We start from the raw sequence: 108,821 nt of genomic DNA, 5'->3' as shown, positions 1-108,821 counted from the left end.
AACGTTGGTGTAAATTAAGCAAAGAATTATTGTTTGTTTAAAGAGTCCACTCAATGTTGAGATAGATGGTATGAGTTGATACTGAGAAAAATTACACTCGTATCCTTTTTGTGATCTTCAAATTACCAAAATTGCCACTTTATCTGCCCCTAAATTCTAGAAAATCTAACAGTTGAGATTGATAATTAAAAAGAAAAAAAAAATCATTTTCTTATAAGATAAATGTTTTGGTCACCAAAAAAAAATATATATAAAAAAAAAAAATTTATAAACTGATGTGGTACGTCATATTATAAAGTTATTTTTATTATAAAGTAGATATGACGTATTGCATGAATTTATGTTAGTTTATAAGTTTATCTTTATAAAATTTGTGTGGTTGGAACATTTTTCTTTTTATAGTGGATTTCATTTTTAAAGTGTGGTTGGAACATTTTTCTTTTTATAGTGGGTTTCATTTTTAAAAAAGAAATTCTGCATAATGATTATTGTCATTGAATCTAATGAATAATGAATAATAATAAAATAATTTAAAAATATTTTTATTTTTAAACAGATCCTTAGAATGTACAACTTGACTTAGTAGATGGGCAAGTAGTGGGCTTTTAATGCTAAGCTCAACTTCAAAGTGGGAAGAAAAATATATATAGGCAGTGGGCAGTGGGCTGTGGGCCACTTTCACCCAACTCCCCATCACCCCATGAATACTTTATTTATTTATATATTTTTGTCTTAGTCACTATTGTCATTAATTTTGTCGCAATAGGTTACACATTACATCTAATGCCTGACATTTGACGTGAAGTGTATATTAATACCTAAAACATTAATCATAACTGTACATCAATTAATTATGTTAGGATCAAAGAAGAGAACGATAGACTCATCAAGACAGTTTTATAATATTTATTAATGTCTCTATAAATATTTCATACAATATTAAATTAATAAAAGAAAATGCTATCATGTTCCCTAGTTGAGACTCTTAAATTCAACAATAACTTGAGAGGAAGAAATAATATTTGTAATCGTAGAATACACAAGTATCGTATAATTTCTTTAAAAAAAATGAGTAAATATGAGATTTATATGAAAAAATAAAACTAATTTTTTAATAATAGATCATACTATTTTTTAAAATGATTATAAAAACTCTATAATTATATATAACATTACTCTTTCATTATTATTCTTAATCTCAACTTTACTTTCGTTTTAGACAAAGAACCTAAGAAAAAGTTAAAAAGTGCATAAATGAGAATGTTAAGTGTTTTAAGGTGTACCTTTGATTTCAAATGGTAGCAACTGCAGGCATTGGCCGGCGTAGATTGCGGTGTCCACCGCTTGTTAGAATGATCCCTGAAGGGCCAAAACACAGGTTTCTAAAACCGCGTGACCATAACACAATTTTTTTGAGGCATCGAACTATCAAATTATAAAGATTTCTTGAGGCATCGAACTATCAAATTATAAGAGCACTAACATTAGATTATGTATCTGCATATACATTTACATATTTACATAATATGATCTTAAATTAGACTATGCATATTTAAAAATTTGCATAGGTATGAACAATATTTCTACAAATTTAAAAATGCACTGTTCATTTTTCAAATGTTATTTTACTATTTTTTTCTCTCTCCTCCCACTTCTCTCTCTTAATACAAACGAAAACAAAAAACATTTCTTTCTCCTTATTCTCTCTCTCTCTCCACCAATGGAAAGAAATCCGAAAGAAAAAAACAATTTTAGAAAAAAAATAAATAATAATAAAATAATTATTTGACTCAAAGATTAATAATCCATTGTAGAAATTTTTTTCGATATGCAAAATCAATATCTAAAAGATGTGATTTTACATATGCATATAGAAAAATTAGTGCTAGTGCTCTGACCATTTATTCAAGGAAAATGATAGGATTACTACCCTCCTACTACTCATTTACTACTTATTTTATATTTGATTTTTTAAAATTTTTTATTTTACTTAATGGTTAAGATAATGACTATTAGTAATATTATATATTTTTTAATTTGTTTTTAATGGTTAAGGAGTGTTAAAAAAATATTTAAAGAAAATAATAAAAAAATTTAAAATAAATTATGAGTAGTAAATAAGTAATAACCTTATTACTTCCCTATTCGGTCTCCGGCTAATTGGAAACGAGGACTGTTTATTTTCACCTTTTTCTCTAAAAATTTCTTTCCACATTCACTCTAAAATTTCTCTCCCATTTTTCTTTCTATGTTTATAAAGTTTTTTTGTCTTTGTTTTCTTCACTTTTGTGTTATTTACCGAGTCGGGAAATGCATGATCTACTGCTTTTCGGCCACTAAATATGTGTATGTGCTGTATCATTACACCATTTAAGAGCATTGACATTAATTTTATCAAAATTCTAACTAAATAAAAAATATGATGAATTTTATTAAAATAGAATTGTATTGGATTAGTCAAAAAGATAAGTGTGAAGTTTTGAGCTACAGTAAATAAATGTGTTTTTTTAAATTTAAAGAATTACTATTCACTTATCAAATTTATTTTTTATTCACTTTTACTCTCCAAATGTCTTTTTATTCACGTTTAATTTCTAACCTTCTTGTAATAATAATGTAAGAATCAAATTAAATTATTAATTAATATATGATTAATGTAATTGTAAAATATGAAAAAAAATATTAAAAAATGATATTATATTATTATTTTGATGAATTCAATGGTTAATTTAATGTGGAGTTATAGCTAGAGAGTTTTTAGATTTATAATAATTATATATTTTTTATTAAATTTTAAAAATAATTTTGATGAAGTCAATATCAATTATCTAAACGCCGACTTATAAAATAGGCTAAAAAACTTTGTCGTACAATCAGTGCGATAGGCTCACGTGCTATCCAAACCGTGCGTGAGTCCTACATGTCGTCACAGATCCGAAACTTCAAAGACTATACGATCGAGCGGCCCCTTCCTTGACTTGGTCATGGAATATGGGGCCGAATTGGTTCACTGTTTATTTCTGTTTTGTTTGTTTTATCCATTCTCTCCGAACGAATGCAGTTACCGTAAATGTAATGAAGTTTTTATATGGGACACTCCCCCTATTCTTCTCGGCATGAGCAATTGAGAATTCCTACCATGTTTCATTATCCATATTAAAGTAATGTCATCTTCATTACATTTTAGTTCACATTATCACCAAAAAATGATAACTTTGAAGCATCAATGATGAGATGAAACGTCTCATTTCATCGATTATTATAATTTTTTTTTTAAATTTATATATAAAATATAATAAATAATTTAATTTTTTTTAAATATTAAAATAATAATAATATTATAATAATATTTTATTTGACTTTCAACTTTTATTTAAAACCATCTCATCTCATTTTATTATTCAAACGGGACCTTAGCTAGTATTAATTGAAAAGAATAAAAATAAGCTAGTATACTTAACAAATATACAATAGTTCTAAATTTGTCACTAAAGTAATTGTTTGGATTTAATAAAAAAAATGGAACGAAAATAACTTAATCGTTAGAGGTTGATATACTTGTCAAGTTATTTTAGTCTCGTCTTTATAAAGTATTTTGATGGTCACGAGGAGATGAGTTATATTTAAAACCATTTTATTGTAAAACACAGAAATCAATAAAAAAAAAAACTAAAACCTATGCACCCAAAATGCTATTTTTTGTTTTTATTGGAGCCAAGTTTATAAGCTAATAACAACTAAAAATAAAGACTGAGATCAAAGGATATTTCTGTTTATCGAAAAATGTTATAATCACAAAAATTTTTTATAAAAATAAATTTATATCTGGCATAGTTTTATATAATACGTTAGGTTTAATTTCTAATAAAAATATCTTTTAAAATTTAACGTACCGTATCAAGCCATATTAGTTTGTTGGTTTATTTTTATGAAATTTATTTATGAGTAAATCATTTCTTCTTTTAATGAGTTTAAATTTTTTTATTAGAAGTTAAAAAAATAATGAATTATATCAATAATTAATTTGAAATAAATTAAAATAAATTAAATTTTTTTTTTAAATATCAAAATGAATTGAGTTTGATTTAACAATTTAACACTTCGATTTCTCATGAGACATAGACCTACCAATTTGGAGGACCACTTTATCCCAAAAAGGATTAGATGATTTCTATGTCAATACGACAGTCGGCCGAAGATCCTGGTGATTGGAACTATACCGTCCGAACGCGTTTACGGGTTCAAATATGAATCACCTGTCTTCAGCAACCAAGTAATTTATAAAGCCTGCTCTTGCGTACAGAGTCCAGACACACCCACCAAGGGCCGCCATTTCTTTTTCTTCTCCAATATTCGTTTCAGAGACCTGGTAAACCAGAGGTTCTCACTTTTTTTTTTTCCCCACCTTTTCGACTTTGTTTACCTTTTCCTTAGTTTTATGTTTTTTTTATTTTTGTTCTCACTTGGGAGTTCTATTTTTTTGTTGGAATTCTTCAATTTTGACGACCTTTGAGTTTTTCGTAGAAGTTTCCTTGTTTGTTTGATTACTGACCGGTTCTGAGGTCCAATAACTTTAGGGGCTTTTCTTCTATTGATGGATTTCATTTTGCATCAAGAAAGGTTCTGACTTCTTTTGCGTATCCGTATTTGTCTGTATTTGTTCAACTAATCTTACAGTTAGATCATTTGTGCAATTTATTAACATCTTTCCATAGATAGGAATCAGCAACTGCCAGAGACGAAGAACTCTCAAGAGTTGGTGAGAGCTGCTTCCATTATTTGATCCGTTTCTTGTTGGTGCTGATTCATTCAAGATTCGATTTTGTTATCTCTGTCAAGTTCAGAACAAAACAGGGGGTTTGAATTTCATATTTTCACTCAGGTTGTGACGATCTGATCTCGCATGTTTTGTGTTAACACGTTCAGTGGGATTAGATCTTGGTGTTGAAAGTTGGGTGTTTAGAAAGAAATCAGTTTAAGGCTACATGGGGAATACTTGTGTCGGACCGAGCATGGCTAGTAATGGTCTCGTCCAATCAGTTTATGCCGCAATGTGGCGGACACGGACGCCTGATGACTCGGTTTCTTCTCATACCAATGGAGAAACAATCAATGAGCAAACACATAATCAGCCCGGATCGCCTCTGCCGGTCCAAAACAAACCCCCAGAACAAGTGACAATGCCAAAACCAGAAACTAAATCGGAACCAGTGCAACCCACAAAAGCCAAGAAGAACCCTTATATGAAGAGGGTGGCTAGTGCAGGGCTTCGTGCCGAGGTGTTAAAAACGAAAACTGGAAATCTTAAGGAATTTTTCAGTCTGGGGAAGAAACTAGGACAAGGGCAATTCGGGACAACGTTTCTATGTGTGGAGCAGGCAACGGGGGAAGAATATGCATGCAAATCTATTGCAAAGAGGAAGTTGATAACAGACGAAGATATTGAGGATGTGAGAAGGGAAATTCAGATAATGCACCATCTGAAGGGGCATCCAAACGTTATATCTATTAAAGGAGCTTATGAAGATAAAGTGGCGGTTCATGTTGTGATGGAACTATGTGCAGGAGGCGAGCTTTTCGATAGGATTATTAAGCGTGGGCACTATACAGAAAGAAAGGCAGCTGCACTTACTAGAACTATAGTTGGGGTTGTAGAAGCTTGTCATTCACTGGGAGTGATGCATCGTGACCTTAAGCCTGAGAATTTTCTCTTTGTCAACAATCAGGAGGATTCACTTCTCAAAACCATCGACTTTGGCCTATCAATATTCTTCAAACCAGGTATATTTTGGCGGTTGTCTTTCTTTTGGAAATTATTCAAATTGCTGCATTGTTGTTTTTCTGAAGTTGATGGCTGGGTAAGATTTATCTAGTTGATGACATGATAGTATTGTATTAATTATCGCTATATGCTTTATGTGTAATGTAATCGTATATATATATATTTGGAAAAAAGAGTATTTTCCACTATTCATTTGTCGTCAATGGAGTTATGCTTCAATATTGTGCTGGCTTCAAATATCTGGGGCACAAGCTCTGTTTACCTGAAGCTAAGTTTTGTCCATATCACTCTAGCTATCTTATTTTCTAAAACATTCTTGACTATAAGATTAGTTTTCCACTCAATACTTTAGATTCATATATACTGTGGGATATGACAGTTCATAGACTGCAAAACGATGGACTTTATTTTCACTGAATCTAATTTTAATTTTAGATTAAATTCAGTCATTTCTAGATGGAGTTTATCGACAATGATAGTTCTAGATTTTGTTTCCTCTTTGTGCTAGGCTTATCACCTATAAGTAGATTCTAAGTTGGAATTTCAGAATCTTAATAGAACACATGTTCACATTATGATGCATCAAATATGATGCAATGATACTGCTACAAGCATGTTTTCACCAACAACTTTTTTTCTCAAATTATTGTTTAATTTGTGGTTGAATGTGTAGCTACTTATTGGGTTGATTGTTCCACCACTCCTTCCTCTGTTTCTTTGAGACTTTCTAATAAGAAATCAATGGTTTTGTACCCTTCTAGGTGAAGAATTTTCTGATGTGGTTGGCAGCCCATATTATGTTGCACCAGAAGTTCTGCGAAAACGTTATGGTCCAGAAGCAGATGTTTGGAGTGCTGGGGTGATTCTTTACATTCTATTGTGTGGAGTGCCTCCCTTTTGGGCTGGTAAGAATTTCGGAATTTACTTGTCCTTGAAACTTCACTCTATGGTGTCTGTGTATGTCTAAGTATGTTCCAGATTTTGGTTTATTGTTTCCTTTTCGCTGACATTCTTTTCCATCCTCGCCATGATGTTGTAGAATCTGAGCAAGGGATATTCGAACAGGTCCTGCATGGCGATCTTGACTTCTCATCTGACCCATGGCCTAGTATCTCCGACAGTGCAAAGGATTTAGTGAAGAGAATGCTTGTTCGAGATCCTAAAAGGCGTCTAACTGCACATGAAGTTTTGTGTGAGTCTTTTTTTGGCAGGACCTATTTCTATTGGAATACATGTGCCATTGAGTCTCTGCAAATCACTTGAATGGTTTGATTTCTGAGATCACAATTTTGTTCATTTTTTGCACCAAAAGTAACCTTGAAATCTAACAATTTTCTTGGCCTGTCAATGCTGTGCTGGATTTTAGCGAAGTGTTGGACTAGAATAATGGCAAATGCAGTTCTAATTGCTGAATTATTTTTCTATAATGCTTCCCTTAATGTTTTTTCTTGTGAGCTGTGATGAATATATACTAAAACCGCATTGAAGGAATGATGAGAGCTCCCTTGATGCTGTTGTAACGTTGATTTTTGTATTCTGATTGATAAATGAGAAGAATTTTCATTCAAAGTGAGTTGTTTTTCAAAATATTGACAGAGAACTACTATTGATTTGTTTTGTTGTCTTTTAAGGTCTGTTTTAGATCATTAAATTACTGAACCCTTGAAAAGGTTGTTGAGGTGATTAACCCTGGTTTGTTGGTTACTTGATATGTAATTTGGAACAAATGTGCTTACTTTCTTTTTTATTTTCCTTCTTTATTCAAAACTCTTTAGAATGACAAAATCATCTGCTTCTGCCTTTTGTCTCGAATCATTGTCATTCGTTGTGCATGTATACATCCTATGATCTTTATGTAGGTTTTGGTCAGGTTTTTCTTTTAGTGGCTAATCTATGGTTCAAATTCCTGACAGGTCACCCTTGGGTTCAAGTTGATGGAGTTGCTCCTGACAAGCCTCTTGATTCTGCAGTTTTAAGTCGCTTGAAGCAATTTTCTGCCATGAACAAGCTCAAGAAATTGGCTCTTAGAGTAAGTGTCCGTGGAAAAGCTGAAGGCTTTTGAATATAAGATCATTGAATAGCTCAATCGTTAGCCTTGCCACATAAACTAATGTATTCAGATGCAATTTGTACATAATACAGATTGAATATATTGTTTGATTTTCTGTTAGATAGAATGACATTTTTTCTCTCTATCTTTGTTCTCTGCAGGTCATTGCAGAGAGCTTATCTGAAGAAGAGATAGCTGGTCTAAAAGAGATGTTTAAGATGATAGATGCGGATAATAGTGGTCAAATCACTTTTGAAGAACTTAAGGCTGGTATGAAAAGAGTAGGAGCTAATCTTAAGGAGTCTGAAATTTATGATCTAATGCAAGCGGTAAGTATTAGATGAATTTGGATCCAAGTATTAGAGCTACTCCAAGTCGCAATAATTGATATTATGCTAATTGCTGGAAAAAGAAGAAAAAGAGCCTCTGAAGACGAATAGCAGAGTCGTAATGCTTGTATTTGAAATAAACTGCACACGGGATATTCTTACCCCCGCCCCTGCCAAAACATAACTTTATGAAAATGAAAATGGATTGATTCTTACCCCCCTAAAGTAATGCCATATTATTTTGGATAAGCAGGATTTATCCATTGATGATTGCATTGATTGGGGTGAGGGTTACTACTTTGAGGGGGTACAAGTTTCATTTTCTTTCTATTATTATATATATGTGGACATCAATATACTATTCTTTTGTCCTTCCAAAACATAGTAGATTGCTTGGAAAACCTTTCTAGTCTCATTGTACCAAGGGGCTATTGGTAAGAATATGAATATAGGTTATGAGTGTTTGCGGGAATCCTGTGTTCTGACTTATGACGAGGAAATAATGCTGCATTAAGAATTATTTTTTTAATACACTTAGTTACTGAATTGCAGGCAGATATAGATAACAGTGGAACCATTGATTACGGGGAGTTCATTGCTGCAACATTGCATCTGAACAAAATCGAGAGAGAAGATCATCTATTTGCAGCTTTTTCGTACTTTGATAAGGATGGAAGTGGTTATATTACGCCTGATGAGCTTCAAAAAGCTTGCGAGGAGTTTGGCATTGGAGATGTTCCCCTGGAAGAAATTATCCAAGAAGTTGATCAGGACAATGTGAGTATTTTCTTTTATTATACTCCCACATTTATACTAGGCATATATAGACCACTTCTTTGGAACTTTTGACTCAACAATGGATGGTCTAGTTTGCCTAACCTGGTAACTTGGTAGAACCCATTTGAGAAAACTTGAAAATCATTTTGGTTGGGCTTGACGAACGGTTTTTTCAGATGAAAACTAGTTGTATTTAAAAAGTTAACGTCATCCTACCATGGTGATCAGGCATTTGGAATAGTGGGATGGCTTGAGATATGGACCTAATTGTTAACAGCTAAGAAAAGCCAAAAAAAAAATAATTATAAATTTTCAAGTTCATAATTTTCACCTACGGGCCATTTCTCTGCTGCTATGGTTAAAGGTCATCTCATCTCATCATTATAATTTTTTCAAAATTTTGTATAAAATATAATAAACAATTCAACATTTTCAAATTCCAATTCAACTTTTTCAATTTTCAAAACAATAATAATATTAAAAATTAACATTCTAACAATATTTTTTTCAACTTTCATCTTCTATCTAAAACCATCTCATCTCATCTCTGAATCTAAACCATATTCTAACACTCCAATGCATTTCATGTGTAATTTTAACATTTTTTTTGTGTGATTCTGTTAATTTTGCAGGATGGACGCATAGATTACAATGAGTTTGTGGCCATGATGCAAACAGGAAATGGTGGTAAGAGGGGCATGGAAAATAGTTTCAGCATTGGGCTTAAAGAAGCTTTAAGACTATAGTTAGTTGCATAAGAAAGGGGTGAGATTCTTGATTCTTTCTCCTCTGTTTCAATCTCTGAAGGAGCAAAGATTGTATAGCAGGAGCATGGGTGCTCATCTAAGAAGCGCCCTGCCCTTTTTATAACCCCCACCAAAAAATGATTAAATTTATTCAGATTTTCATGTACTGTGTGAGTTGCAGCTACTCCAATCCTTTAATTGTATTGCATTCCATGCTGCTGAGGAAAATAACTTGTAGTATTATCTTTTCTCTGATATTATGAATCTAACATGTTGGAAACTTTTTATTTTCTTTTTCTAAGCATGTTGGAGAGCGTAAGCATTTAGATTTTCTTACGGCTACAACAAATCGTTTTAGGTGGTTGATATATGAAATCACTTAACCAGCAACTTCAGCTGGTATAATTGGAGATTACACATTTGGATTGAAGAATTTTGATCAATCCTGCGGTTAGGATAACGAGGTAGAGTGTGTAAGGAAATTTAAAGAAAAGAGAGCTTCCAAGAGATTTTGTAAAAATAAATATATAAATTGATATGGCATCAAATACGTTAAATCTATTTTACAATAAAAGTAAGAATAATGTTACCATGGGGTCTCATTTTGTTCTCTTATTTTGACCATTCATGCATTTAATTTTATTTTTTTATATTTTTTATTTAATGATTAAGGAAGTGACTATTAGTAGATTGATTATTATTTTTTTATATTTTTTTAAAATTTTAAAATTTTAAAAAGTATATGAATAAGAAAAATGAAAAAAAATTGAAAATGAGAATTTTGCCTGGGGGCACAATTGCAGGTGGCACCCTAGCAAGATTCTAAAAGTAAATTTACAATTTAACATATTACATCAAATCGTATCAATTTGTAAATTTATTTTTTTAAGATCACTGGTGCCATTTGGGACCTTGGGCTCTCACCGATGGGTGCAAATTACTCTCTTTTTTTTCTTTAATTAAGTTTATTCAAGTTAATTGATAAGTTTGCAAGCTAACCTAATAATAACTCGATTATTAATCCAATCAATTATGTTCAATATTTACATTATTATTAAGTATCATGTTCGTATCAAATTCATAAATTGTATAAAGTCTTAATTCAAATCTATCTCATATAACATTCATAAATTTAAAATTCAATGTACCAACATGTCTCACTCACTCCAATCTCCTTTTCGACATTTTAAAAAGTCCATCCACAATCTCATATAAACAAGTATAACTATAATTATAATAAAAAAATATTTAAAAATATTTTACATCGAAACAAACGGATCCTTAAAGATAAATCATATCGTTTGTGACTCTATTTTAATATTTTAACCCTTATTATTAAATAATCTCAATACTACTCGCACGTAGTATTTTGTATATTTTGCTTGTCATGAAAAAATTTTAATTTTAAATATTAAAATTATTAACATAAATATTAATTTTAATAGTATGGTTTTTCATGATAGGCGAGGAGTAACGCTCATCTACAGTACTTCCCTCCATGTCCTCGCCCCAAGACTTCTCAGCTTTAATGGTTGTGGAAGTTGAGTTTTTCATTTCGCGGAATGTTGTTAGGGTTCAATGTAGGAGTTTTCTTTTTCTTTTTCAAAAAGTTTCAATGTAGGAGTTAGTGGCTCTAATAATATTAGGAGTGTAATCGAGTTTTAAGCATATTTTAGAATCGAATCGATTCATCATCAAGATCGAAATTTTTTCAATCTTATCGATTCTTGTTCGGTTTGGTCCGATTCGATCCAGTTTTTTCGGTGTAATTTTTATGATGAAAATCTCACAAAATTTTTTAGAGCAGAGAAAGATAGCAAGAATTGTGTTCAATTATTTACGAAATTAAAAATATATATTTAATAGATAAATAATTTGTATAAATTTTAAAAAAAAATTGAGAGGGGGAGGGAGAGTGAGAGAATTATCTCTTATAACGCAACTGTGCAACGCAATATTCTGAATTTATTTGCTTTTGAGCCAATCGTAGAGTTTAATTTTTTATTTTTCTATTTGGAATATTTGGGGAGTTGAGATTCAATTCTTATGTTTTTTTTTTTTTAAGAGAAACAATAATTGCAGTTGTGAGTGCGTAAGTACCGTGTAATTATTTTGAAAAAAATAAATAAATATGAAGTTTACATAAAAAATAATAATTTTTAAAGTGACTACACGACTCTTGTGCATTCTGCGATTGCATGTAGCATTACTATTTCTTTTATAACCATATTGGCATACTTCGGTTTACCTTCTTTCGTTACAAATTAACCTAAAAAATATATTAAAAAATCATTAAACAGAATCAGGGAAAAAAAAAAAATCTGACTCCCTACAGCCTTATTTTTTATTATCTCCTGTATCTTAGAATAAATTCTTATTTTCTCTTCTTAGTGTCTTAACGTTTATCCCAAAGAGATTTGAATTTGTTTGAATTATTGTAAATCTCATGTTATATTATGCAAATGTGATGTTTGACCAGAAGCAAGGGATCGGCACAATGAAGCTGATGTCACGGTAAGTGCAAATGTTTTCATATCTTGTTTCATATAAAGTTCCAATTAAGCATGTGTTCAGGTTTCTGTTATTATCACTCAGGTTTATGTTGCACCCTAAAACTATTAGGATTGTAAATTTGGGTAGTGTTACTATGCCGCTTGAGTTTGATCACTAGGTGTGCCCCATATAGTTTTTTTAAATATTTTTTAAACATGTTTAAACATTTAAAGAAAAAAACCAATACACTAATAGTTACTTCCTTAACCATTAAGTAAAAACAAATATTAAAAAATAAAATAGAATACATGAACGGTTAAATTGAGAGGACAAACTCAGGAGTCAGGAGGCATAGTATCATTTTTATTTTAATAATCAAATGATGTAATGTGTCTATTTTGATTGTTCAAAGTGTACGTGAAATGCAAATCTCTAACATTTTAAGGGTACCAAGCATTTTTACCCAGTACTTTTCCACTCATTCTCCACATAATTTTTATAGCAAGGTTTATAATTTAAAAGCAATGCTACACAACCTTTCCGACCTATACATACCACAATTTTTTAAATTTTTAATTTTTTTTTTGAGTTTATTCTTTTTAAACTAATTCAAATTTTCTATTCATTATTCATATATTAAATATTTGATAAAAGAAACAAAAATAAAAAATTTAAAAAAATATAGTATGTGAAAGTTGTGTGAATAGTATAAAATTGTGTAAATTTTTTCATAATTTAATTACCTTGAAGCTTTCACCATCGTTGCACACAAGGCACACCTAAATCAAACAAAGACATCCTTATTCTCCATTCCACCTCGTCTGTCACGCTCTCTCTCTCTCTCTCTCTCTCTCTCTCTCTCGGTAGTCACCCACACAACTTGGCATGAGACAATCAAATAAATGGTTTAGTTTAGAAATATGCATGTTAACTGAGTTAAATTATTTAGGGAAAAAAAAAATTCCAAATAGTAGCAACTACCACATATGCAACCTATCATTTTAATTTTAGTTTTAAAAAAATTTAAATCATAACCCTAGAAATTGTTTTTGATGAATAAAAAAAAAGTTCTAGGGTTCTGATTTAATAGTGAGTTGTAGCTTAAATATCAAAATTGAGACATTATTGAATTACTGAAAAAACATGATTTTAAGATGAGTAAATCTACATACAACCGTAAAGTACGTAAACACTGCGTAATCGCTTTAAAAAAGAGTAGGGTCTACTATTAAAAAATTAATTTTTTTCATGTAGATTTGATATTTTATTCACTTTTTTTTCAAAACGATTACGTAACGGTTGCACAATTCACGGTTATAAATATCTTTTTTCTTAAGATTGCCCCTGTTTCTTATTTTCAGTTAATTTAATTGTTTAGTGTTGGACAAAAGGCGATATTTTTTGAAAAACTTGTTGGATAATGCAACTTCTCAATTTTTGTAGTTTAGGTACTACATGTAGTTTAGGTACTACGTGTCAATTTTTAGAGAGGTTTTTATGAGAAATTGAAAAGGCCTTTTTGAATTGTTATGAAATGTGTTTTGGTTTTTGTATTGTTTTTATTTGCGAATACAGATGCAATATAGTAAATGAAAATTATCTAGAGATGAAAATTTGGAGGACACATCCACACCATTGATATGATGCGGGTGTGTACTAACACCAATATCCAACTGTTGGCCCACTTTACAAAGGTGACACTTTCCATTAACTTTGAATTATCTCTTATTTAAAAGGAGATAAATTCAAAAGTTGATAGACAATGCCACATTATCATATAGGGATAAAGGTGAGATTATAGTGTATAGTAAGATTTTTTTTTTATTTAATATTGAGAACTGAGAAGTGTTAAGTTTATAAAGAGATTTTATAAAGATTAAATGTGATACATTAGATCCCTTTTACAATAAAAAGATATTAGTAATCTAATGCACCATAGTAAGCCACATCAGTTCATGTCTTCATGACTTTACTATTGTGAGATCTTTTTGTGAATCAAACATTTCTCTTCAATATGAGTATATAGGTAAGTGCATCCAACATCCGTTTTGGTCTCTCCATAACCGGCTTGCAAGTAAAAAGAATTAAGGCTGGTTTGGGGGGTGGGATGAGACATAAAATTCTCATACCCAGCTTGCAAGTAAAAATAATCTATTTACTCGATACAAGTAGATTGTATCCGACCACCTTTTTTGTTCCTTTTCTATTAGCAAATTGAGACCCTCACATCAATCGCATTGTTGTAAACTTTCTTAACTCGCATTTTAGTCCGGCTTCTGCATAATCATATTTTCACATCTTGGTATGTTTGGATTTTAAACTCATCTCAACTCATCTTATCTAATCATTACAATTTTTTCAAATTCTAACACAAAATATAATAAACAATTCAATTTTTTTTTCAAATTCTAAAATAATAATAATATTAAAAAATAATATTCTAATAATATTTTATTCAATTTTCAACTTTCATCTCAACTCGATTCAACATCTAAACGCAACTAATCTATGAAGCATATTATATCATGAGAACAAATTGCACTCAAAATCCAATTGCTTGATGTTTGAGCCATTATATTCAGCTAGTTTATTTAACTAATGTATTTACTTATTAAAAAAAAGAAAAAAAAAATAGCCGAGTTATCATAAGATCATAATGTGCATTGGTCAATATGTTTTGGTAATAGGATGGTTAGCCAAATTTTACGTCATTGAGATACACGTGACAATAATTTATCAAGGATCTCGATGGTTTCAAGGGTATTGTTGATTATGCTTAAAACCATTCAAGAAAAAAACAGAAATAAATAAAAATTAAATAAAACCAAAGTTGTTTTTTGGTTGTTATTGAAACCAATTTAAAAACTAATAAAAACAAAAAATATCAAGACAAAGGAAGTGATGATTTCTATGTCAATATAACGGGTTTTTAAGATGAAAAAATACTTTTGCAAGCGATTATTAAATGTAAAGCATTCTTTTATTTATTTTTATAATAAAAAAAATTATGTAAATATTGATACGCAATTTGATATATCTAACTGCTTGTACCTAGTAAATTTCGAGTCCGCTGATTCTTACCAAACCCATCAGTTAGAAATAACGCCTGCTATAAGTTGTCATTACTATTTCTTCTCCAATATTCCTCGTGAACCAAAGGTTCTTCCTGCTCTTTCCCAACTTCTTGACTTTGTTCACTCTTTCCTTACCTTTGAGAAATAGACAAATTTCTTTTACGTTCAAAACTCAAAGATGTCTGGCTTAAAGTTTATTTATTTTATTTTTTGAAAACTTTGCAAAATCACGCATAACCTAAGATTTTTTCAAGGTTGGTGAGAAATGTACCGATAAAAAAAAGTTGGTTATAAATGCTTTCATTTTTGAGTAATTCTACCGTAGAGACGTCACACCTCGTACAAAACAACCAATTAATTCACTCTCTCTTCTCAATCTCATATAACCCTTCTCTCATCAAGCGCTCTCTCTCCTCAAACTCTCTCTCATCTCATCGGACCCTCCACTCTCTCTCTTCAAATTCTTTTCTCCTCATCAGACTTGCCCTCTCGCTCTCATCATTTTCAACCATCATTTCACTCTCTGTCATCTCATCGGACTCCTCTCTCTCATCAATCTCTCTCTTCTCAAACTCTCTCTCATCTCATCGGACCCCTCACCCTCTCTCTATAAATTCTTTTCAATTTTTTCTTTTCTCCTCATCAGACCCCCCTCTCTCTCTCTCTCTCTCATCATCTCACTCTCTCTCATCATTTTCACCTATCATTTCACTCTCTGTCATCTCATTGGACTCCTCTCTCACCTCAAACCCTCTCTCATCTCATTGGACCTCTCTCTCTCATTTTTGTCAAGTTCTCTCCATTTTTGTTGATAGGAAGAAGAGATAGAGAGAAAAAGAAGGAAGTCCACATAAGGTGTGGAGTGTAGGAAGGAAATAATGGCTGATGAAAAAAATATTTCTTTCATTTTTTTCTCTATTGGAGCTGTGTCATGATTCACATCACATGCTATCGAGATTTGATTTTGTTATATTTGTGAAGTTTAGAGCAAAATACGGGGTTTTTAACTTAAATATATCACTCAAGTTGTGAAGATCAAAGCTACCATGTTTTGTGTTTGACACATCTAGTGGAATTATATCTTGGTGTTGGTAGTAAGGAGTTTCAGAAATAAATCAGTTTTGGGCCACATGGGAAATGCTTGTGTCAGATGCGGCATTACTAAGAGTGGTTTCTTCCCTTCGGTTTCGCCTGCAAGGCAGAGAACCCAGATGCCTGATGACACGGTTTCTCCTCATACTAAGGGAGAAAAAGTCAATGAGTTGACCCTTAATCAACCACAATCACCTTTGCTGGTCAAAAATAAACCCCCGGAACAAGTTACGATACCAAAACCAGACACTAAAACGGAACCAGTACAACCCACAAGAGCCGAGAAGAACCCTCATAAGGAGAGGGTGGCGAGTGCAGGGCTTTGTGCTGAGGTGTTAAAAACGAAAACCGATCGTTTCTGGGAATTTTTCAGTTTGGAGAAGAAACTAGGCGAAGGGAATTTCGGAACAACGTTTCTATGTGTGGAGAAGGCCACTGGGGAAGAATATGCATGTAAAACTATTGCGAAGTGGAAGTTGAAAACAGACAAAGATGTTGAGGATGTGAGAAGGGAAATTCAGATAATGCACCATCTGAAGGGGCATCCAAATGTTATATCTATTAAAGGAGCTTATGAAGATAAAATGGCGGTGCATATTGTGATGGAACTATGTGCAGGAGGTGAGCTTTTCGATAGGATTATTAAGTGTGGGCACTATACAGAAAGAAAGGCAGCTGCACTTACTAGAACTATAGTTGGGGTTGTAGAAGCTTGTCATTCACTGGGGGTGATGCATCGTGACCTTAAGCCTGAGAATTTTCTCTTTGTCAACAATCAGGAGGATTCACTTCTCAAAACCATCGACTTTGGCCTATCAATATTCTTCAAACCAGGTATATTCCGGCATTTGTCTTTCTTTTGGAAATTATTCAAATTGCCGGATTGGTGCTTTTCTGAAGTTGATAGCTGGGTAAGATTTATCTAGTTGATGACGGGATTGTATTGTATTAATTATTGGTGTATGTTTTCTATGTTAATTATAAAACAACCTCTACAATTCTCTTCTCCTAAATGGAGTGAGTTGCTCATTTTATGTCTTAAAATTATTTTAAATCACAAGTTTCTGTACTACATGCATTAAATAAGATGCAATGATACTGCATACTTGCAGGTATAAGCATGCTTTTAACTTCTTTTTCTTTCTCAAATAATTGTTTGATTTGTGGTTGAATGTGTAAGTTACTTATTGGATTGATGGATCCACCACTCCTTGCTCTTTTTTGTGGAGACTGCTAATAAGAAACCAATGGTTTTGTACCCTTCTAGGTGAAGAATTTTCTGACGTGGTTGGCAGCCCAAATTATATAGCACCAGAAGTTCTGCAACAACGTTATGGTCCAGAAGCAGATGTTTGGAGTGCTGGAGTGATTCTTTACATTCTATTATGTGGAGTGCCTCCCTTCCGGGCTGGTAAGAATTTTGGAATTCACTTGTCCTTGAAACTTCACGCAAAGGTGTCTGTGTATGTCCAAGTATGTTCCAGATTTTGGTTTGTTGTTTCCTTTTCGCTGACATTCTTTTCCATCCTCGCCATGATCTTGTAGTAGTATCTAAGCAAGGGATATTCCAACAGGTCCTGTATGGTGATCTTAACTTCTCATCTGACCCGTGGCCTAGTATCTCCGATAGTGCAAAGGATTTAGTGAAAAGTATGCTTGTTCAAGATCCTAGAAGGCGTCTAACTGCAAAAGAAGTTTTGCGTGAGTCATTCCTTGTTCATGTATAAACCATGTAAGATTTCATGCAGGGTTTTCTTTTCGTAGCTAATCTACTGTTCAAATTCCTGTCAGGTCATCCCTGGTTTCAAGTTGATGGAGTTGCTCTTGACAAGCCTCTTGATTGTGCAGTTTTGAGTCGGTTGGAGCAATTTTCTCCCCCGAACAAGCTGTGGAAAATGGCTCTTAGTGTAAGTATCTGTGAAAGCTGAAGACTCTTGAATATCAGATCATTGAAAAGCTCAATAGTTAATAGTTTCCGCATAAATTAACATATTCAGATGCAATTTTTATACATAAAACTGCTCGAAAATTCGGTTAGAAATTTGCATTCCTCTCTTTCTGTCTCTCCCCTAGGTTAAAAGGGAAACTTTGATAACATGGAAGAATGAGAAAACAAAATTCTTGTGAGGAAAAATGATTCCATTTGATTACCCTATTCTGTACAATGCTAGATAATTTATACACACGCTTGAATACATCCAAAAGAATGGCAGAGGTGCCATGAAATGTGCTAGCACTACACCATGTACAGATGAGGACAAAAAGTACATCACTACACACCATTACAAATAGTACATCACTCGTTCACAGAAGAATCAATTAGCTAAATCTTCGTAGTGGGCAGCTGTATTTTGGTCTCTTGTGCAGCCATGCATGAAGTGTTCTGTGACTTGCAGGAAACGTCAAATGAGCCTTTCAATTCTTGAGACCCTACACTCTAATGCGATAATATAATCGCTCTTGCCTTGTCCTCAAATCTAGTTTTCATTTCACAAAGCACATAAAAAGTGCTAAATTGTGATAGGGACCAACTATTTTTTCTAATAATTTCACTTTTTTTTCAAGGACTTGCAGGATTTGCAGGAATCATTTTCCATTGTGATATCACTGTAAAGTTCATCTCCACTCATGATCCGGTAGCTGATGTCTTAACCAAGAGGCCCCTTTCTCTCGATTTCCTTAACTCTAGTCCAAGTTGATGGTGGTTCTTCCCCCCACCACCTTGTGGGGGGTTGTTAAGGCATCCAACCTGATTGCCAGACAATTCATTCAGTATTACAAATGAGAAGCAAATTTCAGATTTAAAAGTAGTGGCAGATCATACTGCTAAAGATAAACTTCAGGATAAACTTGGTGTGAATTTTCAGCAGATAACAGTGTTTGAGTACTTGTGAAGTTTTTTGGGATAAAGCCTTTTTTAGGATAAATCCCCTTTAAATTACATCCCAATTTACAAAAAATTGCAGAGTATCTACCCATAAAAAAATTTGATACATATACCCCTGATTAAAATGAAAATTGAAAAAAAAATATAAAGATAAATATTAAAAATAAAAATTAGAATTATACAGAAGTAAAAAAAAAAAAAAAGTGAGTGCGTAAGTACCGTGCAATTATTTTGAAAAAAGTGAATAAATATAAAGTTCACTTGAAAAAATAATAATTTTCAAAATGACTGCACGACGCTTGCGCATTCCGCAATTGCATGTAGTATTACTCATTTTTTTTATAACCAAATTGGCATACTTCGGTTTACCTTCTTCCATTACAAATTAACCTAAAAAATATATTAAAAAAATCATTAAACAGAATCAAGGAAAAAAAAAAAAACTGACTCCCTACAGCCTTATTTTTTATTATCTCCTGTATCTTAGAATAAACTCTTATTTTCTCTTCTTAGTGTCTTAACGTTTATCCCAAAGAGATTTAGATTTGTTTGAATTATTGTAAATCTCATGTTATATTATACAAATGTGATGTTTGACCAGAAGCAAGGGATCGGCACAATGAAGCTGATGTCATGGTAAGTGCAAATGTTTTCATATCTTGCTTCTTATAAAGCTCCAATTAAGCATGTGCCCAGGTTTCTGTTATTATCACTCAGGTTTATGTTGCACCCTGAAACTATTAGGATTGTACATTTGGGTAGTGCTATTATGCCGCCCGAGTTTGATCACTAGGTATGCCTCTAGTGCAAATTATATATTTTTTTCAAATATTTTTTAAACATGTTTAAACATTTTTAAAAAAAAAAAAAAAAAATCCAATACACTAATAGTTACTTCCTTAACCCTTAAGTAAAAACAAATATTAAAAAATGAAATAGAATACATGAACGGTCAAATTGAGGGGACAAACTCAGGAGTCAGGGGCATAGTATCATTTTTCTTTTAATAATCAAAGGATGTAATGTGTCTATTTTGATGGTTCAGAGTGTACGTGAAATGCAAATCCCGAACATTTTAAGGGTACCAAGCGTTTTTACCCAGTACTTTTCCGCTCATTCTCCACATAATTTTTGTAGCAAGGTTTATAATTAAAGAGCAATGCTATACAACCTTTCCAACCTACACATACCATAATTTTTTAAATTTTTTTTTGAGTTTATTCTTTTTAAACTAATTCAATTTTTCTATTCATTATTCATATATTAAATATTTGATAAAAGAAAAAAATAAAAAATTTAAAAAAATATAGTGTGTGAAAGTAGGGGTGATACCCGCCCCTACGGGGCGGGGCCACCCCTCCCCCGCCCCCCGCCCCCGCATATGCGGGGGTGGGGAATTTCTCCCCGGACCCCGCCCCCGCATGGCGGGGGCGGGGTCCTCCGTCCGTTGGGCCGGGGTGCGGGGGTGGACCCCCACCCGTCCGCACCCCCCGCCCCCATACTGGGCCTTTGGCCCAGTACATTTTTCTGGGCCCTAATTGGCCCAGAATCGGTTTTTGGGCCACTTTGGGCCCAGAATTCGTTTTTGGGCCATTTGAGCCCATTATTTAGATTAAAAAGTATATAGATTTAAAAACAGGAAAAAAAAATATATATATAAGGGATATATAGAATCATACACTGAACTATTACGTTATTAACTAATTAAGTAGTAATCATCACTAAGGCAGTAAGGCACTATGCTAAAATATTTTGTTCACAATTATACAAATTAAGAGAACTAATAAACTATTACACTATTACAAACTCCTCTAAAAGAAATAAATATTACAAATTATACAATTAACTATTGTAGCAACATTACAATTAATTATAAATTAATAAAATCATAATTTTTCAATTTGATCAATTTGATTTTGGGGTGGAGCCGTAGCGGTGAGTTCACTGAGTGGTGAGTTATGTCGATTGCTGTGAGACTGAAAATCAAGATCATAAAAGTCAATAAGTTATAAAACCTGAAATATTAATAAGTTAAAAATAAAACAAATTAGAATTAAAAAGTTATAAAGATGAAACAAAATTTTAAATGCAAAAAACAATTATGGAAGAAATTGTGCAAACCATGACAATGGTGGGTCCAATACAAAGTCATACTGCATCGGAGGTAGCCGTAGACGTCGTCTCATGTATCACTATAAGTATTAAATTTGAAATCAAATTAATGAATACCAATTAAATGAAAATAAATAAATTAAAATAAGAAATTATAAAATGAAATTAAAATAAATACCAGATCCAAACTGATCATCACTATCCTCCTCGACGTCGGCCTTCTCATACTCAAGAACATCCGGAACATGAATTGGAGTTCCCTTGATCCAATTCTGCGTGCAAATCAAAGCCTCCACAGTGGCAGGAGCTAATGAACTCCGAAATGAATCTAATACACGTCCTCCCGTGCTAAAGGCCGACTCTGAGGCTACTGTGCTAACAGGGATGGCCAAAAGTGTGCGGGCTATCTCTCCAAGGATGGGATACTTCACGGCATTCACCTTCCACCAACTTAATATATCAAAATCTCGGGAAAATGGTAGAATCTCTGCTGCTAAGTATCTGTCTATCTCTGGCTGAGCCTCTATAGAAATCCGAAGGAAGGGGGTCTGCTCATACCTCTCACCCCACTCCAATCTACGTCTTTTCCCAACCTCGACTTCAGGAAACTGTGAGCTTGAGGCTGAGGGGGTAGGTGTAGGTGCCGCAATATTACCACCCCGCAGGGTGGAAAACTCATCAAATAATCTAGTAAGGGTTTCCCGAACCCTTGCTGCAATAAGCTCTGCCCATACTTGCCCGTACGCAAGGCCCAATCTAAATATCATGCCATCCAACTTATACCTCGGGTCAAAGACGACAGCTACATATAACAAAATATTAGCCTTCGTTAAATCTCCCCAATACTTGTCGTACTTTGTCCTCATAATCAATGACATCTCCCGCATCCTAATGTGACCATCCGCGACCATGTCATCTAATTCTTCTTTTACCCTACATATTTGCTGACATACAATATTGGATGTAGGGTACAAAGTTCCAGATAGCCTCATGGTGACATCGTAAAAAAGCCTCAAAAACTCTACAAAATTAATTACAATTTCCCAATCATCCTCTACGGGTTTCCCCAATCCCTCGTGATCATCAAAATATTTAACATATTGGATGTCTTCGTCACCCAATAATGTAAATGCCAGCTTATATTCTTGGGCCGCCTCCAACATCAGAAATGTTGAGTTCCATCGTGTAGGCATATCAGTACAAAGGCCCCTCTTAGATGTTAGGCCCGCAGATCTCGCAGCAACCTTGAATTTGTCCAACCTCGAAGGAGAAGATCTCACCCATCTCACAGCAGTCCTAACCCGAGCAATCGAGTCATGAAGATCTCTCAAACCATCAGTGACAATCAGATTCAGAATATGTGCCGCACATCTCACATGCAGACACTCACCACCCATGAGTGTCTTATTTGCCTCTCTAAGATAGGTCTTTAGATGTCCCAATGCAACATCGTTAGACGAGGCATTATCGACTGTGACTGTAACCACTGGGGTCAACCCCCACTCCTTTATTGCGGCCTCCAAGGCCTTTCCAATTGTCTCACCCTTATGATCGGTGATTTTACAAAATTTTATAATTTTCTTTTGCAATGTCCAATGACAATCAATAAAATGCACAGTCAAAGACATATAATTAAAATTTTGGATCGATGTCCAGGTGTCAGTGGTGAGACAAACAAATTGATCCGCCAATTGACCCCTCAACTTCTCCTTTTCAATGTAATAATGTTTTTTTATATCCTTTGCCACCGTGTGGCGAGAAGGAATGTTAAACCTTGGTTCCAAGTAGCGAGAATACGCTTGGAACCCTTTCCCATCAACAATTTGAAAAGGTAGCTCGTCCATTATGACCATACGAGCTAGGTGTCTTCTACACTCATCGGGATCATACTTAGTATACCCCTTCAAAGTTGCACCCCCACTAGTCTCATCCGCCATTTTTTTAAGTCCAATTTCTAGCCTAGATTGGCTTTTGTCTTGTAATGATCTTAATATTGGACTTTTTTTGCATTGCTCTTCTAAGTGCACCTTTAATTGTGAGGTGCCATGTTTCCTATAGTGACATCCATAAATTTTTCCACAATAGTTACACTTGGCTTGGGGGTTACTTGAGTCACCACCCTCTAGTTTGGTGAAATGACTCCAAACTATTGAAGCAGGTTTCTTGTTGGGCTTGGGGGCGGGGCAAGGTGCCGTAGGGCTAGGGGTAGGGGTTTGACTAGGAGGGTAGGTGTAGGTGTAGGGGTAGGGGTAGGGGTGCCCTCGGCCTGGAAAGGAGAGCTCGCACTAGAATCTGCTGGCATATCCATGAACTCAAGCAAACAACAAATCTGAAATTATAGAAAACATAGCAAATATATAATGAACATAAAAAAAAATTAGAATAAAAAATTAGACCATATAATTCATCAAACAATTGTAAAAAATTTAAAGTCATAAATTTTAGGCATTAAAAAGACACATTAATTATTCAAGTTATAAAAAGAATTATAGTGGTTTTAGTTATTTTTATTGTGTTAGTATGAATGTTCCAAATTTGTTGAGGACTTTGTCTTGTCACCCTAAATGCTTTCTTTTTACTAAAACAACATGTTTATGCAAATTCTCTTTTGTGTTCAAATGAATTTGACATTCATAATATATATATATATATATATATTTATTTATAATTTGAAAGACTATAAGGCATAAGCATAGCAACTATATAAATTATAATGAACATAAAAAAAAAAAAGTAGAATAAAAAAAAGTTCCACTTGACATTCATAATTTCATATATATATATATATATATATATATATATTTCATCTTAATTCATTATATTGAATTTCGAAATACCCTAGTGCATTCTTTTTTTTTTTTTTTTTGTTCAATTTGGTAGGGAACATCAAATTCTGTTTTTAAACCCCTAAATTAATTTTTTAAACCCCTAGTGCATAGCAATTTTAAAGATTAAACCCCTAAATTAATTTAGGGGTTTCAAAGATTAAAACCCCTAAATTAATTTAGGGTATTTCGAAACCCTAAATTAATTTAGGGGTTTCGGATTGGGCTCTTTAGGGTATTTCGAAACCCTAAATTAATTTAGGGGTTTCAATTTATTTAGGGTTTCGGATTGGGCTCTTTAGGGTATTTCGAAACCCTAAATTAATTTAGGGGTTTCAAAGATTAAAACCCCAAATTAAATTAGGGTTTCGGATTGGAGCCCTATACACAATAATATTGAAATTCAGTGATTTACACACATTATATAATGCAAAAAAAAAAAAAAATCACAGCACACAATTCACGGGTCACGGACTCACGGGAGCCATTCAAAATTTCAAAGATCAAACCACATGCACAATCTAAACTCCATAGCACACAATTCACAAAATCCCATCCTCCATCTCCGATAAACCCCATCCTTCCTCCAATCTCCATTAAATATGTAAATAAAAAAAAAAATTGAAGTGTTGAATTTGGGTTTATTACCTTCGGAGATGAAGAGAGAGGAACCGGGTGCGACTCCGAGTCGTGCGACGGGGATGGCGATGCTTGAACAAGGGACCGGGCAGCGGCTCACGGCTGCGAGAAGTAACTCAGAGAGAGAGAGAGGCGAGAGCGAGGCTGCGACTGCGAGAGTGAGAACTGAGAACTCGCCAACTCGGGGCTCGGCAGAGGTAAGAAGGGGGGGCTGGGTAGTGGGTAAGGACTAAGGGTTTCAGTTTTAATTTTAAACCCAGGCATGAAACGACGTCGTTTCATGCCTGGGTTTTTTTTTTTTTTTTAATATATATGTAAATAACGTATAATATATAATATAATTATATATAATTATAATTATATATATAAATAATATCCGGCGGGGCGGGGCGGGGGTCACCCCAGCCCGCCCCCGCCCCCGGATGTTGCCCCCCCGCCGCCCGCATTTGACGGGCGGGGTGATCCGCCCCGCCTAACGGAGGCGGGGCGGAAGCGGGTCGGGGCAGCGGGGGCGGGGCCCCGCTGCCCACAGTTATGTGAAAGTTGTGTAAATAGTATGAAATTGTTTAATTTTTTTCATAATTTAATTACCTTGAAGCTTTCACCATCGTTGCACACAAGGCACACCTAAATCAAACAAAGACATCTTATTCTCCATACCACCTCGTCCGTCACACTCTCTCTCTCTCTCTCTCTCTCGATAGTCGTCACCCACACAACTTGGCATGAGACAATCAAAGAAATGTTTTAGTTTAGAAATATGCATGTTAATTGAGCTAAATTATTTAGGGAAAAAACAAATTCCAAATAGTAGCAACTACCAGATATTCAACCTATCATTTTAATTTTAGTTAAAAAAAAAAATTAAATCAGAACCCTAGAAAACCCTAGAAATTGTTTTTGATGAATAAAAAAAAAAGTTCTAGGGTTCTGATTTAAAAGTAAGTTGTAGCTTAAATATCAAAATTGAGACATTATTGAATTATTGAAAAAACATGATTTTAAGATGAGTAAATCTACATACAACCGTAAAGTACGTAAACACCGCGTAATCGCTTTTAAAAAGAGTGAGGTCTATTATTAAAAAATTAATTTTTTTCATGTAGATTTGATGTTTTATTTACTTTTTTTTAAAACGATTACGTGGCGTTTGCACAATTCACAGTTACAAATATATTTTCTCTTTTAAAATTGCCCCTGGTTACTTATTTTTAGTTAATTTAACGGTTAGTATTGGACAAAAGGCGATATTTTTTGAAAAACTTGTTGGATAATGCAACTTCTCAATTTTGGTAGTTAAGGTACTACACAAAGTTTTAAATTTCGTACCGTACCGGCCGGTACGGCCGAAATTTTTCGTTTCAGCCGTCCGGCCAGTACAAGTACTATACCTGTTCCGTACTGGCCAAAATACCGGCCGGTACCGGTCATACCGGCCTCAATTTCGGCCTGTACCGGCCTATATTTCGGCCTGTGTTTTTTTTTTTTTTTTTTTCGTTTTTTCAAACTACAAGCTTATTTTTTAACCCTCAATTCAGACTAGACTATTTATAATTTATATATATATGTATTTGTATATAATTTATTTATATATAAACTATTATTTTAGAATATAATTTTTATATATATTTATATATATAGTTTATTTATAGCTCGACTATCCCGAAACGTTATCCTGAAACGCTATCCCGAAACGGTACCGATACCGAAATATTTCGTTCCAATGCCTTGACCGGTACGGTATTCAAAACATTGGTACTACATCTCAAAGAGGTTTTTATAAGAACTTGAAAAGGCCTTTTTGAATTGTTATGAAATGTGTTTTGGTTTTTGTATTGTTTTTATTTGCGAATACAGATGCAATAGTAAATGAAAATTATCTAGAGATGAAAATTTGGAGACATCCACACCATTGATATGATGCGGGTGTGTACTAACACTAATATCCCACTGTCGTCCCACTTTATAAAGATGACACTTTCCATTAACCTTCGAATTATCTCTTATTTAAAAGTAGATAAATTCAAAAGTTGATAAACAATGCCACATTATCATATTGGGATAAAGGTAAGATAATAATGTGTAGCAAGATTTTTTTTTTAATTTAATATTGAGAACTGAGAAGTGTTAGTTTCACAAAGAAATTTTATAAAGATTAAATATGATACATTAGATCCATTTTACAGTAAAAAGATATTAGTAATCTAATGTACCACAACAAGTCACATCAGTTCAGGTCTTCATGACTTTACTATTGTGAGATCTTTTCATGAACCGAACATTTCTTTTCAATATGAGTATATTGGTAATTGCATCCAACATCTGTTTTGGTCTTTCCATACCCAGCTTGCAAGTAAAAAGAATCCTTAATCTATTTACTCGATACTAGTAGATTGTATACGACCACCTTTTTTGTTCCTTTTCTATCAGCAGATTAAGACCCTTACATCAATCGCATTGTTGTAACCTTCCTTGACTCGCATTTTAGTCCGACTTCTGCATAATCATGTCAAGGATCTCGATGGTTTCAGGGGTATTGTTGATTATGCTTAAAACCATTCAAGAAAAAAACAGAAATAAATGAAAATTAAATAAAACCAATGCATCCAAAAGTTGTTTTTTGGTTGTTATTGAAACCAATTTAAAAACAATGAGGTGATGATTTCTATGTCAATATGACAGTTAACCCGTCATTGGACAAAAGGCCAAGTATATATGGTGGACCCGCTGGATTGAAACAAATGCATTTGCGGTTTTTTAAAATAGAAAAATATTATTGCAAACGATTTCGTGTACCAAACCACATATCAATATTAAATGTAAACTATTCTTTTAGTTCTTTTTGTAATAAAAAAAAATTACGTGAGTATTGGTACGCAGTTTAATACTCCAAATCGCTTGTACATAACAAATTCCGAATCCGCCGCTTCTTACCAAACCCATCAGTTAGAAATAATGCCTGCTACAAGTTGCCATTACTATTTCTTCTCCAATATTCCTCGAAAACCAGAGGTTCTCTTCCTGCTCTTTCCCAACTTCTTAACTTTGTTCACTCTTTCTTTACCTTTATTTTTTCCTCACTTAAATGGCTCTGTTTTTTATTAGTTGGAAGTCTTCAGTTTTGATGAGCTTCGAGTATTTTGAGAAATAGATAAATTTCTTTTACGTTCAAAACTCAAAAGATGTCTGGCTTGAAGTTTATTCATTTTATTTTTTGAAAACTTTGCAAAACCAAGCGTAAGACTTCAAAGTTGGTGAGAAATGTACCGATAAAAAAAAGTTGGTTGTAAATGCTTTCATTTTTTAGTAATTCTACTGTAGACACCCACACCTCGTACAAAACAACCCATCATTTCACTCTTTCTTCTCAATCTCATCGAACCTCTTTCTCATCAAGCTCTCTCTCTCCTCAAACTCTCTCTCATCTCATCGAACCCTCCATTTTCTCTCTTTAAATTCTTTTCAATTTTTTATTTTCTTCTCTTCAGACCCGCTCTCTCTCTCATCATTTCTCTCTCTCTCTCTCTCTCTCACTCATAATTTTTACCTATTATTTCCTCTCTCCTCAAACTCTCTCTTATCTCATCGGAACCCTCACTCTCTCTTCAAATTCTTTTCAATTTTTTCTTTTCTCCTCATCAGACCCCCCTCTCTTTCATCATTTTCACTCATCATTTCACTCTCTATCATCTCATCGGACCCCTCTATCTCATCAAGCTCTCTCTCCTTTAACTCGTCATCTCATCGGATCTCTTTCTTTCATTTTTGTCAAGTTCTCTCTCATTTTTGTTAATAGGAAGAAGAGAAGGAGAGAAAAAAAAAAGGAAGTCCACATAAGGTGTGGGGTGTAAGAAGGAAATAGTAGCTGATGAAAAGAATATTTCTCATTGTTCTCTATTAGAGCTGTGTCATGATTCACATCACATGCTATCGAGATTTGATTTTGTTATATTTGTGAAGTTTAGAGCAAAATACGGGGTGTTTAACTTAAATATATCACTCAAGTTGTGAAGATCAAAGCTGCCATGTTTTGTGTTTGACACATCTAGTGGAATTATACCTTGGTGTTGGGAGTAAGGAGTTTCAGAAAGAAATCAGTTTAGGGCTACATGGGAAATGCTTGTGTCAGATGCGGCATTACTAAGAGTGGTTTCTTCCCTTCAGTTTCGCCTGCAATGCAGAGGACCTAGATGCCTGATGACACGGTTTCTCCTCATACTAAGGGAGAAAAAGTCAATGAGTTGACCCTTAATCAACCACAATCACCTTTGCCGGTCAAAAATAAACCCCCGGAACAAGTTGAGATATCAAAACCAGACACTAAAACGGAACCATTACAACCCACAAGAGTCGAGAAGAACCCTCATAAGGAGAGGGTGGCGAGTGCAGGGCTTTGTGTTGAGGTGTTAAAAATGAAAACCGATCGTTTCTGGGAATTTTTCAATTTGGAGAAGAAACTAGGACAAGGGAATTTCGGAACAACGTTTTTCTGTGTGGAGAAGGCAACTGGGGAAGAATATGCATGTAAAACTATTGCAAAGTGGAAGTTGAAAACAGACAAAGATGTTGAGGATGTGAGAAGGGAAATTCAGATAATGCACCATCTGAAGGGGCATCCAAATGTTATATCTATTAAAGGAGCTTATGAAGATAAAATGGCGGTGCATATTGTGATGGAACTATATGCAGGAGGCGAGCTTTTCGATAGGATTATTAAGTGTGGGCACTATACAGAAAGAAAGGCAGCTGCACTTACTAGAACTATAGTTGGGGTTGTAGAAGCTTATCATTCACTGGGAGTGATGCATCGTGACCTTAAGCCTGAGAATTTTCTCTTTGTCAACAATCAAGAGGATTCACTTCTCAAAACCATCAACTTTGGCCTATCAATATTCTTCAGACCAAGTATATTTCGGCAGTTGTCTTTCTTTTGGAAATTATTCAAATTGCTGCATTGGGGCTTTTCTGAAATTGATAGCTGGGTAAGATTTCTCTAGTTGATGACGAGATTGTATTGTATTAATTATTGGTCTATGTTTTCTATGTTAATTATAAAACAACCTCTACAATTCTCTTCTCCTAAATGGAGTGAGTTGCTCATTTTATGTCTTAAAATTATTTTAAATCACAAGTTTCTGTACTACATGCATTAAATAAGATGAAATGATACTGCATACTTGCAGGTATAAGCATGTTTTTAACTTCTTTTTCTTTCTCAAATAATTGTTTGATTTGTGGTTGAATGTGTAAGTTACTTATTGGCTTGATGGTTCCACCACTCCTTGCTCTGTTTCATGGAGACTGCTAATAAGAAACCAATGGTTTTGTACCCTTCTAGGTGAAGAATTTTCTGACGTGGTTGGCAGCCCAAATTATATAGCACCAGAAGTTCTGCAACAACGTTATGGTCCAGAAGCAGATGTTTGGAGTGCTGGAGTGATTCTTTACATTCTATTATGTGGAGTGCCTCCCTTTCGGGCTGGTAAGAATTTTGGAATTCACTTGTCCTTGAAACTTCACACAAAGGTGTCTGTGTATGTCCAAGTATGTTCCAGATTTTGATTTATTGTTTCCTTTTTGCTGACATTCTTTTCCATCCTCGCCATGATCTTGTAGTAGTATCTAAGCAAGGGATATTCCAACAGGTCTTGTATGGTGATCTTAACTTCTCATCTGACCCGTGGCCTAGTATCTCCGATAGTGCAAAGGATTTAGTGAAGAGTATGCTTGTTCAAGATCCTAGAAGGCGTCTAACTGCAAAAGAAGTTTTGCGTGAGTCATTCCTTGTTCATGTATAAACCATGTAAGATTTCATGCTGGGTTTTCTTTTCGTAGCTAATCTATTGTTCAAATTCTTGTCAGGTCATCCCTGGTTTCAAGTTGATGGAGTTGCTCTTGACAAGCCTCTTGATTGTGCGGTTTTGAGTCGGTTGGAGCCATTTTCTCCCCCGAACTAGCTGTGGAAAATGGCTCTTAGAGTTAGTATTTGTGAAAGCTGAAGACTTTTGAATATCATATCATTGAAAAGCTTAATAGTTAATAGTTTCCGCATAAATTAACATATTCAGATGCAATTTTTATACATAAAACTGCTCGAAAATTCGGTTAGAAATTTGTATTCCTCTCTTTCTATCTCTCCCCTGTGTTAAAAGGGAAACTTTGATAACATGGAAGAAGGAGAAAACAGAATTCTTGTGAGGAAAAATGATTCCATTTGATTACCCTATTCTATACAATGCTAGAGAATTTATACACACGCTTGAATACATCCAAAAGAATGGCAGAGGTGCCATGAAATGTGCTAGCACTACACCATGTACAGATGAGGACAAAAAGTACATCACTACACACCATTACAAATAGTACATCACTCATTCACAGAAGAATCAATTAGCTAATTCTTCGTAGTGGGCAGCTGTATTTTGGTCTCTTGTGCAGCCATGCATGAAGTGTTCTGTGACTTGCAGGAAACATCAAATGAGCCTTTCGATTCTTGAGACCCTACACTCTAATGCGATAATATAAACGCTCTTGCCTTGTCCTCAAATCTAGTTTTCATTTCACAAAGCACATAAAAAGTGCTAAATTGTGATAGGGACTAACTATTTTTTCTAATAATTCCACTTTTTTTTCAAGGACTTGCAGGATTTGCAGGAATCATTTTCCACTGTGATATCACTGTTAAGTTCATCTCCACTCATGATCCGGTAGCTGATGTCTTAACCAAGAGGCCCCTTTCTCTCGATTTCCTTAACTCTAGTCCAAGTTGCAAAGTATCTACCCATAAAAAAATTTGATACATCTACCCTTGATTAAAATGAAAATTGAAAAAAAAAATATAAAGATAAATATTAAAAATAAAAATTAGAATTATACAGAAGTAAAAAAAGAAAAGAAAAGAAAAGAAAATTAACAACATGAAAAATTTAAACTACTTTTGACCAAAATTCTAAAATATCAAAAAATGAAAATATTTTAAGAACATAAAGATGTCAAAATAAATAAATAAATAATAATATCTTTATTTTCTTAAAATATATATTTTTTAAAATTTTGTTTTGATAAAATTACTTCTTTAAATTTAATAGGATATTTTGTCATTTTTTAGAATTTGCAGGAATTTCCAAGTCTTTTTAATGGAAAATTGTGGTATATTGCAATGTTTTGGTAGTTTAAGAAATGATTATTCTGTTTAGTCACATTCTGATGCATACCATGTCAATGAGTACGTAGGACAGACGCATAGATTACAATAAGCATGAGGCCATGATGCAAATAGATTCTTTTTTCTTTTCTTTTGGAAAAGTTTGAATTTTCTATATGAGTACAATTTGGTACTTATATTTTTCGTGCTCTATTTGTAAGCTATAAAGTCAAATGTCAGCATGCGGAACTCATCGCATTCTTGAGGGAAGGTCGTATCGGACGAGTAAGGGCGATGACGAGCAAACGGAGAATGAGCATAGCACTGGACGAACATGACAAAGGCGAACAAAGAGTAAGCGAACGAGGACGATAGGCAGCAAATGGTGAATAAGCATAGCATTGGGTGACCGAGGTAGAGGGCGAGTATAACACTGGACGAGCAAGGATAAGGGCAAACAAAGGGTAGGTGAGAAAGTTGAAGACGAGTATAGGATAGGCGAGTAAATTAGTGAGCCAGCAAGATAATACGAGTCTGAACTCAAATATGTTCCCCGCCTTACTATGAGTCTGAGCTCAAGCTCGGAGTACATTCCTTGCACTGTGATGCAAATTCGAGCAAGTGCTCGAATTGTGTTTCCTCGCACCTTGATGTGAATTTGAGCAAGTGCTTGAAATTTGTACCTCGTTTTTCATGTGAACCCAAGCAGTTGCTTGAAATCCACTTCCTCGTGTCTTGAAAAAGGTTCGAGCAAGTGCTCCGAAGTGACTTAAAAGTGCCCAAAAACGTACCAAGTGCTCTCACGAAATCCTTATTTCTTCCAATATGACATCATTTGCGAGAAGGATCACGAACTCCACACTCCACCCTGACTGTTCGCAATTGGCGTCAGAAACTTTATCAACACGTACCTTACATTCACAAGTGACAAACAAAAGGGATCAGCCACGATGGAGGAGCTCGTACCCCCTTGGCAGAGCACCAGGATCACAACAAAGCACATCATTGTTGTATCTGTCTCTCCTTCAATCTAGCATGCACCTGTGTTAAAGAAAGGAATTCATCACAAACACAAGCTACCATATCAGAAGGAGGACATACCGATTACAATGCATGCACCAGCAGTGAATCAATCCTACCTCAGAATAATCTAGAAGATACACAATGTTGAGAGAATATTTTGTAATATACAGGTGCCATTGTATGGAATAGGTTGTTATTTGATGGTGTATATAAAGGGATGTAAAGTCATGATCAAGTGATACTTAGAATACAAATAAAGTGTTCTTTCTGTTGAGGCATTCTGCCAAGCACGTTCTGTGCATATCACTTTTTTCTTATTTTATCATGGTATCAAGAGCCGAATAGTGACCCATGTCCTACCTGCAAACAAACATAATTTTTTTTTTCTCTCTTTTCATTCCCTAGTAGAAATGACTTCCTTTGGATCCGAAAAATCTCAAACTCCCTCCACCATCGATACCAATATGCTCAACTCAGCAAATCATTTCATCACTATCAAATCATTTCAGCCTCTAGCTTGTGTTGGTGAAAGAACTAGCCCTCATATTTAGCACATGCGACTTGGACATCCCTCACATAGGACTACTCTACACACCATACGCCATTTTCAACTTCATGTTAATTCCAACAAACTGTCCAGCGTGTGTTCTGCTTGTTCCCAAGCAAAAATGCATGCCTTACCTCACTTAACTTCTCCTTCTTGTTCTAAGACACCATTTGAATTACTTTTCATAGATGTTTGGGGACCTTCACCTGTTTTATCCACTAATGGGTGTCGGTTTTATTTATCTATTGTATATGACTTCACGAAATATATTTGGTTATTTCCTCTACAATCAAAATCTGATGTCTCTATATTTTTCTTGGCATTTTTACAATATGTACGCAATTTTTTCTCTACAAACGTCAAAGCTGTTCAAACTGATGCTGGGGGCGAATTTCGTCCACTTCAAAAAAATTTCAAGCATGTGGAATTGTTCATCATCTTACTTGTCCATATATTGTCGAGACAGGTCTTGCACTCCTCGCTCAAGCTTCAATGCCATCTCACTATTGAGTTGATGCCTTTCAAACGACAGTATTCCTAATTAACCGCATGACAACTCCTCTCTTAAAACATAAATCTCATTTTCAAATTCTTTTCAATTAAAAACCAGATTACAAATTTTTTCGCATTTTCTGATCCGCTTCAAATTATGTGTATTTATGGGCTATAGCCCAGACCACAAGGGGTACCGCTGTCTCCATCTTCCTACAGGCCATTTATACATCTCATGAGATGTGAACTTTAACGAGGCCCACTTTCCTTTGTTGATTCCAAACCGTCTAACGCAAAACCAGCTGCCAACTCAGAACAAAAATCACATGGACTCCACTTACAATGGCACAACCTACTACCCACGACAGACCCATTTCTCTAATCCAACCCAAACCCCAACGGTAACCCATCCTTGTCCAGTCCATCATCACCCGCCCATCACTCAAGTACCCCAATGCCCAAAAAACTCACCTTCTGCTCCTTCACCATACGACACACAACATCCCGAAGATTCTCCCTAGCCATTACTTGCATCAACAACATCAACTCAATCTTATGCTGCAGCTCATCCAAGCCGAAATCATCCTATGCTCACACGCTCCCAGGTAAACATTCATCGTCCTCTCCATAGAACTGATGGCACTATTCCTTGGCCACCAGCCAAGCACTCCACTTCACTCACAATTTCAAACCCTAGAACTCACCATCTACCTGTATCAGAGGAACCTTCCTCTTACACCGAGGCTTCCAAATATCAGGAGTGGAGAGAGGCCATGAATACAGAGTTTCAAGCTCTGTTAAAAAATAACACTTGGGACCTCGTCCCTTTCTCTCCCTCGTTCAACATTCCCGGACCAAAATGGATTCTAAAAACAAAGAGAAAAACAGATGGTTCTATTGAGAGACGTAAAGCACGTCTTGTTGCCAAAGGGTTCCACCAACAAGAGGGAATAAATTACACAGAAACTTTTTGCCCAGTTGTAAAACCTATCACCATACGACTTTTGATATCCATAACTGTTTCATCACACTGGCCCTTACATCAACTTGACATACAAAATGCATTTCTGCATGGAGACCTGGAGGAAGCGGTGTACATGAGTCAACCCCCAGGTTTTGTGCATCCTAATTTTCCTCATTATATTTACAAGTTGAAAAATGCCATTTATGGTCTTAAACAGGCCTCTCGGGCCTGGTTTTCGAAACTCAGCACCAAATTATTTTCACTTGGTTTTTATGAGTCCAAATCCGACTCTTCTTTGTTTATATTCACAAAATCATCTCATGTTGTGTTTGTTTTGGTGTATATGGATGACATTATTGTCACCGGGTCCAATTCGACCCTCATTTCAAATTTCATTACAGCTCTAGGCGCCTCATTTTCGGTAAAAAATTCGGGCCAACTTCATTACTTTTTGGGTATTAAAGTTAGCCAAAATTCCAAAGGCCTTTATCTGAGTCAATCTAAATACATCACAAATTTGCTTCATAAAACCAACATGCATAATGCAAAAACTGTTTCAACTCCAATGTCTACTTCGGTCAAACTCACAGCCTTCGATGAGCCAACTTTTGAAGACCCTCAGTTATATCGCAGTGTCGTTGGTAGTTTGCAATACTTGTCTTTTACGCATCCAGATCTTTCTTTTGCGGTTAACAAAGTTTGTCAATATATGCATTGTCCAAAAATTCCTCATTGGCAAGCTGTCAAGTGCATCCTTCGTTATCTTAAGCATACATCCACAATTGGTCTCCATTTTTCTGTTTCGCCATCCACATCACTTTCAGCCTTCTCTGATGCTAACTGGGCTGGGTGCCTGGATGATAGAAAGTCTACGGGTGGGTTTTGTCTACTATGGATCTCACCTTGTGTCTTGGGGCTCCAAAAAGCAACCCACCATTGCTCGTTCCACTACTGAAGCTGTTGCAAATACAGCCTGTAAAATTTTATGAATCCAATCTCTCTTGAAGGAATTTGGTATTTACTTGTCTATTCCACCCACTCTATGGTGCGACAACTTGGCCGCCACCTATCTCTCGGTAAATCCTGTTTTACATTCTTGCACCAAACATGTTGAGTTGGATTACCACTTTGTAAGAGAACGAGTTGCTGCAAAATCTCTTCAAATTGCCTTTGTTTCCACCAAGGATCAAATTGCTAATATTCTCACCAAGTCTCTTTCCACCTCTCGGTTTCTACTACTTCGATCAAGCCTCACCTTATTGCCGGTGCCGCTTGGATCGAGGGGGGCTGTTAAGGAAAGGAATTTATCACAAGCACAAGCTGCCATATCAGAAGGAGGACATATCGATTACAATGCATGCACCAACAGTGAATCAATCCTACCTCAGAATAATCTAGAAGATACACAATGTTGAGAGAATATTTTGTAATATGCAGGTGTCACTCATTGTATGGAATAAGTTGTTATTTGATGGTGTATATAAAGGAATGTAAAGGCACGATCGAGTGATACTCAGAATACAAATAAAGTGTTCTTTCTGTTGAGGCATTCTGCCAAGCACGTTCTGTGCATATCACTTTTTCCTTGTTTTATCAACCTGGACCAACGGATGCCACCTAGCTGCCAGACCAATCACGAGTCAAGTGTAAAGAGAGCCCGTGAAGGTCGTTTCCTCTTTTTATCTCCCCATCGGCCTTTCCTTTCCCTCACATTTTGTTTCTGCAACTTTCTATCGAGTACGCATAATTCTCTCTCTCTCTCTCTCTCCTGTGATCAACCCAGAAAACCCTTTCTATTTAAACCTTCAAGCATGCACATACTTAGACGCTCGAGGTCATCATTGGAATAGCAGTCTTGGGTTAAAATTTGCCAACCTACAACCAACCAATAACTCAGTAAACACATTTTGCCTGGGGTAAGTGTCTTCCGTGGCAATGCTTACAACGTATGTTTGATGATCATGGAACAAGATGTTATATGTTCAGTTCAAGTCACAACTTTTGTATCGCAAAGAGTAACTAGGTGATGATCTTATTTCCTTCTTGTATCTCACTTTTTTACCTTGCACTTTGGTTAGATTTTCTATATCTTGTATGTTAATTTGGTAAACGATTTTAGTATTGTATCTCGCCTTGTTTAGATGATATATTAAATGTTTGCTTGTTGTTTTCACAAATGGAGGATATGTGTGAATGATTCAGGATCGCTGAGATGAGGCAATATCTCGATGGAGCTCCTCTGGTCACTTAAGAGCATGTAACAATAGATTGACATCCACTAGGTTATGGAATTAAGACATTATAGCTTATGGAATTACTTCCTAACGGTTATGGAATTAAGACATTATGACTTATGGATGGCATATGATGTTTGGTATTTTAATATTTCATCTGGTACTGATGTCTATAGTTATAATACATGTCTCTTTTATTTTTCGCTGCGATTTTGCCACACAAGTATGGTAAGCATACGAGCACCCAAACATCTATGATCGTTGTGGGGTGTTTGGCCTGTGTGGTGCACATCCTAAAGCCATGGTTCCCCAAACACAAGTGGGGATGGAGGCGTTACAAATAAATTTTAAATTCACAAAAGGATGGTGTCACGCATTAAAAAGGTGAATTTATCCTTGTGGAGTAAATTAAAATAAAGATAAATTTCATTTATTCTAAATTCGTATTAGGTTATATTGATTGATGCATTTTATATAAATTCTTATTTATATTAAATAAAAAAATTACTTAAAATACATAACATTAGCCACACATTTATCTAATTAACTGTTATCTATTTTGGATCATCAAAACTTACTTTATTTTGCTATAGCTAATAATTTTTACAATGCATTTGCTGCACATTAACTTATTTATTCTTTAGTTTCATCATTTAAAAATAATTTTTATTTACTTAAAAAACTATATTTATTTCCTCTAACTATCAATAAATTTGCATTATCACGTATATATATCCACATTCAAAATGACAAAGTGATCTACATGAAAAATAAGAATCAAAAGATGAATAATTGAGGATTAAGATGAAATGAAAAGAAAAATATAAAAATAATAAGGAAAAAGAGAAGGAGAGAGACAAATAATAAAAAGAGCTTAGGCAAATGAATTATGTTTTGCATAATCTGATAGCTCATTTTTTGCATTTCATTAGTTACTTTGCAAATACAAGTGAAATACATTAATAGATGGAAACTATTATCTATTGCTTGCATGGCAATCGCTTGTGTGGGCGCCCTTCATTTGTTTCCATATTTCAACATGGAAAATGCTTTCAATTTGACCTTTCGTGTATTTTATTTTTTAATTTTTTAATGATTAAAGATATGACTACTTCTGAATTTGTATATATTTTTTAAATATTTAAAAGAAAAAAATTAAAATTATGCTAAGGACACGCCCAACCGTGCATGCTAGATAGTAAAGTAGTATTATACTTTCAATATATGCAATGTATAAGCATTTGATGCTCCACATCTCACTAGGTCATATCCAGCACTTTCCAATTCCCTCTAGACAAATGCTATTCATGTTAAATTTAATGATTTTCCCTTGCATCTATTGATGTCACATATTTTAAATAGTATTTATATTAAGTGCATGACTCATGAAACTATTTAAAATATATATCTTTTTTTTTCTTTTTTAGCAAAAGGCCTTGTTTGTATTCAAAACCATCCCAACTTATCTCATCTTATCATTACAATTTTTTCAAATTTTCACATAAAATATAATAAACAATTCAACTTTTTCAAATCTCAAAACAATTTTCTCAAATTTTCACACAAAATATAATAAATAATTCAACTTTTATTCTGCTATTCACAAACCATCTCAACTTATCTCTGAATCTAAATCACTCCTAAAAGGACACAATCGTATGTGACTTTCTTATTCAAGCGTGACCTATGTAACCTTATTCGATTTGAACCACCATAATTTAGACACTAGTTTTTATCAGCAAAGAACTAGAAATGAGGAATCAAGTTGAATTTGAGAATAGCTGAGAACGATCAAATCATTTTAAGCATCCAAACGACATATCACATGTAAAACTATCTCATCCCATATTTCTCAACTTTTCTCATCTCACTTTTAGACTCTAATCCTACTAAGAAATTCAGTGGATACATATTCAGATTCAAATTTAGAGAATTCATATTCGAATTAGAGCCATAAGGTCCCGTTTGTATTCAAAACTCACATCAACTTATCTCATTTCATCAAATTTTTCAAATTTTCATACAAAATATAATAAACAATTCAACTTTTTCAAATTCTAAAACAATAATAATATTAAAAAATAATATTCTAACAACATTTCATTCCATTCATCTAAAATTATTTTAACTCATTTCTGAATACAAATTAGGCCTCAAACTCTAGTCCTATTAATCGACTATGGTGAATCTCTATTTGGATTCAAACTTAGAACTTAATACATATCAAATCACTTGGGAGTAATGCAATAACCATTGAACCACTATATTTAGTGTTAACATATTAAATCAATTTGTATGATTAAAGATCACAAAAATCAAAATCAAAATAATATTCTTCGTGACATTTGAAAATGTTCCCTCACAATCTCAAACAAAATTACAATTATAATGACAAGAGTAATATATATAAACTCATACTCGGTTAAAAAAAAAGGCGATTCGCAAATCAAAGTCGACATTATATTATTTATCTTATAATTTTTAATTTTATATTAATAATTTAAATAAAAGTTACTTCAAATATATAATATTAGATGTTTGAAATAAATATAAAAAATATTTTTTTATTTTTTATAAAAAAATCAACAGTTATTTTACTATATAAAAAATTATATTTACCAATGATAATAATATTATACAATTCAACATTTTTTACATTAAAAAAATTAGGATATACTCATTCCAATTTTAAAAAATAACTTTTTATATTTTCCTTTAAGAATCATTTCTCATTTTACTAACAATTTAATTTCATTTTCTCGCTCCGAACATTAAAAACCCTAATTTGCACTTTTCTCGCGCGCGCTCTCTCTCTCTCTGGGTTCTATTCCAAGACATTCCAAACCCCTAGCTTTCTCTCTCCCTAGTATGGAGACGGCGCGTCAAGGGAACCATTACGACGTCGTTTCTGAAGAGGGTTTGGGCACCGGCGGCAAGTTCCGGAAGCGGCCCTTTCGGAGGAGCACCCATACGACGCCGTATGATCGACCGGCTACGGCCCTCAGAAACCCCATCATCAGCGTCGACGCCAACAATAGCAGAAATGGGTGGCTCTCGCGGCTGGTCGATCCTGCTCAGCGGCTCATCACCTCTAGCGCTCAACGCCTATTTTCCTCCGTTTTCCGCAAGCGCCTCCTTCAGCCGCCGCCGCCTACGCCTCCACCGTCCATTTCTGGTAAGATTTCATTGTTTTTGAAAAGTTTAGCGTTATTAGTTGTAAAAAGGGAGTATTTCATTTTGGCACATTTTTCTAGGGTTTAATACGAGTGTTTGTTGCTCTCTATTTTGGATGGGTTAGTTTGCCTCCTTATTTGAATGTTAATTTAAAATTATTATTTTTCAGTTGTGATGTAGGTTTCTTTCTCTTGAGTGATACTGGTTTTAGTGTTGTGGAAGCAGCTTTTGGGACTAATTTAGGGTTTCTTCGCTCTTCGTATTTGTTAAAATTAGTTCTCTTTGTAATGATATTTCTATTCGAGATGCTATATGTTTCTTGAAATCCCTTTCTGCCTGTTATTGAATTTTTTATTCCTGCCAATCGCATATGGTAAAGCTTAGTTAATTTTGTTGTCCGAAAATCCTAGGCATTTTACGCTATATTGAACTCGAAGAAAGACAACGAGTCTTTGCGTTATAGGATATGAGAGACCTCTTCTAGGCCTGATAATCCTGGTCTATGCAGTGGTTAGGGAGGGAGGGAGATTACCTCTTACGATGCAACTGTCATGTGTTACATTGGAAATTTCAATTGTTGTCACTTTGTCTCAAAGATTCGTACAGTCTTTTTTTTCCCCATATTGATGAGTTTCATAGTATCGTTTATTTTTTCACTTTGTATTTCAGGAATTTGCTCATGAGTTAGGGCATCTTCTTGTATACTTTCTGCATGCTTGACTACGGGTTTTGCATTTTGATAAAATCTTTGATTACTTATAAAAGAAATCTTGGAAAAATATCTTCTTCTTTTTTATAATTAATAAGAATTTTATTACCAAGAATAGGCACAACCCAAGTACCCAGGAAGTATACAAAGGAAATACCTACTGCACACTAGAAAGCAGGAAACTGCGACAGAAACAGATTCAGTACATTATCATCATTCCTTACAAAGATCCTAGCCCACAAACTCAAAGTAGAAAAGAAAAAATAACGAAGATCTTCAAAAGAGTGCTCGTTGTCTTCAAAACATCTCCCATTCCTTTCCAGCCATAAATACCACATTAAACACAAAGGAATCATTCTCCATCTAGCAGCAGCACATTTCCTTGCCTTGAAACCACACCAACATGCAAGGAGTTCCACAATTTCCTTAGGCATCACCCAATAAAAACCTGACCGACCAATAACCTCATTCCACAAAGACTTTGCCACCTCACAATGTAAAAAAAGATGATTTATAGATTCACTATCCTTCTTGCACATGACACACCAATCAGCTATACACAAACCACGTTTTCTAAGGTTATCTGTGGTCAATACTTTCCCTAAGAGCAACCCACCCAACTAAAGAACGCCACCTTAGTAGGTACCTTCACCCTCCAAATGCTTTTCTAGGGGAAAACACAACCAGAATGACAATTAAGCACCTTATAAAAAGAACTGACTGAAAACCTGAAATTTCCAGCATGATCCCACAATAGCCTGTCCTCTCTTCCCTGCATCACTTTAGAGTTATAAATTCTTCCCATAAAATCTGAAACAACATTCACTTCCCAGTCATTTACGTCTCTAATAAAGTCAACATTCCATAGAATATTATTATCCGTACATTGAAGATAATCTGCCACAACAACATTTTGATCCCTTGCAATCCTGTAAAGAGATGGAAAATCTGATTTAAGAGCTGATTCCCCACACCAAATGTCATGCCAAAAGAGAATCCTCTTCCTTTCCCCCACCTTAAATTTAATATGTTTAGAAAACACCCACCAACCTTTCCTAATGCCCTTCCATAAACTCACCCCATACGCTTCTCTAACTTCATTAGAACACCAATCCCCCCATCCACTCCCATATTTAACAGCAACAACATTCTTCTAGAAAGCATCTCTCTTCATGATATCTCCAAAGCCATTCTAATTTATATTCAAAATATCACTGGAATTTCAACTATAAAGGTTCTATTTTGCCTTTGATTTATATTCAAAATAAAGTCCAAGGAGATTTTCATTCTAATTTAAAGTGGGCATTGTTGACTGTGATTTTCCTGAATCTGTTGCTTATCTTTAATTTCTGTTATCATCGTCGTGCTTTTTCTGCCAGTATTGTTGTTATATTTTAGCTCTCGTATTTTGTTATAATTTCTTATTTGCTTTTCTTAGTTGCCTAACATTTTTGTTGAACACATATGGATTTGCTTGCATTATAGTAATCTCATGTAATACAAATGTAATGTTTGGCCAGAAGCAAAGCATGAAGTAAGGGATAAGCACCGGGAATCAAGGGATCAGCACAATGATGGAGTTGTCACAGTAAGTGCAAATGCTTTTATATATCACTCATTGATTGTATCCAGTTGTCATCTGGATAATGCTATAATTCAATTTTTGCTTTTTATCTTTTTTATTTTCTACAGATAGAACTTTTGCATATTTTTAAGTTTTTAATAAGCCTCATTGCTAAAAGGTTCTAGCTAAGAAATTTGGGAAAGTCTCTTGGCGTGGTACTTGAGATTTGGGACCAAATTCTGCCTTTGTGGGCAATAGGTTCAATAGTATGCTCTCATTTTCTAACATATAAGACATCAAATCCCAACCTTATTTACAGTAAAAAAAAAATCTCATTTATTTATTTCTTTGTTTTATTTGTTACTATGGTTATGTGATTAGTTACTGAGTTCACGGTTTTGGAACAGAATGTGAGGTTGATAAAGTTGTGAAAAGTATCTCCTATTTAGTTTCCTTATAGTTCTTTTACATGCTAATGCAATTTGGTTTTAAGCTATATGCACGTCTAGTTGAAACCATTAGAGGATGTTCTACAATTTATATTAGGTTGTCTCAACCTGCTTCTTAGATGGGTAGCTTGTATTAATTAAATAGATGTGATCTTTAATAGGTAAATTATTATACTTAATGGTCAACCACCTACGTTATATGTTTATTTGACATTTCTGCAAAATAAATTTTTGAGTCAAAAGGAATATGCATACTTTCCTCTGCATTGTGGTGTGCCTAAAGAAGTTAAATGAGTTCTGATACTTGACTTTCTATTTCAAGCTTGACTTATAGCGAGACTCCACTTTGATCAATGTAGAGGTTCTGAGCGGAAAGCAAGAAACGAATTTTTCTTGTTAAGGATGAATTTTCTCAAGCAAATTATTGGCTGTGAACTTGTTTTTGGAATGTAATATCTTAGTGTCGCCTAATTAATTGAAGGGACACGGCTGAGTTTCTCTGCGTCTGGACTTGAAGGCAGGATTTTTTGAAGGTGTGCTATTGCTGCAAAATGATCTCCATTTTTTTTTATTCGAAAAGGAAAGGGAGTAATAGGTAGCATTTTTCTGTCTGGTTTTCTTTCCCATGGGGATGGGAAGAAAATAAGAACATAAATTTTGAATAATGGCATGTGTGAGGGTACCTCACAAAGGGTTTTGGTACCACTCCTATTGGATGGTAGAATTCAATTGCATTCCAAATTCTAATTGGGTACTCATTAGTCTTGGTGATTTTTTTATCACATTTCTCAATGTTGACCGGTTTCTGTAGTTCTGTTATCCATTTGCTTCCGTGGACTGTATTCTTTAAGTGGAACAATGTGTGGCCAACTAGATTTATATAGTTTAGTGTGGGTTTGTTGATTTTGCTAGAGTATTGTTATCTACCGTGTGTATCTATTTGATGTGTCTGTCATGTGTGCAAATTTGCACGTAAAGGATTCTTCTGGAGTGCAGCACGGAGTCATTGATCGAGGTGACAAGTCAACGAGTTCTGACAGAGGTGGCTTGATTGAGCTTGAAAAAATTTTAAAGCAGAAGACCTTTACCAGGTAGTCTTTGTAATATCAATATTTTAGTGAGGTCTTACTGAAAAGCTTCCTGTTTTGGAACCTTGGACGATGAATATTTCTCATCTCATGATCTATTTTACTCTATGCACTTTCTATCTAACTTTAGCATTGTGGCCTCCATTCAATAGCAGCTCTGAATCTTATGTTCCAAATTAACCATTCTGTCGTATATCCCTTTACGGATGTTTATATTCCTTTTAATCATGTAGATGCGTCATTTTTTTAATATTATTTTGTAACAACTTGTTTTGATCCTGAATGAAATTCAACTGCTCTGCAGATCTGAGATTGATCATCTGTCAGCCTTGTTGCATTCAAAAACTGTTGATATACATATTGGGGATAAAGAGAAAAAGGCTGAAGTGATTCCACGAGAGCTAGTGGTGCCTCATGACCGGAAGGAGAAATTTCCAATAGCTCAAGCTTTAGGAAATTCGATTGGGGAGCACCTCATATCAGCCCCCGTCAGTAGTTCAAGGGTGAGAAAATCAGCTCATCCTCTTTTAATGGTTTATAAATTTAAATTTCTTTTTGGGGGTTGTGCATGAGGCTTTATCTCATAAAAGTAAAGTATTTGCATATTGCACGCACTTCTTTCACATGTAGTGGCTAAAAATGTCTTCAGGTCCTTGATGAAGGTGTTGCTTCACCTGCAGAGCTTGCAAAAGCATACATGGGCAGTAGGCCTACAAATGTCTCCCCATCAATGCTTGGTATTCGCAGTCAAGCCTTTGGGGAAGATTCTACCATTATAAGCAGCCGGCCTTTTCCACCAAAATCGCCTGTTATGTCACTTGTGCCCCGATCTTCTGGTAATGTTGGGTATACTGAAAATGGTTTTACAACGCCTAGATCTCGAGGCAGATCTGCAATATATAGCATGGCTAGAACGCCATATTCCAGAGTTCACCCAGCTTCTTCCCTCAAGGTGTACATGCTTGGGAATATAACTCCTTTTTTATGTCAATGTAATTCTAGATTTCAGTTCTTATATTGTTTTCCTTATTTTCCAGGGTGTTGGGCCCATTGTTTCGTATGATGGGCCTTCATTGTCATCTACAGCTGCATGGGAGCAGGATAAACTTCATGGCTCTGGGCAAGGGGTACAAATCCCAAAGATTATCAGATGCTATGCTCTATGTTTGGTGTTCACCAACACGATCTTATCACTGAATATGTTTCTTTCCTTTGCAGGCTTTAAAACGCAGAAGTTCAGTCTTAGACAATGATGTAGGATCTGTTGGTCCTATACGTAGAATTCGTCATAAACCTAGTCTTCTATCTTCAAGAGGTTTGAGTTTGCCAGTTCCTGATAGTCCACTTTCTATTCCTGGAAATGGAGTCGGTCTTGGTGCTGCTCAACACCCTTCCTCTTTGAATCAAACACAACTTTTATTGGGAAAATATAAGGAGAACTCAGCGAAGGCATCAATAGTAAATGGAGATAACAGTGTGCCAAGTACAAGTTTTCCCCCTGTTCCATCCAAGTCCAGTGAGATGGCTTCAAAAATATTGCAGCAACTTGAAAAGTTGGCTTCACCAAAAGAGAAATCATCTGAATTCAAGGTAGTTTCTCTGAGGGACAGCACACCCACTAAATTGTCACCATCTATGTTACGTGGAAGGGCTCTTAGAAGCCTGGAGACTGTAGAATCACCAAGATTTCTGGAGAATGTACAAGATGATATAATTGACACCTCTCTGCCTGATGCTCTAGGCAGCACTTCTCAAAAGCAAAACAAAGCTGAAAATGGCCCATTGAAGCTTGTTGCTCCTTTAGAAAAATCGGTTCCAGTAGTAAAGGGCATAGATTATAGATCTTCCAACAAGGACACCTTGCCCGGTGTCAAAACTGTAGATTCTGTTGTGGACTCTGTCACCCATCCTCCACAAAAGAAACGGGCATTCCAGATGAGTGCACATGAGGTATGTTGTTTTTTGGCAAGCCTCTACTGGCCTATGTATGATCAGATATTGTTTGATAAATTCCATGGTTGAATTTTTGTTCTGCAACCTGTCAGATATGACACAAAGGCTTCTTACTTTTATCAAATTTTTGGTTTTTTTTGGGCAACAGGTACAAAATTATATTATTCCTTTAATGAACCCTCCTGAGGTTTCTGATGCATCACTTTCATGAACCATCAAATAAATTCAATGCTATGGATCTGCTTTGTAGGATTATTTGGAGCTGGATGATGACTATCCTGATGGTGCAGCACCTACTCCTTTGGTTGAGGAGAGAGAAAAGGGTGATGCTTCTGTGGCAGAGAGGAAGACCCATTATACTGAAGCAGTAACAATGGAGAAGCCTCCATCTCTATTGGGATTTAAGTCCCCTGCAAGTTCTTCGTTGAACCAAAACTATGATTTGGCGTCTTCTGTTGGACCTGTGGTTGCTGAAAAGGGCACTGGCTTTGCCTTTCCCAGCGCCACCTTTACCAGCATGGCTGCCCAACCTGCTGTGCCGGTGACAGAGTCAACCTTCACATCTGATAAATCTGCACCACCTGAGCAATTAAAGGTTGCGCCTCCCATGTTTGGCTTGGGAGGTAAAGCTGCTTTGCCCCAGGAACCAAATGCTACTCCCCCAGTTGCTAGCTTTGCATCTGTTTCTAGTGCTGACAAGGTTCCACAGTTCGTATTTGCTTCCTCATTTTCAGCTAGTGAATCTGCAGGCCTCAAATTTAGCGTTCGTCCGGATGCGAAACTTGAAAGCTCAAGCAGGTCTGCAGATTTGTTAGAACTAACCATTTGATGTTTTACTGATTTATCTCCTTTTTCTTTATGTTTTCTTGTGATGGGGTGTGTGTGGAGGGGGTGCTCAATCTGATTATGAATGCATGCCACTTTATATTCTTCTTGTTGTTTTAGATAGAAAATGACTTTCTATAGAGGAATGGACTGGTAAAAGTAGAGAAAGGGTGCTCTGAGTTTCTTAAAGATGGCAATGACTCAAGAACAGATGACATAGTTCTTACATCCATCTGAGGGGAATGGTTTGAAATCTCTCTTAATTTGTGCATCAACGACTTCTGATGTCAAGTTTTGACCCATTTTAGCAGATCACATTAGTAGTATGCCTTTTATAAGTGCCGTTGAGACCAAGACAAGTTTGCTCTCGAGGCTAGGACCAGTCGAGAATTTTACCTTAACCATGAAAATCTGTGAAAGGGTGCTATGAGTTTCTTAAAGATGACAATGACTCAAGAACAGATGACATAGTTCTTACATCCATCTGAGGGGAATGGTTTGAAATCTCTCTTAATTTGTGCATCAACAACTTCTGATGTCAAGTTTTGACCCATTTTAGCAGATCACATCAGTAGTATGCCTTTTATAAGTGCCGTTGAGACCAAGACAAGTTTGCTCTCAAGGCTAGGACCAGTCGAGAATTTTACTATAACCATGAAAATCTGTGAAAGCATGGCGATGATTCCCATTTTGTTTAAGAAAATTCTCTTGAATATCATCTGGCTGTGATACTGGAAATAGAAAACTGCCAAGTCCATGTTCAGTTCTTCTGTTTGGTAATATAAGGCTATTTTAGAACTTTGGTTTGATTTGTGCAAATACATGCAGCTGTTATAGAGTAGGGGGTGCAGGGCTTCATTAGAATTCAGCAGCACCATGGTTTGATTTAAGTCTATTTTAGAACTTTTTTTATGTTGGCTTAGGGATGTGAGACTGTTGATTTATGTTCTAAAAACTATTCTTATAGACAAGGTGGTCAATTTTCTTCTTGATAAGTACGTTTACGTATAAAAATTCTTTTTGATAAGTAGATAAGCTGGTTGATTTCCATGTGAAGTTTTGAGTTTAAAGTTAACTTAGTTTTTTTTATATACGTAATAAAGCCCCACTAAAATTTCAAAAGGGACATCTTGGTATATGGGGTTTATACAAGACAGTCACCTATCTAGAAGTAGAAAATGATACAAGAAAATAATGAAGACATGCGGAATGTCTAGATTATGGAGATTGCTTAGTTTTATAAGAGCAGTTCAGATATATCATCCTTTGGAACTTGAGGGATATGAAATGCATATTATCTACTTCAGCAGTGCCATGTCATGTTTTTGTGATTAAGTTATAATGTCCTTTGGAGCTTATGGGATACAAAATGCATTATTGACGCCCAGTTTCTCTGTCCTGTGAATATTCTCAAAGGTGCTAGGACATTTCTTGTATTTGTGAGACCATCTATGCACTTTTCTCTTTATTAATATCACTTCCCAAGTTAAAGCCTGATGTCTAAAACACGATGTTTGACTTCTTAGATTTAGATATAATAGTCTTACATTGAATAATTGATCTTCATGAATTGGAGAACTTGAATTTATTTGCATCTCCATGTGCAGCTTTCCAACTGTTGATGCAACTGATTCTGTACCCAAAGTACCTGACATGGATAAAGTTGATAATAAGAACTACTCAAATGCTGGAGTCACTTCTAGCATAGCAGAAACTGCACTTTCATCTGCTGCATCATCACCTACACCTACTGCAAGTGTTGGTGCCAACACCTCTGCCAATACTTCTATCTTAAATAATGGGTCTGTTGCCTCAAGCCCTTCCTCATTGTCTTCACCCATTGCACCTTTTGTTTCTAATAATATTTTCAGTCAACCTTCATCCAATAGCTCTGCCCTGACTGTTACTTCCACCGGTAGCAGCAGCAGCACCACAACCACCACAACCACTGCATTCACTGCCATTAACAGCAGAAGCACACTGTCTACCTCTTCTGTAGCAGCACCTTCATTTTCAACAGCACCTATATTTAAATCTGGATCTATAGTACCATCAACTTCAGCGGCACTAGTAACAGCTGCTTTTGGAATAGAATCAGAAGCAGCCAAGACCAGGCCTGAGAGAAGCTTTGGCAATCTCAACAGCTCTCCTTTTATTGGCACTTCTGCTGCAAATGCCAGTGCAGGAAGTAGCATTTTTGCATTCAATGCTACAGACACTTCAACTGCTAATAATAAGCCGAGTTCTACTGTTTTTGGCACCGGCAGTGGATCTGTGCTCAGTGCACAGGCATCCCCTGCTGGTACAGGGGCTGCATCTTTTCAATTCAGTTCATCTGTGCCATCCACCTCGTTTGGATTGGCTGGGAATACAGCTTTCTCTTCAGGCAGTTCTCTGTTTGCTGCTTCTACTCCTGCTTCTGAACTTTCCAATTCAGGTACTTCTTTTGGAGTTAACTCTTCTGCTTCCTCTTCCGAGGCCAACTCCAGTAGTGCCATAGCTGGCACCACTTCAAGCTTGTTTAGTTCCAGTTGGCAGCCTACGAAGTCTTCTATATTTAGTTCAGCATTTAACTCTAAATCGGCCTCAGCTGGTTCGACCTTCACAGCATCTACAGCTCCTGTTGCTGCGACTACATCAGCCATAACTGGATTTTCCTTCCCAGCTTCTACTGCTTCTGTTCCCACTACTGCATCGCCCCCAACTGGATTTTCTTTCATGGCATCTACAGCTTCTGTTGCTGCTTCATCACCCTCTACCGGGTTTCCTTTCACAGCATCTACAGCTGCTGCTGCTGCTGCATCTACCTCTTCCTCGACTGGGTTTGCATTTGCATCATCGACTGCATTTGCGGCATCTACACCTGCTGCTGTTACTAGTAGTGCATCTGTTGTATTTGGATCGAATACCGGCTCGTCATCTGGTCCCACTTTCTCGTTCACTTCAGCTATGGCTACTCCCTCATCACAGCCTGTCTTTGGTAACCCCAGTCCAGGCTTTCTATTTAATTCAGTTTCCTCAGGAACTAATGATCAAATGAATATGGAGGATAGCATGGCAGAGGATACTGTTCAAGCATCCACGCCTACAGCTCCAATATTTGGTCATCCTCCTGTCTCACCTCCACAATCTGGCTTTGTGTTTGGTTCAGCAACTCCATCAGCAGCAAATCCCTTCCAATTTGGAGGCCAACAGAGTTCAGCCACCCCACAGAACCTGTCTCCATTTCAGGCTACGAACAGTTTAGGAGGGAGCTTTTCAGTGGGTGCTGGTGGTGGGGACAAGTCTGGCCGGAAAATTGTCAGAGTTAGTCGTAACAAGACTCGGAAGAAGTAAATATATCGACCATTATAGACGATCGGTTTCCTTGTCAGGAGCTACCGTTGCAACTGATGCACAAATAATTATATTGGTAAGAGGTCAACAGCAAGAGACTGCTGTTTCTGTTGGTAAGCTGGATTTGATTGGGGCTGAAAAAGGTAAATGAGCCTCATTAGGTGCAAAATTTGATGATTCTCTCTGCTCATTTACAAATTTTTTGCGTTATCATGTTTGCGGTGCAGTCACAAAGGTTTCACAATTTTGTATCAGTGTAGCAAATCAGAGAATTGTGTTGTACCAATAGTTGTCTTCAACTTTCATAGAATTTGTGTTGTGTACTCTTTATTTGTAACATAAATAGAGAAGCTGAAGGGCATGAATCTGTTTAAGAGGACAGATTGCTCCCAATATGATTTTTCTCTTGGCCTGGAATATGTGATAGAAGCTATCTTTATGTGGCCTTGTTTTATTTTGTTTTTTGTTTTTTTTTTATTTGTTTTAACATGCTACCATTAATGGGTTACTCTTGAAATCTGAAGCCAACGAACCCATTTATGAGTCGTTTGGGAGAAAAACTAAGCAACAGAAGGCACTGGCTCTAGAACGTTTATTCATAAGCAACCAGAATAAGGAAAGACTATTATTAGAATATACGGCTGGGGACAAGGTATTCTTCTTGTGTGCATGAAATTGAAATTGTTCCCTAAACTCTTTCCGATGTCAAGTAATATTTTTCATTTTCCAGGGAATTCCTCACGGATTAATCAATAAATTTATGAATTCATGCTTTTACAACCAAACCTCATGCCAGTCCACATCCTGTTTTGGTGGTTAATTTGGGGAAGAGTCTTTTCCTTTTAAAGGAAATAGCATCTCTTATTGAAAAGCCTACATGAAATGAAGGAATGAGTACAAGAATGATAATCTTCCATATCAACCACATCCTCCACTAACTCAAAAGTGCTCTTAGCTAACATGTGAGCAGCCCCATTAGCAGTTCTTCTAATATGATTAACAGATTAACTGTCAAAACAAGACAGGTGTTGCTGCATGTAAAGCTCCCATTGATTCTGCCAACAGAGGATCACTGAAGCCTTCTCTCTGCATCCTCTGTAGCCATGACATTTCCCTCGTGATCTCTAACTATAATGCCAAAATCAATACTGCACCTAGACTTGTTGATAGTTGCATCCCAATTCACTTTATAGAAACCTTCTGGAGGGGGCTCCCATTTACAGACCTGTGCAAGAGATTCCTGAATCTCAGGACTATTAGTTGACTGCACTTCTTTAAAATCCACCAGTAGCTGTTTTGACTGTTGCACCACCAAAGATGGATGTAAAAAAGAGCCTTTGAAAACAAACTCATTTCTTCTCAACCATATTCTCCTTGCTATGACAACAAACTCCTCCATAGTATGCTGCTCAGCTACTACACTAAGGCCTTCAAAGAGTCCTCTAAAACTATCTACACAGTACTTTTTTGAATAAGTTTTGAGCACCGACTCCATACATCCATTGCTGAACTACACTTCCAAAGCGCATGAACAATAGACTCATCTTTCAAACAGATGGGACACATTGGAGATTCCATAATTTGTTTCTTAGACAAGTTCAGGTTTGTGGGTAGGGAGTCTAGACAGGCTCTCCACACAAAAACCTTAGTGACATTAGGCACTTTGAGCTTCCAACAGTTAGTCCATTCTTCTCTCTTAGATGCAGAATTAGAAGTTTGCCCCTTCGTAAGATCATTGAGCTCCTCCTATAAATGGTAAGCACTTTTCACTGAGAATTGGCCATTTGCAGGCACCTCCAAGTCAGCTTATCTAGTGCATTGGAAAAATTGGTTAGGACCCTTTTATAATTTCTGCTTTACTACTTGAGAAGATTTCCTTCACAAGGTCCAGCTTCTATTGTTTAAAGTCAGGATTGATCAGCTCTGCCACAGTAGCATCTTCATCAAGTACCTTAACTGCATTTTGAACCTTGTATGTTGAGGGCTTATGCAGCCATCTATCCTTCCAAATTCTAGTTCCTTGACCATTCACAATCCTCCACATAAAGCATTCTGTCACTAAATTCTTTGCTGCTACAATGCTCCTCCATATAAAAAGAAAGTCTAGACCCCAACTTGGCTTGAAGAAATGTAGTGTTAGGGAAGTACTTCAATTTTAATATATGAGTAGCCAGGGAATCAGGTTGTTGTAAGATTCTTCATCCTTGCTTGGCTGGTAAAAAATTGAAACTTTCCAAATCACGAAAACCAAACCCTCCTGCAGACTTAGCCTTCCCCGTTTGGCTCCATGAAATCCAATAGACTTTTCTCTCATTTTGTTGTTGTCCCCACCAGAAATGATGCATCACCTTATTAATCCCGTTGATCAAAGATTTAGATAGTTTGAAAACCCCATGCAATAAGTAGGAAGTGCTTGAACCACAACCTTGGAGAAGGATTTCCTTTCCTGCCTAAGAGAGGAACTTTGACTTTCAGTTGCTAATCCTACTCCTAACTCTGTCCAGAATGCTTTTAAAAGCTTAGTGCCTTGATCTACCAATGAGAGATAGCAGTCCAAGATACTTTTCATAAGATGAGGAGGATCTGACCGCTGCAATAATGATTATAGAGCCCTTTGCAGCACTGATGGTATTTGCACTAAAATGAATAGAGGTCTTCTTTTTTATTGAGCTTCTAACCTGAGGCCCTCTCATAGATATCAAGAATGCCAATAAGCCTGGCTCATTCAAGTGAATTTTCTCTACAAAACAGCAAGCCATCATCTGCAAAAAATAAGTAATTAATACAAAGTTTACATCTTTGCAATTGGAATGTTAGAGATTAATTTCAATGCCTCAGCTTGATTTAGTAAAGATTTTAGTGCTTCAAGGCAAAGGATGAAAATATAGGGTGATAAAAGGGTCACCCTGCCTTATTCTCCTTGTAGGATAGAGTAGGAAACTGAATTGATGCATCTCATCACTAAACTGATCTACCTTCCATTGAAACCCATTCTCAATTTGGGGGAGAGTTTGCCAATCATATGTTGTCATGTGACTAATTAAACGAGTAATTAAATAAAAAAAATACTAAGGAAATAAAAGATTCTAAAAAAATTATATAGGAGAAAAATCTTAGCATTTATTAATATTGGAACCGACTATCTTGTTTGGCAACTTTTTAATGTGCCAACGTGTGGAATCAGGACGATAAGACAGCATAGCAATGTGATGACTATGAATTATTCTAAAGTCTATATATATTATATACTATTTATATGGTATAATTTAAAATTTAAATAATAAAATTGGATTGATAAAATTTAAAATTTATTTTGTAAATAAAATTATATAAAATAAGCAATGTGTGATATAGAGTGCATTCTAGATGTTGAAGTGAGTTGAGTTAAGATGATAAAATATTATTAGAATATTATTTTTTAATATTATTATTATTTTAAAAATTGAAAAAGTTGAATTGTTTATTATATTTTGTATTGAGATTTAAAAAAATTATAATAATGAGTTGAGATGAATTGAAGATCTAATTTAAGCCAGAAAGATCACAAATATAAAATTTTCTTAATTATCTATCGACTGTACATAACGAAAAGATGATGACAAAAAAAGACGATAGACAGCGCTTCCCTTTATCGAATGAAGTCAGTACGAATCAAGTTCAGATGCAAGACAAGTCCATTAATACATAGAATGATAGAAGAATACTAGAAACCTCCGTTAAATCGCAGAATTTGAAAACCACAGCACAAAACAAATGAATAAAGAAATATAAATAAAAGTACAGGGATTCAAGATTTTAAGAATGGCAGAGAAAAGATTACAGAGACGGTGACAACTTGACATTGACATACACAACAGTATATCTGTGCAAGGACAGGTGCGAAACCACTTCGTAGGTGGAAATAGAGACGTTATTTCTTGTGTAAATTGGAGTGCCGGCCCCCCTCCTCCTCTCTCTCTCTCTCTCTCTGGGGGCTTTTCGTATATAAGAAATGGCATTTTCCACATTCATTTTTTCAATAATCTTCCTTCATCTGCAAAACCCAGTAGTCATTATCTCCACTAGTAAATAGTTCTCTACCAACCCAAAACTCCAACTCCTTTTCAGCATCAGCTATTATTTACTCTCATATTTTATAACTTTTCTTATTTTTTTTTAGTCAATGATGGTAAAGCTGATAGGGTGGCCAGCATGGCCACCACTGTCGTCGAAGAAATTCGAAGCCATAATTGTCGTTCACCGGCTCGAAGGTTTAACTTTAACTCAATTTGAGAGCGGGAAGGCATTGGTGTGTGAACTTAAGTGGAAAGGTCAGAAGGGAGCTTTGAGTTCACTGAGGCGCTCTGTAAAGAGAAATTTCACCAAATAAGTGGGTGTTGGAGATGATGGGGTGCTGGAATGGAACGAGGGGTTTCGAAGTTTGTGTAGTTTCTCGGGCTACAAAGAGGGTGTGTTTTGTCCATGGGAGGTCTCATTTACGGTGCTTAGTGTTAGTTCCTTTTTTTTTTCGTTTGCTTGTGATTCTTCCTTTTTAGGTATTAATTCTTTTGGCCTTTGGATATTGTAGTTTCATTTTTCTCAACTAATAATCTTCATTAAAACCAACTGTCCTTAGTACATGAAAGTAGAAATGAGATAAAAATTAAGAGAAATGATTTGTATAAGTTTCAAATAGACACAGGTTTTTGTTGAGGGTGGATTGTTCTGTGAAGTACTAATCTTTACTTTGTGGTTTGTCACCTATTCTAGGCTAATATAAAGGAGGCACAGGTTTTTGTCTCATTTAAATATATCACATCAGACATATTTGGAAATGATTTGATTTGCTTAGTGGTTATTGTAGAGGTTGAGATTCATTAGGTCGGCTGAAGATGATATTGATGCTGCATTTTTCTTTATCCCTTCCCAGTATGTTCTATAGTGTTTCTGGAGCTATCGCCAAGATCTTTCATCACTGTTTTTGTATACAACAGGTTTCTTTCATCCAGATGTTTGACATGCCTTCGATTACAGCAGAGCTATCATCAGAAGCAGTACTTCCGAGTCACTCTATAACTGAGAGCTTGTAGGTCTGCCTGTTCACTGTTGGGATTCCACTTCCTGAAGCGAAGTGGTGTCAAGCTTTTTTCACTAGTAGCTATTGATGAAGAGACATTCAACCTGGATGATCTATCATGGATGAATAATGCTGGCATATTCTCTGCTCCCAAATGTTGTCATTCCTCTTTTTCTTAAAAAAAATATTATTTTCCTCCTTTGCGACTTCCATTATGTGTAGGTTTTGTCTTGAAATTGTGCAACTTGACCCTCGGCTTCTAATGAATTCTACAACAATACACCACCTATCTGAATGTTGGAATTTGTCTCCGCCAAGTCAAGGGCAATTGCTTTTACTGTGTCTTATTGATTAACCGTTTTGATGATCAGACCTTTCTTTTTTCAACTATAGGGTATGAACGAAGGGTCCAGGAACAGGGTTCGAGTTGTTGGAACTGGATCATTGAACTTGGCAGAATATGCTTCTGAAGCTGATGGAAAAAGAGACCCAAATTAATGTTTCTGTCAAAGTCCCAATTGGCACTACTGAGTGTAGTCCCTCACTCTGGGTGAGTGCGTTTTTACAAGTTTTAGTGCATTTTTACAAATGTTTCTCTTATTCATGCCTGCTTGCATTTTTTGAAAATTTCTTTTAACTCAACCCGAGTTCATCCGTAATGCAGTTATCTGTCAGTTTACTGGAATTGCTAATTGCTCAACAACCTTCAGAGACGGTGCAGAAGTCAATAGTTTGCCTTCCACTGTCACTCTGTTATGCAAAAGCTAACTCAACTGAAAGAGATGAGTTTTCTGCCCTTAAAGCTGGTCTGAGAAAAGTGAAAAACTTCACAGATTATGTCTCAGCAGTTAGAGCAAAGAAGGCAAGCTGTGAAGAAGAGGGAAGTGATGGTAGGTGTTCCGATAAAAGCATGGATCCCGAGTGCAATTATCCCTTTTACACAGATTCACTTAATAATGATGAGTGGCAATCAGAGGAAACAAAGGATGATTATAGCATTAGCCGACCATTCAGTTATGAAACATTGGCCTTTGCAAACCGTGCCAAAGGATTATCATACACCAATGCAATTAACAACGGCCAAAATGACTTCTGGATCTATTACAGCACCAGTAAACTGGATGTGGGATGCTGTAATATTGGCAATTCACGTGCTCTAATTTCTGAGCAGATCCTGAGGCCAAATTTGAAGCACATTATCCTCTCTTGGAAGAAGAGAAAACTAAGCTTCAGGATTCATAAAGCCAAAGGGGAAACTTTTCTGAAAAAAAACGTTACGGAGAAGAGGGTGGAGAGGATATTTTATGATTGTAGGCAGCTTAGCTCCTCTGACGAGTCTAGTTCAGGGGTATGTATCAAACCTTCTGGTTAGCTCATATTTTTACTAGCATTTCAATAAAGGTATCTGATTTTTATCCAACTAATGATAGTTTTCTAGCAGTTGCTTGAGAATGTTTTGGTACAGATGGGTCATCAATATCTGAGTTTGGGGATGACAAATTTGCTGTAGGTAGTTGGGAATGTAAGGAAGTATATTGCCGTGACAAACAATTGAAACTCCAAACTCAAGTCTTTTTTGCTTCAATCGATCAAAGGAGTGAACGCACTGCTGGGTAGAGCACATGTACAGCTCTGGTTGCAGTCATTGCTGATTGGTTGCATTCCAACCAAGATGAGCTCCCCATCAAGTCTGAATTTGACAGGCTGATTAGAGATGGATCATTGGAATGGAGAAGTCTTTGCCGCAATGGGGCCTACATAGAGCAGTTCCCCGACAAACACTTCGATCTTAAGACAATTCTCCAAGCTAAAATCCGTCCTCTTTCTATAGTTTCAGAAAATTCCTCTATTGGATTCTTCCATCCAGAAGGACTGGAGGAGGGGAGTTTGGACTTCCTACACGGTACCCTGTCCTTCGACAATATATGGGATGAGATCAGCAGCCGTTCTACATTAGACTGCTCAAGCAATGATGAGCCACTTCTTGCTTAAGGTTTTTTCGTGCTAAAGGTTGAGGAGGATGCTTACTACATCATCGACACTTTAGGGGAGAGACTCCATGAAGGATGCAACAAAGCATATGTCCTCAAATTTGATAGACAACAATTTTACGATTGTCAAATGAGAGTCAAGCATCAGATGAAAAACTTGCTAGTGATAAGGTGCAACCTAAAAGCTGCATGTATTCTTCAGCTGATGGAGCTCCGGTCGTCCAGTCAAATGAGTCGGAGAATCGTGAGAGAGAAGAGGTTGTGTGTAGAGGGAAGGAATCGTGCAAGGAATATATTAAGAGCTTCTTGGCTGCAATACCCCCAAGGGAGTTACAGGCTGATACCATGCAGGATTTGATGGGATCAGCTACTTTCCATCGTAGGCTACAAATCGAGTTCTGTTATTCCCGGTTCTTGCAGCCAATGGTTGAATCTCCGATTTCAGAGGCAACATATGATATACGAAGGAGGGGGGTTGAACCGAAGACCTCCATTTTGGAGGATGGGTGTTATGCCATCAGGCCTGTGGCCTTTGGCACTTTGCATGTTTACTTGTGGTGACAGTTTTAGGTTAGTTGCTTGGGGGAGGGGGGGAGACCCATTCCTCTTTTTGATGTTTTTTCTCACATCTCTGACAGGGAATGTAAATTACTGTTTATTCACACTGCTAATTTGCTTGATTTGTAAACTATTGCTCCTTGTAAATTTTAAAAGTCTAATTCGAACGTTCGACTTTCTATACTGCGCAACAACACTATTTCTGCTCTTCTTCTTTTATGTCTTTTCTTCTTTTTTTTTTCTTTTTTTTTTTTTGTTAAGAGATAAATATTATCGATACGAATGAAATAGGCATCCGTCTTTTCTTTTTTTTTTATAAGAGATAAATATTATTGATATGAATGAAATAGACACAATCCGTGTATACATGAAGTATACAGAAGAACACTTAAATATATTCTAAGAGCGATAAATTAAAAACAAGAAATCATGAATTCTGTCTTTTCTTTTTCAAGTCAGTAATGCTTAAAAAATGTGTCATCCATGGTTGCCAGGCTTAGGCCTCGTTTCTAATAGTCACCGTAATTCCTGCCCACCTCATAAAACTACCCATCTTAATAGCATCCTCCACACTAAAAAATGGGCATGGAGCTTCCTAGATAAACAGCAGCCATGCAAATATTTTCTAGCTTGAAACCATGAAATCACTGCGGAGGTAGCCACCAGAGCCCGAAACGAGGACCATAGAAATGCAATATCTTTGGGTGTAGAGGTTGTACACTAATAAAACCAAAATCAGAGATTAGAAAACATTCAAGTAGACATATTTCAACAGCCAATACCATTCTAGTAAAAAATAAATAAAGGCCATTAAATGAAGAATTTATTCATCAAAGAATAAATAAATATTAACGTTAGCATAGCATGTCCTAGTAAGGAATATGCCTCCGGTGAATTTTCATAATCACCTCCAAATAAACAAAGCTGATAGGTTAGCTGGCAGTCAATCACCTCGAGTCTAACATAGCTGAGAAACAAGCTCGACTACTCCCCACATGGGCGTGTCATTCTGCAAGTAAGATGAGAAGCTGAAATTAACAGTATAATACTTATTGATGACTCCAATGCTGCATGGTCAAGAAGAATACCAAAGGGTGAAGCCATACCACGGCATTTATGTTGCTAAATTTTAAGACTCATCTAGATAAGATCTCTCATTAAATCTTTAATTGCTTAATTTAGTAAGTTCTCTCATTAAATCACTTACAAAAAATAGTCAGATGAAGTGATTACCAAAATAGTCAGAATTAGGAAATAGACAAACCAAGACATTTTGTATAGCAAGAGGCATTCAACTCACCAGGTAAACGATATCAAAGGACTTCCTGTAGCTATCAAGAGAGTTCTCAACATTGTCATTCCTGAAACGGAATTTTACAGAGATTGGTAACTAGATCAAATTACAAACTATAATCTTCCAGGACTATAGCTGATTACACAATTAAATAGTAAACAGAGGAAATGCACAAGTAAACGAAGCCTCAGTCTAGCCGTTAAAAGCCAAAAAAAAAAAGAACTTCCCTGTTTTTAGTAGTATTTGATGCTTTAGCATGGCTGTGCAACATTAATAGCGCTACAAAAATTTCATTTAAAACGAGTGAAATTTCCGTTCGCCTATGAAATGACCATACAGCTACACCTTCCATCTTACCTTCCTGCAGAAACAAATCAATGATCCATTTCATTCATCAGCTCTCACACTCCACACAGTTATATTAATATCCATACAAGTTCCAACTTGCCAATCGTTAGGGATGCACCAATCTCAAAAACCTCTTAATGAATCCCTTGTGGTAATCTGTAACATAGACATCTATTTTTGGAGAATCTTTTGCTCATTATTTGAACAATCAATTGCTCTCTCTTCCATGATTGCAGAGAACATGTTATGTTGTCCATCCTTACAAACTTCCTACCTTGATAACCTGCTGGTTGTAAAGCATTCCACAATCCTTATCTTTGGCTGTTTTTTTTTTTTTGATCGGTACAATCCTTATCTTTTGCTGTTGGACCAATTGCAATCTCTACAGCATGAAAACACTTCCACGAACAATCTATTTTCATCAGGCTTGCTACCATTCTTTTTTTTTTGATAAGTAAGAAATTATATTAATCCACGTAAAAAGGCAATGCCCAAGTACACGGGAAGTGTACAAGAAAAAACCTGATTACAAACTACACGCTACGGAAAGTAGCGTAAAAGTCATTAAAATTCCTCCCATTCACTACAATAGAAGAAGCCCAAAGCAACAAAGTGTAATAGAAAAAGGCCCTAAAACTATCCAGAGAGCGTTCCCTATTTTCAAAACATCGGCCATTTCTTTCATTCCATGTGCACCACATTAAACATAGAGGTACCATCTTCCAAACAGCTGCAATGTGACAATTGCCCCTAATCCCTCTCCAACCTGACAATAAATCCAAGACCCTCCTGGGCATCACCCATGCAATACCAAGCCTAGTGAAAATGTCGTCCCATAAAGCCTTGACTACGTTGCAGTGGAGAAGTAGATGGTCTGCTGATTCGCTGCTGTGTTTGCACATAAAGCACCACTTGGTTAAGTAAAGGCCTCGCTTTTTCAGTTTATCTATAGTCAATATCTTCCCATGGGATGCCAACCAGCCAAAAAAGGCAACTTTAAGGGGTGCATTGCTCCTCCAAATGCTCTTCCAAGGAATTGCATTGGTGGGATGAACCGTCAAAAACTTGTAATAAGAGCGGACTGAAAATTTCTTGTTCCCGGTGAGTGTCCATATTAGTCCGTCTTCCCTATCTGCTTGTACCTTCAACACATATAAAACATCGTAGAAATCAACAATGTCATTCACCTCCCAGTCTTGTACAGCTCTAGAAAAACTCACTGACCAATGAATAGAATTTGCGGAGATGCTCATATTATCAGCCACAGAAGCATCCTTGTCTGATGCAATCCTATAAAGCGAGGGGAAAACATTTTCCAAGGCCACATCGCCACACCAGATATCATGCCAAAATCTGATGCGCGTGTCCCTTCCCACCTCAAATCTGAAATTACCGAGTAGGTCTTCCCATCCATTTCGAATGAATTTCCAAACACCCGCCCCATAGGCCCCTCTTACTGCATTAGAGCACCAATCTCCCTAAATACTCCCGTATTTAATGTCGATGATACTTCTCCAAAGAGCATCCCTTTCCTTATGATACCGCCATAGCCACTTTCCAAGTAGAGCCTTGTTGAAGATTCTCAATTTTCTAATCCCCAATCCACCGCAAGACAAAGGGGTGCAAACTTTATCCCATTTAATCAAATGGAATTTTCTCTCATCTTCTAGCCCTCCCCACAATAAATCACGGAAGATCTTTTCCAGTCTATTTGCCACCCCTGCAGGTAAAGGGAACAAAGATAAAAAGTATGTTAGAAGATTAGAAAGTGTGCTCTTAATAAGCGTGATTTGGCCGCCTTTAGACAAGTAAATTCTCTTCCAACCCGCCAGTTTGCATTCAATTTTCTCAACAATCCCATCCCACATTGCCTTAGATTTGTGGGGGGCCCCCAAAGGAAGTCCCAGATACTTCATAGGCAAGAGTGACACCTTGCAGCCCAAGATGGCAGCCACTTCACTTAGATTATTAACCAAGCCAATTGGAACTAGCTCGGACTTTGATAAGTTCACTTTAAGGGCTAAGACAGCTTCAAAACACAGAAGAAGGGCTCTCAAGGAGCGAATCTGATCGGGGTCTGAGTCACATAGAATCAACGTATCATCGGCGAAAAGGAGATGTGCGACTGATAAGCTTTCATTCAAGGAACTACCCACCGAGAAGCCCGAGATGAAACCCCTATCCACCACCCCTTCCAACATTCTACTCAACACATCCATCACTATAATGAATAACAAAGGAGATAAAGGGTCCCCTCGTCGCAAACCCCTAGAGCTGCGAAAGAAACCTTCGGGGGTACCATTGATCAAAGTGGAGAAACTAACGGTTGTGATGGAATGTTTTATCCACTGACACCATCTTTCCCCGAAACCGTGCCTGCCAAGAATGTACAATAAGAAATCCCAATTGACATGATCAAATGCTTTCTCCATATCCAATTTACACAAGAGACCTGGGGTGCCGCTTCTAACTCTAGACTCCAAGCATTCATTAGCAATTAGAACGGAGTCTAAAATTTGTCTTCCTTTAACGAACGCACTTTGTGACTTCGAGATGATCTTCCCCATAACTTCACTTAATCGCTTCGCAAGAACTTTTGATATGATCTTATAGACCCCACTCACCAAACTTATGGGCCGGAAATCGTGTACCTCCACCGACCTTGCCCTTTTCGGGATAAGGGCAATGAAAGTGGCGTTTAGGTTTCTCTCAAATTTCATGAAAGAGTGAAATTCAAGAAAAACTTTTATAAGATCCTCTTTAATAATGTTCCAACAAGTTTGGAAGAAAGCCATTGTAAAGCCATCGGGGCCCGACGCTTTATCTTTAGCCATCCCGCTAAGCACACTAAGTACCTCTTCCTCCTCAAAGGACCTCTCCAACCAAGCTGCACTTGCTTGATCCATTGAATCAAAATCTAGTCAGTTTACCTTCAGTCTCCATTGATATTGCTCCGATAAAAGCTTGTCATAAAAATGAACAATGTGATTTTTTATCTCAACGCTGTCCGTCAAAACCCTGCCTTCCGAATGTAGGACCTCAGTGGCATTGTTTCTACGATGAGCATTAGCGACTCTATGGAAAAACTTTGTACACCTGTCTCCTTCCTTCAACCAAAGGGCTCGAGATTTTTGTCTCCAAGAGATCTCCTATAAGGGTGATTTTTTCCAGCTCAGCTACTACTACCATTTTCCTTACTTTTTCATCCTCCGAAAGGGTCCCCCCCACTTCTTTCACATCAATATGCTGCAGCTCTTAAGAGAGAGTGAATCTCTGGTCATTAATATTCCCAAAGACTTCCGGATTCCATTTCCTTAGATCACTTTTCAAAACTTTTAGTTTCCCAGCCAAAATGAAACTAGGGGTGCCCGTGAGTTGATAGGAGTTCCACCATGATCTAACTTTCTCCGAGAACCCATCAACCTTTAACTACATGTTCTCAAATTTAAAATATCTCTGTCCCCCGTGAAGACCCCCACAATCTAATAAGAGGGGGAAGTGATTGGAGCAAAGTCTAGAAAGCCTTTTTTGGCAAAGACTGGGGAAGTGGACCTCCCAGGAGGAAGAGACAATGAACCTGTCCAACCTAGACCAAGCCCTCCCGTTAGACCAAGTGAAATCTCCTCCCGCTAAAGGAAGATCAATCAGTTCCAACTCAAAAATAAGTGCTGAAAAATCTGCCATGGCTGAGCCCGTGTTGGAATCCCCAAATCTTTCACTCGGAAACCGAGTGACGTTGAAATCGCCTCCAATACACCACGGGATATCCCACCAACTACACAAACCAGCTATTTCGTCCCACAGAAGTTGTCTTTTATTGTCAAGATTTGGCCCGTAAACACCTAAGAACCCCCAAACGAAACCATCATCTACATTTGAGAAAGAGCAAGCTACCGAAAATGCACCAACATAATCCTCCACCAAATTGACTACCCTTTTATCCCACAACACTAATATGCCCCCTGAAGCACCCTTAGAGACAAGGATGGTCCATCCCACGTACGGACAATTCCAAAAGCTTCTTATTAATTGCCTATCTATATACTTCAACTTAGTCTCTTGCAAACAGATCACATCTGGCTTCCATTCCCGAAATAAGTTCTTTATTCTCAGGCGCTTGCTTGGATCATTCAAGCCCCGAACATTCCATGAGAGGATCTTGGGCTTCATGGACCATCGAGGTTCACCCTATCATTGTGTCTTCCCCTGCTCGCGCTTCCTTCTCTTGCATCATAGTTAATGGAGCAAGCAAGCCTCTTGAGCTCCATGTCTTTTTTAGCGGCAGATTTAGCAAGCTGTGGCTGTCCTGCTTCTATGGCGATGATGAGGGCTTTAAACTGTTCCTCATAACCTTCACATGAAATCCCAAGGCAGTGTCGAAGAACATCAACCTTTTGTAATACCCAATCAGGTTGTAATCCCGCCCTTGAAGGCACTGGTGGCAGTGAGCATAGAGGACTAGGAACATCTCCAGGATCCCCCAGATCCGTGTCATCTCCATACTCCTTGCAGACTAGCTGTAGATCAGAATCGTATGAAGACTCATCATCTGAGAGAGCCCCTTCAATTGATGACTCATCATCCCCTTCTTCCACAGTACACAGAACCATTGAAGGGGTCTCCAAAACATCGGAAGAAATAGGCAATCCCTGAGCCCTAATGAGAACATCTGAGAGTTGAGAGGGACCAAAAGTGTGCGAGGGGATGTCTGAACCCACATCCCAAGGCAGCCCGGCGGAGGTCGAAGCCTCCATGCAAATTTTCCTCACATCTGAGGTCGGAGGTGAGCCCAAAAAATTAGCCAGAGGCCATCGGCACTGTCTGTGACTTGGACAAGCACAACAGCTCCTTCTGAGTCGCCGAGGAGCTCAAAGTGGTTCTCACAACTATCGGCGGTGGGTCCATGGGCGACACCAGGGGCCTGGGTGAGGCCATCGGCGATTTCTGGGCCATCGGAGAGCTCGAAAGCTCCAAATGAGTCGTCGGCAAGATCCCCGAGGCCCACATTTCTGCCTTCACATTTTTTCCTTTTGATTTGTATAAATGAACTGCACGTCTGCCTTGTTGGTTTGTGTCCCACATGAACTACGCAGCTCTATATGTGATCAGTCTTAAAAATTGGGTCAACAATGAGAATCATTGTTAAACCCAGAACTCCTTCCTTGTAATTAGATATTCTAACAGAGTCGCATGCAGCTGATTGTTGGCTAAACTCAAATGACAATGCGAGCAATCCCTATCTCATTCTCTCCTTCCAGTTTCTTGGATTGCAATAATATCATCAAGTAATTGAATTACCTTTCCACTCCACTTTTGATCATTGTGATACCAAACCTAGGTCCTGTTGGGTCACCTCCGCAACACAAATATGAATGACATCATTTTTTTTTTATAGGTAAAATATGAATGACATCATTGGTTCTCATGCCCTTTCTTTGAAACATCATAGTAACCAAAGTAATATGTTATTATTATTTTGAGTAAATGAGTGACATACCTCATTTTTTTACAGGTAAAAGAAATTTCATTTTGATATAGCTCATATTTGTTTTGGTGGTTTCAATGTCTTTTACAAGGATTTGGGAAATTGAACATGTTTGAGATTTTCTAAAAGTGTGTAGTCAAGATACTAGGAAGCATTTTGCATTCTATATGCCTTTACAATTATGATTGATAGACATTAGTCACTCAAAAACTGTTGATTCAGAGGAGAGGTTGACAGAACATTACTCAAAATGTGTTTCAAATCATGACAAATGAAAAGAAAGAACCCACAACCATTTTGCATTCTGTTGATTCAGTGGAGAGGTTGGATATGATGCTGGAAATGAGCATCTAAGTACAAGTAGACAAAACTCCATAGATAATAGTCTACTTAAAACCAATGAACTTTAGAGTGAACATAGATAGAAGAAAGCATGCATGTCTAAAAGGGCTTAAAAAGACGGACGTAACTTCAAAATCTATCCAGGTGATATAATATATCTATGGTCGATGGAGTTGAGCAAGTTTTAAAAACTTACAGAAAACCCACAGATATTCGTGTCTCATAGTTTAAACCATCAGACATCCCCAAGTCTCCTATGTGATCACCAAGAAGCAGCACGTTGGTCCTCTTCTTCACCGAGGCATTGTTGTTATTTGGCCCATCAGCATCACCCAATTGCTCATGTAAAGGAGCAGCCATATCAAGAGCATGCTCGTTTTTATTAAGGCTATGAATTGTCTTTCCTGTAAAAAGTTTACCAAGGAAAAATAGAAACAGACCTTGCATTCAAAACTATACACAAATTCATCATAAAGGAACTCATCACTCTCTTCATCCTACAAGAAACTATATTTTACTTTTTAGGCTGTCTGAAAGTAGACAAAAGTTTTCAAAAGTAAAGATTCATTATCCATTTAACTTTCAATATTACTCCCCTTAACCGTTGTATTTACCTATCAAAAAACTTTTTTATATTACTCCCAGAAAAACTTATCACAGATTAAATGTGAGCTCTATTGTGTGTCAGTTTTGTCAAATAGACCAATTTTCTACAAAAGAAATAACATCTGCTGCCTCATGAAAAAGTTTATAAATACCGTTGCAAGCCAATTATACTGCAATGGCATAGGAACTCCCAATGCATGCCAACTTTACATACGTGCATGCAGTGGATCACACTCATTACATATATTATGATAGTCTTTTAGGTGCGAAGCATTAAAGGATACCTTTAAAAGAGACAAGGCAACCATCACTGTCAAATACCATTCGGTTTGAGACAATCTTAACATTTTTAAAAGATCTGTGAAGTTTCTGCCTCAGGACCTAGTACAGTGGGAAGAAAGATGCGGACATGAAAAAAGGATGCAAATCAGAATTAAAGTTGATGAATAATGCTATATGTGCAGAAAATGACAACTAGATAAAGAAAATTTTGTTTAACTAACCTCCTCTATGATATCTGCAAGCCCTGCAGAAAATATAAGAACGGGAATGTCTCTTTCCTGCAAAAATAAGAGAAAGTAACATATGCAAGATAAGCAGAATGGTTTGGATAACAAATAGCCAAGATAATGCAATTCTCAATACCAGCTAGTACTATATAAAGTAGAAACAAAACCAGAAGATCAATCTCCTCATTGGATTGCTTGTTAAACAACTATCCATGTGCCAAAGTCGTGCTAATATAAAAAAGAGATTGAATAAGATTAGAGTTACCTCCAAATACTCAAACAGTTCAGCAACACCCTCCCTAAAAGCAATCGTGGCATTAGCAACAGATTGCTTTATCGCATCATATGTAAGGCCTCCCTCAATGAGAAGAGCATGAGTTTTTCCCCACCTGTACAAATGGTACAACAAGTTTTATTCATTAGCCACTTACAGCAGCATACCTTCCAAGGAACACAGATGAATAATTGATTTATCTTATTCATCAGAAAAAATAAAAAATAAAAAATAAAAAAATAATTTATCTCATTTAGATGCTTAAAAGCTACAATTGAGGCTATGTCAAAGCATATTTGAGCAACATGGAGGCAGCACAGTCGTTGATTTCACATACCACTCCTCCATGAGCTTTGTTTTCTCTTCAATTGGAATTTTTGGGGAGAACTCTAATGGATGATAATATTCATATAATTGCTGCCTCTTGGCATCATATTCTGGATTCCCCTGTTGCAAGAGGCCATGACTGCCTACACATGTTATTAGAGAAAACTGAAAGCAAATCCTATAAAAAAAATCATAAGGAGAAAAAAATTAAAGACAACATGTTGCTGAAAAGACTTACTTTGCCCAGGTTGGCCATTGATCGAATACCTGGTTAATGTGCGATCAAAATCTACAATCACCTGATATTGAAAATATTCCCAAGGAGGTAACTTAGAATATCCATTCCAAAATTTATTCAAAAGGAATGCACAATTGAATAATCCTCTTTTTTTCTCCACTTCCACAAAAATAAAGATGTCCTACATCAATCCATTTCTTCCCTTCTCTATTAACAATAATTATAAAGGGAACGAGAAGGAAAATAAACATAACAATTTCTGAGCGTCAGGTGTGATCATCCTTAGCATTTGAGATTAAATGAAAGAAGTGAAATCCAGAACTCGCAGAAAATCCAGATCCAATCTCACTAAGACAAATTTATGCACACATCATATATTATTTTCCCATTTCAGTTTTTTTTTTTTTTTTCCAAGTGTAGCATTTGAACCCAGGGCGTGAGCTTATAGTAGCACCAAATTACCACTAGCCATAGACACCAAGGATCACACAAGTCACATCATACGATTAGAAAAAAACAGAAATGGACTGAAGTTTTTTTTTTTCCTTTTTGCCTTGTTTGGTTATTAAGTAGTGCGAACCCTCAGTTTGGCCTCCTGGAATTAATTCTGTAACAGAAGTTGATATAGAATATAATTGATGCAAGGCTACACTAAATGTGAATAGATTCTCTAGTATAAGTTGGGCATTCTTTGGTTAGAATCATTGATCCAACTACATCATATCAAGAGCACATAACTTGTTCCACGATGTGGGATTAATCTCCCTAGAAACCCTGACAAAAAGCAAGAGAAATATCGGGAAGAACAATATAATGCAGCAGATAACCTGCATTTTTTTAGGACCCCCACTTCGTATTGCTGCGATTTTCTTGTCCAGCAGCTCACGGTCACCGACTAGCACCTCAGATGCCACGGAAACACCATTTCCGTCCATTCCAATTCGATTCCTATAACTACCACAAGGAAAAAAAACCCTACCCAAAAGAGAGGAAAAAATAACAATATATACCTTAAACACAGCGATTACATGAACGAAAACAGTCTGTCTGTCTGTGTGTGCGCGTGAAAAAAAAGCAGAAAAAAGCAGAGAGAAATTGTGGGAAACGCAGCAACGTTCGCATGTATTTGTAGCGTATAGATTAGGACCTGGGACTGAAGCGGGGCGGAAGAGATAAGCAACGACTGCGGACGGTGGTTCGGAGAGGCTTGCAGACGATGCTTTGTACCCGATAACTCATTTGGCAAAACCTCTACTGTGCACTTACTCCCTTAGCTTCATTTTGAACCCAAAACATATACCATGTTCTTCACCATTGATACCCATGTCCCCGATGATTGTTTGTGACCCACTCCAAAGAATCCATGATTGTATCGATAATATGCTCATTACTAATCCATATCAAAATGAGTTATTAAATTCTTACGTTGATACATAAATTACATCATTCACGTCACTTAAATGATAAGATTCGATTTGTAATATTTAAATTTTAAAATTTTAGTTACAAATTAAATTATATCACGTACTATATATCTATACCGACTTATAAATATAATTTTTTAATAAAAATATTCTTAATTTGTTATGTTAATTAGTGGTATAAAAGTTGTGCCGTGCTCAAAATTAGAGAAAAATTACTTATCGTCTTAGTGAATAATTACGGGAAAATATTTTTCAAGTTGTTGTCGGAACTTAAAAGTTTTAAATAGAAAAGAGATAGACAATCACGTGGACTTTATAATTTTTATTACTTAATTTAATAGTGTCCAAAATATTTATATGGATAATAATAAATATTATAGATCTCGCTTTAATGTATTTATGTTTAGCATTTAAAATCTTCAAGTACTGATAACAATTTAAAGAAATCTTTATCCAAAAATTCATATTCTAGATCTACGGATCAAGTTCATACTTAGTCTAATAAGTTCTTATTTCATTGATGAATCGAATCTATATCGATTTTCAAAATCAATATATATGAATTTGATTTCAAAATTTCTCTAAAATTGAACCGGTTATACCCTATTTATTCATACTTATTCTCGTATGGAAGGACAAGTGGCTTCCCAGACCTGTGACTTATCCAACCCAGTCCCTAGCTACTATACTTCCCTCTTAGCAAATGTGAATGATTTGATTGATGTTAAAATTGGAGATGGAATGCAGAATCTGTAAGGGCAAATTTTACAAATGTGGGTGCTAAAGCTATATTGCAAATTCCTTTAGCATTGGTAGCAGTCTCGGTAAAATGAAGAAATGTCTAAAATTTGAATGGACTGGGAGTTAAAACACTGTCATTGGATTTAGTAAAGCTCAAAACTCAAACTTTGAGCTACAGGAAATTTATTTTCATTTTCATATTTGAAGACTCACTATTTATAAGTCTATCTCATTATTTTATTACAAAATACAGCATACTATTAGTTTGGATTTGAAAATTAGTTTGTGAAATGTGTTTGTTGGGTAATTAGCTTGAGAATAAAAATTAGTTGAGAAACAATAATTTAAGTATCAAATTAAATTATTAATGTATATATGGTTAGTGTAATTGCAAAATATGAAAATAAAATAAAATATTATTATTAAAAAATAATATCATATTATATTTTGATGAATCCAATGGTTAATTCAATGTGGGATTATGGATAAGGAAGTTTTGAATTTATGAAAAATATGTACTTTTCATCAAATTTTGAAGATGACTTTGATGAAGCCAATGCAATACTCTAAGTATGATAAACAGAGAATATAAGCATATTTGGCAATATACAAATTCTGGTATTTACTCTGTTAAAAGTGGTTATCACATACAAAAAACACTGATTAATAAAAAAATATGGAGAGTCCTCAAGTAGATTGCCTGGAGAGACTTTCTGGAAGAGGTTATGGAATTTATCTACTCTCATGATGGTTAAGGTGTTTATATGAAAGGCATATCATAATGGATTGCCAATTAGAAGAAAATTAGTCTTAAAAAATGTGATTGACTCTGATCTATGTCCTATCTATGGACTAGATTCTGAAGATGTGGTACATACTTTGTGGAATTGTATAACTGCAGGTGATGTGTGGTGTCAAATCATTTAGAAAATAGAAAGTTGGGACAGGGATTTTATAACTCTGCTAGAGCATATCAATGGCAAAGTTGACCAACAACAATTTGCTGAGATAGTTGTAGTATGAGAAAAAAAAAATGGCTAAGGCAAAATTCTGTTATGTATGAAATGGGTTTTCTTCATCCTACTGCATTACTTACACAAGCAATGATGCATTTGTAGGAGTTTCAGAATGCCATAGTTGAGAAGGTGCAGCCTAGCTATATCACTTCATATAAGCAACAATGTTGGTTGCCACCAGTATCTCCATGGATAAAGGCAAGCTAGGATGTAGTTGTGGAAAAGAAGTACAAAAGGATGGGATTGGGATGGTGATCAGAAATTCAGAAGGGGAAGTGTTGGCAACAATGAGAGCAACTATTGAGTTTTCTACAGATTCCATTGTAGCAGAAGTAAGGGCAACACTAAATACTTGTCTGCTTTGTAGGAATTTGGGACTGCATAATGTTTTCTTTATCGGGCATCAATTTCCGTTTTGTTCCTTCAAGATTTTTTTCCTCATTTTGGTAAATTCCTATATATATTTTTTATTTTTCTTGCTTGGGTATATGATGTGTTTGAGATTGGGTGTTGTTTGTTGTTGCTGTGGCTGTGACTGATCTGCTGTGTGGTTGGAAATTGGGTTTTAGTGTTGGGTTCCTGTTTGATGGTAGTTGCGGGTCGTGGAATTTGAGAGTTCTTTGTTTGTTTATGATTTCCAATTCAAGTATTATTATCCTCGTTTCCATTTGGTTTCAATATATTATTTAAAACTATGTTTTGTTATGGCTAATCTTGACCTCTCACTTTTTCCTCAATGGTCCAGTTTTTCAAAACCATGGTGATGTATTCGTTTGAAAATGATCTCCCTTGTGTCAGATAATGAATTTTTTCCACCCTCTTAATCTTTTCTCCATTTTTCTCTTATCCATTGCTTGTACGATCTTCATCTGGTTTAGATGATTTCATAAGAAGCTGGATCTGAAAGGAATGAGCGGTGCTTTGAAAATAGGAGCACACAATGGCGGAGCTTCAGAATTTTTTTGTACACACATTATTGCTTTGGTTTGAAGTCACTATGCTTAAATATATCAACTCTAGAATGTATTAGGGTGTTCTTTTGTACATTTCATGTGTACACAAGCAATGCCTATTTCATTCGTATCAATAAAATTTACCTCTTACATAGAAAAAAAGAAGAAGAAAGAAACTAGATCTGAATCCAATTGATCTATATTCCTGGTGTTGAATTAGGACTGTTGACTGCTTGCAAGGGATGCTTGAATTTCCATTGAAGGGTGTGGTTGTGGAACTGGGTTATCAATGTTTGAGTGCTGCATACATTGATATAGCTATTGGGGTTGTGATATGAGAAGGTTGCTAGTTGAAAATTATGTGTTTGTTGTTGGGGTTTGGTGTTATCTATTTTGAAGGTGAAAGTAGGTGGTTTGTTTTGGGGACGTGGAAATGATCTTGGATGTGTGGTTGTTATTTGGACAGGGGGAAGGCAACGACTGTGTGGTGTTATGCTAGTTGTGTTTCTTCAGATCAGTGGTGGTAGGTGTTGTTGAGGAGAATATTAAAAATAAGTTCAGGCAGTGGGAGCAGGAGTTGGAGCCGGAGCCCATTGGATTGTAAGATCCGTTCTGATCGTTTTTCCTATCGTGATGCACCTTACAGAAGAGATCATTGTCGATGTTTCACGTTTTCTGACTATATATTATTTATTTGTTTGCATAAGATGTGGACTAGGGTAGAAAAAGTAAGCTCTTAAGTTTTACTAGAGATAGTCTCTGGATGTAATTATCATCCTATTTATGCCAATGAATACTTATTTTTGGATTTACTTTGTTTTTTGCACTATTGTTTGAAAATATTGTAAGGTAATCTAAGTTGTAGAACCCCCCCCCCCCCTCTCTCCACCCCCACCCTCATCGGCCCGAGGCAATTTTGTTCTTACTCTCACTAAGAACACACAAATAGTTTAATATTTCGTGGGCTTTTATTTTTCTGAAATCAGTATTTGTTTGTGATGTCATGCTTTGCTAAATTCTTTTTTTTTTTTTCAAGAATAAAAAAATGTGATAGAAATTTGATCTTGGAAGTAGAATTTACCATCCATTATTTTCTGCAAAATGTTTACTTTATTTGATTTTGCTTCCATCCAGGACAATCTTTGTAAGAATTGCAAACATCCAGGTCATTTTGCTAGAGAATGCCCTAATGTGGCAATTTGTCACAATTGCAGCTTGACTGGGTGAGTAAACTTTTTTGATAGTGCTTTCTGATTAGAACACATGTTCATCGAAGTTAAATTGTGTGTACGTACTTAAAGGCATTGCCATTTTCATTGTCTCACTTAGTTTTTAAAGACTTCCCAAAGTGTATATGTCATAGAATAGAGATTAGTCAGTTCATGCTTTTAGTCCAAACGTGCAAATCCTGATATCTGTAATTTTGACTTTTTCACCACATCTCACAATGTTACCTCCACCTGTAATTTAACCACCTTTCTGCAGCTGCTATTACCTCCTCCATAACTACCGAAAACCAAAATCTCACCTTACCGCAACCACTACTAGAGAGTAGTTATCCCATCCCAAGCACTGTGTTGAGATTCTAGTGCCACTTCCAAAATTACTCAATTCTTCATTATCTTTATCAACACATTTAGCTACTCCATCCTCGCCCTTAAACCAATGTCACTATCACTGTATAACAGTGGCATCAATTAATTCATGATGCAAACATAAAGTTGCCTTGGTCGTGGTACCAGTAACACCATTTTTTTCACCATGCCCATCAGAATGTTGTCTCTGCCACCTTATCTCTGCCTCCGTTCCACTTCATTTTCACATCTGCCTCTCCCTCATCAGCTTAATAAACAATGGAGACTTTTGGCTCAACACCCTCTCGTCAATTGCAGCCAACACTACCACCTCCATTTTGTGTCTTATGTCTATTGTATCGTTAGTGTCTAAAAAGGAAGGGGGTGACCCTAGGCAATAACAAGGTTGTGGTGTGTAAGAAAAATGCTCATAGTCGTTAAGATTTTCCTAGCTTTTCTAATTTGCTGCAGACCCAACCTTCACATGATTAGATTTACTTTAAGCTTAGACCAATCTCAATGCAAAATAATGGGATCCTCAAAGGATGAAAGCATAAATTTTTGCATGGTTTGGATATTCCAAAAGTGGAGCTTTGACTTCTTAAGACTTTCATTTTTTCTAGTTAAATGAGAGCAGGACCTTATATGCCTCTTCCAATGGTGTTGATAGCATTTCTTCTATTTTTCATTTCTTTTAATGGGACTTTCCATTTAATATTGGCATATGCTTCTGTTTAGGCACATTGCTTCAGAATGCAGTACAAAGTCACTATGTTGGAACTGTCAAGAACCTGGCCACATGGCCAGCGATTGTCCCAATGAGGGCATCTATCACACCTGTGGTAAGGCAGGGCCTCGTGCTAGAGAGTGCACGGCTCCCACACTACCACTTGGGGACTTGTGGTTGTGCAACAACTGTTATAAGTAGGGCCACATTGTAGTTGACTGTACAAATGAGAAGGCGTGCAACAATTGTAGGAAGACAGGTCACCTAGCACGGGATTGTCCAAACGAGCCCATATGTAACGTGCGCAATGTACTTGGACATATGGCTAGACAGTGCCCAAAATCCAATGTTCTCGAAGAGTGCAATGGTGGTGTTTGCAACGGTGGTTACCGCGATGTTGTATGCAGGAACTGCCACTGGGTCATATGAGCAGGGATTGCATGGGCCCTATGATGATCTGTCACAACTATGGTGGACAGGGGCATCTGGCATATGAGTGCCCTTCTGGCAGGTTTATGGATCATTATCCGAACAGGTTCTAATGGATGTTGATCATGTTCTGGGATTTTCTATATTTTTATGCTTTTACCTCAAGGACAAGTTGCCTAGTTTTGGAGAAATTGAAGGTTGAAATTTAATAGATTCCAAGAAGTGGATTTGAAACTTCCTTTGGTAGGGATAAATGCTTGATATTGATGTTGAGAATTTATTTTTCTTATTAATAGGATCATGCTTGATGACTTTGGAATGGATTTAACTGATAATAAGAACTGAATGCCAATTGTGTGACCAAATGATGTGATGATGTATTATGCTCTAGCTGAATTAATCGAACTCTGTTTTTTAATGTATTATCATTATGACTTGTATTTTCCATGATTTAAAAGCTTGCATAAATCATAATTACAGACTTTACGGCGACCTCAACGACGACGTCTTCATCCTTTTGGTAAAATTGTTTTATGTGCATGTGGTTGTGTTTTGATTGCATCTAAGAAAGAGTATAAATAAAAAATTATAGTTTGGCTTATGTTTTTTTTTTTTTTTTTATTTTTTATTGATCAAGTATAGGCCATAAGCCCACCATTCTTGCCATCACTAACTCTCCTAGTTTAAGAACATGATACCATTTTTGAGTCAAATATCAAAACAGTCCATGATTTTAAACGATTCCCTATTTACTCATTGGGGTTTTAATATTACTAATTTACTCATTGAATATTACAATTTTATCAATTAGATCTCTCAATCAAATTTTTGTTGAATAATCTAATAGAATCTAACGTGGCATGCCGCTGTGTTTGAATGCTTGAATGTTTTTTTATTGGCACTGGGTGTTTGAAAACAGAATCCTGACTAATTCTGGAGGTGTGCAGGCTCTTGACAATAAGTTTTTCGCAAGTACAACTCAAATAATTCAATGGAGAAATCTCTCAATTTGATAGTCTATAAAGATTGTTTGCATCTAGGAAGATTCAAACTGTAAGTTTTTGAGGGGGCATGCTACCAAAATCAAGACATTTACCACTTAAGCTGACTTTTAGGAATTTATGTTGAATGCTAAGTGGCTACAAATAATAAAATAGTTTAAAACATTGAAATTACATAAAAATCTAAATTCATTTAAAAAAAAAATTATACTAAGAACTGAGGGCTTGTTACCCTCAGATTTGTTTTCAAATTATTTCATGTTTTTCAGATTGTAAATTTTTAAAACTATTTTTTTTGTTAGATTTCTTTTCTTAGTTTTTGTATTTATTTTTTATGTTTTAGAAAAACTTAAGCAATTTTTTTAAATATTTTTTGAAAATGTGGAATGCCACGTTAGATTTTTGCTAAATTTATTAATGAAAATCTGACGGATGTTTTAACTCGGAAAAGTAGTCAAATCCAAGAATCAACTTAATGAAATTGAAAATCCAAGAAATGAAAATATAAATGCGTAAAATCCTATGACTGTGTTTGGTAAGTGAAGTATATTATTTAGTATTATTCATAAACATTTCACTACTATTTACAAATTATTCACTACTATTGACAGATCATTTGATCAAACACTTTCAACACTCCTAAATAGGGATTATTGCACTAATCTCGGTTTTGATTCTGCTTCGGAATCAACAAGGTGGTTCTCTCTAATAAGAAAAGAAGGCTGGTTTTCTTAAGAAAAACAAAATGTTTTTGTAGAAGGCCTTAGTTATACCATATCGGTTCTTTTTTCCTGGCCACACAGAAAAGAGAGGTTCTCAACCAGAGATTACCTCTTGTAAGCTATCTAGTATAATTGACAAAGAAATTAAAAGAGCCATGGTTGTTACATGATCTACAACTTCTTTCACATTGCTGAAAGTGTAACAAAAAACATGTCGGTTGGCAAGAATGGTTGTGCTTACTATACTTGTCTTTATGATTGCAAGAAACAACACAACAAAGAGAGCAACATGAGCAACTTATGGGGTTCCCTGCTCCTAGTAAATTTGAAACTCTAGTGCTAAACCAAAAACAAGAAAAAATTATTATCTGTGCAATTTAAACTACAATAGACACCTATAACATGCACTAATAAATAGCTTATGTGTGATTGATCAAACCTTGCCGCAGCACCAAGTCCATATGGTATTGCATACAAGATTGAGATGGTTGTGAGGCTATCCAAAGAAGTTGACAATAAGATTTCCAAGCATTGAAGCGAGGGGTTTATGAGGAACATGTATTAGTTGGGCATAAGGATTAGAAATTCTCTAAAAATCAAAAGTGCTTTTGATCTGAAATACTCCATGAAACCTCACCATATCGAAAGCACAAAAGTTTCAAGTTGTGGATTTGGTAGAGTCCAGAAAATAATATAAGAAGCTCAAAAGACCACCACTCAAGGCTGCAATTGTCAAAATGAATATATATATATATATATATATATATATATATATCAAACAAGAATATTTCAGCAACACATACAAGCTATTCTTTCAACATCACATGCAAGTGGCGATAGGAGGGATGGAGTTTTCATGGTTTCAAATGGAGAGAGGGTTCGGTTTTAGGGTTTCAAATTAGAGGGTAGGGAGAGATGGATGCGAGCGAGAACAAGATCTCTGGGGCGAAACAGGTAGAGGGAGAAAGAGAGGAACCCAAGCCACGGCAGAGGGATGGAGGTGAGCAACAATAGCAAGTATTACTTTAGGACTTGGGGGGTAGATTGCGCTGAGGTACAACGAGGATTCAACAAGAAGCTTAGGGTTTCAAAACTGAGAAATGAGAGATGAGTTTGGCTTACCGAATGAGAGCTGAGGGACGACGAGAGGATTCAAGGTGGTAGGTTGTGCTGAGGGATAGCGAGCGGATTTGACCTCTGGCGAGAGGCTTAGGGTTTCAAATGGAGAAGTTGATCGAAATAAGAGATGGGAGTTCGGTAGAGGAGATTTCAATTGGCAGAAAGATTTTTTTTCCACGTGGCGGTAGCTACATCACTCGATAGAGGTATTCGGTAGAATAATTCTGTCGGAGTAGCATTTTTTTTTCGTTAAAAGAAATGACATTTGCAATCTAAGAGTATGTAAGCGTTGTGTATTTTTTTTTTTAAAATTAAGAAATAAGAGATCTATATGAAAGAATTAATTTTTTAATAATAAATTATATTCTTTTTCAGAAATAATGCGTAATATTTATAGAATCTATAACTATATCTATCTTTACCATTCAAAGGCGTATGAATTTAATAGAGATATCTAGTAAACCCGACAAGCATTAACGTAGGCAGTCACGAGAGTGGATTTACCACGTTTGCACTTGCCTTGGTTGGCTGAGGTCTTGTGTTGACAAAATCCACGTTTAGCGACTGCTCGGGCTCTCTCTCTCTCTCTCCCCCCCAAAATCTCACACTTTTTCACAGGCTCACGTAAACTTACCGTTTTGTGTTCCTACGTCTTTATTATCCCCAAGCTCTCGCAGCAGCAGCAGCACCAGGACCGCTACATACCACTAGCATCAGGTTCGTTCCCATCTCATTTTTCTTTAAGTTACGATATTTAGGGTTAGGGCTAATTTGTTGTTTTCTTTTCTTTTCTTTTTTAAAGATTTTTATTTTTGTATTCGCATCTGTATGGTATTTTTCAATAATTGGTTTGCTCAGTTTTGATTTTCCCCACCAAGACCTAATGATGTTGCATTCCCGTTTGATTCGAATCTGGGTTCGTGTTATTTTATTCTATTTTTTGAATCTGGAGTACCAATTTTTGTGAGGGCGCTGATTTGAAAGAAAAACAGGGTTTTGATGCTCTTGGGAAAAAAATAAAAGTGCAGAACGAATAAAAAGATATGCTTGCTAGTTGGAGTTGAGCAGGAGATGGGTGGCATGACGCAGGAGACGGCCGGTGCCGTGCAGGAGACTGAAGTGGCCGACGAGGCAGGTTCTATTGGAGATTTGGCTGATGTAACTGAGAAGACGGGGTTGGCGGATGTTGCTGATGCAGCCAATGATGTGCCTTACGTGGTGGTGGAAAAGGGTGAGTCTCACTTGGCAGTCGTGATGGAGGTTGCAGAGAAGGATGATGCAGCTGAGTTGGCGGAGGATAAGGATGTGGCTGACTTGGTTGAAATGACAGAGGTCGTAGAGAAAGAGGATGTGCCATATTTGGCAGAAACGTCAGAGGCTGCAGTGAAAGAGGATGTGGTTGCTTTGGTGGAAACCACGGAAATGACGGGGGCCACGGAGGATGACATGTCTGATTTGGCGGGAATGACAGAGGCTGCAAAGAAAGAGGAAGTGACTGACTTGGTGGAAACACACAAGGTTGTAGAGGAGGATGATGTGGCTCACTTGGCAGCAATGCCGGAGGTTGCTGAGAAGGAGGACGTGGCTGACTTGGTGGAGATGACAAAGATTGCAGAGGAGGATGGGGCTGACATAGTGGAGATGAGGGAGGCTGCAGAGACAGGGGGTGGGACTGACTTGGAAGAAGTGACGGGGGAGACGAATTTGGATGGTCAAGTAGCAGAGAATGTGGATTTATCAGGCCCAGCAGCTGTGGAAATGGATCTAACTGGCCCATTGGTTGAGGAGATGAAATTGGCAGAGGTTGCTGAGGATGATGGACCTAGGGAGGCTGCAAAGATTGTGGGTGGGGCTGACTTGGCAGAAGCAATGGAAGAGACAAATTTGGATGGTCGAGTAGCAGAGAATGTGGATTTGTCAGGCCCGTTAGTTGGGGAAACGGATTTTATGGGCCCGTTGGTTGAGGATACAGATTTGACAGGTCCAGTGGCTGAGGTGGCGGATTTGGCAGTTCTAGTGGATGAGGAGATGGCTATGGCAGGCACAGTTGTGGATATGGATTTTGGTGGCCATGTAGATGGGATGAAAGAAGCAGTAGACGAAGCAAATGCGACTGAAGTGGAAGATGAGATTGTGGAGGCAGGGGAGGACTTGTCAGAGAAGGCCATGGAAGCAGAGGATTCGGAAGCAGTAGAGGTGGTAGAAAGGGCAGAGGAGACCTCGGAGGCTGGGGAGGAAATGGATGTGATGGAGGAGATAGAGATGGTGGAAGCAAGTGGGGTTAGTAGTGGAGGGAAGAGAAAGCGTGGCAAGAATTCTCGGGCCATGGCTAGAGTCCCAGCAAGGAAGAAGATGGAAGAGGATGTTTGTTTCATTTGCTTTGATGGGGGCGATCTGGTGCTTTGTGATCGCAGGTCTGATTACCATTGGCATTTTTCTTTGTGATATTTTTCATACCAGTATTTTGCTTCCTCACCAAGGTTTGTAACTAATTCAGTGAAATTGGTATTTTGGGAATTATCAGGGGATGCCCTAAGGCGTACCATCCTTCTTGTGTTAATCGTGATGAGGCATTCTTTCAGACTAAGGGTCGATGGAATTGTGGTATGTTGCTGTTTTGGCCTTTGATTCTCTTTTTTTACTTTGAATTTGTGTTGTTAAGGTTTTGGTAAGTGATGGTGTACATCTGATGTGACCTCTAAAGCACTGAACTCTAGACTCAGATGAACCTTAGCTGCAACTCTAGAACCTTGATGGTAATAATAGCATTGTTTGTTCTTCTACTATAGGCATTATTATCTGTACTTGCAGTTTAGTTTTTGCACTTTATATGATCTTTATGTTCTTTTTGCCAATCATCATATTATTGAGAACATGAGAAACTACCCATCTTTAGTACTCATCTGGGTTCGAATGCGTGCTATTCTTTGCAAAAGGCTGATGTACACAACAGCCAGTGGTGGACTGGTGTGATGGACTCATTGGACAAGAAGTTCCGTCGATAATCCTCGACCAACACACTGTTTTACGTTTTGCAAAGCTCGTCATGTTGGTTATTTTCGCATGAAGTATAGGCTATGTTCGCTTAATAAAAAATTTCAAAATTTTTTCAGCTTCTATCCAAACATCTTTCAATCTAGAAAAAATAAAATTCTACTTCAACATTTCATCCAATCATTTGCCTAGATTTTAGCAAAAAAGCCGAAAAGTAAAAAACACAAACCAAAGCAATTTTACAAAAAAAAAAAAAAGTTCAAATTTTCTTATCTACTTCACAAAATTCAATTTAAAATACAGCTAAAAAGAACACTAAAGAATTCTCTTTAACATTCTCAAAACTTCTCTTAACCAAACATACCCAATGACCCATAGTTGTTTCTGGTGACAACTAGGGTCTTTGACTACCTGAACCGTAATGAACGAAGGTTACTACTTACAGATGTTGTCACTTATGCTGTTCAGCTAATTACAGGATTGAGGTGGTAATGGGGAACATCACTGGCAGCCCCTTTTGAAGACTTGTAGGCAGTGAGGAAAACCTGGTTCGAATGCTCAAGCTTTAGTTTGGGATATTTCATATGATGGAGAGCTCTCTTGGGACCTTGCCGAGCTAATCTAAGTTGAATCGTGTCTTAATTTGTTGTTTATCTAGGTTAGGTTGCTTCTCATTCAGTTTCAATTCATTTTGACTGAAGTAGGGGTAACTTACTAATTTTATACTTGCGGGAATGGGATGTATGGTGTTTGTTTTTTTTTTGGACATACAGGTTTGAGTTTCAACATATGAGACTTTGAAAACTTTAGAAGCCCTTATTATTATTATTATTTTTTTATAACAGAAGCCCTTATTAATAAGCCTTGTATTCTCACATACAAATCAAACCTTTGCTGTCATTTCACCAAGTCAGGCAATCGATACCATGCCAGTAATTCCTTTTTTTTTTTTTTTATAAGTAATAAGAAACTTTATTCCCAAGAATAGGCAAAGTCCAAGTACACAGGACGTATACAATACCATGCCAGTAATTCTTGTGGTTACATTTCTTTATCCATTGCCTAACCCTGACTCAATAGATTCATAGCATCATGTGTAAATGTTGATCTATATATTTTCAATAGATTCACGTTGCTGCGGTTAGGAAAATGATTCCTCATTGTGTTTTGTGGTGCCTTTTGATGAAGAGGAATGAGACCGGGAGAGTTCCTTGATGAGCTGAAAAGATTCTTCTTCAACACTCTTTTTTCTTGGGCTTCGGTCATTGATTGTAATGGGGATAGTTTTCACAATTTGCTTGTATCCATTTCTAGTTCCTGGATGATGCTAGGTGTAATCCATGTATACTTGGGCTATGCATCTTTCCAATAAATAAAACTCTATTCTTACTTATAAAAAAAAAAAAAAATGAGGCTATCATATGACCTTTAGTTTTCATGATCTGTTTTTGTTAAGTTACTGTTTTTTTTTATATGTTAGTTTTGTTAAGTTTCAAGTACCTACTGAAATTCCCAACTTTTAACCTGATCTAATTGAAGCATTATTATGTTAATGGATTTTAGGTTGGCACCTGTGTAGCAACTGTGAGAAGAATGCCTACTATATGTGTTATACTTGTACATTTTCCTTGTGCAAGGCATGCATCAATGATGCAGTTATCTTATGTGTGAGAAGAAACAAGGGCTTCTGTGCAACATGCATGAAAACGGTCATGTTGATCGAACACAATTTACAAGGAAACAAGGATATGGTATGTGTTTTATGCCTTTTTTTTCTCTGCTATTTTTTTTTTCTGTCTGTTTTTCTTATTTTGTTTTTTGTTATGTTTTTCTTTTCTGTTCTTTGCATGTGCTTTTCCTTGGACGTGTCATTCTCCTTGTTAGTGATGTGAATGATGAACAATGTAGATGTAGTTTAAATTATATGTGACATGGTTGGGTTTGAAGTGTATTTAAAGGCCTCAAAATTTATCCATATTTTTAATGTGGTGCACATGGAATGAAAGAAATGGCCGATGTTTTGAAAATAGGGAACGCTCTCCGGATAGTTTTAGGGCCTTTTTCTATCACACTTTGTTGCTTTGGGCTTCTTCTATTGTATTGAATGGGAGGAATTTTAATGACTTTTACGCTACTTCCCATAGCGCGTAGTTTGTAATTAGGTTTTTTCTTGTACACTTCCCGTGTACTTAGGCATTGCCTTTTTACGTGGATTAATATAACTTCTTACTTATAAAAAAAAAAAATAGTTCAATTGTTGAGCCTTTGCTTTTCCACCAACTTTCTTCTATTCAATAAAATCTTATTTTATCTATAAAAAAATGAGACCTTGCTTGTCCTTGGATGGATCATTCTTTGCTGTTGCTATTTGTGCATTCACCTCGGGTAGTGCTGCTCTAGCTGCACTACATGTGTAATACTTTTTGGAGCAGTGCATAATTCGATTCTTAACTCTGTAATACTCAGGTTATTCTACCTTTTATATGAAAGTTCAGACCGGTTCTCTTTCTAGAATTTTTGACTTTTTGTTCTTCAACTTCTCCCTGAGTGGGTTCTTTCTTTTGTATGTTTCTTATATACTTGGTTTGTGCTACTTTGTACTTTCAAAATTGACTTATAGAAAGAAGGGTTCATTTGTTTGAGTCTCCAATGCTCAAACATCAGTAAAGACTACTACTTATTGTATGAAAAATTACACCTTACATCTTTAAAGTACTAGGGGTTTTACACTTTGCACCCTAAACTACCAAACAGACACATTGCACTTTGAAACTACTAAAAACTGACACTTTGCAACTTCTATCAGGATCTTAATTTTTTCTTTTCTTCATCACAAACTCGGGTGAAAAGGGTCAGCTTTTGGTAGTATGAAGTTGCAATGTATTGGCTTTGATAGTGTGGGGTGCAAAGTGCAGAACCCTTGGTAGTTTGAGGGTACAAAGTGTATTTATCCCTTATTGACATGTATAAGTCTATGTTGACATTAAATAAGCATGGAGATCATTTTTCTGTTTTTTAAGGATTTGTTTCATGAGATTATCCTCATTTCCCCCACTTAATTTTTTTTTTGATAGGTAAACGATTATATTATATTAATGAGAATAGGCTTAGCCCAGGTACACAGGGGGTATACAAGAGTTAAACCTATCTAAGAAGAAGGGAGGGATCCCCCGCATAATTACAATCATTTTTGTGAAACATACAGTTAAATGTAGTCTTACCCCTCCCACCGGCCTGCTCTTTATATCTGCATAGTGTGTGCTTTTGTTCCTTTTGCGTTTATTCCACTATGTATTGGCATGGGCTTCGCCTATTTCGTTCGTTTGAAATAAAATTGTCTTTCTTGCTTATCAAAAAAAGACTTTTCTATGCTTATGCAGGGTCAAGTAGATTTTGATGACAAAAGTAGTTGGGAGTATCTTTTCAAGGATTACTGGATAGATTTGAAAGAGAGGCTGTCTCTGACTTTAGAAGAACTCAATCAAGCTAAAAATCCATCAAAAGAATCTGATGCATTTGCTGCTAGACAGGAATCTCCTGATGAACTTTATGACGCTAATAATGATGAGGGGTCAGATTCAGACAGTTCTCCTGGTAATACAGAAAAAAGTAGCACTAAAAGGAGGGCCAAGAAACGGTTGAAGCCCCGATCCAAGGAAACTGATTCACCAGCCTTGCTAGAGCAACTGGTGCTGAAGGTCCTTCGACGGATGAAAATGCTGAATGGGGATCAAAAGAACTCTTGGACTTTGTTATGCACATGAAAAAAGGTGACAGATCTATTTTGTCTCAGTTTGATGTGCAGGCTCTCTTGCTAGAGTACATAAAGAGAAACAAACTCCGAGATCCCCGGCGCAAAAGTCAAATAATTTGTGATTCAAGGCTTCAGAGTCTGTTTGGGAAACCACGTGTGGGGCATTTTGAAATGTTAAAGCTTCTTGAATCCCACTTTCTTATAAAAGAGGATTCTCAGGCCGATGAGCTTCAAGGAAGTGTTGTTGATACTGAAGGTAGTCAGGTGGAGAATGTTGGGATCTCTGATGCCTTTGTAAAGACCGGTAGAGATAAGAAACGTAAAACTCGTAAGAAGGGTGATGAGAGGGGACCCCAATCAAATCTTGACGACTATGCAGCCATTGATATTCACAACATTAATTTAATTTACTTGAGACGTAATTTAGTGGAAGAACTAATTGAAGATACGGAAATGTTACATGACAAAGTTGTTGGTTCTTTTGTGAGAATAAGGATTTCTGGTAGTGGTCAAAAGCAAGATTTGTATAGGCTGGTCCAAGTTGTAGGTAATTATTTCGTTAAATTTTCTTGCACCTTATTGATCCGAGTGTATGGGGAATAAGTCTCGCAAGATCATAAAGTTTCTTAATGGTTTTGTGACAGGTACATGCAAAGCTGCTGAGCCCTATAAAGTTGGTAAAAAGATGACAGATATCTTGCTAGAAATATTAAATTTAAACAAGATAGAGATCGTTTCAATTGATATAATCTCAAATCAAGAGTTCACTGAGGTGATTCAAGTCATTCAACATAGAACATTTCGTACTTGTTATTTGCTAATGCAATTATTGTTATTGTCATAGTTGTCAATTATGTCCAAATTTGTAGCACTTACACTTTGGTTGAAGATTTATGCACACTTGTTTTATGTTGGCTTTTAGTTTTTATATCTAAAGGATCTATTCATTTCTTCTTTTCATCTCTAGGATGAATGCAAGCGTCTGCGCCAAAGCATAAAGTGTGGACTTATTAACCGGCTGACTGTGGTGATTATATGCCCCATCTCCAATTTTATGTTTTATCATCTAAACTATCGATTTGCTGACAAAAATGGTTGTTCATAGGGAGATATTCAGGAGAAAGCAATGGCACTTCAAGAGGTCAGGGTCAAAGATGTAAGATTCTTGTCAATTGTCCTTGCCGTTCATTTTTTCTGCTTGTATGTCTATGCTCAATATTATAGAACTGTTAGTAGATTTTCTATAAATGTTAGTTGTATTGCAAGAAACGTTTTAGAAAAACATTAACTGGTAATATGTTTTTGAGAGGGTAGATTCAAAAAGATCTCATCCTGCACACCTTGCTATGAGAGCTGATGATATCATTAGGTCCTAAGATCATTGGCGAAACTGTCTATCCAACAGTACTCATGTATGGATCAAAGTAACCTATCCGAGATGATACAACAGGTAGGAGGTGTAACCTTGGTTGCAGATATTTTTCAAATAGGCAAAGGTTGTGGCTGGGTGGAGTCTTCTGTCCCAAACCTTCCTCATCACCATCCTAGGTTTGCATTGGTGAAATGAGAATTAAGGCCTAGTGACGTTCCTTTGCGAAACTCTATTATGTTTGATATTATAGAACAGAAAAAAGTTTTGCAAAGACCTCCTGATGTTTTCCCATTTAAGTTCCTAATCCTACATGATTTTTCCTTCAGTAACTTTGCCTCTTGAGAGATAATTATACTCAAAACTCTATTCACACTCAAAACTCTATTCATTGTTTGAGTTGCTTCTTGTAGGAGTTTACGAGATTGCTACATCCCCACGTTTATATTTCTTCATATTTGATGTTGTTTAATTGCATGGATAGTAGATAGCATCTGATATACTCTCTCTCTCTCTCTCTCTCTCTGATGGGTTATGTTCTCTGTCCTAATCCAGTGGCTGGAAACAGAGATAGTGCGCCTCAGTCATCTTCGTGATCGAGCTAGTGAAAAAGGGCGTAGGAAGGAATATCCTTTACTCTTCAAGACCTTTTTGTTTTCTTTCTGTCTTTGGTTATGTAGGGTTGCTTTTATTAGGTTTTTTCAGTTTCCAACATGCAGGAAAGTGTGGCTTGAGTATAGTTATTGCTGCCTTTTGTTTCTATTTCCTTTATTTTTTTGACTGGTAAACAAGAAACTTATTGAGGAGAATGATGGGCATTACCCATGTACACAGATCATATACAAGAGGGACACCTAGGCATGATTAACTATTTCATTTATTTTTTTTAAAAAGTCCTGTGGGCTTAGTTTTTATATTTTTTGTTTTTTTTTTCAAAGCAATAAAATTTTATGCTACTGATCCAAAGAAAAGTTGGAGAGGGAGGATGATTTAGATATTCAGAGTTTTATTTTAAAAGAATGCTAGATGAGCCGAATATCTCGGCTGGCTACATGGATTCTCTCCTCTTTGATTGCATAAGTAAAGTCAGTATTGTTGTGTTGTTGCTCTGTTACATTCTTTGTAATTTTTTATACATTAGGTTTTGGTAGATGAACAGATGCATGGTGTGGACCATTGTGAAGGTCTTATATGTCATTTCACATGAGCGCTCATTTCATTTTCCTCGTACCGTGTGTAACTTTCATTTTTTTTAAATAGCTTTTTTCATATCGTTCCAGTTATTCCCTTTAGTTTCATTCTGTTGCTATCTACAAAAAATGTTCCATTCTGTTGCTTTTCTACTATTATAAAGCGGAATTTTTTTTCTTCGGAAGAACCTTGTCAAGTCATGGAATGGCGGGCCTGTGCCAGGGTTTTGGGGCTTTGATCATGCAAAATTTACAGTGGATGTGCGAACCTTGTGTAGTTATATAATTTTCTTATCAAACCTTCTTTGTTGAACCAAATTTATTTGTTCACTGGCTTGAATAAAGGCAAATCTTGAGCCGCAATTTTGATAGTCATTTATATAGTCAGTAAATTCAATCAGTAGCACATAAGGAACTTGGTTAGAGGTTAGTGGGAAGGCTTACGATGAGTTGTTAGCATTTGAGTCTGACCCATTTTTAAGTAATTTGTTTTGGCAGAGTGATTGCTCATGAAAAAGTGGTTTGTAATAAATCTACAGCATTTTCGTTGTGTTGTATCACAGAGTAGTCTACAAATAATCCTTGACTTGCTTTCACGCTCAGAGAATGTGTAGAGAAATTGCAACTCCTCAAGACACCTGAGGAGCGCCAGCGTAGACTGGATGAATTTCCAGAAATACATGTTGACCCAAACATGGATCCAAGTTATGAATCAGAAGAAGATGAAGGTGAAAGATACGATAAGAGACAAGGTCCATTTCAGCTCGAAGTTTGTCTTTTTGTTTCATTTTTATTTATCAATTACTGAGTGACTTTCTTTCTAGTGCATGCAGAAACTTACATAAGACCAAGAGGTACTGGCTTTGGCCGGAGGGCAAGTGAATCAGTTTCTCCGCAGACAGGAGGTCCTGCTTTTAGTGATTCCTGGGGTGGGACTAGGAACTATTCTGACACGAGTAGAGAATTAAGCAGGAATATGTCTAGTAAAGGGTTTTCTTATAAAGGAGATGATACTACTGGTGCTGGTGACATAGTGAATGAACGGAATCAAGGAAGAGACAGAGAAATACAGCAAGCAAGCAGTTGGGAGAAGCAAAGAGGTGCTGAAACTTCAGGAATTGGTGCTTTTACAATCCAATCGGTGGCAAAGTCTGAAACAAATCCTGCTGTCTCAGAAATTTCAGCAGTATCTCACACTACCTTGGTGGCTCAATCTGCTGCCACAATCAATGAAGCAGAAAAAATGTGGCATTATCAGGATCCATCTGGAAAGGTCCAGGGACCATTTTCCATGGTTCAGTTGCGTAAATGGAACAACACTGGATATTTTCCTGCTAATCTGCAGATTTGGAGAGCCAGTGAAAAGCAGAATGATTCTCTACTTTTGACTGATGCATTGGCTGGAAAGTTTCAGAAAGACCTCCTGTTAGGGGATAACAGTTTTCCAAAGGCTCAAATGGTGCAAAATTTGGATATATCATCCTCATATTCTGGGATACCTCATGGAGCGCCCTTACAGCAAGGCATGGAAGGTCAAGTTGGTGAAAGATCAAACTGTGATGAGAATCGTGGAGCTCTGAATTCACATACTAGTGCAGGTTCTTCTGGCCAATCTATAGGAGGAAGTTGGAGGACTCAAAATGAAATCAGTCCTGCAGGCAAGCATGCAATGTCGGTTCAGGTCCCTAATATTTCTTCGGATGGGTGGGTTCCCAACTCCCAAAAGGATTCATCAAACCTTCCTTCACCTACTCCACTCCAAACTACCACAGAGATGACAAAGGGGCATCCTTTTGAAAGTAAGCGGATGCAAAATTCTGTTCAGACAGCTGGTTCCATTAGGGAAGCCAATTCATTCTCAGGTGGTAATGGGATGCAATCTCCTGCTGCAGTTATCCTAGAGAGGGCTGTTCAAGGTGCAGAAAATACTGGTGCAAGTTCAAATCCCGTGGTGGTTCCTGTACCCAAGCCAGATAATAGTATGCTACTAGGCTCTTTAAATGCCCTTTTAATGCATGCTCAATCGACGGTGCCGCAGTCTGCTTTGGCTGATGCTTCAATGAGTCCAGCATAAATATGAAGAATACTGGCACTAATTTCCCAAATTTGAATCAGTCTGTGGCTAATCCTACTCCTATTGAATCTCAAGGATGGGGGTCTAGTTTAGTTCCGAAACCTGATATGACTTCTTCAAGCCAATTCCCTGGGAGTAAATCCCAAGCCTGGGAAAGCGCTCCATCCCAGAAGGTGGAACCAATTAATCCTGCTACTACGTCTGTGCAACCACTTGCTCAAGGAAACTGGGGCGATGCTCCATCTGTCCATAATTCTGCCTCATCATTCAGTACAGGAAATCCAATGGGGACTTACCCCACTGCAGGCTATTCGGGCTTGCCTCCAGCTAATCCTTGGAGACATCCGGTTCCGGGTAATCAATCAAACATTCAGCCTCCGGCTCCAGCCACCCTAACTTGGGGCATAGGTGTTGCAGAGAACCAAACTGCCGGGACAAGACCAGGGCCAGAGAATCAAAATACTGGTTGGGGTCCAGTGCCAGGAAATCACAACATGGGCTGGGGAGGACCTGTTCCAGCAAATGTGAACTTAAATTGGGGTGCTTCCGGTCAGGGACCAGCACCTGGAAATGGAACTGCAGGATGGGTTGCACCTGGAACTGCGGTTCCCAGTTGGGTCTCTGCCAGTCAAGGGCTACCAATGGGAAATGCAAATCCTGGTTGGGTTGCTCCTGGTCAAGGGCCAGCACCTCCTGGAAATGCAAATCCTGGGTGGGCTGGACCCACCGGGAATCCGGGCAACAATGGAGACATGATAACAAACCAAAATGTTAGAGGTTCTCATGGTGGAGACTCTGGTTATGGTGGTGGTAAATCTTGGAACAGACAGTCCTCATTTGGTGGAGGGGGAGGGGGTTCTAGGCCTCCTTTCAAGGGGCAAAGGGTGTGCAAGTTCCATGAGAGTGGGCATTGCAAGAAAGGAGCTTCTTGCGATTATCTGCATACTTGAGTCTCTAAATTTTGACATTTTGTCATTAGAGCAGTCAATACTGTACAGTAATTTTTCATAAAAGAGGTTTTGACCTTGTATAAGCTTTTTGTTGTGTTCTATATATAGAATTAGTGCAGGATAGAATGTCACTGGATTCTGCATCAGTCATCTTGGTTATAGATGCTTTCCTTTCTTTCAGTTTGTGAGGTGCTATTTCTGATTCAGTCCTTGTAAAATACTAGGGAATATTGTATTGTGGTGCTTCAAGATGTCTTTTCCGATCCAATGGAGGATGGATGCTTCTAGGGAGCCATATTATTTTGACAACCAAACTCGACCAAATTTATAGAATTAATTTTTAATTTTTTTTTTCAAATTTTTTTATTTTCTGAAATGAAAACTGTCCAAATGGTATGCTAGCTATCATTTTCCAATCTCACTTATAGCGGAGGAATACAGACACAAATTACTTAAGGTTGCATCTCAACCCAAACCATAAAACCTTATTATCTATCGACTAGTTATTTACGGCAAAAATATGATAGGTCTATTCTGTGTGGTTTTATTACCCCTCGTGCATGCCGTGGTATATCAGACCAATAACTATATAACTGTCTCCCTCCCAACATTACCAAATGATCAGCAACTTGGTTCACCTTGTGGAACATATGGTCGCTTGAGATAGACAAATCTCGTTTGACCTTTATGATCTTATCCCACAGCTCCCCAAGAAACCATAAACGACAACCTTGTCCTTGCAAGTTGCATCCATCGTACCACAACTAGAGAATCTAATTCCACCTCCACCTCGATGAGCTAAAACTGACATTCTCATTACCAATCAAAATGTAACTTGCATTTTATAAAAAACTTGTGTAGACGTATCAGTTTTTTTCATTTAACCAGTAATTTGCATGTCCAATCATGTAACTTCTTAAATATTTCAGTTTCAGTTCGCAACACACTCCTAGAGACCATCATGCTAATTAGATTTGCAGGTGCCGCTCCAATCAACAGATGCATCTCCTCCACCATAAACGCAGCCATAGAATCTCCTTTGAATCTCATGCTTGTCTTTTCTATCCTGTCCAATGTTCTTCTTGCCCTTTTTCTCTTCTGTATTGTATAAGAATTGCAGGATGCCAATAGATTCACTGAATACCTCACTGCCCAAATACAACTTAAGTCTTCAGCCAAGTGGGTGTGGCCCATTGCGCACTTTTGAAAAATCCTTTACTGAGAGCCTGTGCACTTTTGAAAAATCCTTTAGAAGGAGTCGAGATTTTGTTCCCAAATATCCAATGCCCAATAAGCTATACAATATATATTTCCTTTGCATGGCTAAATAGAATCCAATTCTTCAAAATTATACATTCTCGAGAATTGTTGCAGACATAAAAAGACTACACCAAAGTAAACTTACAAACTGACTTAATTTTATGAGATCTGTTAGATCTACTTTATCATATTCTCAACGCATCATCTAAATTTTTACATCAGTTTATGTATTTATTTTTTATATAATTTAAATATTTTTTCTTTATTCATTATAAATATTTCTTAGATCTTTCGATTTTTTCATTAATTGTTCTCTCATATATTAATACGATTGCAATGTCTTTTTCCTATCAAACGAAAAAAATAGCCCAAATAGAAAAGTTAAAAAAAAAACAAAAGATGAAAAACATTATTCATCTTATATTTTATGAAATTTCTTCATTTTTTAGGTTTTATAAAATTTTTATCATGAGTATTTTTCTTTTTATTAGAATACAATATTCTAATAATATTACAATTTGATAATGTTTTATAAATGAAATCGTAAATGCAATGATTATAAAGAAAGGAGAAATACTTTAATTATAAAAAAATTATACAAAAATAAACATACGAACTGATATGACTTAATACAATACGTTATATTATAAAATTACTTTTATTATAAAATAGATCTAACGGATCACATGAAGTCACGTTAATTTATAAGTTTATTTTTATGTATTCTCTTTATGTATGTAACATTTCTCTAAAAAAAGAGGGGATAAAGAAAATAAGTAATAATTATTTATTTATTTATTTTTGCACTCAAATGAAGAGTAATATAAGACCTCTACAGCATAGAGGACAGTATAATAAGATTTAAAAAATAATTTTTAAAATTAAAATTTTATATATCAAATTTTACAATTTCAACGTGTGACTTAAAAATAAAATAATTCTATCTTAAATATTTAGAGATACTGAGCGTTTCTGTATTTTGAGTAATGCTAAAGAAAAATTATTGTAGCAGTACATACTTTGCACTCACTACATGACTGCTTTCAGTTCTCTACTTTTTTATTTTAGATTTAAGAGATGTGTGATCTAGATGATACTAGATCATGTGTACAAAATAATTATTCCCAACAATGCTTCTATCTATATTTATTCATTTTATAAATTAAGGGTAATTGTGGGGCTATGGCGGTAATTTGACAAACCCACGGTTAGCGATTGCTCGCTCGATCGGGCTCTGCCCCAAAACCTCACACTTTTTCACGTAAACTTACCGTTTTGTGTTCGTGCGTCTTTATTTACCCTCCCCGCTCTCGAAGAAGCAGCAGCAGCAGCAGCTGCGTTAAGAAGGACCGCTACATCAGGTTCGTTCCCCTCATCTCCTAATTCTTTCAGGTTCATTATTTAGGGTTAGGGCTAATTTGTTGTTTTCTTTTATTTTTTAAATATTTTTGTTTATGTATTCGCATTTGTATGGTTTTTTTTTTTTTCAATAATTGGTTTCCTCGGTTTTGATTCACCCCCCCCCCCCCCCCGGCCGGCAAAAAAAGCCCAAATGATGTTGCATTCCCGTGTGATTTCGAATCTGGGTTCGTGTTATTCTATTCTATTTGTTGAATCTGGAGGTAACAATTTTTTGTGGGGACGCTAATTTGAAAGAAAAACAGGGTTTTTGATGCTGTTGGGAAAAGAATAAAAGTGCAGAACGGATAGAAAGATATGCTTGCCAGTTGGAGTTGAGCAGGAGATGGGTGACATGACTCAGGGGACAGCTGGTGCCGTGCAGGAGACGGAAGTGGCCGAGGAGGCAGGTTCCATTGGACACTTAGCTGATGAAACCGAGAAGACGGGCTTGGCAGATGTGGTTGATGCAGCCAATGATGTGCCTTACGTGGTGGAGGAAAAGGGTGATTCTCACTTGGCGGTCATGATGGAGGTTGCAGAGAAGGATGATGCAGCTGACTTGGTGGAGGGGAAGGATGTGCCTGACTCGGTGAAAATGACGGAGGTTGTAGAGAAGGAGGATGTTTCAGATTTGGCAGAAACGTCAGATGCTGCAGAGAAAGAGGATGTGGCCGAATTGGTTGAAACAGAGGAGGACTGTGTGTTCGATTTGGCAGAAACGACAGAGGCTGCAGAGAAAGATGATGTGACTGAGTTGGTGGAATTACCGAAGATTGCGGCAGAGGACAATGTGGCTCACTTGGTGGAAGTTTCAGAGGTTGCTGAGAAGGAAGACATGGCTGACTTGGTGAAGATGAAAAAGCTTGCACGGGAGGATGGGGCTGACTTGGCAAAGGTTGTAGAGGAAGATGAGCCTCCTTTGGTGGAGACGAGGGAGGCTGTAGAGATTGAGGGTGGGACCAACTTGGTAGAAGTGAGAGAGGAGACGAATTTTGATGGCCGAGTAGCTGAGAATGTGGATTTGTCAGGCCCAGTAACTGAAGAAATGGATTTTACAGGCCCATTGGTTAAGGAGATGGAATTGAGAGAGGTTGCAGAGGAGGATTGGCCTGATTTGGTGGAAATAAGGGAGGCAGCAGTGACAAAGGGTGGGGATGATTTGCCAGAACCGATGGAGGATACAAATTTGGATGATCGAGTAGCAGAGAATGTGGATTTTTCAGGCCCAGTGCCTGAGGAAACAGATTTTACAGACCCATTGGCTGAGGAGACGGATGGGGCTGATTTGGGAAAGGTTGTAGAGGAGGATGAGCCTCACTTGGCGGAGACGAGGGAGGCTGCAGAGATGGAGGGTGGGGCTGACTTGGTAGAAGTGACAGAGGAGACGAATTTTGATGGTCAAGTGGCAGAGAATGTGGATTTGTCAGGCCCAGTAACTGAAGAAAGGGATTTTAGAGGCCCATTGGTTGAGGAGATGGAATTGAGAGAGGTTGCAGAGGGGGATGGGCCTGACTTGGTGGAAACAAGGGAGGCAGTAGAGACGGAGGGTGGGGCTGACTTGCCAGAATCGATGGAGGATACAAATTTGGATGATCAAGTAGCAGAGAATGTGGATTTTTCATGCCCAGTGCCTGAGGAAACGAACTTAACAGACCCATTGGCTGAGGAGACGGATTTGACAGGTCCAGTGGCTAAGATGACGGATTTGACAGGTCCAGTGGCTAAGATGATGGATTTGGCAGCTCCAGTGGCTGAGGAGATGGTTTTGGCTGGCTTAGTGGTGGATACAGATTTTGGTGGCGATGTAGATGGAATGAAAGAAGTTGTAGATGTAGCAAATGCAGCTGAATTGGAAGATGAGATTGTGGAGGCAGGGGAGGACTTGGCAGAGAAAGAGAAGGCAATGGAAGCAGAGGATTCAGAAGCGGTAGAGGTGGCACAAATGGAAGAGGAAATCACAGAGGGTGTGGATGAAATGGATGTGACAGAGGAGATAGAGGTGGTGGAAGCGAGTGGGGGTAGTGGTGGAGGGAAGAGAAAGCGTGGCAGGAATTCTCGGGCCCCTGTGAGAGTCCTAGCAAGGAAGAAGATTGAAGAGGATGTTTGTTTCATTTGCTTTGATGGGGGTGATCTGGTGCTTTGTGATCGCAGGTGTGATTACTATTATCATTTTCTTTGTGAGGTTTTTCATGCCAGTATTTTGCTTCTTCATCGAAGTTTGTTAATAATTCAATTAAATTTGTCTTTTCAAAATTATTAGGGGATGCCCTAAGGCGTACCATCCTTCTTGTGTTAATCGCGACGAGGCGTTCTTTCGAGCTAAGGGTCGATGGAATTGCGGTATGTTGCTGTTTTTGGCCTTTGATTCTCTCTCTCTCTCTCTCTCTCTCTCTTACTTTGAGTTGGTGCTGTTAAGGTTTTGGTAATTGATGGTGTACATCTGATGTGACCTTTAAAGCAATGAACTCTAGACTCAGATGAACCTTAGCTGTAACTGTAGAACTTTGATGATAAAAATAGTATTGTTTGTTTTATGCTATAGACATTATTCTTTGTTCTTGCAGTCTAGTTTATGCACTTCATCTGATCTTTATGTTCTTTTTTCCCAGCATCATACGGAAATTGAGAACATTAAAACCTACCCATCTTTAGTACTCTTCCTGGTTTGGATGTACGTTATTCTTTCTTTTTCTTTTTCAAATGGTTGATGTACACAAGAGCCAGGAGTGGACTGGGGAGATGGACTAGAAGTTCAATCTACAATCATTAACCAACACACTGTTTTAAGTTTTGCAAGCTTGTCATCTTGGTTATTTGCCTGTGAATTATTCCTCTTTCTTGTGATAACTTGGGTTGTTAATTTCTTGATTGTGTGAAGGTCATTTTTGGCTACTAGAAAATTTGGATTTCATCAGCTATGCTAAGTTTGAAGGTGTGGAAAGAGTTAAGGACTGCAGAAGGGGGAAAAAAAAAAAACTGAGGCCCATGAGTCTGATTTTTTGGCTTGTGGGAATGGGCTGTACCTGAGGCCCATGCGTCTTATTTTTTGTTTTTACTTTCTAGTCTAGCAAAAGTATTGGGAGCTGCCTATATTAATGTTTTATGAGGATTTTTTGGGTAATCAGTCTGTCAGATAGAATGAGTTGGATAAAATTCTAGCAGCATATTTCTTAGTGTTACAAGGGTGTGATGTGCCTTCTCCTTCGTTAGTGTGATTACAACCAAGCTGGGGTTTCTAAAAAACCTAAATGTGATTGCTTGGAAAGCTGGGGGTGGCTTCCTAGGCCTTATCTTTTATTTTCTCGTTTATTTCACTTCGGCTTTATCTTGGATAGGCTAAACACTCCCGAAGTCTGTAAACATGAACCCCATACAAGGAACCATCAAGAACCTAGCAAGAAACCTAATCTCTTACTGAGTTTTTGATAAATGTGCATCTAATTTAGTACATTTCATGGGTGGATCCTCACGTCGGATAATTTGAGAAAACGTGGTCTTATCATAGTAGATTGGTGCTTCTTGTGCAAGAGTGATGGGGAATCAGTGGATCATCTTATGTTACATTGTGAGGTGTTAAGGTGTTTATGGAATGAGATCCTTAACAGGACAGGGTTGGCTTGGGCTATGCCTAGAACAGTTAGAGATATTATGGGGTGTTGGTCAGGAATTAGGGGGAATTCACGTATAGCTGCCGTGTGGAGGATGATTCCTCATTGCATTATGTGGTGCTTGTGGCTAGAGAGGAATAAGAGGTGCTTTGAAGACATGGAGTGTTCTTTGGAGGAGCTGAAGCGATTCTTTTACAATACTTTATTTTCTTTGGCTTCGGCCATTACTTGTAAGACGGATAATTTTCATGACCTGCTTGTATCTCTCACTAGTACCTAGATGTAATTAGGCTTCATGATCTGATTGTATACTCCTAGGGTACTCTGTTTCTATTTTTATTTCAATAAAATTTCCTTTTACCTATAAAAAAAAAATTTAGTACACTAAGTTTTATTAGTCCTCTTTCTTTCCATTGAAATTCTACAGTAGAATTTTGTGTTTGTATCTTTACGGTACGTTTAGTTATTCCGTTTCCTTTGGTCTAGGATTTTGTATGTAAATCCCTCTTTTGAATGAAGCACTTTATGAAATTACCACCAAAGACATGGGTGGAACAAGGGTTTTCTACGTGTGTGTTGGTGTGTTGTGTTTGGGGGGGGGGGGGGGGGGGGGGGGGGGGGGGGGGGGGGGGGGGGGGGGGGGGACTCAGTAAGCAAGCATATAGATATGTAGACTTTCTATATACGTACGTGTGCGTATCTGCAAACAAAAAACTAATTAGTCTTAAATTCAAGGTGGGGGATGGGGCAAAGATCTATTTTTGGCTTGACATTTGGTGTGGGAATTCACCTCGTAAGGATGTTTACCCTAAGCTTTTTAGGATTGCTAGAGATAAAGGGGCTGCAGTACTTTTCTAACAATTTGATTCACTGGACTGTGGAATTCACTAGAGATGTACAGGATTTTTTTGATAAGTGAAGTTTCTGATTTATTTGGAAGATTATATGAGATGAAGCTTGATCAGAACAGGGAGGATAGTCTTCAGTGGGTGCATATAGTTAATTCCAGATTTTCAGCAAGTTCTTTTTACAAGGTGTTAACCTGTCATGGGGTCAAAGCTTTTCCCTAGAAGAGTATTTGGAGAGCCAAGGTGCCTAGTAAGGTTGCTTTCTTGTGTTGGCTGGTGTCTCTTGGGAAAATTTTAACCACAGACAACTTGAGGAAGAGAGGCTTACCGGTGGTTGATTGGTGTTTTATGTGTAAGAAGGATGGTAAATCTATTGATCATCTTTTTCTTCATTGTGAGGCGGCGACTTCTTTGTGGAATGATAGTTTTGCAAGGGTTGGCATTTTTTGGGTGATGCCTATGCGTGTGGTAGATTTCTTTGCATGCTGGCAAGGTATTGTGGGGAGAAGTAACAGCACTGCAGTGTTGAAGATGATCCCTTTGTGCTTGCTTTGGTGTTTATGGTTGGAGGGAATGGGAGGTGCTTTGAAAATTGTGAACGTTCTTTAGGGGAACTTAAGGGAGTTTTTCCTTAGTACTTTTAAGTTTTTGGGTAAAGAATCTTGTAAGGAATGGGAATGATTGTAATGTTTTGCTTTAGTTGTATTCTGTTTTAGCTTGAGCATTAGCATTGGTATATGCATATGCATATGCATATGCAAAATCACCTCTTTTGCATATCCATTTTGCCATTCAAGCAAAACTTCCACATTGGTTTATGCATATTTGAGACAAAATTATTTTATTATTATTATTATTATTAATTTTTTTCTAAAATCAATTTTTTTATATACATATTTTGCAATTAGCATCCACTATATACATTTGACATTAATAATACAAATGCAATAATAAAAAATATAATTTTTTTATATATTATATTAAAAATATAATAAAATGAAAAAAAAAATATTATAATAATAAAATGAATGTGCAGGTGAAAGTTTGTTGTCTTGTTGAAGGAGGGAAAAGAGGAAAGGATTGTGAGAGAGAGAGTGGGAGGAGAGATAAATAATGATTAAAATATGTTTTGTGGAGTGAATAGTAGCTCTTCAAATTTAGATAAATACTGTTCATAGCTAGCTAAATATATGGATATGCATAAGCCAATGTAGATGAATTTAGGCTCATATTATGCAAATATGACTATGCATATGCATATGCATAGACCAATGTGGATGCTCTAGGTGTTCTCATTTGTATTCATCTTGTGTACTTGGGCTATACCTATTTACTTGGAATAAAATTTCTCTTATTAATTATCAAAAAATTCTTGTGGTTGCATTTCTTTTTCCATTGGCTAACTCCAACTCAATATATTCATAGCATCATGTGTAAATGTTGATCTTTATATTTTCAAGAATCATGAGACTATCATATGACCTTTAGTTTTCGTTATCTGTTTTTGTTAAGTTACTATTTTTTATAAGTTATGTTTAGTTACTATTACCTGTTGGATTCCAAACTGTTAACTCTATCTAATTAAAGCATTACTATGTTATGGATTTTAGGTTGGCACCTGTGTAGCAACTGTGAGAAGAATGCCTACTATATGTGTTATACGTGTACATTTTCCTTGTGTAAGGCATGCATCAGAGATGCAGTTATCTTATGTGTGAGAAGAAACAAGGGCTTCTGTGCACCATGTATGAAAACGGTCATGTTAATCGAACACAATCTGCAAGGAAACCAGGATATGGTATGTGTTTTATGCTTTTTTTTTAGTCGGCTATCTTTTTTATCAGTATTTTCCTTTTTTTTTTTTTTTTCTTTTTGGTTCTTTGCTTGTGCTTTTCCTTGGATGGATCATTCTCCTTGTTAGTGTTGTGAATGATGTTGTGAATAATGAACAATGTAGATGCAGTTTAAATTATGTATGTGAAATGGTTGGGAACTGAAGTGTATTAAAAGGCCTCATAATTTATCCATCTTTATGGTTCAATTATTGTGCATTCTTTTTTATTCCATTTTCTCTTTATTAATTGGAGACCTTGCTAGGTCTGTCGATTAAATGTGAATGCTGTTGTGTATTGCTACTAATTCTGCATTCACTTCGGGTAGTGTTGCTCTAGCTGCACTGCATGTGTGTAACTTTTTGGGTTAGTGCATAAGCTGACCATTAAAGCATTGTAAGCTGTAAAATTGAATGGTACGTCGAGTCCATTGATCTGAAGTTTGGCCTTTTGCAGTAGCCAAGGTATGGATTCTTTATCCGATAACTGGAAGGAATAAATGGTTTGGGACTGAGGGTCCCATCTCTTCTTAAGAAACAAGGGATGTTTCTTTGCAAGCTTGACTGCTCTTCTCCTAGGAAAGTGACTGAAAGCTAGGGGTGGCATATGTTGATGAAAAGATAAGTCACATATAATGGTTTTCTTTTGGCTGCGAAAGACCAAGGAATGCCCTTCATAGATAGTGATTTGATTCAATTAGGGGGGAGAATGGGTTAGATGAAAAAATATCGTTAGAGGTAGTGGAAAATGATATGATAGAGATGATGCAGGGAATGATTTTAGAGGTGAATAGCGGATGAAAGATCTTAGGTTGAATGGACTGATGCCTAGGAATCTCTAGGCTCATTCTCAAGTGTTAGTCTGTCCTGAATGGATATTGTCCCATCCTTCGCACATTCATGAAAAAATGCTATAATGAGTTTCCCAGCTAAAATTAATACCGTCAGTTACAAAAAGTTTTATTTTACTGTCGTTTTTGCCCTCATTTCCCCCCATTAATTACTAAGCTTTTTGTGAAATATGCCATTGCATGTAGGCTTACCCCACCCAGCCTGCTGTTTTTATCTGCTTAGTGTGTGTTTTGGTTCTTTTATGTTTATATGCAATACCCTGGGATTATTTTTTTTCTTGGAAAAGTGGTGAATGGAATCCCACATTGTTTGTGAGGGAGAAGCTCAAACCCGTAATAATGAATTCCAAGGTATTCCAAATGTAACCTTGACTAGTCCTATTGACGTATGGGCCTAGATGTGGCTTGGGCCTTCCTTGGGTTGCTACATTATTCCAATATGTATTGGCTATTAGCATTCTGATTCTCTCTTTACTCCCTTGTTTATGTTGATGCAGGGTCAAGTAGATTTTGATGACAAAAGTAGTTGGGAGTATCTTTTCAAGGAATACTATATCGATTTAAAAGAGAAGCTGTCCCTGACTTTAGAAGAACTCAATCAAGCTAAAAATCCGTGGAAAGAGTCTGATGGATTTGCTGGTAAACAGGAATCTCCTGATGAACTTTATGACGCTAATAATGATGAGGGGTCAGATTCAGACAGTTCCTCTGGTAATGTAGAAATAAGTAGCTCTAAAAGGAGGGCCAAGAAAAGGTTGAAGCCCCGATCCAAGGAAACTGATTCACCAGCTCCAGCAAGAGCAGCTCGTGCTGAAGGTCCTTCCGCAGATGGAAATGCTGAATGGGCATCAAAAGACCTCTTGGCATTTGTTATGCACATGAAAAATGGTGACAGATCTGTTTTGTCTCAGTTTGATGTGCAGGCTCTCTTGCTAGAGTACATAAAGAGAAACAAACTTCGAGATCCTCGCCGTAAAAGTCAAATAATTTGTGATTCAAGGCTTCAGAGTCTGTTTGGGAAACCACGTGTGGGGCATTTTGAAATGTTAAAGCTTCTTGAATCCCATTTTCTTATAAAAGAGGATTCTCAGGCTGATGATGTTCAAGGAAGTGTAGTTGATACTGAATCTAGTCAGTTGGAGAATGCTGGGATCTCTGATGCCCTTGTAAAGACTGGTAGAGATAAGAAACGTAAAACTCGTAAGAAGGGTGATGAGAGAGGACCTCAATCAAATCTTGACGACTATGCAGCCATTGATATTCACAACATTAATCTAATTTTCTTAAGACGTAATTTAGTGGAGGAACTTATAGAAGATATGGAAATGTTACATGACAAAGTTGTTGGTTCTTTTGTGAGAATAAGGATTTCTGGTAGTGGTCAAAAGCAAGATTTGTATAGGCTGGTCCAAGTTGTAGGTAAGTATTTAGATAAATTTTGTTGTGCCTTGTTGATCTGAGTGTATTGGGAATAAGTCTTGCAAGATCATAAAGTTTCTTAATGGTTTTGTGACAGGTACATGCAAAGCTGCTGAGCCCTATAAAGTTGGTAAAAAGATGACAGATATCTTGCTAGAAATATTAAATTTAAACAAGACAGAGATCGTATCAATTGATATAATCTCAAATCAAGAGTTCACCGAGGTGATTCAAGTCGTATCAATTGATATAACATTTGGGTTGAAGATTTCTGCCCACTTGTTTTGTGGATTCATTTAAATATCTATTCATTTCTTCTTTTCGTCTCTAGGATGAATGCAAGCGACTACGACAAAGCATAAAGTGTGGACTTATCAACCGGCTGACTGTGGTGATTATTATGCCCTACCTATCTGCAACGTTGTTTTTTTTTTTTTTTTAAACATTAAGCATCTAAACTGTCCATTTACTGAGAAATATGGTCGTTTGTAGGGAGATATTCAGGAGAAAGCAATGGTACTTCAGGAGGTCAGGGTCAAAGATGTAAGATTCTTTCTTTCAATTGTCATTGCTATTGATTTTTGCTGCGTGTATGTCTATGCTCTATATTTTAGAACTATGAATAGGTTTTTTGAATATGTTTGTTGTATTGACAGATGGGAGAAATAATCTGCAAGAAACATTTTAGAAAAACATTAATTGGTAATTTGTTTTTAGAGGATAGGTTGAAAAAGATCTCATCCTCCACATCTTGATATGAGAGGAGATGATGTTCTTTGATCCTAAGATCATTCGCGGAACTTGTCTAGTCATGTTTGGATCAAATTAACCTATCCAGGACTGATACTACTGGTAGGAGATGTATACTAGGTTGCAGATATCCTTCAAATAGGAGAAGGCTGTGGCTGGTTGGAATTTGCTGTCCCAAGCCCCGTCACCATCCTAGGTTTGTATTGGCAAAGTCAGAATTAAGTCTTAGTGATGTTTTGCAAAACTCTCGCACGTTGGAGATTATAGAACATAAAAAGTTATTCAAAGATTTCCTGACACCTTCCCATCTAACTTCCTAATTCATCAACAAGATTTTTACTTTAAAATTTTAATTTTAACTCTTGAGAGATAATTATACTTAAGCTCTATTCATTGTGCGAGCTGCTTCTAGTGTGAATTGAATAGATTTCTTGTACTTTCCCACATAATATGTCTTCATGTTTGGTTTCGTTTTATTGCATGGAATATTAGATAGCATCTTGTGCCCCACCTCGTTTTTTTTCTTTTTTTTTCTCCCTGTCTGATGCATTATGCTCTCTGTTCTAATACAGTGGCTGGAAGCAGAGATAGTGCGACTTAGTCATCTCCGTGATCGAGCAAGTGAAAAAGGGCGTAGGAAGGAATATCCTTTACTCTTCAAGACTTTTTTTTTATCCTGTTATTGTATATGCAGTTGGGTCGCTTTTATCTGGTTTTTTCAGTTTCTAACAGGCAGGGAAGTGTGGCTTGAGGGTTATGGTTATTGTTGCTTTTTGTTAGTTTCTATTTCCACAATTTTTTTATCAGAAAAAAGAAGAATTTATTTCACTATCTGCCTCGTTTGGATAGTGAGATGAGATGAAATGATCTATGAATGGTAGTGAAATGGATTAAGTTAAGGTATTTATAGGGTTTTGGGAAAGGAGAGAAAAAATTAATAAAAATATTATAAAGTTAAAATCTTGTTAGAGTAGAATTTTTTAATATAATTTTTGTTTTAGGATTTGAAAAAGTTGAATTATTTTTTGTGTTTTATTTGGAAGTTTGAGAAAGTTGTAATGATTAGATAATGATTAAATGAAAAAGTTGAATATTTGAAATTGTAACGTGCTTGTGTTTGTGGTGTTTGAATATTGAGATGAAATGAGATTAGATAAGAGTATCTTGCTATCCAAACCAGGCCTTAAGTTGAACCAAATTTACGTGCGCTCTAGTTTGAATTAAGGCAAATCTTGAGCCACAATTTTGAAAATACAGAGTTAGTCTACAAGAAATCCTTGACTCCTTTTACGCTCAGAGAATGCGTAGAGAAGTTGCAAATTCTGAAGACACCTGAGGAGCGCCAGCGTAGACTGGATGAATTTCCAGAAATACACGCTGACCCAAACATGGATCCTAGTTATGAATCGGAAGAAGATGAAGGTGAAAGATACGATAAGAGACAAGGTCCATTTCAGCTCTAAGTTTTTCTTCTTTTTGTTTCATTTTTATTTATCAATTACTGAGTGACTTTGTTTCTAGTGCATGCAGAAACTTACATAAGACCAAGAGGTACTGGCTTTGGCCGGAGGGCAAGTGAATCAGTTTCTCCGCAAACAGGAGGTTCCGCTTTTAGTGATTCCTGGGGTGGGACTAGGAACTATTCTGACGCGAGTAGAGAATTAAGCAGGAATATATCTAGTAAAGGGTTCTCTTATAAAGGAGATGATGATACTAGTGCTAGAGACATAGTGAATGAACGGAATCAAGGAAGAGACACAGAAACACAGCAAGCAAGAAGTTGGGAGAAGCAAAGAAGCGCTGAAACTTCAGGACATGGCACTTTTACAGTCCACTCTGTGACAAAGTCTGAAACAAATCTTGCTGTGTCAGAAATTGCAGTAGCATCTCACTCTACTGCAGTGGCTCAATCTGCTGCCACAATCAATGAAACAGAAAAAATGTGGCATTATCAGGATCCATCCGGAAAAGTCCAGGGACCATTTTCCATGGTGCAGTTGCGTAAATGGAACAACACTGGATATTTTCCTGCTAATCTGAAGATTTGGAGAACCAGTGAAAAACAAAATGATTCTCTACTTTTGACTGATGCATTGGCTGGAAAGTTCCAGAAAGACCTACCATTAGTGGATCACAGTTTTCCAAAGGCTCAAGTGGTGCAGAATTCAAATATATCATCCTCATATTCTGGGAAACCTCATGGAACACCCTTACAACAAGGTCTGGAAGGTCAAGTTGGTGAAAGATCAAAATTTGATGAGAATCGTGGAGCTCTGAATCAACATTCTAGTACCGGAGGTTCTTCAGGCCAATCTGTAGGAGGGAGTTGGAGATCTCAAAATGAAATCAGTCCTGCAGGCAAGCATGCTATGTCGGTTGAGGTCCCAAATATTTCTTCGGATGGGTGGGGTCCCAACCCCCAAAAGGATTCATCGAACCTTCCTTCACCTACTCCACTACAAATTACCACGGAGGTGACAAAGGGGCAGTCTTTTGAAAATAAGCGGTTGCAAAATTCTCTGCAGTCATCTGTTTCCATTAGGGAAGCCAGTCCATTCTCAGGTGGTAATGTGACGCAACCTCGTGCTGCCGTTATCCTAGAGAGTGCTGTTCGAGGTGCTGAAAATACTGGTGCAAGTTCAAATCCTGCAGTGGTTCCCGTACCCAAGCCAGATAATAGTATGCTACTAGGCTCTTTAAACGCCCTTTTAATGCATGCTCAATCGACGGTGCCACAATCTGTTTTGGCTGATGCTTCAATGAGTCCCAACGTAAATATGAAGAATAATGGCACTAATTTCCAAAATTTTAATCAGTCTGTGGCTAATCCTACTCCTATTGAATCTCAAGGATGGGGGTCTAGTTTAGTTCCGAAACCTGATATGACTTCTTCAAGCCCATTACCTGGGAGTGAATCCCAAGCCTGGGGAAGCGCTCCATCCCAGAAGGTGGAACCAATTAATCCTGCTACTCCGCCTGTGCAACCACTTGCTCAAGGAAACTGGGGTGATGCTCCATCTGTCCATAATTCTGCTTCATCATTCAGTACAGGAAATCCAATGGGGACTTACCCCACTGCAGGCTATTCGGGCCTGCCTCCAGCTAATCCTTGGAGACATCCAGTTCCAGGCAATCGATCAGACATTCAGCCTCCGGCTCCAGCCACCCTAACTTGGGGCATAGGTGTTGGAGAGAACCAAACTTCCGGGACAAGACCAGGGCCAGAGAATCAAAATACTGGTTGGGGTCCAGTGCCAGGAAATCACAACATGGGCTGGGGAGGACCTGTTCCAGCAAATGCGAACCTAAATTGGGGTACTTCCGGTCAGGGACCAGCACCTGGAAACGGAACTGCAGGATGGGTTGCACCTGGAACGGTTCCCAGTTGGGTCTCTGCCAGTCAAGGGCTACCAATGGGAAACGGAAATCCCGGTTGGGTTGCTCCTGGTCAAGGGCCAGCACCTACTGGAAATGCAAATCCTGGGTGGGCTGCACCCACCGGGAATCCGGGCAACAATGGAGACATGCTAGCAAACCAAAATGTTAGAGGTTCTCATGGTGGAGACTCTGGTTATGGTGGTGGTAAGTCTTGGAACAGACAGTCCTCATTTGGTGGAGGGGGAGGGGGTTCTAGGCCTCCTTTCAAGGGGCAAAGAGTGTGCAAGTTCCATGAGAGTGGGCATTGCAAGAAAGGAGCTTCTTGCGATTATCTGCACACTTGAGTCTCAGGATTTTGTATGAGTAGAGCAGTTAATTACTGTACAGTAATTTTTCATGAAAAAAAGGTTTTCGGCCTTGTATAAGCTTTTTGTTTCGATTTATATTATATAGAATTAGTGCATTTTAGAATGTCACCGGATTCTGCTTCCTTCGTTTTCGTTATACATGCTTTCCTTGGGTTCAGTTTGTGAGGTGCTCCTATTTCTGATTCCACTCCTACTAAAATACTTAGGGACTGGATGGTGGTTTAAGATGTCTTTTCCGATAATGGATGATAATATGGACACGAGTAATGCTAATCTTATCGTGCGCAAGTCTCGCCTATTTCTTTTGAAAAAAAATTAGGGTCCAGTGCTAAAATTTCACGTGGGGTCTACTAGAGTCTCTATAATCACATAATGAGATGAGTTGAGATGATTTGTAAATAGTAATAAAATTATTAGTTGAAATTAGACGAGGGCCTCTGTATCCAACCAGGCAATTGTAATTAAAAAATTGCTGCATTACTCGTTGTAATAAATCTATGAAGATGTGTTATAGATGAATGTATCTACACATAACAAAGCGTTCTAAATTTTTAAGATTTCAAATTGTTAATATCTACAGTACTACCTTTCAAATTATATATAAATGGTCAAAGGCCTTAAAGTTGACCGGGAAAAACCTAGCCTTCCTGTTCGTTAATAACTGCTGATGAAGGCACGTTACCGTACGTTTCTTTTTTCCCATATTAACAAGACGTTACATTATCATGAGTGCTGACTGTGTGCTTAACGGCCTCCTTCACTCACTCCATTCATTGTCTAGGCCATGTATAACATCAGAATTACAGAACATTTGCACCCCTGCATACCATCTCTCTCTCTCCTGCAATGGCTGGTCTCAGAGACCCTTTCCTTGTATTAGTCATGGTGGTTGTGGTTCAGTTCTTTGGCTTTACATATGGCTGCTCCTCAACTTGCCCGCCATCAGCATGCCCAGATTGTAGTGGTGTAAAATACCAAGTTGGCTCGCTCTGGTCCTTACCACCATTCCCAACTTATTACTCCAACTGGTCCCTCTCCCATTTCTTCAAGACCGGCGACTTTCTCGGTAACTCGAACACCTTCTTCAAGATCCATTTCTTAACATGATGATCGATACATACATATATACATGATACGATTTCCAATGGTTTTTTTTTTCCGTCTATCTGATTCATGCAGGTTTTGACTTCGAGACCGGACATAACGACGTGATTCAAGTATCGAGACAAGAGTACGAGAGTTGCACCGCCTGCAACCCCTTGAGGGTCATCAACATTGGTCCCGCGCTCGTACCATTGGCCGAGAAAGGCGTCTTCTATTTCATCAGCAACTTCTCAAACTACTGCGGTCTTGGGCTGAAGGTTTCAGTCTGGGTGCACGACTGCTCCGACGGATTGCAGCCAACTCCATCGCCGTCTCCGTCACCTTCTCCACTTCGAGTTCCTCCACCTTCATCGCCAGCACCAGCTCCACGTACGAGGAATGGATCCAATTCTCCGGCTCCAACCCCAGCACCGTCACCTGATGATGATGGCTATCCTCCAGAAGCTGGCGCGCCTCCCAATGCAAAGTCTATGGCTATCCGTGTTGGTTCTTCTGAAATCCTGATCTTTCGCTGGGCTTTTGATATTTGTTTGGTGGTATTTGTCATTCTTGGATCGATGATCTAGTTAGGAAATTTATTTAAGTTTCATTAATGGGCGATAATAATTTATAATATTATGTAATCTGCATGCATGCAGCAGTACTGGAAATTTGATTTTTTTTTCTTTTTTTAGGACGTGACCACTTTTATTCGATCCACTTGCACTCTTAGAATTATGTAATCAATAGTACTTTGGATTTATGATTTGAAGATCTTTCATCGATAAATTTACGTTACTTTTCAGCGTTTTCCCACCTCGTTCGTTGTTCGTATAAGATCAAATTACTTCAATGATAATTCTATGGGGAAAAAAACTTATTTTCCTTCCATTTTCTTTTCTGTGAAGTGATGCTCCGATCCATAAATGTCAATGTTTAAAAGATAGACAGAAACTACCGGGAAGACACGAATTTATAGTTGTTGGTCATTTGATATATATCCTACGACAAGCGCGAGGAATGATAAAATTAGACAGAATAGCTCTATCATATATATCTTCTCTGTAAATTATAATTACTTGATGGGTACGTAATAAAGTTTTATGGTTTTGGTTGAGAAGGTGACCTTGGGTGATTTTGTTATGACGATATTCTTTCCGACATAAGAGAGTACTACTGTTTCTTGAATTAGAAAAAAAAAAAAAAAAAAAAAAAACAACTGACTAATCATAAAGCTGCCTGTACTACGTACGACGTTATTAGGGAATTTAGACGTTACCGTCTTGAATAATTCTAAACTCACTCGGGAGGTCCCGATCAATATTTTTTATTTAAGAATTAAAGAAGTATTTTTTAAATCTTATTTTGATTTTTTTAAAAATATTTAAAGATATGAAAAAATCCCATTTTTTTTTAACAGCTTGTTGCCTCGTCTGTAGCCATCCTCGTATATATTATTCAATATAAGTACTACTCTCTACATGAAACTTCAGACATTTTGCAAACCATGCATATATAACATTTACAAGCTGTAATGATATATATAGTACCGTTTATTTCGTGTTCATTAAAGTTTTCGCCATCGGTTTGTATGATTCTGTTCAATTCTGATACAGAATCGGATCATGATCAAATTTGAAGATCAGACGCGAAACTGTGGAGCATGCAGCAGTAGTATTACTGTACTGGATCTAACGAAAGTACTGTAGATATTTTTATTGAAGAATATGCAGGCCAGTATATTATATATTTTTAATCAAATAAATATATATATATATATATATATATATATATATAGAAAATGCTTTAGCCATAAAAGTAAGTTCACCAATTGATGTAATTTGATATAATACGTTAGACTGTAAATAGATGATCTAATCGTATAATATAAAACCATGCATGTTAGTTATGGATTTAGGTATTGGCCGGCTGGATTTTGTGCATATATATATATATATGTATGTATGTATATATAAAGGGAATTTGAAAATGAGAGATCAAGATTTGTTCCACGATTAAACTCTTTTTGGATAAGGCAAGATTTCATATTAATTCAAAAAAATTAAAGATATATATAATGCATAAAGTCTCTAATTTTATCCAACAAAAGATATAATATATTGTGATCTCTTTTAGCTTATAAATTTGATTAATATTCGTGTGTGCATTACTGGCTTTGACCTTCATTAATTCATCTTTTATTTCATACAACGATCGATGTAAATATGCTATATATATATTGCGATATATATATATATATATATTATAAAGGTAGTGAACCATTTTAATATATATATGTTACCATGTATGTGCATGTGTCATATAAAGTACAGAACCTTGAGATTAGGGGACCAAAACAACAGGCCGGATGAAGATTATAATATATAGGGAGTAGTTCATCAACTTCTCATGATCAATTTTCAAACAGGCCAGGCCAGAAGATTAAGATCTCGTTCTTTCCTCTCATGGGAGGGATCGAAGAAGATGGAATTAGATTTTGGGTCTTTGGGACGATGTCGAACGGCCAATATGCCATGCATGCACGCACTGTGCTAGCTAGCAAGTAACCGCGTATACATAGTTTTTTTTTTTTTAAATTATCCTAATTAACCAACAAGACTATATATATATATATATACAAACCGAGGCGA

At 36.8% G+C, this 108,821-nt stretch overlaps 8 protein-coding genes and 2 pseudogenes across 16 annotated transcripts; 9 read left to right on the top strand and 1 right to left on the bottom strand.

The window, feature by feature from the left end:
- Positions 1-4,165: 4,165 nt before the first annotated feature.
- LOC121240720 (calcium-dependent protein kinase 1-like) lies at positions 4,166-9,964 on the top strand. Of its 5 annotated transcripts, none has more exons than XM_041138234.1 (9): positions 4,166-4,380; positions 4,716-4,759; positions 4,921-5,781; positions 6,544-6,687; positions 6,822-6,974; positions 7,696-7,811; positions 7,994-8,161; positions 8,714-8,938; positions 9,571-9,964. In XM_041138234.1, exons 3-9 carry the CDS (start codon positions 4,986-4,988, stop codon positions 9,682-9,684), a joined length of 1,716 nt encoding a protein of 571 aa, XP_040994168.1. In that variant the 5' UTR covers positions 4,166-4,380; positions 4,716-4,759; positions 4,921-4,985; the 3' UTR covers positions 9,685-9,964. The 5 variants fall into 5 exon arrangements, with proteins under 5 accessions (XP_040994168.1, XP_040994166.1, XP_040994170.1 ...); XM_041138232.1 differs by having other exon boundaries at positions 4,166-4,620; XM_041138236.1 differs by lacking the exon at positions 4,716-4,759 and having other exon boundaries at positions 4,166-4,369.
- A 6,417-nt stretch (positions 9,965-16,381) lies between these two features.
- On the top strand, positions 16,382-18,995 carry LOC121240330 (calcium-dependent protein kinase 1-like). Of its 2 annotated transcripts, none has more exons than XM_041137746.1 (5): positions 16,382-17,177; positions 17,611-17,754; positions 17,889-18,044; positions 18,135-18,250; positions 18,918-18,995. In XM_041137746.1, the coding sequence occupies exons 1-5, from the start codon at positions 16,382-16,384 to the stop codon at positions 18,954-18,956; spliced, it is 1,251 nt and encodes a 416-aa protein (XP_040993680.1). In that variant the 3' UTR covers positions 18,957-18,995. The 2 variants fall into 2 exon arrangements, with proteins under 2 accessions (XP_040993680.1, XP_040993679.1); XM_041137745.1 differs by having other exon boundaries at positions 18,909-18,995.
- Positions 18,996-28,798: 9,803 nt separating this feature from the next.
- Positions 28,799-30,805, top strand: LOC121240331 (annotated as a pseudogene).
- A 9,165-nt stretch (positions 30,806-39,970) lies between these two features.
- LOC121240343 (nuclear pore complex protein NUP1-like) lies at positions 39,971-50,710 on the top strand. 3 transcript variants are annotated; one of them, XM_041137762.1, is made up of 10 exons: positions 39,971-40,385; positions 42,614-42,681; positions 44,085-44,197; positions 44,499-44,697; positions 44,844-45,146; positions 45,232-45,321; positions 45,413-46,144; positions 46,398-46,945; positions 48,580-48,774; positions 48,892-50,710. In XM_041137762.1, the coding sequence occupies exons 1-10, from the start codon at positions 40,079-40,081 to the stop codon at positions 50,306-50,308; spliced, it is 3,972 nt and encodes a 1,323-aa protein (XP_040993696.1). In that variant the 5' UTR covers positions 39,971-40,078; the 3' UTR covers positions 50,309-50,710. The 3 variants fall into 3 exon arrangements, with proteins under 3 accessions (XP_040993696.1, XP_040993695.1, XP_040993697.1); XM_041137761.1 differs by having other exon boundaries at positions 39,972-40,385; positions 48,580-50,710; XM_041137763.1 differs by lacking the exons at positions 39,971-40,385; positions 42,614-42,681; positions 44,085-44,197 and having other exon boundaries at positions 44,557-44,697; positions 44,875-45,146; positions 48,580-50,710.
- Positions 50,711-54,461: 3,751 nt separating this feature from the next.
- On the top strand, positions 54,462-57,525 carry LOC121241284. The gene is made up of 6 exons (XM_041138988.1): positions 54,462-54,797; positions 55,758-55,914; positions 56,029-56,364; positions 56,440-56,712; positions 56,806-56,853; positions 56,980-57,525. The coding sequence occupies exons 2-6, from the start codon at positions 55,825-55,827 to the stop codon at positions 57,070-57,072; spliced, it is 840 nt and encodes a 279-aa protein (XP_040994922.1). The 5' UTR covers positions 54,462-54,797; positions 55,758-55,824; the 3' UTR covers positions 57,073-57,525.
- An 897-nt stretch (positions 57,526-58,422) lies between these two features.
- LOC121241283 (7-methylguanosine phosphate-specific 5'-nucleotidase A) lies at positions 58,423-68,682 on the bottom strand. Of its 2 annotated transcripts, XR_005935698.1 has the most exons (11): positions 68,484-68,682; positions 68,164-68,311; positions 67,337-67,397; positions 67,109-67,241; positions 66,763-66,886; positions 66,492-66,548; positions 66,273-66,369; positions 65,579-65,786; positions 59,214-59,274; positions 58,822-58,922; positions 58,423-58,633 (listed from the first exon to the last, which is right to left on the bottom strand). XR_005935698.1 is itself a non-coding variant. In XM_041138987.1 (10 exons), the coding sequence occupies exons 1-10, from the start codon at positions 68,573-68,575 to the stop codon at positions 58,872-58,874; spliced, it is 1,032 nt and encodes a 343-aa protein (XP_040994921.1). In that variant the 5' UTR covers positions 68,576-68,682; the 3' UTR covers positions 58,706-58,871. The 2 variants fall into 2 exon arrangements, 1 of the variants encoding a protein (XP_040994921.1); XM_041138987.1 differs by lacking the exon at positions 58,423-58,633 and having other exon boundaries at positions 58,706-58,922.
- Positions 68,683-70,681: 1,999 nt separating this feature from the next.
- On the top strand, positions 70,682-74,576 carry LOC121241478 (annotated as a pseudogene).
- A 2,961-nt stretch (positions 74,577-77,537) lies between these two features.
- LOC121241224 (zinc finger CCCH domain-containing protein 19-like) lies at positions 77,538-105,190 on the top strand. The gene is given in 13 exon segments (XM_041138909.1): positions 77,538-77,760; positions 78,035-79,456; positions 79,567-79,646; positions 81,600-81,787; positions 83,417-83,710; positions 83,713-84,337; positions 84,435-84,562; positions 84,758-84,817; positions 84,896-84,946; positions 85,715-85,785; positions 86,947-87,101; positions 87,183-87,938; positions 103,589-105,190. Coding segments are annotated over 12 exon segments (5,226 nt in total). The 5' UTR covers positions 77,538-77,760; positions 78,035-78,113; the 3' UTR covers positions 105,064-105,190.
- On the top strand, positions 88,401-89,641 carry LOC121241225 (zinc finger CCCH domain-containing protein 19-like). The gene has a single exon (XM_041138910.1). The coding sequence runs from the start codon at positions 88,426-88,428 to the stop codon at positions 89,371-89,373; it is 948 nt and encodes a 315-aa protein (XP_040994844.1). The 5' UTR covers positions 88,401-88,425; the 3' UTR covers positions 89,374-89,641.
- A 743-nt stretch (positions 105,191-105,933) lies between the features above and the next one.
- Positions 105,934-106,757, top strand: LOC121241477 (blue copper protein-like). Its single transcript, XM_041139257.1, has 2 exons — positions 105,934-106,153; positions 106,267-106,757. Exons 1-2 carry the CDS (start codon positions 105,934-105,936, stop codon positions 106,755-106,757), a joined length of 711 nt encoding a protein of 236 aa, XP_040995191.1.
- The last annotated feature ends 2,064 nt before the right edge of the window (positions 106,758-108,821 follow it).

This window comes from Juglans microcarpa x Juglans regia, chromosome 7S, assembly GCF_004785595.1.
Source record: "Juglans microcarpa x Juglans regia isolate MS1-56 chromosome 7S, Jm3101_v1.0, whole genome shotgun sequence".
Lineage (NCBI taxonomy): Eukaryota > Viridiplantae > Streptophyta > Magnoliopsida > Fagales > Juglandaceae > Juglans > Juglans microcarpa x Juglans regia.
The sequence above is the reverse complement of the archived record's forward strand: the minus strand, read 5'-3'. Positions and strand labels throughout refer to the sequence as shown.

What these genes read in the sequence shown, in the direction of transcription:
- LOC121240720 (XM_041138236.1), top strand. Translation starts at nt 4,986, where the DNA reads ATGGGGAATACTTGTGTCGGACCGAGCATGGCTAGTAATGGTCTCGTC. An exon ending in AACTGCACATGAAGTTTTGT is followed by an intron (nt 6,975 to 7,695) that starts GTGAGTCTTTTT and finishes AATTCCTGACAG; the next exon opens with GTCACCCTTGGGTTCAAGTT. An exon ending in TCAAGAAATTGGCTCTTAGA is followed by an intron (nt 7,812 to 7,993) that starts GTAAGTGTCCGT and finishes TGTTCTCTGCAG; the next exon opens with GTCATTGCAGAGAGCTTATC.
- LOC121240330 (XM_041137745.1), top strand. Translation starts at nt 16,382, where the DNA reads ATGGGAAATGCTTGTGTCAGATGCGGCATTACTAAGAGTGGTTTCTTC. An exon ending in AGTGCCTCCCTTCCGGGCTG is followed by an intron (nt 17,755 to 17,888) that starts GTAAGAATTTTG and finishes ATGATCTTGTAG; the next exon opens with TAGTATCTAAGCAAGGGATA. An exon ending in AACTGCAAAAGAAGTTTTGC is followed by an intron (nt 18,045 to 18,134) that starts GTGAGTCATTCC and finishes AATTCCTGTCAG; the next exon opens with GTCATCCCTGGTTTCAAGTT.
- LOC121240343 (XM_041137761.1), top strand. Translation starts at nt 40,079, where the DNA reads ATGGAGACGGCGCGTCAAGGGAACCATTACGACGTCGTTTCTGAAGAG. An exon ending in ACAATGATGGAGTTGTCACA is followed by an intron (nt 42,682 to 44,084) that starts GTAAGTGCAAAT and finishes TTGCACGTAAAG; the next exon opens with GATTCTTCTGGAGTGCAGCA. An exon ending in CCCCCGTCAGTAGTTCAAGG is followed by an intron (nt 44,698 to 44,843) that starts GTGAGAAAATCA and finishes AAATGTCTTCAG; the next exon opens with GTCCTTGATGAAGGTGTTGC.
- LOC121241284 (XM_041138988.1), top strand. Translation starts at nt 55,825, where the DNA reads ATGCTTCTGAAGCTGATGGAAAAAGAGACCCAAATTAATGTTTCTGTC. An exon ending in CAAAGGATGATTATAGCATT is followed by an intron (nt 56,365 to 56,439) that starts AGCCGACCATTC and finishes AATGCAATTAAC; the next exon opens with AACGGCCAAAATGACTTCTG. An exon ending in GTCATCAATATCTGAGTTTG is followed by an intron (nt 56,854 to 56,979) that starts GGGATGACAAAT and finishes GCACTGCTGGGT; the next exon opens with AGAGCACATGTACAGCTCTG.
- LOC121241283 (XM_041138987.1), bottom strand. Translation starts at nt 68,575, where the DNA reads ATGAGTTATCGGGTACAAAGCATCGTCTGCAAGCCTCTCCGAACCACC. An exon ending in ACAAAGCTCATGGAGGAGTG is followed by an intron (nt 66,887 to 67,108) that starts GTATGTGAAATC and finishes CCATTTGTACAG; the next exon opens with GTGGGGAAAAACTCATGCTC. An exon ending in AACTGTTTGAGTATTTGGAG is followed by an intron (nt 66,549 to 66,762) that starts GTAACTCTAATC and finishes TTATTTTTGCAG; the next exon opens with GAAAGAGACATTCCCGTTCT.
- LOC121241225 (XM_041138910.1), top strand. Translation starts at nt 88,426, where the DNA reads ATGAAGAATACTGGCACTAATTTCCCAAATTTGAATCAGTCTGTGGCT.
- LOC121241477 (XM_041139257.1), top strand. Translation starts at nt 105,934, where the DNA reads ATGGCTGGTCTCAGAGACCCTTTCCTTGTATTAGTCATGGTGGTTGTG. An exon ending in CAAGACCGGCGACTTTCTCG is followed by an intron (nt 106,154 to 106,266) that starts GTAACTCGAACA and finishes TGATTCATGCAG; the next exon opens with GTTTTGACTTCGAGACCGGA.